Raw genomic sequence first — 113,252 nt, 5'->3', positions numbered from 1 at the left:
TCCAAAAATGTAGAACCAATTTTCAGCTAACATTTGTCATGAAGCATTCTCAACTTTATTTATGTTTTATTTTTTCCCTCATTCAGTTCTGTATTTCCTGTTTTATTTTGGTGTCTAACTCTCCTCTTGTTTCAGATCCACTTCCTGCCTTTTTGTTCCCCCCCTACCCTTTCCTCGTCATCCCCTGTGCCACCTCCACCTGTGCCTCATTATCCTCACTCCCCTTGTGTATTTAGTCTCTGTGATCCCTACTCCCTCTTCTAGATCGTCATAGCAGTTTCCTAGCAAGCGTTCCAGCATTTTTCTTTCCATTGTGATCTCTCTCGCTAGTGCAGAGGTGTCCAAATCCGGTCCTGGAGGGCCACTGCTCTGCCCCTGTTATACTTCAGCCCTAATGGACTGCTGTTTTGTGTACCAAACCTACATTACATCGTTGTTTTGGAAACCCTATTTTGGAGTTGTGCTTGGGGGTCCACTCTGTGTTCCTGTCTTCCTCGTCAACATCGTTGACAGAGAGATTGCCTGTGCTTCATAATTATCCTTCAATCTACCTGATATATCAACTCCAAATAGCACAGTTAAAGGTACAGGGGGAATCTTCCCATTAAAGGCTTTAGCAAAAAAAATCTAATAAATGCCCCCAAAAGGTATTCAACATGACACTGTAAAAAGTGGTGTGCTAAAGTTCCATGAGCCTTCAAAACACTTTACGCAAAGGGAAAAGGTGTCTTTATATATCTTTTGTAGCTTAGAGGGAGAAAAATGCGATCTATGCACCACCTTGAATGGAATCAGTGAGCCTGGCATTTGTTGAACTTCCACGAATATTTCTGATGAAAGTTTTTCATTCTTCGTGTGTATTTGAATACCCTGTTCTTTTTGCCAGTCTTCCTGTAAATTTGCCGAAAGAATATTTAGATTTAGTAAAATATTGTCGACGTGAGACACAGTGCCTTTAGTACATGGTTTGAGTCAAAACACTGTCCATCCATCCATCTTCATCCGCTTATTTGAGGTTGGATCGTGGGGGTAGCAGCTTCAACAGGGAGCCCCAGACTTCCCTTTCCCTAGCCACATCAACCAGCCCTGAATGGGGGACCCCGAGGTGTTCCCAGGCCAGAGTGGAGATATAATTTCTCCACCTGTTCATCGGTCTGCTCCGGGGCCTCCTCCCAGATGGACATGCCTGGAACACCTGCCAAGAGAGGCGCCCAGGAGGCATACTCACCAGATGCCCGAACCACCTCAACTGGCTACTCTCGATGCAAAGGAGCAGCGGCTCTACTCTGAGCTCCTCTAGGATGACCAAGCTCTTCACCCTATCCCTAAGGGAGAAACTAGCCACTCTTCTAAGGAAGCTCATTTGCCTGCTTTTTCTCACTATCTCGCTCTTTCAGTCTTGATCCAGTTCTCATGACCATAGATGAGGGTAGGTACGAAAATGAAGACTGAGATCAAGACCCCGAGGTACTTGAACTCCTTCATTTGGGGTAAGGACTCGTTCCCAACTCAGAATAGACAATTCACAGGTTTCCTGCTGAGAACCATGGCCTCCAATTTAGAGATTGTGATTCTCATCCCAGCCACTCAGATACAAACCTGTCCAGTAAGAGCTGAAGGTCACAGACTGATGGTGCCAACAGCACAATATCATCCACAAAAATCAGCGATGTGATCCCAAGCCCCCTGAACTGCAAATGAAGAAGTGACACCATCACCCATACTCGGACAGCATCCCTGACAAAACATCCTGGGGGACCCAGGGGAAGCATGCAGTTGTGGTTCCAGAGATTTTCTGCTGAATTCAGTATAAGATTATTGTCTAATGTAGGTAAGAACTGATGATTTTTTTTTCTCTGATTGTGAGAATTTTATCAGTAAAAAAGTCCATAAAATCATTGCCACTGAGAGTTAAGGGGATTACTGGTTCAATTGAGCTATGACTCTCTGTCAGCCTGGATACATTGCTGAAGAGAAACCTGGGGTTGTTCTTGTTTTCTTCTATTTGTGCTGAGTAATATGAACTTCTAGCACTGCAGATTTTTTTTTTCTTTCCAGGCTTGGTTGAGACTTTTCCGAGTTACTGGAAAGCCAACATCTTTCTAATTTCCTTGAAGTCTGCTTTAAGGCAGAAATTTGGGAATTATACCAAGGGCTGAGGCTGAGGCTATCCCCTTGAGAACCTGGTATACTGAGTAATTATTTAGAGCCTCTTACAAACCTAGGTGGCTTTGTTGGCCAACCAGCATATAGTGACTTAACCTACACAGTATTGTTTCTCTCTTGAGCTTTCATTCCAGACACTTGAAACACTTCTTTGATGTGTTACAGACATTGACTCTTAAGCTTGACTGTTGGTTTGTGTACTGGTGTTACCTGCCTTACTGTGATTCCCTTACACAAATTGCATCATCTTCATTCTCTTTTGGGTCGCCATAACGATGCTCCAATCTAGATAGTGCTCTGAGCAAAGGGTTCGTTCTCCTCCACAGTTACAACTTAGTATTAGAACTTGTGGGCAGTCTTAACCGATCAGTAGACCAATCTCGCATTCCATTTGTGGAACAATGTGCTCTGCTAGATGCACCAAATGAGTCCACCAAAATCACTTCTTCTTCCTCCTCCTCCTCTTTGAGTGTCACATCAAAAATGTCATTATTTCTTCTTGGCTGAGGTCTTAAATAAAGAAATTAAATATTCATAAAAAGAAACTGTTGAATAAAATATTATACAAAACATAAAATGCCAACATAAATAATATTTATGACAGTTGAACTCTTTGCAAATAAACATTTATCTGGCAGCTCTTTTCTCTTGTCATACTGCGGTGAGGTCAAGTTGGGTCTTTGTCCTGTCTCCATGTTTTGTCTCATCATTTCCTGTTTTATTTTGAAAAGTAACTCTCCTCTCATTTCAGGTCACTTGCTCTTGCTCATGTGTCTCAGTCTGATTGCTTTGTGAGTGTATCCACCTGTTCCCCATTACCCTGTGTTTAAATAGTCTGCGTCTCCCTTTGTCTTGTGCCAGTGTGTTTCGTCCCAGTGCGTGAACCCCAGCCCTTTGCCACAGCCTTGTCTAGAGTTTTGTGTTCTTCTTCTTACTCCAAGTGAGAGTTTTCTGATGCAAGTTTTCATACCTTAGTTTACTCCATAGTTCAAGTGTTCATAGCCTTTTGTTTCCTTACCTTGTCATAGATTAGTGCCTCCAGTTCTTCAGGGGTGTTTTTTGTTGTTTATGCTTTTTTATTTTGCGATTTTTATCTACAGATAAACCTTTTCATAGCCTCTTGTGTTTTTTTCACCTTTTAGTGGAGTGATTATTTTGAGATTTTTCATAGCCACGCCTCTTCCATTACGGAAGAAGCTTGATTGATTGACATTTTTTTTTCTCGATCTTGGACTCTTGTGGAAGTAAACAATAAAGACTTAATTGATACACCTGCACCTGTGTCCTGAGTCCTAGCCTGGTCGTGACATCTACACAGAAGAAATAAAGAAATATGATTTTGAAGTAAATTTATGATGAGTCCAGCTTCCGTTTTTTGATCAACTACTCTTTGGCTCTGTAATTCAAATAACAGAGAATAATCTTGCATTAAATAGTTTACTTTTACTTTTTACATTTTGCTGAAAGTTTCAGTGTAATTTTCAGGTTCTGTCTTAGAAATGCAATCCGTATTCACAGAAGACAATCCTGGCATTGTTCCAAATAGCTGTTTTTAACTCGGCAAGGCTTTCAGTTAGGACCCAATTCTGCCTTCCATTTATGGCGTGAAATATTGTGTGCTCACGTAATTGCAATATTTTCACAGGACTGAGAAATTAGTGCGAGTTCTTGTTTGTCTCTGTACGATGGACTGGCTGTCCGGGGTGAGCTGGGATTGGCTCCAGCTCCCCCCGCCACCAAACAGATAAGCGGTAGAAGATGAATGAATTAATGAATGACTAATAGTTTTTCTGGTCCATATTCCATACCAGTTGGTGGCGGTATGGCGACTGTAAACAACCCGAAGAAGAAGAAACTTTTTGGTGACCCAGCAATTGCGTCATTACGTCGCTGGGCCTCATGACATGTGTGTCTCTGATTGTAACTGGATAACACAAGAACCCAATTTATCATCGCTGTTGTCATAGATTCGCAATCAAAGTAAAACAAAAATGCCCAGGAAAGCGAAAGAAGACGTGGAATGGGTGGACGACGAAGTTCTCCCGGCAGCAAGTATGATATGACGAGTCTGTTGAAGCTAGCAACTGTTAGCTAAACTGCGGCACAGCTCACATTAATCTAGAAGTGGTCTGGTTGAAGTGTTAGTTTTGCCAAACTCCATTGATAGTCTTTCATTTTCACCAGAATTTTCTTATTTGGAATGACTATTACCAAGAGTCCAACTTTTTCTTTAATATTGAGAGTCTTCCGATTAATTCAGGTATAAGTAAAAACAACGACATAAATACATCCATCACGTTAGAACTGAAGTAGACACGCCAGTTGTATAAATGGGGCCCTTGATGTTTCGATCATATAACTAACATGCTGTTAGGGCGAGTTGAACCGACGCTTAATAGGTATCTAATCTAGTGTGTTAATTTTAGGTACGATCAAATATTTTGAATCCCAAGTGCATTGATACACGGGGTGATATTAGCTCACCTAATTCTAAGTGGTAAGATTCAACGGATAAATGAACGATGCGACGATATGGTGATGATGATGATGATAACAACAACAGCAATAGTAGGGTTAGGGTTAGCTAACAGCTAATCACTACTAGTCCATTAATGGAATTGATACACACACTGTATAAGCTGAGAGGATGAAAGTGCTGCCTCAGGTAACTGTACTGCAGTGCTGACAACTCCTATTGTGCTACATGGATACCTCTATGCATAGCGGGATGGGTGGACAGCAGAGGTGGTGTATCAATACAATGTAGCTCTGCCTCAGATCTGCCAGGTATGCTGAACTCTACAGGTATATGAATCTCATGTATCCCAGATGGTTCCTCACTTGGCTTATGGACAGTGGCCAAACATTAAAATGAAAACTTGGTTAGGAGGTAGCCTGTCCTATTAATCTCTCTTAGAGGATAAAAGTCCTCCACCATTTCTCTGTGCATGACTGATGAACAGTAGCACTTAATGTTGTTTTCCAACAGAAAAAACTGTTATGAAGGGGAAGAAAGATAAAAAGGGGAAAAAGAGCGTAAGTACTTAAAATTATTGAAGTCATGTCACGTGGAGGTTTAAATGGGTCAGTATGGCTCACTCAGTCTGTTGTCTGAATGCTTTTTTCCCCAGTTCTTTGAGGAACTTGCCACAAATAGCAAACCTGAAAAGGTACAGGAGGTGACAGTGAAAGAGACTCAAGGAAAACAGGTAACCCTCACTCTGGACTTTGAAAGTTTCAGGTCTTTGCACATATGTAACACAACTTGACTTCCTTGTAGATTTTCTTTCTCCAATGCTCTTGTTAGCACATTGCTTTGCGTCCTATGACTATTTGCCAAGGATTTATTTGTGTTCAAATGCATTAATCTCAGGGTTAAATGTCTGCTCTTCCACTTTTTGTGCATGAATGACAAGTGTTACTGATGCTGAAAACCAGGTTCATGCCCAGATAGGATCAGTTCACATTAAACATATTTTTTGTCAGTGTCACTATTGTGGCCATTTATTCAGTCCCTGCAGCTGTAGTCTGACCTTTTTCTTGACACCCAAAGTAGCCCATCACACCCGACCTCCCTGATATGTAAGCTATTCATTTTTTGCCTCAGAAAAAGAAGAAGGACAGACGGAAAGGGAGAGGTGCAGATGCAGAAGAGGAGGAGGGGGATGGTGATGATGATGATGATGATGATATGATGCTGATGCTGAAGAAGCTCTCAGTACATGCCAATAATGAAGAATATGAGCCAGGTACAAGGTCTAAGGCTGATCCTCACAACTAAATAATGTTCTTGTCTCATCTGTTTAATGTAATCTCATTCATATTTCCATGCCTACAGTCACACCCCCCAGTAGAGGAAACAAGAATAAGGTTTGTCTGCACTGGCACTGCTTCACCTTTCTTGACTCTTCAAATGCTGTGAATAGTGTCTAGAGCTCTACTCTCATTGACAAACTGAGTTTATCACATCTGAGCCTCAGACACTGGACTAGTCATTCTTAGTCAGAACTTATATTACATGTCAGTCAGGATCATGCACCTGACCGAGTAACTACATACCTTCAGTGAAATACTGCTGAGAGATACATATAAAAACTGGGGTATTTACATTTTCTTCTGGATTACTGAAACTTAGAGGAAAATATTTTACTTTCTGTTATTCATCTCCATAAGCTTTTCAAATACAGTGCAATGTCAAAGATCAGACCAATGGTTTCCAACCTGTGTTAGGCCACAGGTGAGATGTTAATGGCTTCTCCCCATTCTTAAATCTAATATCAATCAGACTAAACCAGCAATTAATATTTGAAAGAACGTTTGCTACTGATCTCAGGCTTAAGGTTTCATGAAGCACTTGTAATGGAGTATTTGCACATTGTTGTTTAGAAACTTCAGAAAGATGTGAGCTGTTTAATGCAAGTTAATATTGAAACTAAAGGTAACAGGTCCTGCAAGGTCCAAGAAGAAAAAGTAAACCTTTACTTGCTCCACGTGGGGCAAAAAGTAGGGTGGTTCCTAGTTACTCCAACAAGACAAGTTTGCATGGCAGCTTGTATGTTATGTTTCAGTTTTACCTAAATTTGGCCTATGTTAGGCCAACCTCACAAATAACTTACACCCCAGCTGATCACAATCTGAACAAAAGTCACAGAAAAATGGTACAACCCTGAGCTGTATATAGGACAGGCTGCCAAGGTATTTTTACGGAGACAGACCTGCTACATGTCAGTTTTATCAGTATGAATCTGGTGACTTTCAGGGTGGAAACATCTTTGCTGCTCTTAGCCAAGGCCAGAGTGATGAAGATGAGGATAATAATGTCGATGAAGAGAACAAACCACCAAAAAAGGTAGAGTAGTATATTTCACATTGCATTGGCAGACCTTGGGTGTTTACTTTGAAGTCAACTGCTTGTTGGAGCAGCTGAGGGGTTATTAAGGTTTTTATTGAAGACTTTGTCCTTTTATGTCACATATGTTTGGTTGAAGAAAAGTTAAAAAAAAAAAAAAAAGAATTTAAGTCAACACATATTCATCTATCCACTTCGTCTTCACTTCCTCTAGTCCAGATTGAAGTGTTGTCAAGATGTTTTCTTTGATGAGGTCACAACAGTCCTGAATATTTCAAAAGTTGTGGATCTTTGTGTGCATATGCATGCATTCCTGCTCCAGGAATGCCCATTGTGAGGGACAAGAGAAAGGAAAAATCTAAACATGTGATGGTAAATAGTGTCTGTCAGTGTGTTACAGTTACTGACAGTGATGTGTGTGTCTTTCAGGCTAAGGATGAGGAGAAAGAAGAAAAAACAATGAAAAAAGCTGAGTCCAAGGTCAGTTTTCATGGATCCATGAGTAAAATTCTGGATGTTTAGTAAAGGAAGTGGTCCTCAGAAGAGGTGATCCTTCAGTGTGGCCCGGTGATTTGTGTTCACACTGTGAAATGAACATGGCCCCGAGGTCTAGACGCCCTGAGTGGCCAGATCTAAAAAAATGTTCTAAATGAGTCTTGATTGTGTACACAGCTGAGCATTCCACTGATGACTGGATAAACTAATAATTAATTATATTAATTCATTCAGTGAATTTAATTAAATTAATAAAACTTAATGGAATGGACTTACTGAGCTTGGAAACTCCATTCCAGTAAGTTTGAACCTTCACTTTTCACTTTGAAAAGTGAAACTGGGAGAAAAGTTTGTTTGTTGCAGGATTTGTTTTTACTGCTCTTTACTTATCTTCAAAGAGATCAAATCATCTCTAGGGCCAAACAGCTGCAGACCAAATATTTCTTCATCCACATTCTTTCTTCATTAAATCAACCTGTGACCCATGACTGTTTGAGTGTGGGGTTAACTTTCACTGGGGGTCCTTGGTCGGTGAGACATCTGATGCCACCTTGGCAACAAAACTAATTAGATTGGCTTTGCTAGTTTGATATACACAATTGAATTTGTTTTACTTCCTCTAAACACTAGACATTGTGCCGTTAATAAAAAAAAAATCTACTAGTGACCAGAAAATGTGTGTGTCTGTGTAGAGAGGAAAGCCTGCTGAAGGACCACAGAGTGAGGATGAAGATGAGGGGGGCATGATGATGGTAAGTTTGTCGTCCACAAAGCTCTCTTTTTCTTCTGTTGATCCCATCAGTTGGTTAACCTAAACATCTGACTGTAATCATGAAGAGTGCGGAGGATGTCATCGCAGAGCAGGTCAAGCAACACGACGATGACCCATACACCAACCTCAGCAAAAAGGAGAAAAAGAAAAGGAAGAAGCAGGTAAATACTAAACTGTTTAAGTACATAGGTTATACGGCCCTATACCTGTTTGACAGGTTCTCAAGCTCCCAGGCAAAGAAGTTTGTATACATCTGAACATTCACAAATATTAAGCTACATGCTCATTTCCATCTGTAGGAAAAGAACAGAGTAACAAGTTGGAAGGGACTCTTGCACTTTACGTACACACATTTAAAATACAAGCAGAATGCAACCCTGCCCTATCATGTAAGGAGACTGGTTAGTGAAGGTGAACCCAAGTTCCTGTTTTTCAAGTGAAAACCAGACCATGAAACTGTTATGTAAATACAATGACATTCAAGCATTATTAATGTGATATCAGCAGGTGACATGTTAGCATGCAAATGTAATCCGTTTGGAATCATCATCAGATGTGGGCTTTGAGCAGATTGGACAATTACTGTATTTCTTCTAATAGCAGCTAGGGCTTTTATTTAGATGTAAGCAGGAAGAAAGAGAACACAATGGAATAAAACCAAAATGGCCAGATATAAAGAGTATGAATGCTGATTTTACAAAAAGCGCATGAGGAAATATCAAAGGAGAGTTCTTAGGATGCAAAGAAAGCCTCAGCCAAGAGAAGGACCCAGTGATGTTCAAAGGTTGATTTAGGGCCAATCCCAATGTTCACCCTCACTCACTACCCCTAGCCTTCACCCTCGAAAGCAAGTCACAAGGGGTTGGGCTTTGTACTCTTCCCTAGGAATTCAGACACCACTTGCTACGTCACTGTGTAGTTTACGTTCAGGCACGCAAGCGACTGTATAGTTATGTTGGCACATATCTTGCATAACAATTAAATTCAGTCTTTATTGACGGACTCTGGTCCATTAAAAACGTTACGTTAAACTGTTCTCTATATTTTCCACACGCAATTATATGTACATTTGTGGTTTTTCTTCTCCAACTTCTCCACATCCTCTCATTTTGCACTGCACTATGCAGCTCCTTCAGTCACAGGCTCCTTCACCCCAAGTGTGTGAAGGAGAGATATCGTAGGTCCTTCCTTCCTGCTGCTGTCAGACTGTTGAATGACCAGACTGACCCCCCCCAGTAGACCACACACGCACACTAAGAATAATGCTGTGCAATACATAATGTACAATAACAACTGTGCAATATTCTTCTAGCTTCCCAGGTGCAACTGCTGCTATGGGTAGCACTACTTGCTATTGTTTGCTTGTTTCTCGCTGCTGTAACAATGTGAATTTCTCCATTGTGGGACAATAAAGGAAAATCTAATCTAATCTAATCTAATCTAATCCTCGGGGGGTCGCTATGTAAAGCATTCTGGGAAAATTTCCCTGGCCCTCCTTTGGCAAGTCAGCATCTGAAATCCCTCACTCTGAAGAGCTAGATTCATAACCCCTACCCCTCGTTATGGCACTACCTCTATGTGAAAAAAGTAATTGGGACACCACTACCCTCACAGGAACGTGCAAAATTTAGGGCTAGGGCGAGGGGGTCTATTGGGACTGGCCCTTAATTTCTTTTGCATGTTTGTACATTAAAAGAAATTTGAGAGTCACGTTTGGTGCTCATTGGATTGACTATTGTGTCTTTGCAGATGGAGTATGAGCGTCAGGTGGCCAGTGTACGTGCTCAGAATGCCTTGGAGGGAGACTTTTCCATTTCCCAGGCAGAAATGTCTTCTAGACAGGCCATGCTAGAGAACGCCTCTGATATCAAGGTTCGTGGCTAATCAGTCTTTTACAAGGCTCCTGTGAGTGATCATTAACCACAAGTATTTGAAAGATTTTGCTCTCATTGTGCTCTATTTCTGTATTGCTGTAGCTGGAGAGGTTCAGCATCTCTGCTCATGGGAAGGAGCTCTTTGTCAACGCCGACCTTCTGATTGTGGCGGGCAGAAGATATGGGTTGGTCGGACCGAATGGGTAAAGAGAATCATCTTTAATGACCAAGTTTGTGCACACAAACAAGTCTGGCCCTGTCCTGAGCCAAACTTGACAGTGATGGATATGTGCAGGACAGACTGAATGATGGCAGTGTAGACAATGACTAGCAACTCCTGTGGGGGGTTGAACTTTCTGCCGCTGAAACCACAACTTCTGCTGGGCCTTCTTCTGCACAGTATCTACATATTGCACTGCACTGTGTTGTAGAGGATGGTGAGAGGAGGGAGTGTGGGGGAGTTTCTACAAAAGAGTCTCATAATCAGCTGTTGAACATTTGACTATCTGAGAGGGGTGTAATTAAGGGGTTCAGCCCATACCAAGAGTATGAACCTATTAGATTTACTTCTGTTGATAACGAAAAAAATAAGTCAATTCCCAAATGATGATAAACAATTAAGTGTTCTGGTCTTTCAGCAAAGGAAAGACCACATTACTGAAGCACATCGCAAACAGAGCTCTAAGTATACCCCCCAACATAGATGTGCTGCTGTGTGAACAGGGTAAGTGACCCACTTCTACACAATCCCCCACATTCCCCCACAATCTCTGTTGTTTCTGTTCATACTAACTCTGTCACGTATTTTTTCTTAGAGGTGGTTGCTGATGACACGCCAGCAGTGCAGGCAGTGCTTAAAGCAGACACACGCCGACTGAAGCTTCTGGAGGAGGAAAAGCAGCTTCAACATCGTCTGGAAAAAGGCGAGGACAGTGTATCTGAGAGGCTGGAGAAGGTGAGTGAGTGGCTCTTAACACATGAGATGATTGATATATGATCACGACAATGGTTTTTAGAAGAGGCAATGGTAATTAATGGAGGTGGATGAGAAGCAGAGTGACGTGATGTATTGCTGTGGTCTAATTGAGGACCAAATTGAACAGTCTGTAATGGTTCCCTAGTCATGTCACTAATCTTAATGAGGCCAAGGTGAAGACATCAGAGCTATAACTTTCTAGTGAAAATAATGTACGCCCTTTTTCATCCTCTCTTCCTCCTATCCGCTCATGCTTTTCTATTTTTTTCTTCTGCCGCTCCTACTCCTCAGGTCTACGAAGAGCTGAGGATCATTGGGGCTGCAGCAGCTGAGGCCAAAGCCAGAAGGATCTTGGCTGGTCTGTCCTTCACCCCTGAGATGCAGAACAGAGCTACCAAGAGGTTCTCTGGAGGCTGGAGGATGAGAGTCTCCCTGGCTAGGTAGATATAACAGACTTCATAAATCAAGTCCAACATGAACAAGATAGACTCTAACTCTCACTCACTCTCTGCACCCACAGAGCTCTGTTCATGGAGCCCACACTGCTGATGCTGGACGAACCCACAAACCACCTTGACTTAAACGCCGTCATCTGGCTCAACAAGTATGCAGCATTTTCATCAAATGCACATCCTGTTGAAGGATCTGGTTTTATCCATCCACTCTTTATCAATACAACTTATCTGTCCAGGTCGCTGATGGTGAGGGTGGGGTGCACTTGGTTAGTTCGCCAGTCTGTCGCAGGGCTAACACACAGAGACGACTTTTCATGTACACACTAGACCTACAGCAAAGTTAGGCACAAATGAAATTTAATGTGTATGTCTTTGGACTGTTGTTTTAATAATAAAACATATTACTGTTTTTTTTTTTTTTTTTTTTAAGTCAGTAATTGTCAGAAAGGAAACAGAGAGACAGAGGGGGATCACAAGCATAGGCCCAAGGACATAATCAGTGACAGAATGCTGCAATTACAGCAACTTAACCACCAGAGCTGCCCAGGATTTTGGCTTTAATGGGGATTAAATTGAAAAGGATGCATCAAATTTATCTTGATTCTCGAGGTGATGTTGTGATGAGATGCTGGATGTCCCCCCTGTCACAGTGGCATAAAGCACAGGATTTGAAGGCGACAAAGCTGTTACTGTTTTCTGTTTATTTGTATAACAACAACTTGACACTGCCACTGTGTCTGTCTATAATACCCTATAGTACAGCTGGACTGAGATAAACCTGTGACTTAGCACATCAGCGTTAGCTGAAGTTATTGTCTGAACAGAGGTTAGCACATCTGGATGACGTGCAGCCATTGTTAGAGCAGAGGTTAGTGGTCAGTTTCTCTTTCTCTCTCAGCTATCTACAGGGCTGGAAGAAGACTCTCCTCATAGTGTCACATGACCAGAGTTTCCTGGATGATGTGTGTACTGATATCATCCACCTAGACAACCAGAAGCTCTACTACTACAGAGGGAACTACTGTGAGTATCCATTCAAAGTAGGAGCTGCTGAAATCTGAATCAGGCAAGGATTCTGTGACATCTCCATTTTCCATTTGCATTTGCTTTCAGTTCCTCGGGTTGTTCTAGCCCCTGTGCTTTTCTTGATACAGGGTGAAGATGGACAAAGCAGAAGCCTTGAGATAAACTTTTTGCATAGCTGAAGTATTAATATTAGATATCTGGGGCGGAGCTCGAACGATCTACTATGCAACGGTCTGATTTAGTGAGTGAGTTAAGACTAACGCAGGAAACTGCTCTTTCTGTCTGTGTCTTCTGAAGTAACCTTCAAGAAGATGTATGTGCAGAAACAGAAGGAGCTGCAAAAGCAGTATGACAAACAGGAGAAGAAGCTCAAAGAGCTGAAGGCTGGTGGAAAATCCACCAAACAAGCTGTAAGTGTGACCCACACTCCTTCAATTCAGTCCTCATCCACCTGTCAGCTGCACCAGTACTTCATCTTCTCAGCCTCGCTGTCTTTCTAAATGTTTTCTCTCAGGAGAAACAGACCAAAGAGGCCCTGACCAGGAAGCAGCAGAAAGGCAAGAAGAAAGGAGGCCAGGAGGAAGAGAGCCAGGAGGCCACAGAGCTGTTGAAGAGGCCTAAGGAGTATACTGTCAAATTCACCTTCCCCAACCCACCACCACTCTCTCCACCCATCTTGGGGCTGCACAGTAAGAAGCTCTACAGCTGAGGGGTTTAATGTGTTTGAACACCAAAGCTAAATTTGAGACTGGCTGAACAAAGGTAAACAGAGGAGGCGAGGACTGACTATCATGGTCACCAAGTGGACAGCAGTATGCCTGATGGGTAAACATGAATGTGTCATAATGTGAAGCAGTGACCTGTAGTAGCTGAATTGTGAGTTGTTCCCCTGGATTATACGATGTAGGAGAGAGTATACAGAGTGGGAATGACAGAACAAAGTTTTAAAAATGGAGAGATGAGCTGGCATGTTAGTGTGATGATTGTTTCTCGCTTTTTTGAGTAGATTTCCCTGCATGTTCAAACCCTTATCACACCTGTTGAAATGAGCTTTATAAAGGTGTCTTAACTAGTGATAGACCAATATGGTTTTTTTCAGGACCCATACTAATTATTAGTAGTCAAGGAGGCTGATAAGCGATATTTGGAGGTGATATTCATTTTCAGTTAAAAGGAAAATATTGGCATCAAAATTTTGATAATAAAAACTCCAACACTTAAATGCCTTTAAGCATACGTTTATTAAACAGCTTATCAGATTTGCAACATGTTAAAGGTTTTTTTTTTATTTTTTTTTATGTATCTTAGACAGTAGACATCTTTGTTTTGAAATTCTAACAAAAAGTGCAGGGAGCTCCCAGGCTCAGCAGCATGTCTTATGAAATTAAATGAAAACCTAAAAAAATAAATGGCACCCTTAAGTTTTCTACAGTAAATAAAGTTTTCCAAAATTTCAAAAATACATGAAATGCCAATCTTTCACTGATCTTTCTTTTAAATAAAAAAAAGTGGGTGTTCTCAGGGCCAACAGCATCGCTTAACTGAAAATTTAAATAATTTTCCGTTTAAATTTTCAGTTAAGCGATGCTGTTGGCCCTGACATCTGGGAAACACATTTTTTGGCATCTTCGCACTGAGCAACATCCATAGGAATTAACAGGCTCCGCCTCCGACGCTGTCCAATTCTCTTTATACATCCATGTTTGAAACCTATCTTCTCTCCAGACCTTCTCCATTCAGCAAAACTTTTTCTCCTCTCAGCCGTGTGTGTGAGCACTGTGCATGCACAGCTTTCACTTCTGATTGGCTGTTACCCGTGCCATGGCTCTGCCTGTAACCAATCAGATGGTGTTGTGGATGGGACAATACTGGAGACATTGGCACCGATAATCGGTCAATCCCTAGTCATAATATCTTTCCTGGGACTTCTCTGACTTTGCGTTTTCTCTGTACAGGTGTCGACTTTGGTTACGAGGGTCAGAAACCTCTCTTCAAGAATGTGGACTTTGGCATTGACATGGGCTCCAGGAGTGAGTTAACTTGTTAATTCCAGGCTAAAACTGACAAGCAGGATCTGGTGTTCATTTGAGTGCTCAATTTATAGGTAGAGGGTAAGGCTGAACAGCCACACAACTAGACAGATGAATTGTCACCATTTCACTCATTGTTCACGGTCTCTCCTCTAGTCTGTATCGTTGGACCCAATGGTGTTGGGAAGAGCACCCTGCTGCTGCTGTTCACAGGAAAATTAAATCCTGTAAGTGCGTAGACATGAAAATGTCTGAAGGAAGAACCCAGATTATCATCTGGATGTCTTTAATAAGATCAGAACTTGACGTTACAGTGATTTATCAATACATTCTATTTAAATTAATCAAATGCAACCCCTTGTTCTTGTCTGTACTAAAAACATCAAACATTCAGCACATGTGGTCAATAGATTATGAAGCTGCTAGATTATGATTGATGACTTATGTTTTGTTTTTTTTTTTTTTTTAGACTAAAGGTGAGATGAGGAAGAACCATCGTCTGGTTAGTAAGATACAAACTTTTCAACACACCAACAGCAACAGTATATTGACACTTTAGCATCAACAACATGTTGGAAATTTGGCACTGTCATCTATATGTTGGTGCTGTAAAATTGCTATGTAAGCAACAAAGATGCTGAAACCACAGCATCAACACACTGACCCAAACTGAACAGCTTTTTTCAAGTCTGGCCAACAATTGAATCAAACACAACTGGACTAAAGATGTAGGTTTGTCAACAACGTTTTGCCTCCTTATCCCAGGGGCTTCATCAGTTTGGCACACATCAGTCTGACTTGTCCTCACTAGTCTGGCAAACAGTGCAGTTGGACTCAGGTGTTTAACCTCTGTGGGAGTGTTCACACAGCTCGTTAGTGGAGTTTCACTGACCATTGATAGTCACGTGAGGCCTCCAGTGAACGGCTGTCATTAGTCTTGTGAGTCCACTGGTGAACAACAGTCATCGTTGGAGTCACATGATGTCAGGTTTGGGCAGCCAATGTTGGGGGCTGAGCTATTAATTCTTCTGGGTAAGGTTGACAGGGCAGCACCATAGATGGGAGATAGGTGGTGGTGGTGATAGGTGCAGACCCCCTCCCCTGTTTAGAGAAGGTTTCTCCACTTTTACATAGATGGCTTCTTTTACTCATCTTTCAAACCAGCTGTCCTACCTGTCCAGGATTTTAACAATGCTGTCGTCAAAGCAGTGTGCCTTTTCCTTGTGGAGGATTATCAATGACAATGAGCTGTTTCCATGAGAATAAAAAACCTCCATAAAGGACAATGAGGACGAGTGGTGACCTGATATTTTGTCTGCCTGCAGAAAGTTGGATTCTTCAATCAGCAGTATGCAGATCAGCTGAAAATGGAGGAAACTGCCACAGAATACCTGATGAGGAACTTTAACCTGCCTTACCAGGATGGCAGGAAGTGTCTGGGTCGCTTTGGCCTGGAGAGCCATGCCCACACCATACAGATCTCTAAACTCTCCGGTAAGAACACAAACCATCGAATATTCACTCAAAATTGTCTCTAGTCAGAGATATTTCCTATAACTGCAACTGGATCTGGTCTCTGACAGGGGGCCAGAAGGCCAGAGTGGTTTTTGCTGAACTGGCGTGTCATCAACCTGATGTACTGATCTTGGTGAGGATCACTTTTTCTTACTGGTTCTTGAAGTGCACATTGGTTTCCTTTTCCCAGCCCTGACTCTTTTCACTGGCTGGGTTTGTCTCTTTATATTGGGATGACAAACTGAAACATTATTAAATTATGGTTAATCAAAACAGTTTTTTTTCGTGATGATAGAATGCACTGTTGTTACTTTCATGCACAAGATCATCTGCTGCACTAATCATATATTTTAAGTTACATCCACAATTCTGAAAAACTTGGGGGACACACAATGTAAATAGAAAGAGCATGCAATGATTTGCAAATGTCATTAACCTACATTTATTCATAATAGAACAGAAATAACATAATATATATGAACTTAGAAAACTGGCCATTTTAAGGGACAAAAGGTAATTTTAAATTTGGCAGTATCACATTTTAACAAAGTTGGGACAGGGCCACTATGTACCTCTTATTTTAACAGTCTGCAAATGTCCTGGGACTTAGGCGTCTGGGAGAGGAATGTTTACCCATTCTTGTCTGATGTAGGATTCTAGCTGCTCAGTAGTCTTGGATCATCTGTGTAATATTTTTCATTTTGTGATTTCCCAAATGTTTCCAATTGGGTAAAGTTCTGGACTGTAGGCAGGCTGGGCCCGTTTAGCACATATACTCTTAGCACAAAGCGATGCTGTTGTAATAGATGAAGTATTCAGTTTAGCATTGTCTTGCTGAAATATACTAAGGCTTTTAAGCTTTGTCCCTTTTGCACAGATTTCCCCAGACTCTCGAAATCTGTTGATAATATGGTATAATGGGATAATATAATATGGAAGATAGAGATAGAGCACAACTCTGTCGTCGGGATTCACGGGATGCGGAACGACTGGGTCCTCTACAGTCCGTCTACACCAACCGGCACTGGATCCGCCTGTGAGGTGCACTGTTGCGGCTCTACCGGACAGCGGGGATCGCGAAGACTCACGAGAGCTCGTGGATTCATGCATAATCGCGCGATATAGCCGGTTTTGGTTTCTATAAAGAGAACCACAAAACTATTTAAATAGTTTATTGTGTCCATCCAGAGGACATTTTTTGGCCCAAGTTAGTAATTTACCATCCACTCAAATTACTCCTGCAATGGTATTCCACGCCCCATCCTTTGTATGGGTGTTTTTAAAAAAATATGTGACGGGACATTGATTATTATTACTATGACTTTGGAACTACAGAATCGGCATCTCCTCGTGTATGGTATCAGATAGTGAAATGACACCTGTAAACCTCTAACCTGTTGACTTCAGGTCTGTCCCCGACCATTATGACGTATTCAAGATTTGAAATACGAACCGCTGTGAACACAGTATCTTATTCTCAAATTAATGCGTTGTGCTCCAGAATCCGGGCCTCCATGCGCTGTTTCTGTGGAGGAAAGACGTGACGACGGCGAAAGCAATGATGAAGATATATGTTGATTGCCTAATGTATATTTATAATTGCCGTTTAACTAAACATTTTTTTTTTGTTTTTTTTTTAACCGATTACTCGATTAATTGATGGAATATGTGCTAGAATACTCGATTACTAAAATATCCAATAGCAGTAAATAAACCTAATTAGTTGCAAAATGTTCCAGCTGTTTCTTTGTAGTACCAATTGCTGGTCCTGCATTTTACTGCCCTGTTTCTATATCTTTTGAGATATGTTTCTACCATCAAATTAAAAATTAAATCTCTGCAGAATTTCCCTCTGAGAATCAAAATATTTCTGATTCTGATTAAATTAAGTTGGAACTTAAAGTTGTCCTAGTTGAAACATTTTGTTGTCTGTGTTCATAGTGAAACAAAATGGAGGTTAATTAGATTTTCATATCATTGCTTTTTTCACATTTTACACAGCATCCCACTTTTCTCAGAATTGGAGTTGTAATACTTGGGGATAAATAGGATCTATAGTTGTGGATCTGCAAGTCCAAATAAAATAAGGATTGCTGTAAATCCTCTTGAGCTTTTCATCCACACACAAATTAGTCCACTGTCTTTGTCTCTTACAGGATGAACCCACCAACAATCTGGACATTGAGTCAATTGACGCTCTATCAGATGCCATCAATGAATACAAAGGAGGTAAAAGGGAGAATTAAGCTTCATTTATTCTGACATGTTTTACTCCTCTATCCATGTAGCTTTTAATACACTAAATAGGAAACTTTGAAACACCTTGGGATGCTTTAGCTTTACAACTGTTGTAGAGTATAGGACAGATGCTGAGACCTTTATAGATAATGACCCCTGGAGTTGCTCCCCATTTGGACTACAACTATCCTGGTATACCAAGACACTTCTGAAAGAGAACTTGTCACAAGAGCCTCACTCTGGCAAAGGAAAACAATTGACTTGCTCAGTGATTCAAAGTCCTTTTGAAGGTGGAGATGTAATTCACATGTGGAAATCTAGAGTCAAAAAGGAAGAGTGAAGAGGCCTAGAATCAGAGATGATGGAATTCCATGTAAACTTTCTTAAATTGGTAATGATTTTGGGCCATGTTATCTGCTGATGTTAGGCCTCTGTTTTATCATGTCCAAAGTTAACATGGCATCAAGCATGAGATTGTGGAAGACTTCATGCCTCTGTTTGCTGACAAATTTTATGGGGAATATATTAATCTTTCTCTTTTTCAATTGCAAACATTTTTGCTGTTCTACATAAATATGACATGCACTTATACATGACCAGTCCATCACTGACACTGTATCTTGCTTTCCAGCTGTGATCATTGTCAGTCATGACGCCCGGCTCATCACAGAGACTCGGTGCCAACTGTGGGTAGTGGAAGACTATACAGTAAACCAGATTGACGGAGATTTTGATGACTACAAGCGGGAAGTGCTGGAGGCCCTAGGAGAGACCATGGTCAACAAGGTCAATCCATAATCAGACATTCTGTGGTCATGATATCTGGAACGTCCATGTAATATTTAACGTGTCTTAGCTCAACAATAAAACATCAGTTTTTCACCATGCACTTTATTTTAGAATTTCTTTGGAATATTAGTAACAGAATGAAGGTGAAATCATGACTGGATCAACTCCAGGTCTCATCACTTTAAATATGCCTTGTAGCTCTTCCTAACTTTAGCCACTTCCTGCTCAGCAGGAAGACACATGGTATGACTGTACCAGTTATACCAGGTGTCACCGGAGGATAAATATGGAGGTGGGGGTGTGGACCCCACTGCACCACTGGAATTAGAGAAGTCTTCTCCTGAAAATTCCACATGGGGAATCTGAGAGAGAAGAAACCCTGAGAGAGGACACAATGTGTTACAAAACAAAATCACCCATTTCATTAATTGTACAGATTATTTAAGTGGTGAAGGCTGAACTAGGTGTCTTTACAGAATAAGACTAAATTGAAGGTAATGATCCTTAACTCAACAGTGACGTTTTATTGGTCTGTTATATGTCCAAGGCAATTTAGTTTTAGGGGAGGTATCAGTCACTGAGTCAGTATGCGTCAATATTTTAGTTCCCCCTTGTGATTTAGGCCATGGAGGGCAGTCTAAATATAATCAAGGGGACTAACTATGGTGGCCCTGAAAGCTCAACACACTCACTTTTACAACATGTGCTAATACAGCAGAGCAGAACTGTTTCCAGGTGACACAAAAGTGATGAGCCAGCCTGAGATGCATTTGTCAGTAAGAGGAAATTATTAGACGTGAACTGCCTCCTGATACAAGGAGCAAAATCAGGTGTAAATTCGTACTATATCGATTGTTGCCTTTGAATGTTTTTGGCATGACCAACCACCTCAGAGACAGGAAATGCTTAGCATTTCATACTTTTTGCACTCTTTGTAATACAATAACATCTTGTGAGCATGGGCCTGTTTTTATTGAATTTCCCAAAAGGTTTGTCACTTCTAAATGTTCTCTAGAAACACAATGTTGTCTTGGATATGCAATTGTCTTCTAAGCTGTACTGTGGGAATTGTTTGCTTGTGTTTGATGCCTACCATGATCTTGAGCTGTGCGGATGGCCTCCTTCAGCTTTTTCTGCTGTTTCATGCACACCCCTGGAGAGAAAATCAGCAGACCATTAGCGACCCAGCCATCAGCCTAGTACCTGGTAGCCATGGTGACCTGGTGACTCACCGGTCCGAGTGGAATCATACACTAGTCCAGTGTGGGGACTAATGAACTGCTGCAGTAACTTCACATTCTACGATAGAAGGTGTGTGTTAGCAATACTCTGATCAGTTCTGATGATTAATGATCATCAGCACAGTGTAATGCTCTGTCCTCAATGAGTTTTTAATCAATGACATATAACACAAACAAAGTTTGAGGATGTCTACATTTTCATCTAAATTAACCCACCTGATGGTGGATGATAATGTTGGGGTCTCTGCATATTGGACAGGGGTTTCCACATATTTTATCCCCTCTCTACAGGAACACAAACACTGTTAATGATACTTTACATCACATATTTGATAAATTGATGTGAGGTATCTGGTAGCTTAAAACAAACAAAAAAAATTACTGTGCAGGTTTTTCGTGTCCTCTGTGGGGGAATGCCTCCTTTGTGGTTCCTCCTGTAGCCTGCCCACACTGTACTGGCTCCATACTTGTTTATGTACTCTATCAGGATAAAACATACACTGTGAAACCACCATTGTGGGCTAAGGCTGAAAGCAGACCACCCTTTATGTACCTTCACTCTCCAGGTAATCCAAGGGTCTGTCCATGTAACGAGAGAGAGTGCCAGCAGCTTGGACAGTTTTGTCATCCTGCAGTGAAGTGTCTTTGCAGAACGGAGAAGCACATGTTCTGCCAAGTCGTCTCTGTAAACATGACTGAAAGTATTATTAAGTCAACATCATCACATCATTGCCCCCTGCTGCAACTGAATGTTTCTCTTGAAAGAAGACTCTTGAAATACTGTTATCTCATGCTTGCTCACATTTTAAGATAAGTCCTATATTTTAGTTACAGGGTTGTCACAGGATCGTCTCAGACTGTTTGCATGATGTTACAAAGTGAATCTCGCAGGGCCACTATTTTCAAGACCATAACTAGATGTTTCGTATCAATATTTTTTAAACGAATTTTCACACAATGATTTTGATGGCAACTTCCAAGATGAAAGAGAAATAAGAGATAGCGTTCGGGTAAAACTACGCTGACATGGTGCAGAACGTGGGTATGGGTCTGGTTGTATGGACGTGGTCTCCTGCTTGGGTTAGGTTATTAGTTGTTGGCCGTGTCACGTCAATGTCAAGATGGAGACACTTGAGAAAACAGCAAACATATTTAATATTGTTCTATGGCCAAGACTAGCAAAGAAAGACTGACAGCAAAACCATCGAGGTGACGGAAGCACGACACAATTCATGATTTCTTTTCTTCTTTGTAAATTTTGCCTGGGAACATCGCATTGTTTAATCGTTTGGTCATCAAATTGCTGACGTTAGTATTTTTTGCATGCAAGAACCACCGCACGTTTTGGGACAGCCATGGCAAAAACTGCTTCTGGTTTTCCTACGTTGTGTAATGTATATATATATATATAGCAATTGTAAACTCTAGGGTATTTAACTAACCATATCTCAATTTTAACTAACCTATAATTGGCATGGCATGACACTTAAATTGAATACCTGATACTGTCGTAATGGATGAATAAATGAAGGCGAGAAACCATACAAAATCTTAGCGAAGCGATGGATAGAAGCAGGCATTTCTCAATCTTCCTCTTACAGCGGCGCACAGCCGACGTCACAAGCAGTGGCCAAACTATTCCAGTGAGGTTGTAGTTCAAAGATGAAAGGTCAAGCAACATAAAAAAAACGTGAAATTTTCTTGCAAAGTTTAACTATCAACAAACTATTTACATTGTGTATAAAACCACGATCTGTTGTTTACTTTAGTTCGACCAGTGTAAACGATTGCTGTCCTTGTTGTTAGTCCATGTGTTAAGCCCAAACAGACACTCAGCCGCCATTTTGAGGAAATATTATAGACCAAATTTATATATTTAAAATGGCTGGAATTCGTTTATGTCATTAAAATTGGTTGTTGCTGTTTGCTTTCTGTCGACCATTCCGAAAATGAAACACTTTTAATGCGAATGTTAGGATTCAATCAGAATATTTTTTTTTCTGAAAGTGGGATGCGCCATTTTGCCCTTAGCTGAGCACTAAAGGTCGGTTGTCCACCATTTTGTTTCACTGATAAGGGAGACAAACGTTATCTGTGACGTAAAAATCGTCATGCACTACAAAAGCGAAGTCCCTCCTCTGGACCTCATTCCTGGATTTGGTCAGAGGTAAGTGAAGTCAGCAAGACAGTGTTTGTAATTTCAACATTGTTTTAACGCGCATACGAAGTTCTTGTCGAATCTGTTCAGATAACCAAAAAGAATTTGACATAGAAGGAAAAACGACTATGTAAGTTGACATTAAAAATGTGTACTTTGTGTGTTTTGCAGGTATGAATTTGCTTTGCTGAAGACTGAGCCGTCGAGGATTTGAACAACTCTACTCTAAATCATATTTTTTCTTCAAGTAATGGACATTTGATTTCTATTTTTGCCTCCAGCTTCTTCCTGAAGGAAAGGCTAGCCCTTAGCTACCACAGCCCCACCCATAAGAAGTCTTTCAGTTGATATTAAAACCATGAAGGTTGACGTCATAAAATTTATGAAATGAGAGATATAAGTGCATGAAAGGCACACAATAGTATACCAGAGACGCTGAGGATCTATAGTGTCAATAGTAAGTCGATTTTCAAGTTCAATTGTATCGAAATTCATCAAACCAAAATAGTCGTAGACAATAGGCTAGGTAGCGGTAGCTGGCTAGCAGGCACCGTGAATTAGCTAGGTTCTTGGCAGGCAATTTGAAAATAGACAATGTTAGAGTATGAGCTCACACAGGAAAGTGGACGGAGGCACAAATCTCCGTTTCTTTGTGTGTGAGACGGAATGAGCTAGGAGTATCAATAAAACTAAACATAGCCACAAATTCGCATAAAAATGACCATAAGCAATCTACTCATAAAGATTGCCGTGGGCAGACAGATCATGAAATCGGACTTTTTACCTGTCATCTGCTTTGTACGGGCTGCTCCACGGAACAAACACCCACCGCAATCTACACATAAAGATTGCATTAGTTTGAGGATTGTGGATATATTTTATCCAGCAATATATGTTGAAATGTTTGTGACTATAGCACAGGGACGTTCCGAAAGCCCGCACCATGTACTCGGCAATCTGTGGATAAAGATTGCAGGATGATTCGAGCGAAGTTGTCTTTCGAAGCACAATCAGTCGGGATTGTCATATATGGTGGACAAGTTGTGATGTGATTTTCGTCCTCTGAAAGCTCCAGGGGCTAACGATCTCCTCGAAGCAACAGTTGGGATTTTTTTTTTTTTTTTTTTTTTTACTTCGCTTAACGTAAATGCTGAGCGAGTACAGCCTTTGCATTGTGTGTGACCGCCATGCGCAACAACTAGCTACACATCCGGCTATGGCCTTGTTTTCTTATCCACCAGTAAGGTTCTTGCCATTGTTGTTCGTTTAGGATTTTGTTGCCGTTGTTGAAGTGGTTAACTGGGGGAGGGCGCACATTAGCCGTCAATTTCTAGCGCCCTCCCCTTTCTCGGGTAGCTCAATCGCAGGAGTACGCCTGTACTCAGTTATGACAAATGTCAGATTAAGCGCAAGGATACGTGCACAACTCTTATATAACTACGGGCATTTTTGCTTTTCATTTGAGTCTATCTCTCAACGTGGTGAACATGCCATGGTGGCTTATTTTGCGTGAAGTCTGTGTTTGCTTAGTCGTTACAAATTTTTTGAGTAATTGGTAGGCGGTTTGGTCATAGAGTGCAGTCGGGCTGTTTTTCCATGATCTACTTGTGGTGTGTAATAACACCACCCTGTGTGCATCAATAATCTTCTTTCCCCCACTTAACCAGGGCATGTATAACACTGATGTTGTGTATATGTATAACAATTGTAACATTTGCAGGGGTTGTGTTATTTGCAGTGTTGTGGATGTCTGAGACTATATAAAACTTCTGCTACAACAGTTACGCGGGTAAGACCTAACTGATTCCTCACATCATGACATTTCCAGTGGCTTGGTTTCCTCCAAAAACAACGGTTTTCTCCATGAATCAATAAATTCAGCTATATTCTCATATGATACATAAACATGGATATAGGATGCATGTGACAGGATTCAAACAAGGAGTTCAGTAATTAATATTTTGATAGCCAATCATAAAACTTAAGCCATGACAAATTACAAATCCATAAGTAAAAACATTCATGAAGATCAGGTGTCAGGTGTGTTTCTTTGGATCACACTGTATCAGACTATGGAAATCATTGAACCAAGTGAAATGATTGTGGGACAGTTCAGTCTATTATGATCATAATGCACCGACAATTGTATTAATTTGCAATCAATTTCTTTTTTGTTTGCCAGATCAACCTTGACTTGCCTATAGGTGGCAGTAAGTGGTCTGACCTGGACCCAGAGATAGTGATATAATTAAAGATCCCACACAGATCCTCAGTCTGAGAACCACATAGTTAAAGTTCAGAGGATAACAAATTAATTCTACAGTTTCAAGCATTTCATTCTTCAAACTCTTGCAACCAAAGTTAAATGTGAGTTATTACCATTCATTGATTCACCAGACACCATAACAGTGAAAAAAGATCTTTACAGGACACAAGTTTCTCCATCCATTGTTTGAGTAATTCTGAAAAATGGGAACAATTGTGTCTAATTAAAATTGAAAGTTTTTATGTTCTTCCTTTTGATATTGATTATTTGATACATATATTTGATTAATTTAAAAATAAAATAGCTATTGATATTGGTTACATATTAAATGCATAGGTTAATATCCAGCTGAAAAGCCTTTTCCCTTTTTGCTTTGATTACATAAATAGGCGAATAAAGTCCCAAAGCTGGGAAATAAAAAGTGGATACATGGTGAAATTGCAACTTTTAATACATAATTTATATTAGTTTTTAATTGTACCTCACACACAATGAGCATATCATTTGACTTAGTGTAAGAATCTCTGAGATCACTCAGTCTTAACTGTACTCATCCTTGTTGGCCTGTTGTCATTTCAGCCCCATCAAACATTACTTGAGTATTTCAACCGCAAGGCTGTATAGAAGCCATTTAGAGGCTGCCAATGGAACAGGGTGATTTGGGGCAGTAAGGAAACACTACTGAAGGCATAGTAGGGCCATCAGTTTAGAATGTCACTTGGTCAATCTGGTTCGTTGCTGTTACGTTGGAGGTCTGTCAGCTTTATGAATGTGCTGCTGCCCAGACCCTTCATGTATCTGATGAGCACGTCTTTACCAGTTCTTGAGTGCATTTCCCAATTCTTGTAATAATATATCTGTCCCAGTGTTGAAGTCTGGGTTGTGGTGTTGTGTCTGTTTTGTAGCACCTCATGTCAGTTGACCTTGTTGCTGATCACTGAAGTTGATTCAAAATACAGTCTGTATTGGTCTTGGTGCTGAGGTCAATCAGTCTATCTTAACTTAGAAACTCATTATTTAGGTTGATACTTGTAGCACAAGTCCTTTTTTCTACGTGGAAGTTAGATGGTCATTGTCAAACAGCACTGTGACATCTTGGAGCAAAGGCAGAACAATAACACCACGGAAAAACATGTAATGCCTGTGTGTGTGTTAATAAGAAGTATTTGTGTTTCAGATATGGCAGGTGGACCAGTGGATCCCAGAGAGATCCTCAAGGGTGTAGAGGCTCTGCTGGGGAAGGATGGAGAGCTGCGGAGCCTGGAGGGAGTTCCAAAAGTGTTTAGGTGAGGAACAAAATAAACCATTGACCATCACTCACTGCTCATGCACAAGGCGATCTAACACCTTGGCTTTTTGTCAATGCAGCCTGATGAAGGCTTCCACCAAGATGGTCAGTAGATGTATGTACTTGAACATCCTGTTGCAGACCAAATCCCATGATGTTCTCAACCGGTAAGTGTTGCTTCAGCTTTGTATACTGTCTTAGCTGGAATTGAGAGGGAAAGAACTGTAAAAAACTCACTTGACTGAATGTTCTTGGCCAGTCTTGTTGTATAGACACTAAGAAATGGTGATGGCCTTATATGTCATATATCAACTAAGACCATCCAACAATTAATATTTTTAAACACGAGTTTAAAAGAAATACATTTTCAATAATTAATCATGGTAAATCACGTTAAATTTAAATTATTTTATTTTACATTTTTTAAAATCTTTCTTACCAGTGTAAAGAAATTTTCACCATGCCACTTGATTGCCAATCAAATCAATGCGAATAAAATAACTCAATGAGCATGTCTTTTACATTTATTTTTCTCTGTTCTGAGTCGCCACAGCCAGTCAGTTTTTACATTGGACGCCCTTACTGTCACAACCTTTTAATCCAACACCAGCAAAGCACTGGTTGTGGCTTGGGTTTGAACCCAGGGCCTCTGCATGGAATACATGCACTCTAAAACTGGGCTACACTCCCAGGCTGCCTTTTAGATGATTTTTTTTAAATTGGTATTGGGCCTGAGTGTAACACAGTGTCTGTAAAAGGAAAAAAAAAAAAAATATATATATAGCCGTTCTATTCTTTTCAACTGAAAATAAATGCCTATTCTGTGAACTACATTTTTAGCTAAAGAATACATTGTTCCACATTGAGAACTATCCAGAAATGCATACACAAAACATATAGCACATTATAAAGTGCATACAAAAAGAAAACTCCATTGTTCCTGATTCCATCCAGGTTTATTAGAGTTGGTGGCTACAGACTGCTGAACTCCTGGCTCACCTATTCAAAGACAACCAACAACACCCCTCTCCTGCAGCTTATCCTACTCACCCTGCAGAAGCTACCTCTCAAGGTGGATCACCTCAAACAGGTACTATCACAGCTAAAATGTCATCAATTATATTAAGCAGACAGACAAGACATTATACCTGCTTTATCTTCTTTCAGAACAACACAGCAAAGCTGGTGAAGCAGCTCAGCAAAAGCGCAGAAACCGAAGGTCAGTGTACTTGAAATCAGAAATTAGAGGTCCTATACATAAACTTTACCTCACTGAGATCCCTGTCCTTTATTTCAGATCTGAGGAGATTGGCATCTGTGCTGGTTGATGGCTGGATGGCCACCATCCGCTCTCAAAGTGTCTCCAGCAGTGGAAATTCACCTGCTGGTACAGACCTGTTATTTCACTTCCTGTTTGATCTAAAATTTCTCATCTGCAACCCCAACCCCTTTACTCCTCCCTAACTCTTAGTAACAACTTCAATTCATTTCCCAGATAAGAAGAAAAAAAAAGAGGAGAGCAAGCTGCCGCTTCGGGATGTAAAGGAAAAGAGTGGAGATGAAGAGAAGAGAAAAGAGAAACCTAAAGCTCATGCTCCTAGTCACACAAAGATCCGCTCCATAGGTAAAAGTCATTTGACTTATTTCACTGTGAATTTTAACAGTCACAGTTTTCACATCTAGCATTTAACATTCACAGTTCACTAAAGCTATCAGTGAAATTAAACTATGCTGTTTAGGACTGGAGATGGACATGCCAAATCCAGCCCCTGTCAAGAAGGCCTCCACAGCCCCACAGTTGGGTGACAAGTACAACATCAAGCCTCCAGTACTCAAGAGGCCCAGGTACTGCATACTTATCCAGCTCCCCTCCTCGGCCCACCTCAGTTCTGACTCTAACAGCGCAGCACCCTCTAGTGTTTTTTTTCTTTTTTTTTTTTTTATGCTGCAATGCAACACTGCCATCAAATGGCTGATGATTAAACCTTTCCTCCTCTGCTCATTTTATCTTAGCAGCTTAGGTCCATCAGATGCCCCACCTCTGGAGAAAAAGTACAAACCTCTGAACACCCCTTCCAACTCAGCCAAAGAGATCAAAGTCAAAATCATTCCAGCCCAGCGTGAGTTTAGTCCCATGTCACACTGAACTGAGCCAGGCTAGGGTGGTTTATTTGCTGTGGTACTGACTGCTCTCTTAATATTCACTGTAGCAATGGAGTGCACTGGCTTCCTAGATGCCCTAAACTCCGCCCCAGTCCCTGGAATCAAGATCAAGAAGAAGAAGCCCAGTGCTGGCATTCCAGCAAATGCCAAAGCTGTCTCCCCAACATCCAACAAGGTCCTAATGATCTACATTTCGGTTGTACTGTGGCCTCAGTCCAAACATCCTTGGAATGAATTTGTTACATTTGCTGCATCTATGATGTGAATAAAGAAATAATGAACTGAATTTCACTCCTTATTCAGGGACTTCCTGTGACTGATAAATGTTATCCCTTAATGTCTTGAAATTAAACACAGTTTTAAATGTCTTCTCATTCTTTCTGCTCTCATTTACAGGCAAGTCCATTTGAAAACAAACCCTCTGCATACTCTTCATCTTCTGCTAAACCATCATCACCAGAAACTGCTGCTTCCAACACTCCCACTGATGAAAACCAAGAGCCAGAGCAGCCTGGGACCCCAGTTCCCTCTGAGGATCCTGAGGCCCTCGACAATGGTAAGATCTAATTCTTGATCACCCTGTGTTTGATCAGAAATGAGAGCATTGTCACTTTCCTAATGGGTACCTTTTGCTATGTCATTTTGTGCAGGTGAGAAACCCAATGCTCTGGCAGAGCCACGAGCAGAAGAAGAAAGCTTGACCAAGAAAGGCAAGAAGAAGAAGACAGTTCACTGGGCTGAGGAGGAGCAGCTCAAACACTACTTCTACTTTGACCTGGATGAGACAGAGAGAGGTAAGGATTATGGTTCTGAACAGTCTGTCAAAGCTTGGTCTGAGAATGTCTGAAACATTGTTCTAAACACTTCACCCACAGTCAATGTCAACAAGATCAAGGATTTTGGTGAGGCCGCTAAACGAGAACTGATGATGGACCGGCAGACCTTTGAGATGGCCCGTCGGCTCTCCCATGACACCATGGAGGAGAGGGTCCCCTGGACACTCCCGAGGCCCCTGACACTCTCTGGCAGCCTAGTCACCCCAGGGGCCAACAGCACAGAGAAGCTTACCCAGAGGGACCGTGAGATGGGAATTCTGCAGGAAATCTTCCTCAGCAAAGAGAGGTAGGACATTAGAAACCATTGACTCTGAAGTCACCATTTGGGGCTCAGGCAACCTGAGCAATGTGTTCATCATCTCCCTTTACTATCACTAGTGTGCCTGACAGTCCACATGAACCAGACACAGAGCCTTATGAACCCATGCCCCCTCGTCTCATCCCGCTAGACGAGGTTAGTACATATACATACATACATACATACACACACACACACGGTGTGCATACCTGCCTATTTAGCAGAGACCCTTTTTTCCCCATAGGACTCTTCCATGCTGGAGGATGGCTATGTAGAGCCAATGGACACCATATCACAGCACGGTGCCATAGCTCAGAACGAAAGCTCTAAGCTGCCGCCTGTCTTGGCCAACCTCATGGTCAACCTGAGCAACAGCTCCCGCAGCCCACAGGCTACCAACACTATCAACAACTCCACGACTCCCTCTGTTAATGTCCAGGAGCTGCTCTCATCCATCATGGTATAGTTAGATGGGTAGAGGGAGGTGCCCGTTTTATCACACATGCTGGGATCCTATTTTTGGTGGCACATCATTGTGTAAAATATATATTATAAACTCTCATCAGGGGGCTTCCGGGAACCAGTCTACCGAGGACTTGATCAAGCAGCCTGACTTCTCAGACAAGATTAAACAGCTACTGGGCTCCCTGCAGCAGACCCAGAACCAGAACCAGAGTGGCCCTCCACCAGGTAGCCTCTTCATCATGTCCACCTGGCAAGGTCTGTGTGTTCTTCATTGTTCTAAATGTTTTCTTCTCTGTGCCCAGTCAATCAAGGTTTACTGGGCCATGGTCCAGGTATGAACAACATGAACAACATGAACATGCATATGCAGATGCCCATGAATGGTGGCTACCCACCTAACAATCCGCCTGGAGGTCCTCGCTTCAACCACCCCCCACCCCCTCACAACCATGCACCACCTTTTAATACTGGAGGAGGCCCACGCATGATGGGGCCACCACCAGGTCAGGGCAGAGGAGACAATGGTAGCTACTGGGGCGATGATTCCATAAGAGGAGGGTCTCACAGAGGGGGTCATTTCCACAGAGGAGGCAGGGGCCGAGTTGGAGAGCCAGGCTTCAGGGGCCGTGGACGAGGAGGTCCCAGAGGAGGACACAACAACATGAATGGTATGTCTGTGCTTGGATATGCAGTGTCCTCAATAAAAAAGTGTGTTTATTTCTCTAACTCTGATGTATTTCTTCAGATATGTCTAAGAGGCCTGTGTGTCGACACTTCATGATGAAAGGAAGCTGCAGGTACGAGAGCAACTGTGCTTTCTACCATCCAGGTGTAAATGGACCCCCACTGCCGCCAAATCATCCTGCAAATAACCAGCACAACCAGCACCCACAGCATGGACACTAGATAACACTGCCAACATGGGAACAACTCTTGACTTTCTGACCACTAGAAGCGGAAAGTCACTGCAGGGTGTTAAGGGGGACATTCGCAGAGCAGAAAGTCATGTCTGACAGTATGGATGGTCATGTGACTGCCCTTGACCTGAGAGAAGAACATGTTGAAGAGAAGATGTGAGAGGAAGGCTGTGTGTTTTATTGTGATAATTTTTTAATCATGAGACACTGCATGTGACTGGGGAAAAGCTTCTTCTCCTTTTCAGCAGGTGATGATGTTCTGTGTTCCTACATGTGCTGTTGCCTTCATGCTCCCTTAGTTGAATGACTAATTGGTCAGTTGTCCAGAACATACTGGCCCTTTTCTGTTTTTACATGAATCTTAAATGTGACACAAAATGTAGGAAGCACTTTATGAAGAAAAATTAATGCACAGCTCTGATTTACTGACTCTGAAGAAACTCTAAAAAGAAGCATTTAGAGATGAACTCTGCTGAACTACTTTTTTTTTTTTTTTTAACAGCTGGTGTTGAATATGATGAAACTGTAGAACATTGCTGTGTGTCACTGTTTCACCATCCTGTATGTAGAGTGATACCATCAGCTTGTTGTGTGTGTGGCACAGCAATCATGAGAGTCAAACGTGCCGTGGTGCTGTCAGAGGAATTGCATCTCCCTGGTCTCAGAGATGCTGCTTATGTCAACCTGGTAGGGCCACGCCAAACTGTCAGTGTTAGTCAGGTAAATGATGAACTGCTCTGTGGTCACTTATACTGAATGTTTTCTGTGAAAACAAGGACCTGTCTGTCTCTTGTGGGACTGTAGGACTCACCACCCTCCCAAATTTTTTTTCAGTTGAAATCTTTTGTACACAGTGTGTTAAATAAATGTCCAAATATTAATCTGTGTGTTTGTGTGTGATTGTGTTTTATTGCCAAGCATCCTTAAATCCTCATACTACATGACACTGGGCATAGCTTTAATATGGAAATGAACTGCTGTCAAGTAATTCTTCACTGTTGCAACTTTCTGTCAGAAAGTAGGGCATAATATCCATAGATAATGTTTACAATCTATAATAGATTATATTTTATAACTGACCGATTTCAAACAAAAACATTTCTGTTTAAATTTTTTGTTCAAACAAAAAAGAAAAAAAAGTCTTAACACTAACCTTGCAACATGTTACAGTGGAGTTCACAACACGAATGTGTAGCAGGCAAAGCCTGTCAAGGATCAACAAAGCTGAGTAAATATCTACTTAGACATTGAACTGTAAAATCATCCATGTTATCTTCCTCCTTCAGTCTCTTGTTCACACTCAGTCTCTTTTTCATTCACAACAAGAAAACTTAAAAAGTATCTCTGCCCTCAAGCTGTCTTCTGAGCTCCTTTCCTTTTTCATTACTCATCCAATGTCAACACATTTTCATCTCTTTCTCTTTAAACCTACACCTACACCTGCTCAGTTTTTCAATTCCTTCCATTACTTTTATTTTTGACTACTAAAATCTAGATTTTTTTCCTCTGTCTTTACCAGCTCACCACTCTTTTCTGGTTCATCTCTATTGTATAACCCTTTTCTCAATTTCTGCCTTTCACTCCATTCTCAGCCTTTCATTCATCCAATCATTGTCTCTATTCCTCTTATCCTGCTTCCTCTCCTGGTTCACAAGTTGTCGCTTGTCCTTTCCCCCTTTCCCTATCATTTTCACACAACACTGAGTATGTTGCATTGCTTTCCAGAAAGGGGAACCATATCAAGCTATATATTAAACCATTAAATATCCCTGTTTCAAGTTAGGTTTAGTTTCTTTTGTGCTATAAGTGTATACACTTACAACACAATGTGAAAAACCTTGCAGTAATTGTTGAAGCAAACGGACACAACTTTAAACACAAAACTTAATAGCTCACAAAATACCAAATTACACATTTATCTAACTCGTGCAGAGAATATCAATGCCACCAGTGATATTCTTTTAAGCAGAAAGTTGTGTTGGAAAGTGTAAATGATGTCAGTTGAAAATGTGTGTGACTATGCTAATATTTCCACTGAACTGCTGCTCTGTGCTGTACTTCAAACTAAGAGGCTGCATCCTATTTGAACAGTGCGTGTTTGTGTGTCATATCCCTCTTATCAGGGCAGGGCTATCTGCAGCTGGTGAATGTGAAATGTTACCAGGAGTGGCATTTAGCCCTACCCTTCAGTTCAAATATTGACTGTTGTGCTGTGAAAACATTCAGTTACGGAAAGAGGGAGACATAGAGTGAAAGGACAAAGGGGGGCGTAAACCAAAGCACCAACCGCCTTGGATATCCTAGTCATAGCCAGTACCATAATTTTGTGTTGAATCAGAAACAATAAGAGATGCAAAAATGAATAAACCAGGAATCACATTACAAATAGACATAAACAGAAATAAACAGTGGCATTGTTTTGATTATACCCATAACTCAGTGTATTTAATAAAAATACTGTCCATAAATATAATGGGTTATGAGTTACATCCAGGGTTGGGAGGGTTACTTACTTGTTAAAAAATTTGATTAGTAACGTAAATCAAGTATGACAATATTAAAGTAATGCAACTTGATTACATTCCGTTACTTTTGGATTACCTCAATGACAAATATTCAAATAAAGACAAGAGAAAAGAAATATTAACAAGATCACCTTTATTTTAGTGCAAGAGAGGGTTAGGGTTAGGGTAACCCTAACCCTAAACCCTAACACAACCCTAACCCTAACCCTAACCTTAGAAAACTAATTAAAAAATTAAAATAAGGTAACATCTTGGCATACAAAATAATGTAGTATATAACATAGAAATAAAATATGCTCCTTTCATAAGTAACAGAATATGCTCATTTTTAGTTTACTACATGAACTGAGAGCACCCACAGTATTTTTGACAAATCTGGTTTCCATCTATTGATCGGTCAAAAAGAAGAACACCATAAAGCAAATACAGGCACTCGGCCTATGGATTCCAGATTAAAGTATAGACTAGGCCTACAGAAATGTACCATTTACAAATGCTGTTTTAGTTAATCCATGAGCTAAGAGCATACAGCATTTTCTTTAACAAAAAGGGTGCCCACCTACTGAGCGATAAAGAGCCATAAAGCAAAAATACTGACAGGTTGGCCAGCTAACGAACATTAACTTTAGCTAAGTGAGTTAGCAGTTGGTCTTATCTGTAGATGTTTCTTTAAATTATATCTCATGTCCTTGGATAATAACAGCATTTTCACAGCTGGAAGCCATAACATGCACTGTACTGTAATGTTCCCCTTTTCTGCTTTAAAGACAAAACAATGGTGAGATTTCAGTCCCTGTAAAGGCATTTTTTTCATTCACAGCCATGATAATAAATGAGCAGCTCTGCGGTTTCACTCGATACAAGGGTGATGTGAGATTCATAAAGTGTTGTGATGCGCCCGCATGTGCATGATAGTTTGTCGTTTTTTATTATAAAATGTATTTTTAAAATGTAATCTTGCCCGTAATCCCCATTTTAAATCAATGTATCTGTAACTGATTACATCCTTTTTCTTATAACTTTGCCCCACAATCCAAAAACATAAGTATTAGATTAATTGGTGACTCTTAACTGTGAAAATGGTTGGAAGTCTACATTTTCTGCCCAAAGATAAAATAGGGACCTCTCCAGGGTGTGCTGTATTGGCTTTGGCCGCCCTGTGACTCTGTTGAGGCAGTATCTGGGAAGTTACAAAGTGGGCAAAGATCAGTTGTGCAGGAAAAGTACAGAGGACCATGTCTTCATAAAACTGATCTTCCAGCTCAACGCACAGTTGCCAATCCTTAGAAGCTGGGGCCCAAGTTCAAAGGCAAGGGCATCTTGAATCCTCAAGGCTAGACATTTCAACTTCAACCTCTCTGATCTGGGGCTTTGTAAAAAAGCTGTATTCCCACATGACTCTCAGAACATCATTAAGTTGGCAGCATTAAAATGGTGGTCCAACACATTGTTCTTCAAGCCAAGAACATTGACGAGTTTGAAGTGTATTGGGCCCAGACTTTCTCAGTGTCCAGATTCTCCTTGAACCTGCACCTCCTTTCTGGGGAGGAGCTACTACAGTGAATAAGAGGACACTGACAGTCCACAAAGATTCACATTTGATATAGTTACTGAGTCATCATCCTGCCTGTACGCAAAACTGGTTTCCAGTTTGATGCTGACATATCTTTGGAGCACAGCCAATCATCCCATTGCACAGGGCTTTAATATATATTCATTTTCACTTGTCTTGTCAGTGTCTAACCTGCTGAAAGACACAGTGTGATGTGACAAGTTTACAGTTACAGGTTTTATTAAGGCTTTTTTCTATCAAGGCACTTATACCAATACAAAACACAGAGAAAAATGATTAAACATAATCAGTGTTCCCGGTTTCCAGCACTAAACAGTCTGAAAACATTTGAAAAAGCTGGACATTTTATCCAGTCATCTCTTTTACATTTAATTTTGGCTCTCATGATTTTACACCAGGACAGCTTTGGCAACATGTCCTGTCCCTCTAAGGAAGTTTGGTCCACAAACAAAAGCGTTGAGAAGATTGTACTGTAGGTATTCTGGTACAGGGGAGGTGCGTGAAAGGAAGGGAAGTGGGCGAGGCCATGATGGAACAGGTGCTTAAATACAGAAAAGGTAAGAGGTGAGGTACAGCAGATCCTGACTACGGTCTTCAGACATCCTGAACTGAGTATACCTGAACGGGTAAGGTATGTCTGTTTTACCTGAATGTGCACTGTTTATAGGCAGAGGGAAGGATTAACCTGATGATTAAGGAAGGATTAACCTCTGATGATGAAGAGTTTTATGAGTGGTAGGAACAACACAGGAGTTCACCCTTCCTCACACATGCAATTTTTTTTGCTCCTGGCCTTCATCCACTTTTTAGGAAGCCTGTGAAGATGATCAAAGCTTTGGTGTCTGTGCTCTTGGTCCTGGTGGCGGTGTCCTCCACTTTTGGGAAATACATCCCAAAAAGTGGCAAGAGGATCCCTCAGACTCTGTCTCGAGGTCAGTGAGAGTCACCTGACTAAGAGCATTAAGCATAAAGCATTAAGCTGTCGTTAATCTTTAATCGCGTTTATGTTCATTCAGGTTGGGGTGACCAGCTGATTTGGGCTCAGACCTATGAGGAGGGTCTCTATTGGTCCAGATCAAGGTAGGAAAAAGAGGTCCAACTCTGATTTTGTCTTTCAATTGAGCTGGCGATGGAATGTAAGTGAAGCCGGTCTGTATTTCAGGAACAAACCTCTAATGGTCCTCTTTCACTTAGAGGACTGCCCTCACAGTCAGGGTGAGTAAACACCCTGTTTGATGTGCAAACTCACTGATATAGAGATGTAGCAGCAAACATTTATCTGACATTTCCTCACAGATCTTGTCAGGGTACTGCACCAGGTGCTAGAGTTAGCTCTGGAACTAAAACCCTGTCTCTTCTATAGCACTCAGGAAGGTGTTCTCTGAAGACAATGACATCCAGAGAACACTTGACCTGGACTTTGTGATCCTCAATTTGGTGGTGAGTGTCAGGATGTCTCTGTTCAGACCACCTGTTCTAGATCATTTTGTAAAGGTGCATTTAAATACATTTACTGCTAACCAGTAGAGCTCCTGTTTCAAGTACAACCATTTCTGATTGTAGTTTCCATGAGTAAAAATTTAGGTTTTGTATGTTCCATGCCAATTTCAGGGCTTCAGGACATCATGCTTTAAATTTCTTTTTTCTCTCCTATAGTATGAAACCACAGACAAACACCTCTCTCCTGATGGCCAGTACGTCCCCAGAATCATCTTTGTCGGTAAGAGCTGAGTGCCCTGATGTGTAACCTAACCGGACAGTGCTGTATGTTTCACTGTGTAGCACGAAAGTTAACAAAAGTGTAGTCTGTGTGTTCTCTGGTCCTCCCATGGTTCAAAGACATACAGGCTGACAATAAGTTAAGTGTCAACCATAAGTAAGAATGTGAGTACAGATGATGGCTGACAATACCACCTCTAACCCAGTGTCTGTTGAGAGTGACTGGAGCCAACATGCACCCCTCCGTGTATAGCTAGCACTTTTATTGTCAGATATCTTTTATATTTACATTTTAGAAATTGCCTTTGCTAGTTTAAATGTTTGTCACTGGTTTCACACCAGCATTTACTTTGCCAATAACAAGAGCACCATTATTATTTAACGTTCCTCTTAGTGACCAGTGTCAAAATGTCAGCGTAATAAAACAGATGAAAGTGTATGGTCTTTATTCTTAACCGTATTCTATGTAGGCGGTATAGTGGTTACTGCTGTTGCCCCACAGTAAGAAGGTCGCAGGTTCGGTTCCCAGGCCTAGGGTCTTTCTGTGCAGAGTTTGCATGTTCTCCCCGTGCTTGCATTCTCAGGTACTCCAGGTGCTGTGGTTTCCTCCCAATGTCCAGACATGCATGTTAAGGTTAATTAGCAACTCTAAATTGCTTGTAGGTCTGAGTGTGAGTGTGAGTTGTTCATCTTTGTCTCTCTGTGTTGGCCCTGTGATGAATCGGTGACCTGTCCAAGGTGTCCCAATATGAGATGAATGAATGTATTCTGTGTATTAATGAGGCAGTTACATTATTAGTTCAAGTTGGTTTAAGGTGATTCATTTAAATACACAGTGGTTTCATCTATCAAATATCTTTGTTGGACACATTAGGATATTAGCAGCTATAGTATGTTAACAAACCAAAATGCTCAGAGACAGCTGAGGTGTGAGAGGTTCAGTGATGAGTACTCTGCCCCGCCCCCATTTACCTCTCTCTCTCTCTCAACCCAACTGGTCGAGGCAGATGGCCACCCCATGAGCGTATTTCTGCTTGAGGTTTCTGCCTCTTAAAGGAAGTTTTTCCTTGCCACTGTCACCAAGTGCTTGCTCATCGGTGGATCTGTTGGGTCTCTTTAAATAATTTTATAAGCAATATAAAAAAATCTGATTTGATTGGATTTATCATCACAGACCCCACAATGACAGTGAGAGCTGACATCACTGGTCGCTATGCAAACCGCATGTATGCTTACGAACCAAGTGACATCAAACTATGTAAGTACTGTAGCTAACACTCAGTAAAGTTACACCTGTGAAATGCAGGCTGACAGAATGTGAATGTTTTTCCTCTTCCGCAGTGCTCAGCAACATGCGGAAGGCAAAGAAGCTTCTGAAGTCTGAGCTTTGAGCATGAGGACCAGGGAAGTGACAAGCAGAGACCTGTTTTGGGCTCAGAGTCTCATAGACACCAAAAAAAACTTGGCCACCACAGTTTACAAAATGAAAATTAAGCACTGGAAAGATTCTTCTTTGTTTCTTCCTTCTTATTATTACATTTACTGTTATTGCCTTTAAATAAATATCAATCTGTTTAGTCACACCCTTTGCCTTTTTATTATCTACAGGAGAATATTGAACTGATACATAGAAACATGCGACTGTTGCCTGCACAGTTATTGCAAGGATAAGTATATAGAAGCCGACTGGAGCATTAAAGGGAAAGAGTTGAGGAAAATGTGAGCGCCAGCTTTCTTTAACGAAAGGTTTGTAATCCATCAGTCTACTGCTCTACAACGCCACTGCTTACTTAATTGGTTATCTTGGCTATCAGTGAGCTAAATGTTTGCCTATAATTAACATGTTGTAAAACATGTTGCGGTATCAATAACCTTATGTTGTTGCTAAACCAAATGTGCAAGGCTGTTACAAAAGCCAGATTCCAGGTGACTTATCCAAATATGGATAGAACTTTTGACAACCAGACTTATGGAATCTTCTGCATATTTTCTTAATTATCACACTCACACTCATCAGCCAAGTGACTGGTTGATCAGTTTAGTTTTGAACACATAGACACAAATTTCAAGAAATTTTGAACTCATACTGAACTTACGGATGTCACTGGGGGTACAAAATTTCCCTAATCAATTTGCCCAACTGTAGTACATTCTGGGAAGCATGCCAAGCAGCTCACAAGGGAGTTAGGGGAGCTCAGTGCGAGTGATTGGAAGTTCGGATCGTTTTTACTGACTCAGGTCTTTTAATCTCTTTTTATCTTTTATCAAGTCATTCATTCATTTTGTTCATTGGAACCAGTGTGGTGCTGTAGCTGAGTAATGACTGAAAAAGTACGGCTTTAAAACACTTCAGAGCAGCATGTTTCACTTCACTTGGCATATAATACACAAATTTGCTTTTGTTAAACTATTGAGCACCCCTGGACCAATACTGGAACTTGGTTCCAGATTTACTCTTGGAGACTCTACGAAACACAAGTAAACCTCCATCTAGAGAGCGGAGTGGCCTACTGGGACAGTAAGGAACTATGAGCTTTCTGGCTTGGTCATTCAGAGCTTTGTACAGTACAGGCCAAAAGTTTGGACACACTTTCCTATTAATTTGAATGAGAAGGTGTGTCCACACTTTTGGCCTGTACTGTATGTGGACAGAAGAATTTTAAATTCTGTTCTGAATTTTACCGGCAGCCAATGAAGCTAACACGGGACAGATTTGATCTCTTTTCCTAGTTCTTGTTAATATTCGTGCAGCAGCATTCTGAATCAACTGAAGGCCTTTCAGAGATTTATTTGGGCATCCAGATAATAATGAGTTACAGTAGACCAGCCTAGAAGTTATGAATGCATGGATTTCTACACTGCATGAGAAGGAGCTGTTGTTAACATGAACAAACTGATGTCTATCTAATAGCATTTGAACCATTTTAGTGCAGTTCCGTTAATCCCAATTTTATGTACCAGTCTCTGTAATAAAATATGATGGTTATTGGTGTCAAATGCAGCATTAAGATCATTAGAATATCATTGGAAACTTTAAACAGCACTGTTTCTGTGCTGTAATGAACTCTAAATCCTCTAATACTGGGTCGAATAAACAGATTGATGGTTTAGATGATGAAACTATAGAAGCTAGCTCTGAGAGATTCAGAGATGAGAATGATTCCAGATGTACAATTGGAGTTGCAGTTGATTTAGAAGTTGTTGAATTCAATAGAAGATTATTGTCTAATGTAGGTAAGAGCTGATGAATTATGATGATTTTATCTGCAAAAACGCCCACAAAATCATTGCTGCTGAGTGCTAAGGGTTAGTTAGAGGGGGTTAGATCACTGGTTCAATTGAGTTATGACTGTCTGTCAGCCTGGCTACAGTGCCCAGAGAAACCTGGGGTTGTTCTAGATTTTTTTCTATTCGTGCTGAGTGCAGCTTTTTTAAAAATACGTTTTTAAGCTTTCTTTTCAGGCTAAGTGAGTTTCTTTCTAAATTCTGTGATGTCTGCTTTAAGGCATGTATTTGAGAATTATACCATGGAGCCAGTCTCCTCTGTTTAATTACTTTCTTTTTTTAGAGGGCATCATCATCAACATAGTGTGGCTATAGTGCTAATCACAGGGTCATAAACCTGTGTACAGGAGAAATCATGGCATGGCATTGCTGGAAATGATTTCTGAATGTTCTCTTTAAATTTGGCCACAACATCTTCTACAGCTGAATTTTTTCTTTGATGCTGTGCAGTCAGTTAATGTAGTAATGGTCAGTCAGAAGAGAGTTTTGAGAAAAAAAATTAACTTGTCAATTGAAATGCCATATGTTAAAACAAGATCATATGATTGTAGCAGTGAGTGGGTTCTTTCACATGCTGGGAAAAGCCAATCGAGTCTAGTAGTGAAAGAAATGGAGAAGTAAGGCTGTCACTTTCCACATCTACATGAATATGATGGTGCTAACGTTAAATTTCATGCTTAAGTCAGATAGCTCTCCTCACCAGCAATAACAGCATTGATCATGTTACTGCTGTAATCACGTGAATAACAAACGAAAGACCTGAAGGCCCATTCAGAATAAACACAAGAAACTTGTGCTACAAAAGAATGGACCAGACTCAGTGACTAACACCTAACAACAAACCTTCGCCCTGCCCTATGTGCCCTAAAGATAATATTTAACTAGCCCAGTGAGCAGTGATAGCTAACATGTCTTTGGAGTCATCAGGTGGGAACCTCCTTTCACCGGTGTTTCGACTAGTGAATCCCACGACACCCCCAGGAGGCTAGACAGTGATCTTGGCTAGACTCTGAGCGTCTCAGAGTCACCCCCCTAATGCCAGCCATCACCGTTCCTCACGTCAAGACAACTATCTCAAACAGCACTACCGTCAACTACTCTGACCTCTCACCAACTGCACCAGTGAAAGCAGGGTGGAGATACAGACCCTGGTTCGGGTAGGTAGGAGAAATAGAAGAGGTGGAGATAAAAGTAGGGATGGGATACAGACACAGGACTTAAGCCTATGGTGGGATGAAGGACAGGATTAATGTTAACTTCTGTAGGAAGTAGGAACAACATGTTGAATAGTTGACACACATTAAGTCAGAAAGGTTGATACTATTCTGACTTTTCAATGTTCATTTCGCTGTTCACCTGCACACATTTGTACCAAAATGGCTTAAAAAAAAACACAGCACATAAAGACCCCATGATCAGTGTTAGAGCTTTTAATGAGGAGGAAACTTCCACCAGTATCAATATTTATATTGGTATTGATAGACTTGTAATTTATCAATATCTGTATCTCATCCAATGAGGCATACAGATCTTCCTGCTTTAGTCAATAGTGTCATTTGTCTTCACTGTTCTATGCTGCTCTTATAGGTTCATAATCTGAGCACTTCCCACATTTCTTAGATCCTGGTGCATTCTTCAGTACAGCAGACCATACCATGCAAATTCTTGTGGATCAGGATCAATCTTTAGCCTGTTTACTGGAAATGTCCTTTAAGAGCCAGTCACCAAGTCCATGGTTTCATTACCTGAACCAAAGTTCAGATCCTCTGATCAAATGTTACAATCAAATGCTGATTGACCGAGTATAAATACCTTGCAGAATATGAAGAAAAATTTTAGACATGAAAGTGGAAAGATACACTTTATTACAAAATTGCATTACAAAAATAACAAGAAAACACCAAGATCAGTGGCATGCACAGATAGACACTAGGTGGTGCTATAGCACTTGCCCTTTGCTCTCTGGACCAAGCAAGTGCCCAAGTTTTTTTTGTATCCAACAGTGTATCTGGCCAATGCAGACATAATCATCTATAAATGCTTGACGATTAAAAGCGTGTGATAATAACGCCCCAATTAATATACCCAGCCCTCCCCACCCCGCACACAGCTCTCTTCCTTCCACAGTGGCAGCAGCAGCATGCACAGCTGCAGCCCAAACACACCTCCTCCCTTCCAGCCAGGTAAGACATAAGTAAATCAAGTTGGCTGTATTGTTTGCTATAACTTGCCTTTATTTGTCTCTGTGGTGAAGTAGCCTGTCTCAAACAGTGCTACACAGCTGAGCATAAAATTAGCCGAAAACTCACCAGCTAGATGCTAGCCCAAAATCAATATGCAATCAATATACAGACACACCCCTAGGGGGAGCTGTCTGCTGCAATGTCACCTCATAAGCTACCTTTCTTTAGCAGGATACAACCCCAACAACAAACTGAGAATAATGCAGTGAAAACAGTGCATCACAAAGAGATCAACATTCAACATTAACCATAGCTTTCTCAGAACAATAAAAAAAAGAATAATAGCATCACAGAAACACAACCCACTGAATAAGAGCGTTTGAAGTGAACGTCACAGCTTCTGCATCATTTCTTTTTTTGTGTGTGTGTGTCTAATATCCAGTGTGTGAGTGTATGTGTCTCAGTCCCAGCTCAATATATGACCTTGAGGTCAAGTCTGTCTGGAGGCTTAATATGCCTCCCACTCCAGGAGAATGCCCAGCCCTGTAACTCACGGCATGGTGTGGTCACAGCCTGTGGGGAAGGTGGCGGCGACCTCGGGGCTGACAACCTCGAAGACGTTGCAGGGCTGCTAACAATTTCCTCTGCGCTGCCCCCACTAGCAAGGCCCCTTTCACCTGCATCTGCCTGGCTGCTCAGGTGATTGTGTGGACTGAGGGGTGTGGAGGTACAACCTCTGCAGGTCGGAGATCAACTCTGACAGTTGTTTCTGCTGCCAGGGCTGGGAGTAGGTCAATCTCCCAGAAGTCAGACTAGGGATCCACCATGAGCAGGAAGTCCTGCCTTGCGGAGCTGAACAAGTCAATGCTCACCAGCTGCCAGGGTTCCGTGGGGAGCAGATGTGACATCATAGTCTCCTTCTGTTGCTCATGTGCATACTGGTTACACACTGAGCACTGCTGCACATAGTCTTTAATCTCTCCTTGCATATTAGGCCAGTAGAGAGTATCATGAGCCTGTTGATAGCAAGCCTCACCCCCCACATGGTTATAGTGGACCCGTCTCAGCATCTCAGGACACATGGCTTTTGGAATTATGAGACGCTGGCTCCTAAGAAGCACACCGCCCTGTGAGCTTATTTCATCTCTGATGGCCCTGGGACATTCCTCTTTGCGTCCTGGCCATCCCACCAGTACGACTGACTTGAGTGTTTGAAGACACACATCCACACATCCTCTTTGTGTCTTCGGATCTGTGCGAGGCGTTGGCTGGTGACGTTTAGATAGTCTGCCTGCTGAATGGCTGCAGTGTCATACTGCTCCTGCTATATGCTGCAGACCATGTCTTGCTTGTACTGAGAGTCTGTTCTCTGTGGCAGGGTGGCAGCCCTGCTGAGCGTGTCAGTAATGTACATTTCAGGGCCTGGCTTGTACACCACGGTGAGGCAATAGTTCTAAGTGTAAGGAGCATGCTCTGAAAGCGATTTGGTTCACTGAGGAGGGGCTTAGTGAAGATTGACACAAGTGGGTGATGGTTGGTCTCTGCAGTCACATCACCCCTACCATATAAGTAGTAGTGGAAACGCTGACAAGCGAATACGATGCTGAGGCATTCCTTTTCAATCTGCACATAGTTTTGCTCCATCTGGTTCATCGCGCGGGAGGCAAACGCAACCGGCTGTCCCCCTATAAGTAAGCAGCAACCGACCCTGTCTGACTGGAGTCACTCTGTATGGTCACTGGCTTGCTGACATCATAGCAGTGTAGAATTGGCACTGCTGTGACCAGTGCCTTGATTTCCTCCATAGCAGGATTATGTTTGGGCAGCCAGTGTCACAGCACCTCTTTGTCCAGCAACCTCCTCGGTGTTACACACACTTCTGACAAGTGGGACATGAACCTTGACAAATAGTTAACAAAGCTGAACGCCTTTTGCATCTGTAGGGTTTGTCATGCCCAGGACCATCCTGACCTTCTTGGGTCAACCTTGAGGCCCTCTGCCCACAGTATGTGCTTGTGGAAGCAGACTTCCCTCACTCGAAACTGCAGCTTTTTATGCTCAGCTTCACTTCCCTGCATCTGTCCATCAGAGGTGTGTGTGGTGGTCACGAACAGCCTCCTCTTCCGTGTCCTCTGATACAGCGACTGACACACCAAAGGGGAGTTTCAGCCATCGCTTTCTACCCCATGGCGTCCAGAATGTTGTCATTAGGCTGCTACCCTCATCCAAGCGACACTGCAGGACTGTGTTGCGCGCATCCACCAGGGTGAAGATACGTGCTTTTGTGCAGCTTGTACACACGTCATCTAAGGTGTGCATGATGTAATGGGATCTCTTCAGGGCACTGTCTCGGCATCTCGGCTTCTCGGCGCAAAGCTAATGCTAGCAGGCTAACTTAGACGTCTAACTGGGCCTATCAAAACAAATAGACGCATGCTGTTTCAGTGACAGGCAACGTCAAACTCACTCTTGGTTCCAGTAAAGCTTCTGACACCATGTTACAAGTGTAGGTTCGTGAATAACGGACAGAGTCAAGCTGTGTCTATGAACAACGTGTATTCGCTGGCTGCGCACATAACAAGATGGCCGATTTCATATACATACAAGCCCCTAGGGGGAGCTGTCTGCTGCAACATCACCCCATAACACGTACTGCTTGTCAGTCCCTCCAATAACCACAGTTGCGGGGAGGTAATATACAAAATAAAATTTATTAATTCATCACAAAAGCTAAATACATTTCCGAAAAAGCGACGGGAGTTTAGGTAAATAGGGGGCAACCAGTCACCCCAGGACAACAACTGGTCCAATTAATTATGCTCTTGCACACAGAACATTAAGTCATGCTTTATACCATTTAAAAGGCATTGCAAACTCAACACATCAGATCAATTGAAAACCCACTAAACACTGGGATAATTAAACTTTAGCCTGCAAGCAGGTTGAGCTTTACACCCTCTAATGGGAGACATTAGGGAGTCCCGGCTGCTGACATCACCAGCCAGGGCTTTTGACCAGCTTATTCTCACCCCTATAGTCATGATGTGATGACCACCACTAATATCAGTAGATTTTTCATTAGTACAGCATGTGAATCTATCAATATACTTGAGTTGAATATTTAGTTTTGTGTAAATTTACATTAGGCTACATAATTAACACTTGACTTGCAGTAATTTTATTTAAATGACCACAGGCAATTCCCAATTAGAAAAAGTTGCCTTGTTCTTTGTTGTAATGTAACCAAGCAGTCTTATTCATACTGTTGGTCTCTTTTAATTTACCAATTACTGCATAATGCCTAGAAAGGAGAAAGAAAGGGAGCTAGAGCAAGTAGGCCAGGGGAGCAGCTTAATAAAAAACAAACTAAGAAGTCTGTGTGGAGAAGAATCCACTCCATTGAGAAAGACATCCAGAAAATCATAATGAGTTCATCAGAAACTTTAAAGACATGGCAGCATTGAAAATGCTACTTTAGAGAGTGGTAGTGCTGCACTCTTCACTCCTCACTTCAAAATGACACTTCTTTGGTTCTGACAGGAACAACCATATTTTTCTTATTTCGCAACCAGTACACTGATATTTTGTTGAAGCTGCCTAACTTGCTAAAAACTTCTCCATGTGTGTTCATTCCAGAGAAATAAAACAACAGTGATTGACTGATAAGTGCTATAGTCCAATTGAAAGGTCAAGAATTTTTATTGACATATTGTCATAAATAGATATGCAATTACATTCAACATGTGCTGCCTGTATTTTTTTTTTTTTCCTCTCATGCTGTGATAATAGGCAGCTGGCAGTTCCACACACCACAAAAAGTTGGAGGCCCAACCAAGGAAATAAATATTAATGCTGATTTTGGGATTTCTAGTTGGGCTTTGAGTGGTGTTATGGGTAGGTTCATTTTGTCCCATTCACAGTCAACACAACTGCCAGTGATCTCACTGTCTGCTGCAGTTTCAGCAGCCCACCAGTCAGGGGAGCTTCCGGATGCTCTTTCTCCGTAGCCCTGTCTGTCTGACTCCAGAAAAATTTTCATCAAAAAAGTGCCTGAGGTACATAACCCAAAGATAAAGTCTAATTAATCAGATCTAGAATGAACGGCTCAATTAAATAAAAAATCTCTTTAAAGATGCAAGTTGGTACTGGTCTAATAGACAGGTTATTGTCTAATGTCGGTAAGAGCTGATTAATTCTTTCTCTGAGTATAAGAATTTTATCGGTAATAAGGCCCATAAAATCATTGCTGCTTAGAGCTAAGGGGATCACTGGTTCAACTGAGCTATGGCCCTGTGTCAGCCTGGCTACAGTGCTGAAGAGAAACCTGGGGTTATTCTTATTTTCTTCTATTCGTGCTAAGTAATATGAACATCTAGCACTGCGGAGAGCTCTTTTATATGTTTTTCAGCTACCTTTCCAGGCTCTGTGAGACTTTTCCAAATTAATGGAACGCCAATTTCTTTCTAATTTCCTTGATGTCTGCTTTAAGGCACAGATTTGGAAGTTATACCAGGGAGCTAGCCTCCTTTGTTTGATTACTTTCTTTTTGATCAGCTCTGAGATCATTAACTAGTAGAGATTTTGATGACAGTGATCGAATATTCAACAGTCCCCATTTAATTGCAGTGTTATTTGAGACCAAATTTGTGGCTATTTTGATTTCACTTAGGTTTTTGGTTTTTATCTCCTCTTCTGTTTAATTTGGGTTTAGTAACTTTTCTAAATTTAGGTGGTCGGGGGACAGACACAGTTTCTATAGACCTAAACATAGACAGAGACTCTATTCTATTCTCGGCAGGTGACCTCTCTGACTGAGGCGCAGAGGAGCGTCTTAAACTGCAGCTCTGCCTCCTGATCTCAACTCGGGATTGTCAGGGTTTTGGATTTCTAATAAAAATATTCCTAGAAATGAGAGCGGCCCGCCCATGGTGGGATGGACATCATCTCTCCTAATCAGACCAGGTCAGACCAGAAAACCTTCCACAGTGATAACATGTGGCTGTACATGTCATCACTGGTCTGATTGGGGAGGAGGCCAGAGAAAAATAGTGTTCGACATTGTTTTAACAAAAGAGCACACCGATTCCACATTAATGTTTATGACTTCAGACTGGCAAAGTCGGGTGTCGTTACTGCCGACGTGAATAACAATATTAGCATATTTACCCTTAGCCAGCAGTTTCAGATAAGACTGGATGTCGCCTGCTCTGGTCCCCGGGATACACTGAACTGTGGCTAACTTCACGTTCCTCAGAATAGAATTGCCAATCACTAGAGTTGGCTTTTCAGCGGGTGTGCCGCTGAGTCGGGAGAACCTGTTGGAAACGTGAACTGGATCGGTGGTGAACCGGGGGCTGCTGCCTATGACTATGCCTCTTGTCTCTAACAGTCACCCAGCTGCCCTGACTGGATCTCGGCTGCTCGGGAGCCGCTGGTTGGCGGGGGGTGGAAACTCTCTCAGGTGCCGTAGGAGCTGGTCTAGGTCGGCCCTCACTGGCTGCAGGGGGGCGGCTAGCTACACTAACATAAGCTGGGCTAGCTAAGGTGCTGCATTGTCCCTAATTCCCTCTGCATTAGTAGATTCAAGTTTCACCAAGTCTAAGAAAAACATGTGTTTTATTCCAGCCTCCAGGGTGCTCTGGCACCCTGTCTAGGATTCCCCCATGGCTCTGGGGCCTCCTCGCTGTCCCGGGGTCTAGGGGTGGAGACTTCCAGCTCTTCCTAGGTCACACCGCAGGCCTCTGCAGTGTGGGCCAGCAGGCTCTCTGGTCTTTCCTTTCCTCTCCTTTCCTCTCTTCCTTTCTGCTGCCTCCTCCTTCAGGGGGCATCTGTTGGCTGCAGGACAGAGCTGTACTGCAGTCCTCTGACTTCACCCCACCCTTCTTTCCTTTCTTTTCCTTTCCCCCAATTTTAATACATCACACCACCCGTCACAGGATCACGGTGCAGGGCAATACTTCCTCATTGGAGAATGGCCGTTCAGCGGATGGTTCGAGTACCTGCGTGGTACCTGGGCTGTTCTGCAGAGAGCCACTGCAGTCCAGCGGTGCCTGCCCAGAACACTAGGGGCTGTGGCAGGCTGCATGGCTGCGGAGGCTCTCTGGGTTTGGTACCTCATGTGCTCCTGCGCACAGGATAGTGGCAATGGGGAGCCAGAGGCTCATCACATCACGAAGAATTGATGAATCCTGCCTAAAATGGACTAAGCTGTTCTTTCCTTCCATCACTATGTACCCCATATTTGACTCAGCTCATCTATTGGGTCACCTTCACCTATCTGGACTCCCATCCCAGGGATCTACACAGACACTCTCTGGATTCTCATAATCCCAAGTGAGGTGACAGGAAAAGCATAGTATCCTTCAATGTACCAGTTCGTACCAGCACCACTTGCTCCCCTTCCCTTGTCCATCCTTCCAGATCTTATCTGGATTTCATCCTTTACTCACCCTGAACTTCACCAAGGTTTAGCACTGCCCTCCCTGCCACAGAAATGTCACTCCACTCAATAAAAATCAACAAACTAGCTTCCAAGGAGGGCTGGTGATGGTCACACACATGCACTGAAAATAGATATTTAGCTACAAGACTAGAACTGCATCAATCTCATGTAAAGCTGACACGCCCTGTGGTGTTAAGCTATGAGAACAAATGTAGACACATGCACACACACACACAAAAATCAGCAATGTGGGTAGATTGACCAGCGGGTTCCTCCTTATTTAGTATTTTTAGTCGTCAACTCCAGATTGTTTGCATCACACCAGTTGTCTCTCTCTGTGATGAGGCCGATGACAGTTATGTCTTCCGCGAATTTGATGATGGCGTTCCTTGCGTAGACAGCAGTACAGTCGTCTGTGTAAAGGGAGTAAAACAGAGAACTGAAGACACACCCTTGGGGAGCACTGGTACTGATGGTGACAGAGGGGGTGGGGGGTAAGGGCGTAGTCTGATGACCTGTTGGTTGGTGAGAAAGTCTTCGGAGCAGATGGGGAGAGGGTGATGCTGGATTCACTGCAGGGAACTTTGAATTTAAACTTTTTATACATCAGATTTTGACATACTTATCATCATATTATATTTTAACTTGACAAAGACTGATTCAAATTACTTTGAGAGTAAATCAAAATCCTTTTCAACTTCTTTTCCTTCGCCCAAGAGGTGCCCCCATCAGTTTGGAGTAGTGGTATGTTCCAAGAATGGCTCATCTCAGACATGTCAGTTTAGTTGTTGATTTAGTTGGCTTAGTATTATTAGGTAGGTAGAAATCTGCCTGTTTTTTCATTGCCGCAAGAATCTGTAGAAAGATTGAAACAAAAATACAGGTTACAATTACGGATGTGGCCATTGTGGATTTTGATAGTGCTATAATAGCAAGAGAAATGATCACAGTTTTATTTAATACACTCCCACACACCCCAATTGTTAAGCAAATTGTTGTATAGTAGTTAAATTTTTGTGTATTCATTGTTAATGTTCTTCTGGATGGTGATCACGTAGAACAATCCCCTGGCTAATGTTTTTATAACTGAAAGAGTCCCAAATTAACAATTTCATTAATTTCTTAGGTTGATAGCGAGATTGTTCGCTCTGACTGCTGTTGCTCCTGCAGCAGTGTCAGCTTCTATGGCAAATTAGTCACCTTCGTAAAACAGGTTAATCGTACTGTCACTATTCCCAGTAGAATCCATTTGCCAATTAAGAGAGCTGAGAAACATGGCACACATTGACACTTCAGTGTGTATAATGGCTAGTATTTTCCACAGTTTTAATCATATAGCCATTATTCTTGCGTGTCTGCTGAGAGGCCACTGCAGCAGGTAAAACTGATGGCCATTGTATTTAATGAGATGTCCCTCACTGAACAAAAGGCCATTTCACTCAATAAAGATAGATAAACTAGCTTCAAGAGAACTAGCTTCTTAGTGTTGCAACATTTTTATTATTTCACTGAATATCTGTAACCATTAAGAGTGCAAGACACGCATTGTATCATTGTGAAAGTATGCTGACAAATGCATAAAACAAATATACAAACAACTAAACAAACAACAACGAAGAAAGCAGAGCAGGTCAACGCCAAGTTTAATATGTTTCCACGAAGAAACGGCTTCTTTAGTGAATGCTTATTTGGGTTCTTCACCAGAGAATATATGCAGACATGCAAACCAATATAATAAAATGCTTCACCTTTATAATTAAAATATTAATGATTGATTTAAATGGATTATGCATGAGTATTAGCATGTGCAGTATTTGCTCTCTTTTTACTCTGATGTCCCAAGTCATAGTTTCAGAGAGATGCATCTGTTTGCAGGTGACATTCATGAAGCTGCTCAACTGATTGCAAACAAAGATGTACGAGTCAACTGCCTGGATGAGGTACGTATTTGGAGGAACATTCATAACTACATATAAATTAGTTTTTCTTCAAATTAAAATGTCTGGCCTATGTATTTAACAAAAGAGGTACTTCTAACCCTAACAACCTCCATCCCACATCTTCACTTCCAGAAAATGTTGCAGTGTAATTATGTTTCAATTATTATCTTTATGCAATTTTCATATTTTCCCAATTATTATTATTTCCTATGTACCACAGAAAAACCTTTTGAACAAGCATCATTACTACTTTTCCAGCAGCTTTCTTGCTCATCTAATGGGACCTGAAACCTCATATTATCTGCCATAGCCCAAGGAAAAATAAATGCACAGGATTTGGAAAGTTGCAAATGTTAAATAGTAAAGAAGATGACCTCATCTCCCATCCACTTTACCTGCTGCATCCAAAATGTAGTTATGTCAGCTTTACATATGTTCTTCATAGTTAAGAGAGATCTGGAGATGACTGCTGAGAGGCAGGTGCAGCCCTCAACACTGTTTGATAACCACTACACAAAGCCCATAGACTCCTTCACAGTGACAGACTGTCAGAATCAGGTATGGTGACAAAGCCTCACACTTCTAACTAACCCTAACCCACTCACCACCACCCACAACAGACTTGGACCAGAGCTCATGCTGAAGTGTGCTGTCACGTAACAGACACGTAACTGTCTGGAACCAAGAGCAGACACCCAGACATGGGTAAACAAAACTTTATTGACAAAGTAGCAAATAAATAAACAATCAAAGTAATAAATAAACCGGAGGATTGGAATGTGTCGGTGGCTGAGCCTGCGGCGAGAAAAACAAAAGAAGCAAAAAGAGAAACAAAAGCCTCTGCAAACTCCAGCGGATGAATGCTGGAAAGTGTCAACAGAAAATCACTAGCAACGTTAGGAATGATACTTAACCCTCGTGTTGTCCTGCAGGTCAAAAATGACCAACCACCATGTTTAGCTGCAAAAATACAACATACATACAAAAACTCTCTCTAACACACACACACACACACTATGGTGTGGAAGAAGAGGTATCTGAAAAAGAAGATGAGGAGGAATACAACACAGAGCATGAAGCCTCTTCAGGTGAAGAAGAAATGACCCAAGCTGACAGAGAGACATTTTTATCCAAGAACAGTAAAATTTCATGGCCTTCTTCAAACACAGACAGCACCCCAGGAAGAGCTACAGCACAAAACATCATTAGGATGACCCCAGGACCAACAAGATATTCAGCTGCCCATGCAAAGGACATCTCCTCCACTTTCCTCCTGTTCATCCCACCAGCCATTGAAAAGATCATATTGGAAAAGACAAATTTGGAGGGTTGCTGTAAATATGGAGACAACTGGAAAAATATGAATCAGACTGACCTGCGTGGCTACATAGGGCTTTTGATCTTAGCAGGTGTCTATAGGTCTCATGGTAAGGCTACATCTAGTCTCTGGGATGCAGAGAGTGGAAGGGCAATTTTTCGCGCCACAATGCCGCTGAAACTCTTCCACACTTTTCAAGAATGTTAAGATTTGACAATCGTGAGTCAAGACCAGCAAGGCATGTGCAGGACAAACTGGCAGCCATCAGAGACGTCTGGGACAAGTGGGTTGAACGTCTGCCATACCTTTACAACCCTGGACCCAAAGTCACAGTAGATGACAGTTGGTTCCATTCAAAGGTACATTTTTGTTTTGGTAATGTTACTTACCTGAAATTTATGTTTTTACTATTTTGATTCATGAGCTTTTTTTCTGTGACACTCACACTCACTACTGACTAATCTTTGTCCTTTTTTTTTTTTTTTTTTTTTAAATCAGGTCGCTGTCCTTTCCAGCAGTATATGCCAAGCAAGCCAGCAAAATATGAATGGCCAGCTATGCTATGGATGGAATATGCAAGTCTGCACTGGGAAGCTGCCCAGTGGAGCACCAGAAAAGAACCAGGGGATGTGTGTTGTACTTGATTTGACTGAGGGGGCACAACGTCACATGTGACAACTTTTCCACCTCCTATGAACTCGGCCAGCAGCTCCTGAAAAGGAAAATTACCATGGTTGGCACTGTTTGGAAAAACAAGCCTGAACTCCCCCCTGCACTCCTCACAACAAGAGGGAGAGTGGTCTTCTCGACAAAGTTAGCCTTTACTCCCACCACCACTCTTGTTTATTACCTCCCAAAAAAGAACAAGAACGTGGTCCTGCTGAGTACACTGCACAAGGCAGCTGAAATCACTGATCGTGAATACAGGAAACCAGCCATCATCCTGGACTACAACCGCACTAAAGGAGGCATGGACAACCTTGACATGGTTGTTGGAACGTACAGCTGCAGAATGATTGCTGCATGCTGGCCCTTGGTCATCCTTCACCACATCCTTGATGTCTCATCATACAATGCCTTTGTGATATGGCAGATGATCCACCCAACCTGGATGGCTGAGAGGAAGAACAGGAGGAGGATCTTCCTGGAGCAGTTGGGAAAGGCTCTTGTCACCCCATGCATCGTAAGAAGGGAGCACCTCCCCCGCACAGAAGCCTCTGCAGCAATTGTGATAGCTGCTCAGGAAGCTGAATCTTGTCCTGAGCCACCTGAAGCTGCATCTGGGTCAGGCAAGAGAAAAAGATGGAAGAAGGACTGCATGACGAAAGTTGTGTGCTGCACATGTGAAAAATACGTCTACAAAGCCCATACTCACGTTTGTACATACTGTCCCACATGTGCTAATGTTCAATGTTGAGCAACCTTTTGCTGTTTTGTTATTAGACAAAAGAAGAGAAGAGCTGTATTTGATAATTCACTTCCTGAAGAATATTAACAAAGAATAAACTATTGGAAAGTTCCATACTGTTGACTGTTTTTCCTTTCAATAAAATTAATTCAAGAGTAATTTCTTCAAATTGATATAATAGCAATAATAAACCGTTACTGTATAAAAGAAAACTATTATAACAGTTGATTTGTGGTGAAAAAAAAAAAAAAAAAAGACAGAAAAAAAATAATCATATTCACGGGTGAATGTCTTTTTCCACTGTTAGAAAAAAAATATCCCTCTATGGCATGAATTTTTATTTTATGAGGAAAAAAATATTTCACCCTAGTTTTGGAACTTGGGGGGGTCCTTATAATATATCAATCAGAAAATGTGTCCCCCCTCCACCCCCCACCAGATTTTGGTTTGTTGCCTCAGGGCAACAAGATGCTATGAAGGTACTAAAACGCCAAGGTTTTCTATATTATTTAATAAGTGAAATGAGGAACAAACAAGCAATAAATACATTAGAAGAAGTTTTATTTCAACAAACAGCCACAAATGATTTATCAATTCTCTTTTTTACAAAGCACAGTCCGTATTATTCTGTATGGAACCTCATGAAGCAGTTGCTGGTGTCGTTGTCATCAGGCAGGTCATCTGTTTTCAAAAGAAACCAGTAAGCATAAAATTAGAATAGGTCATATATACCTCTTTTCATCCACTGATGCAAGCACGCACACGCACACGCACACGCGCACACACACACACACATACACAAACACGCACATATATGTTCATTCCATACAGTATGTTACTCCACTGACTGAACCCTGATCTCCTAGCTCTCCCTCAAACCTGATTCTGGAGTCCACTCTTCCTCACTGTCACTCTCCTCAAGCTCACTGTCCTCACTGTCGGAAGGAATGAGCCTAACCGCTTGATCATGTTCCTTACACCCATAAAATGTTTGTGCATCCATTTCCTGTTAGTAATAGTAGATAGTACAGCAAAAAAATTGATTATGTTGATAACTATACATCCCTACACATCTCCATCCATGAGCATGTTATAGTTCACACCAAAGTGGTGTAACTGCACAATGTTGCCCTGAGGCAACGAATGAAAAACTACCATTTTAGTATATAAATGAAGACAAAAAGTGTCTTTACTCAATCAAACATGCTTTTTTACTTATTCATGCACATCACAGATATGATTTATACTAAGTTATTTAAATTTAAACATGTTAAAAATTGAGTCAGCTGTGGTCCCAAAAAGGACTGTTTCACCCCAAGATGAAAGGTCAAAGCCACACCCAGCTCAAATTTCATTGGTCACAGACTTATTATCAGACTTTTAATGTGATGTTTTACTTAAAAAATTTAAAGGGGTGCTGTGTGGGCCAAAATACTGGTTTGTTGCCTGAGGGCAACACCATGCCATAGAGGGATATATGATAAAACTGAATAACATTGAGTTGATTTGATAAATAATAGGATGTTTCATCATAAAATTCAATTAAGCTGCTTTAAGCTGCTTCATTTTAGGGCTTTGGTGAAGGCAGGTAATTTTTAACCCATAGCACAAGGGGAGTATACAGAATGTATACACAAGGGTTAAAGTCACAAAAACAGAAAATCACTAGAGGATCTAGGATAAGCAGGAACAAAGTAGCAACAAAAAATCACCAGTACAATTCTAGGAGCGCAGATGGCGCAGATGATCGCACATGTTTCGGAAACTTTGGTGAAGAGAGGGGCTGAGCTGTCAACTGATCACCATCTAGTGGTGAGTTTGGTCAAGTGGCAGTGGAAGCCTCCGGACAGACCTGGTAAGCCCAAATGTGCAGTGCAGGTGAACCAGGAACGTTTGGAGGAGTGCCCCTATCCAAGAGGTCTTTAACTTACACCTCCGGCATCCCTGTGGAGGCTGAGCTTGAGTGGCTGATGTTCAAATCCTTCATTGCAGCAGACAGCTGTGGCCTCAAGGTCCTGGGTGCCTCAAGGGGCAGCAACCTTTGGACACCGTGTTGGACACTGGTGGTCAGGAAAGCCAAAGTCCAACCGGGGAAGGAGGCCTTCCAGGATATGTTATCTTGAGGGACTCCGGAGACAGTTGCAGGGTACCGGCAGGGCCGAAGGGCTGAAGCCTCGGCGGTCGCTGAGGCAAAGCAGCAGGTGTGGGAGAGGCTTGGAGAGGACATGGAGAAGGACTTTCAGTCAGCACCAAAGCTGTCCTAGAAGACTGTCCGCTACCTCAGATGGGGAAAGCAGGGAACCATCCAAGCCATGTACAGCAAGGATGGGGCATTGCTCCATCCTTGCTGTACCTTGCTGTACTGTACCTTGTTGGCCTCAAATGAGGAGATAGTTGGACGGTGGAAAGAAGGGGTGAAGGGGAATCATTTGCAATTTCCCTGAGGGTAGTCACTGAGGTAGTCAAACAACTCCACAATGGCGAAGCCCCAGTGATTGACAAGATCTGTCATGAAATGAAAGGCTCTGGGTGTTGAGGGGCTCTCATGGATTGCATGCCTCTTCAACATTATGTGGGGGTCGGGGGCAGTACCGAAGGAATGGCAGACCGGGCTGGTGGTCCCACTTTTAAAAAAAGTGGACCAGAAGGTGAATGCCAATTATCGAGGCATCACACTACTCACCCTCCCTGGGAAAGTTTACTCCAAGGTGCTGGAATGGAAGGACAGGCAGATCATCAAACCTCTGATTGAAGAGGAACAATGCAGGCTCTGTCCTGGTCGTGGAACAACGGACTAGCTCTTCACCCTTGCCTGGATCCTGGAGGGAGCCTGGGAGTATGCCCAGCTTGCTTTGTGGACCTGGAGAAGGCATACATCCGGGTCTTCTGGGAGTTGCTGTGGGGGGTGCTGTGAGAATATGGGGCCATCCAATCTCTGTACACCCAAAGCGAGAGCTGTGTGTAGGTATTCAGCAGTATGTCATACTTGTTCCAAGTGAGGGTTGGCCTCTGCCAGGGCTGCACCATGTCACCGATCCTGTTCGTGATTTTAATGGACAGGATTTCTAGGTGCAGTTGGTGAGGAGAGGGGTTGCAGGTCGGGGGGCTCAGGATTGCATTGCTGGTTTTTGCGGACAATGCGGTGCTGTTGGCAACCATCGGTCTGTGACCTTCAGCTCTCACTGGACAGGATGGCAGCTGCGTTTGAAGTGGCTGGGATGAAAAACAGCGCCTCTAAATCAGAGGCCATGGTTCTCAGCAGGAAACTGATGATCTACTCTGGGTTGGGAATGAGTTTTTGCCCCAAGTGAAGGAGTTCAAGTACCTCGGGGTCTTGTTCATGAGTGGGGGGACTTTGGAGCGTGAGATTGGCTGGAGATTGGCTGGAGAACCGGAGCAGTGGGAGTGATACTGCAGTTGCTGTATCGCACTGCTGTGATGAAAAGAGAGCTGAGCTGGAAAGTGAAGCTCTCGATCTTCAGGTCAATCTTCATTCTTACCCTCACCTATGGTCATAAGAACTGGATCATGACAGAAAGAACGAGATCGCGGGTACAAATAACCGAAATGAGCTTCCTCAGAAGGGTGGCTGGCTTCTCCCTTAGAGATAGGGTGAGGTGCTTGGTCATCTGAGATGAGCTCAGAGTAGAGCTTCTGCTCCTTTGCATTGAGAGAAGCCAATTGAGGTGGTTCGGGCATCTGGCAAGGATGCCTCCTGGGCGTCTCCCTTGGGAGGTGTTCAAGGTATGTCCAGCTGGGAGGAGGGCCCGGGGCAGACAGAGGACCAGGTGGAGAGATTGTATCTCCACTCTGGCCTGGGAATGCCTTGGGTTCCCCCAGTTGGAGCTGGTTGATGTGGCTAGGGAAAGGGAAGTCTGGGGCTCCCTGCTGAAGTTATTATCCCTGCAACCTGACCTCGGATAAGCAGATGAAGATGGATGGATGGATGAACTGGAACCATAACTGCAACTGTATCAACTGCAGTTAATACTGTATAAATAACATATAAAAATTTGTAATATTATAAAAAGCATAAAATAAAAATAGGTAAGCTGTTTGTGTTCTGTTGCTATTGAATATTTTAGTTAATGAGTATTCTACTGAAAATTCCATCGATTATTCAAGTAATCGGATAAAACAGACTTTTTTTAATTAAAGAGAAATGATGAATATACATGGGAAAATTATTTATTTTAATTAATAAATGACAATTTGTTTCCTTTTTTAGATAATCAACATTTATCTTTATCATCACTTTTGTCGTTGTCATGTCTTTCCTCCATTTAATCTCAACCCACACAAGAGGGGAAAACAATCAAGAGCTCCCCATTGCTGCTCAGATGGCAGCATTTGTAGGTAAGACAAGCAAATATTCTACTAGTTTTCTTATGAATAAATTCCCTCACATTTCAACCTCTACATTTTCCTTCCAGGACAGCATGACTGTGTAACTGTGATCAATAACTTCTTCTCACGTGCAAGCCTGGAGTACTTTACCAAACCACTGGCTGGAAAGAGAGCCCAAGCTGCCTGCAAGGCTAGCAGGGCCCCTGCACCGGATTATTATGACCACCAACCTTAACCCAGTCAAGGTGAGCCTCACTAATTAGTTGGAACATTAATTTAGTTGTCTAAATATTAGGATTGATACACTCACAAGTGAAATGAAAATATTTCCTTGCTCATCAACCAGTGATCTAGGTTTTCTGTCACAAGGCTGAAGGACTATTCGATGTCTACAGTTTTTCATCTTAACTCAATGACCACAATGACTTTATTTTTGTTCAAGGATCAATACTGTAAAATCTTATATGAGAAAAACAGTCCAGAAAGTGTTGGAATTTTCTGCCTAGCTGTGAAACAAAAATTTTGAAGCTGGTCCGGAAAGCTGTTCTGACAGGAATAATATGGGTCATCAGACATAAAATATATGACTAAGATGAAGGTGCTTACTAATAACTAACATTTCCTGTTAGTAATATCAACCCTTAGATGTTGATACTACAAGTGGTGTTGCAGTACAAACAAGAAGAAGAACTGAAAAAAGAAGCCACAAGCTAGACACAGAAACCAGCCTTCTGGCAACATCAATGTTAATTAGCTACTAGAGTGCCACGATAATCTGGAAGACTGTTTGATCAGGAGGACTGAGCACAAACTTATAAGTGAAGGCTTTAAAGAACACCAAAAATTAAAGGATGTACTAACATGATTTATTTTCTAGAGGACACTTTAAGAAAGATATATAGAATTAATGAGGGACATATATTGTGGTGAATCTTGAAGAGGAGATCTTGGCAGATGACAGGGAAATAGTGTGACTAGGATGGAGATCTGTAATAGGGGACTGTACGTCAGGAAGTGATGACTCTGGACATTTGACTGGGAGACGGCCAAGGATGTTTACATACTGGCATGGAGATATACTTCCTAGCTGGAAATACTTCCTAGCTGGAAATATTGCCAGAGGCCAGTGTTGACCTTTTCAGGACTCATCTTGATCTGCCCCAGTAAAATGAACCCCAGGCATGACACTGTGGACTGGTTAAATTTGCGCTTCATCAACAACTAGTGCTGGAGCAGTGCTACAGCACCTGGTGGCCATGACCTACATGTTCCTCTTCGGAGTGGGAAGAGATCAAAATGTCATCAAGGTAGACAAAAACAAAGACATTCAACTTGTCCATAGGGCATCATTTACCAGGGATTGGAAGACAGGGGTGTTGATGAGTCCAAATTGCATTACAAGACACTCATAGTGGCTGCTGGGGTTGTTGAATGCCGTTTTGCACTCATCGGCCTCCTGGATCCGAACAAGGTGGTAGCCGTTGCGAAGGTCGAGCTTGGTGAAAATGCAGGCCCCCTGCAGAAGTTCAAGGGCAGGCGAGAGGAGTGCTAGAGCGTAACGATTCTTCACTGTGATGTTTTTCAAGCTGCTGCAGTCAAAACAAGGCTGGAAGGTCCTGTTCTTTTCCACTGGCACCAAGGATGGATGATCCCTATAGACAGCGCCCTCTGGATGTATTCATCCACAACCTTCCTCCCAGGACTTGACAGAGTCATAACCAGCAGTCATAAGAGCGATGTGGGAGCAAGGACATGGCTAGGCTCTTGTTAAAAACCTCTTTCATGTCCAAGTAGACTTCAGGCACCATGGACAGATCTGGGAACTCAAAGGGGAAATCAGCAGGCTTGGAGGGACCGGACAGAGAGAGCAGACAGGATGACTTATAGACTTGGCTCAACCCCATAACGTTTCCCGTGACCCAGTCAATCGTTGTGTGGGCGGACAGGGCCAGGGAATTCTTGGGGGAGGTAAGGAGCTAAACAAGGTTCAAGGAGCGCACAGGTGTAGCTCACTTATAAGCCTCCATTTACAGGTGTGCCTGGCCTTTACTTACATTTAGCGCGAGGTGCTACTGCATGGAGATAAACACAGCGCTTCTAGTAACTGTAGAACTCTCTGTTTCTTAATGTTTGGGAATATAAATATATTTGCTGATATTCAACAGAAGATGCAATCTTTTATTTGACATGTAATGGCATCTATAGTCTACAGAGTGAAGAAGGACTGTTTTGTTTCCCTCACTGTGAGCCTTGGTAAATGAGTTCTGAATAACTGCAATAATTGTTTGGGTGGCAATAATTTAGAAAAACTGGATGTGCTCTATCCCAGCTGTCTCATTCACTGTTCTGGGAACAGAGAGGTTTTTCAATGCAGCTTTCAATTCTGTTAGATAGTCATGCTGGTAAAGGAAAACCCTGTGCTGGTGAATGTGGAGGCTCTGGAGAAGCGTTACCAGGTGATGGATCTGCTGTGCGAACAGTGTGTGAAGCAGCAAGACATGAATGAGGTCCTGGCCATGAAAATGCACTACATCAGCTGTGTGCTGCAGAAATGCCTGTACTTCCTCCAGAAACAAGATGAAACACTAGATGCTCTTGTAAAGAGGTGAGTCAGTGAGTTTTCAGTCAGCCAGTTATCGCTTGGTTATCAGTTCTGACATTAATTTCTTTCAGCTGTGTAATTTAGCTGTAATGTTGTATGGTCCCAGCCTGCTGACAGGGAGGGACAATGATGGTTTCCCACAATACCAGGAGAAATTAATCCGGAACTGTATCAGAAAATTTCCTTTCTGTGAGGCTACGCTGCTTCAGCAGCTGGAGAGGAGCATTGCACCAGTAGAGATTGTAAGTGAAGAAGAGAATTAAAGGGAATTGTATAAAATACAATGTTTATCTATGCAATCAATAGGGAAGCATTGTGATAGTAGTAGATGATATGTAATTTTCAACATTGTAGATATAACTGATTAATTTTGGCACCTTGTTTCCAGGGTAACGCATTGTCTGTGCTGACACAGGCATTGATGGGTCAATTGGCATTTGTTGATGCTGACTATTGCTCTACATGTGGTGAGAGGGGAGCAGATAAAAGGTGTTCCCTCTTTTTGCAAAGTCATTCATGGCAGATCAGGGCTCCATGTACTCCCTGAGAGTCGTATCCTTTGTCTTTAAGGTCATTTACGGCAACTTGACCTGTGAGAAGCTCCACTGGTTCACCCACAAAAAAATGTGCAGGCCTCTGCAGGAGCAGACATTTGAACTTGAGGAGAACACCCCAAGACTGAGAAAAACTGAAAGGTGATCAGTTTTATCCTGTGTTTAGCAGTTTCAAATTTTTCACCTTTTCACACTACACGTCTTTGGCATCATTGGCTCCTCAGCACAACGCAACATCACAGCAGTGGCTTTGATAGCCAGCACTTCCTTTTCATATCGCAGAACTTTAACCAGTTGTGCACATACTGTGCTGATCCAGGTGCCTCAGTGGTACCTGGCGTCCTGTGGCATACCACAGATCCCAGGTTCTCCTGCGATCATCTGATCCATCAACAGTCAAAGCTGGCCTATGCTCCAAAACCGGCATCTCTTCTGTCATTCTCAGCCTTGTCTCTCTACCATGTCCTGCACGCTACTGAACTTAAATAGAACAGGTGATCAGCTGCTGTCCCTCAGCTGTAGGAATCAGCTCACCAGCTACTGCTCTTGGGCATCATCTCCTCACCCCTTTCTCCTGCAGTTGTGCATCGACGAGGCCCATATCAACAATGCTGCTTAAAGATTTCTGCAGTGGTCCATCCTGTCTCTGTTCCCCACTGCCTTTATGTAGATGTTGTGTTTTGCTGCAGACTGCACCAGCCACTGTTGATATGTTGTGCTTTAAGAGTGGTTGTGCCAAACTCCAACTTCAGTTAAGCTTTTGTTCCTGGAACAGACTGCTTATTCATAGATTGTCTTCAAATGCCTCTGATACATGCAATATTTAGATGTTAGTCAGCACAACTCAGGGAGATTTGGGCAACAGCAGTGTCATTGAAGATATGTCCTGTTTTGTACAGGAGAAATACAGACAAGAGCCGTCAGTTGTGTTCATCTAGCAGTCTGTCGTTTGTCTTTAATAACAGGCTTTTGTATTTCTTTTCACAAAATTAAGCACAATATCCACCTATACACAACATCACAAATTAAGAAACAGTACTGATAACTTAAAATGCATCTGGTACTTCTACATCTTTCTATTTCATTACCAGTAAAGACTAAACTACAAATCACTTTAGGCAGTCAATGTCAACTCATTGATTTATAGATACAGAATCATATCATATAGAATCATTACATAAATCATAAAAAAAACATTGAGTTAAAAGCTAAAAAAACACAGATAAAATACTTTCAGTTGTCAGTTGCACACCTAAATAGAACTGTTTTAAGCATGGATTTTATATGTTGTCAGAGTTGAGGCCTGTCTCATATCTTCTGAAAGACTGTTCCAGACTTGAGCAACATAAAACTAGAATGCAGCCTCACCATGTTTAGTCCTGACTTTGAGTACCACCAGGAGACCACTCCCTGAGGTTCTCAGAGCCCAACATGGTTCATATGGCTCAAGCATGTCAGAGATGCACTTTGGTGCTAGACCATGAGGAGACTTGTACACAAGCAGAGATATTTTAAAGTCTATTCTCTGAGCGACATGAAGCCAGTGCAGAAACCTGAGCACTGGACTAATATAAACTCGAGTAGCAGCATTCTGGATGTACTGCAGCTGCCACAGACAATGACTTCAGTTTTATTTGAGTTTAACTGGGGAAATTTGATTTGCATCCATCTGATTGATGCAGTAACAGTGTATCTATAGGCCCATGTTCACCTGCCGTCAGTAATACGTAGATCTGAGTGTCATCTGCATAGTTGTGGTAGGACACGTTATAACTGCGTATTAGCTGGCCTAATGGAAGCATGTACAGATTAAACAAAAAGGGTCTCAGAATTGACCCCTGGGAAACCCCACAGGTCATAGCCATTTGGTCTGAGACACAGTTGCCAATTTCAACAAAGTACTTCCTGTCCTCGACATAGGACTTAAACTAGTTTAGAGCAGTACCAGAGATTCCCACCCAGTTTCCTAACCTCTGTAATAAGATCACATGGTCAACTGTGTCAAAGGCAGCACTCAGCTCCAGCAGAACTAAGACTGAGACTTTGCCTGCATCCGTGTTCAGGCGGATATCATTAGTCACATTGATCAGAGCTGTCTCAATGCTGTGGTGGGGCCTAAAGCCTGATTGGAAAGTAGCAAACACACTATTAGACAGGAGAATGTCAGTAAGTTGTTGGTGTACAACTTTTTCCAGGACTTTGCCTAGGAATGGTAGGTTTTGATATGGGCTGATATTTGTTCAGTACTGTGGCATCAAGACTGCTCTTCTTTAGAATAGGCTTGTGGACAGCAATTTTTAAGGCTTTCGGAAATGTTCTGGTCTTAAGTGAGATGTTGAGTAGTTGGACAAGTTGTGGTAACAAACAGCTCAGCACAGACTTTAGAAATCTGCATTAGCTGTGTTTTTGCTGTTGCTTCATGTCTCGGTTAAAAACATAAAATCAAGATTGTAAGAGGAAATAAAACTATCATTGAAACACGTGTCATTTAAAGAACTGACATTGATTATTGCGTGTTTGAGGGTTAGGGGTTAGGGTTAGTTGAACTGGATGGTGCGTTTTTACAGGGGATAGGGATTAGACTTCTCTGATTGGACAGTCTAACTGTTCCTCTCTTTTCTAATCTCTGTAGTTTGACAGTAGTTATTGTTTTAGAGGATAACTCTCCCTCCCCGGACCTCTGGTAGATAAGGGGATTAGCAATGCAGAGGCCCTTGGCATCCTAGACAACAGCATTGACACTGCTGCAGATAACAGCTGTGGGCACCAGGGGTGTGGGCCGAGCTGGCAGGGCCTTGGCTGATAAAGAAAGCTGAGGAGGAATTTGATTTGATTTAGAGGAAGTAGATTAATTTAAAAACTAGTAGATTAATTTAAAAGCGAATAAAGCAGCAAGGAGCATGCAGAAACATGTCCGCATCATGTCAAAAGCAGACACACATGTTTTCATGTTCTCAAAATATGAGCGGTGCTCATGATAGCCTACCTACTCGCTATTATCAAACAATATTTTGATGCCGCACATAAATATATGATAGTTGACATGCTGTTGCCTATTCACAACATTAAGATGAATATACGAACGCTGAGACCAGTTTTCAAGAAGTTGGGTAATTTAGATGGAATTTCCCATCATGTGAGGTGAGGTTTGCAATTTTTACCAAGCTGGAAGGACCACGGCAACTGTTCGGTAATCCGAAAAAATGGCAGGTTCTTCTTTGATATGAATATATGAATCCATAGGAATTTTTCTATCCTAAAATTGAAATATATCAGTGGTTGATTGCTTTTGGATAAATATAGTGATCTGTATGAAATAAGCCACTTTGCTTATTGGACTTGTTTGGAGACCTGAGAGACTCTGGACTGCCATGAACACCAGTGCTTACTGAGACTTAGCTACAGTAATGTTCTGCAGCATGACCTGGATGAATCTATGGATCCATCGAACATACACCAGATTCTTTATTAAAGTCCTTCAGATCTGGGGCAGTGATGTCAGAAAGGCAGACTTTTCCCACGCTGAGGCTTGACACCACTCCACTTCGTAATGGTCAAACCAGCATTAATCTGCAAGATAAAAAAGTGGACTGTTAGTGGGTAATGTTTAAAGATCAATGTACAGATGATTGTAAATATTTCTTAGTTCTTGATCACGATGAATGCCACTGTGACATGCAAATATTCCTTGTATTACCAAAGTGAATACAGGACAGTCAATGCAATTGGCAGAGTAAAATGGCTGTGGCAGACTGTTGAGGAAAAGATGTTACAGAGGAACTACTCAGGATATTTGACTTATGGTTCTTTTCTCCCTTCATTGAACAGCTGCCGACTAACTTTGATGTTAGATAATGACTCATAACTTGTTATTGTAACTGAAACCTGCAGAACAAGAGCCTGACCCATGTATCCAAGCTCTCGTGTCTGAGGCAGTGCAACCGCAACACAAACATGCCATGTAAACCGTAATCTCTCATTCATGACTTATAACACTACACAAATACACACAACATAACATGCATAATCAATTGATCCCTCTTTCTGAACAACATTGTGTCTCTAATTAATTTGAAAGCTGTGACACTTGTAAATGACACTTGTAAGCCCTTCAGGGTGAATGTCAGACAACAACCGCATTTTCCACAACAACCTTCTCTCTCTACATTATCCCTTACATAATAAGTTTTTGTGTATGTATACTGTAGCTTCTGCGGAGGAATTACTGAGCAAAGTCAGGAAACGGACACCAGTTAGCTAGCTTGCTCTGGTATGCACCTGTGTCCCTCCTGTATCCACAGGCCTTGCTGGTGTTAGATCAACTGTCTTCGTGTCCGTGGGTTGCCTGAGGTCACGGCGATTCCGTCTCAGGACACTGCCTGATCTATGTAGGATGTAGGATCTATGACCCACTGGGGTCATCGCCATTGCTTTCTTCCATGTTGTGTTTGGCTCAAGTGCCTGAACTCTCCCACACTCTCCAGCTCTCAGTGTGTCCATGTCCTTTGCTGTACGATTGTAGTACTTTGCTTGTCTTTGTTGGTTATGTATGAGTGCTGCTTCAATGTCCATCACCTTTGGCCTCAAAATACACTCTTTGATGGGCAGCAGAGTCCTTTTCCTTGTACTTAGGAGCCTCTGTGCTGGACTTGCATTCAGCCCTTGTGTTGGGGTGTTCCTATGATCCAGTGTGGACAGGTATGGATCCTGCCCAGACATTTTTGCCTTCTTCCTAAGCCATTTGGCTGTCTTCACAGCATTCACATTCCACCTTCCTGTTACTTTGTGGGTAGCTAGGTGAGGAATTTGTGTGAGTGAATTCCCAAATTTTGGCTGAATTTTTTTAACTCTCTGGACAAATACTGGGGCCCATTGTCAGAAATGACAACATCTGGGATCCCCTGTTTGGCAGTGCGCTTTTAACTTCCTGATAACTGTGCTGTACATTGTGTCTGGGAGGTAATCAATTTCCCAAAAGTTGGAAACATAGTCCACTGTTACCAAATAGTATCTGCGTTCAAAATTGAAGAGGTCAGTACCCACTTTAGCCCATGGTTTTTCTTTGGCCTCGTGCGGCTGAAGTGTCTCTTTCTGTTGCTTATGATCTATTGACCTACATATGTCACAGTTTGTAAACACAGTAAACACAGTGTCTTGCCCTCCTCAAGCAACCCTCAATCTCCAGATGTGATGAATGAATCCGTTGGATGTTGTCTCTCTGTAGTGATTCAGGGATGACAACTCTCTCTTTCCTGAAAACAAGTCCATCGTGGGTGCTCAGTTTATTCTGAAAGGAGAAGTAATGCTTTATGTCAACAGGTACATCTTGCTTGTTTAGTTCCTACCCTTTCTGTATGGCGTTGATCAGGGTCTGTAGCTTTTTGTCTGTTTGTGTTGCAGCACGTATTTCACTCAGTCTCTCCACTCAGATTGGAATGAAAGCTACCATGTTGTTAACCTCAATCTCCATGTCTCTCTGGCCCTTGTGACTGTCTTTCAGATACGCTCTGCTCAGTGTGTTGGCCAATAGCATGTCACGACCTGGAACATAGGTGACATTTAGGTCATATATTTGCAGTCTCAACAGCATTTTCTGAAGTCGTTGTGGAGCATTCCACAGTGGTTTTTTTGATATTATCAAGTGGTTTGTGGTCTGATTCGAAATTAATAGGTCGGCCATATGTATATTGATGGAACTTTTCAATTCCAAATACTATAGCGAGGCACTCTTTCTCAATTTGGGCGTAGCCCCTTTCTGTCTGTGTCAGTGCCCTGCTCCCATACACCACAGGCCTGCCATTTTGTGTCAAAGCTGCTCCCAGTCCGGTTTCACTGGCGTCACACTGCAGTGTCAGCTCCACCTCTGGCTCATATTATTTAAAAACCGGTACCTGTGTTATTTTGCCTGATAGTCTCTTGAACACACTCTCTTGCACATCAGACCACTCCCACAGACTCTCCCTGTGTGTGTGCTGCCTCAGTATCTCGCAGTCGTCTGAGAGGTGTTCATAGAACAGTGTTTCCTCTACATTCATTTAGCAATGGTGGCCCGCCACATCTCTCCACCTTCACAGCACAGCCTGTGAGATGATGAGCGTAACAGTGGGAAGAGGGGAGGGAGGAAGTGGGGTGGTTGGGGGATCCTATTGGAGTTAATTACTCGTGAGAGCGCAGCCTTGAAAGTGACATCAGATCAGGCACCAGGTCAGAGTCAGAAAAGTTTAGTCTTGAGGAATAAGGCAGCGAATTACCGGAGAAAAGGTAGACTTATTAGCCAACTCCAGTGACGCTAACTTGGGTAAACTAATTGATAGCATTGAGATAATATCTGCATGTCATTATATATTAACTGCTGACTGCATTTTCAGATGAACTTGTTCAAATATTTCTCTAAGAAGAGAGGGACTACTGTAAAAGGTGACAGTCGTCATATATCATTAGCCTTTTAGTGTTTTTTTTTTTTTTTTACACTTTTTATATTCAGCCTTTATCTGACATTGTATATGGCTGAGATGTATAGGTTGTAGTGGTTGTAAGGGAAAAAGCCATGTTCAACTGGCCAACGAATACATAGGTTGTGAAAGTTAAATCTGCGGTCAAGTGCTGTTTGTTTACTTCGCCACGCCCCCCCGGAGAGCCTGCCGCCACTGCTGAAAAAAAATCTCAGAGGAAACACTGCCATCCCTACAACTCTGCATTGTTTCACCTTCTCCTGTGATGAGAACATCATCTGCTATGATGTAGATGCCTGGCAAGCCTTCCAGTGCTTGCATCAGCTTGCATTGAAAAACCTGGGCTGATACCCATTGGCATCCTGAGCCATCTAAATCTGCCAAAAGGTGTGGCAAAAGTAGTGAGGTAGCTTGATTCTATTGCAAACTTCACATTCCAGAATCCATGTTCATGGATTCATGATCCATGGCAGTGGGATATTATTTCGTTTCAGAGCCCTGTTTAATGGTCTTGGGTCAATGCAGATTCTGGGCTTACCAGTCGGTTTCTGCACAGATACCATACCACTGATCCAATCTGTACTGCAGTCAATTGGTGCAATAATCTAAGGGGTTTCATCATTGCTACAGGGACTCTTCACTTTGGGAGTTTCACTGGTTCGACAGTGGAGTCAATTTCTATTTTGTATTCTCCTTCCAAGCATCCATCCCCTGTGACCACATCCTTGAACTCGGTCTTTATCTCATCGAATGTCCATGTAGACTCACTGGGGACAGTTGTGGACACAATACTGTCAGTGGCAATTATGTTCTCATATTGTACTTTGATGAATTTCATGGCCTCACTAGCCTTCATGCCAAGCAAGGGTGTTTTGCAGTCCTCTCCCACAACTTGAAACTCGAGCCTGTAGAATTTCTGGTTCCTGGGCCTCTCACGTTGACCCTGCATTTGCCAACTGGGCATATCTTCAACTTGTTGTACATCACAAGCAATTTATCGGGTTGTTCAATCTCTGTGTCTGGATTTAGCATGTGTACTGGTTTAACATTGTGTGTCGCTCCACAGTCAATTAGAAAGTTAACCAGGTTGTTGTTGATCATCATTCCAGTGAACAATTGCTGCATTTCTTTCTGTGTCATTCTTGTGTCCATTATGTGATTCACAGCCTCCATCTCCTGTGTAACTGCTGTGACTGTCATGATATCCTCACAGGAGTCTGAGTCCTGTTCTGCAACAGCATGTACTTTCTTCCTCTGTTCTCTGTGACTCACTTTGCTCCTGAAGGTCACTGCAAAGTGATTTTCTTTTCCATGTTTTGCATCTTTTCCCAAAAGCGTTTCGTGTATTCTGCCACAAAATTTGCACAATATTTCTGTGCTTTTATCTGTCTTTATTTTCCACTGGAAAGCATGTACTTCTTCCACCACTTGTCCCTCTATAGTCTTGCTGTGCTCACAGGTGATTTCCATAGCTCTACACACCTGCAGGCATTTATCCAGAGTCAGATCATCCTCTCTGAGCAGTCTTTCTCTCCAACTTGAACTGGTTGTGCCACAAACAAACAATCCTATCTCTAATAAGAGTCCTGCAGTCCACCAAAATTACATGTGCTGGCTAGCATCCTCAAATCTGTGACTTATTTTTCAATCGTTTCAATTGAGCCTTGATTTCTGGCAAAAAGCGATATCTTTCCACAGTCTCATTGACTTATACTCACATCTCTCATTAGCGTGTTTCAGAGCTCTCCACCACACTCTCCGATGAGGTAGTGACACAGCATCACTCTCGTGCGTGTCCAGCGTTGCTAGTCACAAATGAAGAGTAAACTTCTCTCTTCACATTTTCCAGGACTTCGCCAGGTTGTTTGCGTCTATATCCCACTGTGCAGGTGCTTTTAATCCTTCCATTTCTCACTCGTGAACACATGTCTATTCCCGTCCGGACTGCACGTCGGTAGTTACAGTGTTTCACTTTGTAAATCCGTTGTTCGTCAGTCAGACTGCTGCCACCTTGTTTCAGTTTGTCTTGCCTCCTATATTTAGAGTAAACACAAGAAACTTGTGCAACAAAAAAATTGAACAAATTCATTGACTGACTCCCTAACAACAGACTTTCACCCTGCCCTATGTGCCCTAAATATAATATCTTACTAAGAAGTAATAGCTAACATCAGGTGTGAACTTCCTTTCACCGGTGTTTCATCTAGTTAGGCCCACAATACCTCCAAGAGGCTAAACACTGATCACTCGCATTCCAGAGTCAACCCCCTAATGCCGGCCATCACCGCTCCTCACACAAAGACAACTATCTCAAGCAGCACTACTGTCAACAATACTGACCTCTCACCAAGTGCACCAGTGAAAGCGGGATGGGGATACAGACCCTGGTTCCGGTAGGGGGCATGAAAGTATAGAGGGTGCAGGAGGTGGAGGACAAGCTACACGAGCAGATTCAGCAAACAAACTCACCTGGACAGTCCTATAATCAAACCAAATCAAACCAATACAGGCCAACTCACCTGGACTAACCACCTGGTCTCAAAGAGGCTCAAACAGGCCACACCCTCCACTTAAATACGCTTCCTCTTCCTGGATTTCTTCCTCTGCTTCTCTATAGTCTGTCTAGCTTAAGAGCTCTCCCTGCTACTATTACTTCTTCGAATCCAAATCCACTGACTGGATCTTACTGCCTCATCCGACATTTCTTTGACTATTTTCCTCACACTCTGTCCCCTTCCTCCTAACTCCCTCAACAAAGCAACAACAGATCTGGCTACAAACCCTCTACATCCTACTTCCACTGGACAAATCCTTGTTGCTCAGCATCCTTAGATCTGTATACCTGAGCTTTTTCCTTTCATATGCTTCTTCAACTGAATCCACCCATGGCACAGTCAGCTCTATGAAATACACTCTCTTTCTACTCCTGGACCACAAAATTATATCAGGCCTTAGCTTTGTACAGGCTATTTCCTGGGGAACAACAAATTTTGCTCCTAAATCTACCTGCATCTCCCAGTCACTGGCATCCTCTAAGCTGCCTTGCCTCCTTGTTATCTTATTATTTTTCCCTCCTTCTTGAACAAACTGAATTACCACTCTTGTTGTCTTAGACCCTCCTAAATTTGCCTGCTTCCGTATATCTTCAATGCCTGCAGCTAAGCTTTTTAAAACTTTGTTATGTCGCCACTTTTACCGCCCTTGTGACAGACTAACCTTACAACCTGAGAAGATGTGCTTTAGAGTTGCAGTACCTGAACATAAGGAACATAGCAGCTCTCCATTTACCCAGAGTTTCAGGTTCTGGGGAGTTGGCAATACATCATATGTTGCCCCTATTAGAAATCTAATACAACTTTCCTCCATACTTCACAGCTCTTTCCAACTAAGCTTTACTGCTATACAACTAGCTTCCTCTTCTTTTTGGGATCTGGTCTACTCCACACCGGTTTGCCTGGGCAAAGCCATGAGTCTCCCCAACCTACTTGTACATTACCCACAATCTCTGTATGCCTAAGAGTTGCTTTCGCTTCCTGCAATGCCAATATAGACTACAAAAACTGGACGGTTGAGTATTTCCCTTACTCACAGGGAACTTTATTTACTTTCCGTAACTCTCTTACAATTCACTCTCTTTCTTTTCAGGTAAAACAACTACTGCGCACATGCAGTGTTTCAACTCATCCACTTTATTTTCAAACACGGAAGTAAATAGTGACTTCCACGTTTTTGTGCGGCACTTCCCGTCAGCCTCTTTCCCTTACTGGAGCTAACGGTGCAAACTAATGTTGAGCAACATTGTTGTGGGTACACTATAAAGAAACCTTAAAAAAACAAGATGGAAGGCTGGTACCACATTCTCAAACGCTTCCCGACTGACAGTACAACTTCCAGTACAAAGCTGATGTACTGCCCAGTCAAAGCAAAGCCGACCTCCACTCTGCCTGGGTCCTTACTACATCGGCTGGCACAATCAAAACAGCCAGTTGTTCCTGCAGTCACGCATGAGATAAAAATTCAATTGACACTTGATGAGACGACATCTTATTTAACATGAAGTTGTATGTGTAACTAGAAAATTCCAAGAAATTTTGAAGTGCCACGGGTCGGCGTCCCCTCGCCCGTCGTCCCCTCGCCCGTCGCCCCCCGCCTGGACGAGCAACCAACGTACCGTCATGCTGTTGAAAGCCTTCCTGCTGAAATTTCCGTTCGGAGAACCGATTGAGATTGATTCAATGAGTGTGTCTGTATATCTGTCTCTTTGTATGTTTGTGTATATGTGTGAGTGCATCTGTATATTTGTCCCTGAGTGTGTCTGTGTATATGTGTGAGTGCGTGTCTCTTTGTGTGTCTGTGTATATGTGTGACTGCGTCTGTACATCTGTCTCTGTGTGTATGTCTGTGTATATGTGTGAGCGTGTGTCTATATCTCTCTATTTCTGTCTGTGTATATCTGTGATTGTGTCTGTGTATATGTGTGAGTGCGTGTCTCTTTGTGTGTCTGTGTATATATGTGAGTGCGTCTGTATATCTGTCTCTGTGTATGTCTGTGTACATGTGTGAGCGTGTCTATATCTCTCTATTTCTGTCTGTGTATATGTGTGATTGTGTCTCTGTGTATGTGTGAATGTGTGTCTCTGTATGTGTCTGTGTATATGTGTGAGTGCTCAAGGTCAGAGGTCAAGGTCTTCTGAGCCGTTTAAACTTTGAACGGCGTTTCTGTGACAATGTATGACGAAGCAGTGAGGCTCCAAAGTGAGGTGGGTTTGATCCACAGACCTGAGCTGAGGGACCTGCGGTTGCCACGGTGATTTGAGAATTCAGTCTGGTCAGAGCTCAGACTCCCTCCAAAACTTTCCCCAAAATTGGCTTTTGACCACCTCCCGAACTACTTCGAATTGCGAGCAAAACGTAGCTCCGGTCCGAAAAGCGAAAACACCGTGAGAGACAGAAGAGTCTGGGGATTCCATCAGTCTTTGTTTGATTTGAAAAGTCCTTAAAATGAGCGTGTAGGGACAGTGCGAAGACAGAGTGAAAATGTTTTTAGTGAAACCTCGATTTGCATTGCAGTCAATTGGGGCAAAAGCAGGTGTTGATGGCGCTCTGAGCGCAACTGTTGAAATTTGGTGAGGAGTAGAGCTCTCAAACTTAGATTTTCTGAATCCCAAGACCTGTGTCTACGTTTTGCCAAAAAATCATTTGTCTCCCTTTCACGGTTTGGCCGTGAGCTCGAGTTAAACATGAAAATGTCGGTTACTTTTTCACAGTGCTCTCACTCCACTTAACGAGCGGCTCCACTCTAACTTTGAGGAAAAAGTGATTCGGACTGCTCCTTTGAGAGGTCGTAGTTCGAAAACCGTACCATTTAGGAGACAAAGGTTTGATATTCTGGAAAGAGCACAAGATTTCCTCCGTTTTAAAGTTTAAAGACATTTCTAGGTGCACGTATGACTGAGCTACGCGACTGAGAAAATAGGTGAAATTTTACTTATTAATAATAAGTATTAGTAATAGCACAGAGTAGTGGCCTCTGTGCTTATAGCCCGTGGCACTAATTAATGATAAGTATGGGCGAAGAATAAGTAGTGCCGAAGTAGTGCCTCTACTTCGTAGTGGCCTCTGTGCTTAAAGCCCGTGGCACTAAATAATAAGTATGGGCAAAGAATAAATAGTGCCTCGTGCTATGCACAGAGGCCACTACTTCTGTAGAAGTAGTGTCCTCTGTGCTTATAGCCCGTGGCACTAAATAATAATAAGTATGGGCGAAGAATAAGTAGTGCCTCGTGCTATGCACAGAGGCCACTACTTCTACTGTGTAGAAGTAGTGCCCTCTGTGCTTATAGCCCGTGGCACTAAATAATAAGTATGGAGAAGATTAAGTAGTGCGTCTGTGCTGAAGCCTGTGGCACTAAATAAAAGGTATGTGTGTTCAACCAGACCTTGCGTAGAACGAGGGAGAATTATTTTTCAAAAATCATCATACACTGCAGTAACAAACAGATTACCAAACCCTCCAGTTTCACAACCTTTAGACCTAATATCTACATCTACGTGTAATGAGTTTAATAATGAGTTTAGAAATTAGGCTGTTTTAAGGCAAGTTAAAGACACCCAAAAATTTAGTTTTTCAATTTATTAACATGTCTATGCAGTGTTTGGGTTCAGCTACAAGACATTTCAGCTACGAAGTCTCTAGTACGCGCCACAACTGAGCATTTTAGATTTGAAAATGCAGTTTCAAAACCAGATCTGAAAAAGTTGGATTCAGTTTTTCAGCTCCTCAGTTGGATTTCACACGTCACAAATCCTAGCAACAAATCCCGTGGATTTTCTTTCCCAGTATATATGCAATATACTATATAATATATAGTATATATATAATATACAATATATAGTATATATATTATATGCAAAGACTGGAATGCGGGAGCAATGTAAAACAGACAGCGATGGCCGGCGCTTGCTCTGTGTTTGGGTGTGGCGAGGCTAATCGTGATACCAGCCTTCATCTTTTACCAAAGGATCAAAATGGAGAAAAAAGGAGAAATGGTTGCAATTTATTTGGAATGATAATGTCACTGAAAACATTACAGCTAAAACGTGGGTCAGCAGCAAGCATTTTGAGGACAGCTACTTTTTGAACCTGGTGCAAAAACGGATGGGTTTCGCCACAAAGCTCATCTTGAAGCATGATGTTTTTCCGAGCGTTTTTCCTGGGGTTGCGACAGCGCTTGAGAGCTGATACAGTGCACCGCTGTTACCGAGCAACCCAGATCAGGCAGCGGCGGTGGGCAGGCGCAAGTCTGATGCATTTGCATACTCATGAATATTCATAAAACCTTTTTTATTTTTTCAATGAGGGAGAAATAGTGGACGTGTTTTTAGCCTCTTTGAGAGCTTTTTGAAACAGTTTTTTTTTGTGGGAAAGCAATTTGAATCAAAAAAATAGTCATAGCAAAGCATTTTTACACATTTAAAATTTTTGGGTTGGGGGGTCTTTCAGAATGAAATTAAGAAAGCAAAAATCAATTATAATTCTATAATTCTGCTTCCTGCACTGCCATTCTTGGATTCCATTTTCTCCCCTTGGTTGGGTTTGGAACCACCTTACTAACAACAACATCTTTACTCCCAGATAACAGGAGCTCTGTCCTAACCTTAGTACATTTAAACTCCTACACTAAACTAGATACTGGGAGCTGAAGTATGCCTTTCCCATACAGTGCCACAGTGCTTAAACATCTCGGAACCCCGAGCCACTTCCTAATGTAAAAGCTTACTAGTCTTTCCATTTTCTCTGCAGCCGATATTGGAATCTCATATACTGACAGTGGCCACATCAACCTAGGAAATAATCCAAACTGCAGACACCACAGCTTCAACTTTTCTGGAAGTCCTGATTTATCTATTCTATCCAGTCCCTCAGCAATATCCTTTCTGAACTGCACTACCTGTTCTCCGTCATGCAAATCTGCCTTGTACCACCTACCTAAGCGCTTTACTGATTTTTCCCTAATTATTGGACTTGCCTCTTCATCTATTACAAACTTTCGATCACTTAATCTTCCTCTACTTATTGAGATACTTCTAGACTTACTAGGCTTTATTCTCATACTAGCCCACTTTAAGTTTTTATTGAGTATTATTATTAAGTATTCTTTTCATACATGGCACCGTTGTAGTTATCAACGTCATGTCGTCCACGTACGCCCTAATTGGTGTAAGGCGCATCCCATCCTGCCGCCTCTCTCCACCTACAACCCACCTAGAAGCTCTAATAATTACCTCCATTGCCATTGTGAATGCTAATGGAGAAATCGTACATCCTGCCATAATACCTATTTCTAACCTCTGCCAACCTGTTGTGAAGCCTGCTGTACTTAAACATAGTCTGATATCTTGGAAATAGCTTCTTACTAAATTGACAACTACTCCAGGCACTCTAAAATAATCAAACGGCTCCCAAATAAGACTATGTGGCACTGACCCAAATGCATTTGCTAAGTCCAAGAATATCACATGCAAATCTCTTTTCTCACTCTTGGCTGCCTGAATTTGATGCCAAATCATGCTAGTGTGCTCTAAACACCCTGTGAAACCTGGTATTCCTGCCTTCTGTACTGAAGTGTCTATTAAGCTATTCCTTTCTAAATAACTAGCTATTGTCCGTGCACCTACACTAAAGAAAATCTTCCCCTCTACATTCAGGAGAGAGATCATACGGAACTGACTCAGCTCTGAAGACTCCTTCTCCTTAGGAATAAGAACACCTCCTGCCCTACGCCATGCTCTGGGAATAGACTATTTCTTCCAAACTATTCTTAATTGCCTCCACAAAAACTTTAGGATATCAGGTGCGCTTTTATAGACCCTGTAGGGGACTCCATTTGGCCCTGGGGCCGAAGAAGCCTTCTCACGCCAAACTACCTCCTCTACCTCCTTCCACCTAGGTGGTCTAACATCCATTTCTTGATCTATCTCCTCAGCAGACAATCGCAGAAAAGAGGAGATAGCAAGGCAAGGGCATCATGGGGCCAGGTTTAGATAAACGGCCCAACACAGGTACGGCATTACCCCAACAAAACAAATAAAAAAAACACCCAAATTACAAAAAGAATATTCAACATTGCATGAAGCAATGGCATGAAAGAACAGCAAGAGGCCAACAATGGCCCAAGGAGGACTCCTTCAACATGGCATGTTGCAATGAAGTGGAGGCTTGCATAAAGCTATGAGTCTAAAGACATCAATGTGAAAAGAGACCGAAAAAGAAGCATCGAGCGAATGGTGCTGAGGTAGGCAGGCAGAGGTAATGGTGATTTAACTGGTTTATTTCCAAGACAAATGTAACATGTTGGATCAAAAGGTACAGGGAGACTGAAGGAGGCTGAGCCAGCTCATTGGGGCTATCTGGATAGCTGGAACTGGTTTGCTGGTGAAGTGCAGAGAAGTTTCCAGGGGAGGCTTAAACAGCAGGCGAGTTGGTGGATCCAGGAGCTGAAGACGGAGACAAAGTTACTTGATGTACAGAATTATCAAGAAACAAAGACAAGAGACAAGGCACTATACCACTAAGGTAAGTAATGGTAAGGGTAAGGACTTGTTGCCAGATCATCTGGCGACAAGTGGCGGACTGAACCAGGGCTTTATGGACTAGGTGAGTGGATGGCTGATGAGGCTCCATTGATTGCAGGTGTGCAAGTAATCAGAGGTTCCAGCTCCGCCGAGCTCCAGACAGACAAGACAAACACAGAAAGGGGAGGGGAAAATATAGACACCCTAAGATTCTGACAGCCAGAGAGACACTATTGCCACTGCATTCCACTCTGATGTATGACAAGCATCAGAGGCACGATGATTATGACGAATGCAGGGAAGCAGCAACAACAGTTTCCCCTCATCAGCAACAATATCTATGTGGGACCACAGGGTGCAGGGGAGGTTGTGAAACTCCCAAAAGAACTGCAAGAATGGTTTAAAGTTAAAGGTTCAACGCCTCATGTCTCATTGATGATCTCGGATGGACATGAGACACATGAATTGGACCCAATGGTGAAGGAGGCCCTGGAGGCGTGAGAATGGAATCCAACTGACAACAGGGACATACACATCTCCCTGGACAAGAAATACATGAGAATATCAGCAAAAATGCAGAATGAGCGACTGGCAGAAAAGGTGATATTGAATACAAGACTGCCAACACAAATGCTGCTCACCCAGGAGCAAGAAAACCTGCTTGACTCAGTGCCAGCTGAATTATGGTCCAAACACAAGACAGACATTGGCTACGTCAAATCAGTCCAGCCAATAACCATAAAACTGAAGCCTGGAGCTCAATATCCCCACCAAAAGCAGTATCCACTCAAGCCACATACTGTGGAAGGCATCAGACCCACATTTGAAGGTCTCATAAAAGCTGGAGTTTTGTGAAAAAACACCCAGGGCCCTTGTAACACCCCAATCTGTCCAATAAAGAAACAACATTCAAATGATTATTGTCTGTTACATGACTTAAGAGCAATTAACACCGTGGTCGATGCTGACCCACACACTACTTTCCAACATTCCACCAGACACCCAGTGGTACACAGTGTCCATACACCCAGAAACACTGTTTCAAACAATACTTGTTTGCATTCACATATGAGGGACAACAATACACATCCACTAGGTTGCCCCAAGGATACATGGAAAGTCTGTCACTTTTTAACAGAGTGCTATCACAAAACTTGTAAAATTTACAAGTTTCTAGTGCAGTGCTCCAGTCAGTTACTGTATCGACAGCTTTATCACACAGGTGAAACAAGGTTAAGAAGAAAGTCAACTACCTTGGGAGAAATTGCATGGGGACAAACGGCTAAATACCCCATCCCAGAAGCAATGACAAAAATTCCAAAACCACATGTGGTTGATCAAATGCTCTTATTCCTGGGTATGGCTCGATACAGCCGGCTGTGGATTTGTGACTGTGCCCTAAACAGCACACCACTTCATGCACTAATAGAAGTCTTTGGGCCAACTCAAGACAGCAGCTATCCGCTTGAAAGCGCTGAAATATGAGTTCCACCTCACACTCACGAAATGGAGGAACTAATGCAATGTGCCTGCTAATGTCAAAAGCGGGAGCAGAAACAGAGCTGCGGCCAAAAAGATCCACCGGGATGGAGACTGCAGGGGCTCCTTTTTCAAGCTCAAGCGCTCTTATGGGCGGATGCATGGCTTGCACCTCCAATTATTTGATTCTGGTTTCTGCCTCCTTTATTTGAAGGGCTATTAGGAGATCCTCTGTGGTCATGTTACTCATGAGAGAATCCGTGATCAGCCTCAGCTCCACACCAGCAGCAAGCATGCTAACAGCCTCCGCTGTTTTCAGCTCTGCCCCTGGTGCGTCATCCTCTGTAACAGCCGCAGCGGCAGCGTCAACTGCACCAGCAACTGGGTTAGGCAGGATGTCCTGCTGCACCAACTGTTTCAGTTCTGCTTTTGTTGCACTATAGGACAACTGCACATAATAAAAATTGGCCAAAATCAGCAGGTCTGCTTTTTTGCATTTATCAATCCAGTGCAAACTCCATCATTTCCCCCCACACACAAAAAACCTGCCAACCAGAAGAAGAGAGAAAAACAAAGAGAAAAACAAATTTACCAAGAAAGAAAGCACAACAAGAAGACGGACGAGCCCCCAAATCATGTTATGCCCCAGTCTAGGGGTGCTTAGAGCACAACATGATAACGCCCCATCTTCCTCAAGTCCCAAGAAGCCACCGATGAAACAATTGTTGTAACAATAGATGTGATTTATTTACAAAAAAATGCACTATCCACAATATATTCACACAGATGAACTAAAGGTGAGCTTACAACCTGAATGATCTTGACGAGTATGCGTTATCTGTGCTGCCCTATGTTCACTTCTTCACTGATGCTGTCCTACCCACGAAGACAATCATGGTTTTTTCTTACCAGAAGCCTTGGGTGGACCGTGCTAAAAGCCCAAGAAGCAGCCTATAGATCTGGAGACAGGCTGGCTTATAGCAGGGCCTGGAAAGAATTAAAAAAGGAGATCCAGCTGGCAAAATACAGCTACAAGCAACCTATTGATAAGCACTTTAATGACAACATCCCGCGCAATATGTGGAAAGGCATCAGGACCATTACAGCCTAACACCTTAAACAGCTTCTTCGCACGTTTCAACTCTCCAAGCAGTGGAAAGGACTGTAAATCTTCCTCAGCTAGAGATGCAGCATCGGCCTCTTGTCCTGCAACTGCACCAAGTGACATCAGCTTTGAGGAGGATCAACACCAACAAGGCCGCAGGTCCAGATAAGGTGTCAGGCCAGACCCTGAAATCATGTGCTGACAAATTGGCAGAAGTCTTCCTGGACATCCTTAACCTGTTCTTGCAGCTGTCCATGGTCCCTGTATGCCTGAAGTCCTCCATAATTGTGCCTGTGCCCAAAAAAACAACCATCATCTGCCTCAATGACTACCGCCCTGTCGCTCTGACCCCAGTCATCATGAAGTGCTTCGAGAGGATCCTCCTACAATACATCAAAGACGCCATCCCTGCTGGCCTGGACAACCTGTTTCGACAATTGTCATCAAACAAATTAAAATATTAAACAATGATACCACAAGTAAACATTAAATGCAGTTTTCTGTGATGATTTTATTTGCTCAATGAAAAATACTATCCAAACCTACATGATCCTGTGTGAAAAAGTAATTGCCCTCCTTGTTAAATGATGAGGTAACTGTGATTAATCATATTATTGTGGAAAGCTGAGTTCAATTCAAAATCCAGACCTTTCAAACCAAGAGATCACTTAAATAGAACCTGTCTGACAAGGTGAAGTAGGCTATATCAGCTCCTGAATTTTGTTGGATCGCGGCATGATGTCTTGGAGTCAATAAGAAGAAAAGTAATTGTCTGTCTCAGTCTGGAAAAGGTTACAAAGCCATTTCTAAATGTTTGGGACTCCAGCGAACTACAGTGAGAGCCATTATCCACAAATGGAGAAAGCATGGTACAGTGGTGAACCTTCCCAGGAGTGGCCGGCCTACAAAAATTACCCCAAGAGCACAACAACGACTGATCCAAGAAGTCACAAAGGAACCTAGAACAACATCTAAACAACCGAAGGCCTCACTTGCCTCAGTAAAGGTCAATGTTCATGACTCAACCACAAGAAAGAGACTAAAAGTGGCATGCATGCCAGAGTTCCAAGGCGAAAGCCACTGCTGACAAAAAAGAACATCCTGCCCCTGGATGAGTGATTTCCTCACCAACAGGCCCCAGGTGGTAAAGATAGGGGAGTCCATATCTGCATCACTGATCCTCAACACTGGCACGCTGCAAGATTGTGTGCTCAGCCCTGCCCTCTTCACTCACGACTGCTTTGCCATCCACCCCACAAACATGGTTGTGAAGTTTGCGAACGACACCACCGTGGTGGGTCTAATTTCCAACAACGATGAGACCCACTACACAGAAGAGGTCCAGAACCTGACACAGTGGTGCTCCAGGAATAATAAAATCCTGAACACCAGCAAGACCAAGGAGTTCATAGTAGACTACAGGAGGTCCAGGAAGACTGAACACGCTTCTCTCAGCATACAGAGGCAGTGGACAGTATAAAGTTCCTGGGCATCCACATTTCCTCTGACCTCTCCTGGTCTGTGAACACTTCACACCTGGTGAAGAAAGCCCAACAATGCGCTTCTTTCTGAGGAAGCTGAAGCGGACTCGACTCTCGTCTCAGCTGCTCGTAAACTTCTACAGGGCCACCACTGAAAGTATCCTGTGTCTCAGTGTAACAGTGTGGTATGGCAGCTGCACAGCATAGGACGGGAAAGACTTGTGGGCTGCCATCAAGCAGATCTGGACTCAGTCCAGAAGAGGGCCAGACACATTGCCACAGACCCCACACACCCGGGCAATGCACTGTTTGTACCACTTCCATCAGGAAAGTGGTATAGGAACATTAAAATAAAAACAAAAAGACTCAGGGACAGCTTCTGCCCCAGAGCTGTGAAAGCAATCGCCTCCCACATCCCATCTCCCAACAGAAACATGCAGTCACAGACACCCCTGCTGACATCAACAGATCACCAGTCCTCAGCAGCAAAAATATCACACACACAGAACTTTCCATTGTCTGGACTTACACTAAGCTGCACTTTATTTCCACACTACCTCACATAAGTGTTCTATGTTATGTTATTTAAAAATTTTTGCGTGTGTTATTTATGTGTGGCTTCTTCATGCCTAGAATGTTCAAAATTCTGTTATTCTTGTTCATAATGACAATAAAAGACTCTTGAATCTTGAATGCGGATTTGTATAACCAACCAATGCCTGCAGATGTCACACTATTTGTTGAATCACAATAACAGGACAATCAATTAATCCGTCCATCCCTTTGCCACACCAGTCAAACAGCTCACAAGTGCCCCGCACCTGGATGCCTCCTTCCAGTTGGAGGAGGCATCCAGTTGTACTTCAGGAAATCCTCTGACAACTATATCTGAAAGCTCCAGCCTCTCAGTTCCAAGTGAATCTCTGTACCTGAGTTTTACATTAGTTTCCTCATTCCCACAGTGAGTGCCAGTGGTGAGTTTTGGAAAGCTGACAAGGCTGTGTGTATTCTGGATGTATCTGGAGGCCCAGTCAAGGTTCTAGATAGGTTTGACTTGACTGATAGACAACTCCATTATTTTTTTGACTTTTGCTTTGTGCCCCTCATACAGGCTACAGATTGAAAGGAACTACATCCAGCAGTGCTCTTCATGTGCAAAGTTCCATTGGCAAAATAAGTTCTACCTTTGTCCTCTGACTTCCTTCTCTGAGGGTTTAGACAGGATCTTACAGGATGCAGGTATGTGATCCATGTGTGGCTATAAAGCACAGTGTGGCTTTGTGTGGAATCGTGGCTGTGATGGTATCCTTCACCAACATCCTGCCTGAACGAGGAGCAGGTGTGCCTGAGATTTAACTCTCTTTGACTATTTAAGGCTATTGACTAAAAAACACACGTAGTTAGAGATCCAGCAGCACCACCTTTGACGGCTTCAGGCCTTAGGACACCCAACAAAATGGACTTTTGTATGATTCTATTTTCATCTTTTTCTTAGCATGTTTGCGGAAGATGAATTTCAGCAGCTTTTGATGTGGCTCTTGGCCTCTCTTTGATGTACCCATCACCAGAAATCTACTGACTGATTAGGGTCACAACAAAGGAAATAGGAAGATTAGCACTTAAAGAACAGCTGTCTTATGATGTGGTTGTGAATGTTGCAATGTGTTGCTTGCTCTGGTCTAGATAGTGATCGGATAGCTTGTTGACCCCCAACATTATCCCTATACATGATGTGAGTCTCAACAGTGTGTGAATTCTTAACGCAGGAATGTATGTGTTGTATTCACAGATAGACAACATTCAAGTGGAGGCTGCACAGAAAAAGGTAAGCTGGTAGTTAAGAGAGATGTATCAATTGACAGATATTGACTGCTTAAAGCATAATTGATTATATACATAAAAGCTACACAATTTTCACAAGCTGGAGGACTATCCCTAGTGTGCCAAACAGCGTCCCATTGCAAATATTTGATAATAACTCTGTTTGTTTTTCTTCGAATATGATTATTTAGAGGATATGACTACGACACTTGGCATTTGTTGGGGAAATAGTGGGATGACACTCACAATTTCATACTAGGGCTTGAAATATATACAAAATATAAAAATACTAATTTGGTATGCTAATTATTTGAAAGAAACAAATAAGTGGCCATTATATTGAAATTTGTCAAAGAAACAAGAAACACATAAGGTAAATAAATGCAGGGCACAGAAAGAGTTGAGGTTTGTATTGAATAGCAGAGGGCAAGTTTGTGTCCTGAAGTGAAAGGAAAGGAGGACAAATATGATTTTTCACACATTGAAATCTTTTCTAAATTGAAACCAGATTTTGAAGCAATTAATAATGAATAGTTCGCAGATCCTACCACAACGCCTATGACCCACACAAGGCTTCTGTGGCAAGATAATAATCTATCTAGTTACATTTGCAGCATTGCTCATAATGAAGCAGGCCATACAGATGGTCATCAGCATATAGAGTTTACAGACATGTTTTAAGCCATGAAAATCCTCTGCAATGATTCACATTTTCTTAAACTTGATTTCACAATAAAACTGTGCTGTATGTAACCATGCTGTAAAGCTGCAATCTTTCTAATGGTGACTCAGATTGAATTGAAGTCCAAAGTGTGACAATAGTGTTACTTCTCATTGGACCTATTACCCAGAAAACATTAAAAATATAATAATAAATTCCCTTGTCTTCTTCAATGGAATATGATCCTCATGGGTCAATAATATAAAACTATTATTTTATATTCTTTTAGATTCTATTGTTTTTATCCAGCTCATTACGTTTTTAAGTTTTATTTTTTTGTTGATTTCATTTATCTTTTTTGGGGCATTTTGTTTAGTGAATTAAAACCATCACATTGAAAGACAAAATAACTTGCTCACATATAAAATTCAGATTTCTTGCTGAATTAATCTGGTGACTTTTAAATTCAAAATGGAATGTTATTTTTATTCAAATCTCTTGCTTCTCTTTCTTCTCCTCCTCACGACCATTAGAGTCATTTCATAGTATAGATGAAATATGCCCTGTTTATGATGTATTTCCCCTATTAACAATCATGTTTCACATTCCACTTTGTTTTTTTTTTTTTGTTTTTTTCAGTATTGTCACTGTTAGGGGAAGTTTTTAAATTCAAAGCTATGTGCACTGAGCTGCATTGACACTGTTACTTTGAGAAGAGCAGCAGAATGGCATCAGACAAACCAAAAGCTTTCAGACCACAACATTGAAGTTGGAAGAAGAGACAGCACCGCTGTTTGGAGAGCTTTGGGCTGAGGAAAAACGTGAGAACAAACGTGAAGGACTCAGGTCTGACACTCAACCTGCAGGATTTTGTTTTTCTGAGTCTTTACCTGAAATGTGCTACATTTTTAATGGGATCAATTAACACACCTGTTGATATGAGACTCCAGAGAGACGCCTGGGGGGGCAGATGTAGAACTACACGGGGATGGTATTTGTCAATCGACACTGCACTGGACAAGAATGCATCTTTAAACAAAAAGGTGGAGTTACACTTTATCGCTTGGTCTGAGAGATAAGATCCTGTAAGCAGGAGGACAGGAGAATCAATAAGGAGCAACCCACAATTACGTTTTCAATTACATTGTTGAGAAATGTATCATTTCAGTGAACTGTCAGCTCACTTCATTGATGGTGAGTAGCAGAAAGTTACAGTCAGTGATGGAGTTGGACACCACTAATGAATCATGGAATTGTAATGTTTAGCTTATGTGTATTAGTGTGTAAGCTTTAGCTGATGTTTTTTGTTTTAACACACCCAGAAAGATATGTTTTCAAACCCCTGACCCCTCACTGCACTTACAGTATTTTTTAACAAAGGGACGCCAATCCTTTCTCCTCCAGGGAAACACAAGTCAAACATCCTGTTGTCATCTAGTGCAGGTGACTCTATTCATCGCTGCCTCAGCCCACCGCTTTCAGAGCAAAAACATGAAGGGACACACGAGACAATGAAATGTTTTAACATGTTGCCGCAGCTGGAGCAAGCTCCACTAGCCTGAAGGTAAAGGTATACCCTTAACAATAAAATAAAGAGAGTTTCATAACTGACTAATGCTTCTGTTGTTCAGGAGTTCCTGTTTTCAGAGAGCCTGCAATCTGTCTGATACACAGATTCAACTCATCAGCTATTTTTTTCAGACAGTGACAAAAATTATCTGCTTTGTAGATCAATTTAAAAACTACAAATATAAACTTTTAAACTTTTGATTGTTTCTGATTTGTACAACACATCTGCCTGCTCAGCAAGCAAATACTTAAACTTATCTCTTTTAAAATCTGCTGTCATTGACTCAGGTGACAGAATACCCCTCCCCCTGCTGCAGTGCGATAGAGACTTGACAGTGCTTTGAGAGCAAACGTGCAACAGTGAATAGCGAACACACACATTATCCAAACCTTTCTCATAAAGTTAAAACTCTGGATTATGTTTTCACACATAAAACACTGGATTATGTTTTTATTGATATGAGGACATTGTGTTAATTTACATGTCTACATTGTCTACACTACACTACACAGATAGATTATCATATTTAACTTCTGACTCTGACATAGTCTTCTTTAGACCTTTTAGCTAAATCCTGTTGGAAAAATAAAATCACGTTTGGCTGTAAAATTATGATTATAACAACTCGAGTTACAGCACATTGGGATGGGACTCATGCTGAGGGTTCAGGGCACTGTTTTCAAAATCAGTGTGGTGCGTGCCTTGAGAAAGTACATCCAGTATTCTTTAGAAATAACACTGGGGCTCTGCAATATAACAATGTTATATTGTTAGAAGTGACTGCTCCATGTTACAACAGCTGAAATACTTTTTGAGGCACTGTGTTGTAGTCAGCAGTTAGGTTCATGTCAAATGAACAGTTCAAAATTTTTAGTCAGAGGGTGGTTTGTCCTAACTAAGTAAAAGACCAGGAAGCAGAAATTATGTAAACCTCACCAATCACCAAATTTTTTGCTTCTTTGTACAAAATTGTTGTTTCCTAATGAACAGGAGTTTGGTGCAGCCTCTTGAGGTCATCATTATCACCTTGGAATTAGTTTGATACAGAAAAACAGAGCTCACTGACTGGATCTTGTTGGAGAGACATGTCTTTGAAACCTTTGATTGACGCTTTATATTTCATTTTATGAACAAACTGAGCAAACAAGGTACAATTTGTGTTGCTCAATCTAACTCTGGATGGAGATAGGCTGGCTGTCTCCCTGCTTACAGTCCTTACGCTAAATTAGGCTTAATCCTTTTTCAACTCAAGATCTGCAGTTATAATCTTCTAGTGGTGAAAGCTTTCTGCCTGAATTTTGCTTGTATTCTACTCACTGTTTCTTCTATCTGGCCTTTATATTTGCACACAATTAATTCATAAACATAATAACAGAGACAGGAGGAGCTGTTGGAGGGTTCCACTGAAGCTGCATGGTAGTTAATTGTCAGCCTGCCTCCCACCGCTCTCTTCAGGGGGTCCAGCCATCTCCATATTTTTCCTCTGTTTGCCACTGAGCAGACTTTGCCCAGATGTGTCCTTGTGTCCTGAGTCATTCTGCTCTCTGGAATAGCGCTTGCATTTGCAGGAGATTACCACAGTTATCTTGTAGGTTCGGGTACTCCCATCCTGACACTGCAGTCGGATACGCTGGGTCCTGGTCCGATCAATGACGCATCGCCACTCCTGAGCATCTTGGCGGCTCCAGTACCTTGCAGTGTGACCCCCACTTCCAATCCAGTTGGGCAACAGGTGGGTCGGCAGGCAGTCCCCAGCACAGACCAACTCTTTGATGGGGTTAACACTGGTGCACTGACCATCAGAGATGTACTTTGTGGAACGCAGTTCTCTGCAGCCCATCTGGCTCTGATCTGCGTCTGAGTTGGGACACAAAATTAGACATATGCTCCACTTCATCCTGACTTGGCTCTGTATGCTCAGAATACAGAAAAGTCAGAGACTCAGACTATGGACAGGGGGATGAGGGCCCCTTTTTCTTTGACTACTTTAACCTTCATCAGTTACATCAGTTTTGACTTATGAACAAACAGAATATGTGGGATGTACAATCAAGCCTGATTAGTCTTGTTGAAATATTTTTCAGTTCTAATAATTAATGACATTAGCTGAATCAGAATCACACTGAATTCGTGACGAACCTCATGAATTATATTTTCTGGTGATCTCATAATCAGCAGCAGAGCGACTCCTGCTTTTGTTGCTGCCTATCACCACAATCAACAACAGATCTTGTGTTCATTGAGTTACAGTTATTGCTTTCTTTTATGTTGCTTTGGTTACTTTCTGTAGTTTTGTCAGATCTGGACCAGGCTACAACTTTGTAGACAGAGGCAGCACCATCATCCACTGTCTGTAAATGTTTGCTAGGACAATGTCAATGTTACTGATCAGCTTTGCTCACTGATGACACGTTACTCAATTTTATTTTTGTTTAATAAAATTTTAAAACAAATATTCCTCTGATGCGTTTTGAAAATCAAGCTGGTGACGTCATCTCTGACACCACCGCGAAACAGTATGTCAGCATAATTTAGCAAGATTTAATTAAAAAAAACAAACAAACAAAAAAAAAAACTTCGTCCATCGTGCGTAACCTCTTACACTCACCGTTGCGCGTAGCGTCAGACTGCCACCTCCCGCCGTTTCTCGCCTGATTAGCGTCATCTTTGCCCTGCTTGTCCTCGGTGTCGGATACCGGATGAGTCCCGATGGACTCTGTGGCATCATTATGAAAAGCTGAGCTGTTCATGCTCAGCAGCAGCACGAACATGACGAGCTTGAGTCCGTGGGTGAGATGAAACATGGTGCATATGAGTTATCCAAGAATTGCTGCTTGGACCCTGTTGTACCTGGTGAACGACTTACCTGCTGAAGCTGGGTTTTATGCACCCTACCCCCGTGACACTATGAATGAACAGGACACGCCTAACCTTACCATTGACCACAGCAACAGACATGACTGCAGCCATTCATTGTGCAAACAATCAATCAAACAACTTCAGTGGCAGCATTTAGATGTAATTAACAATTAATTAGCACAGTAAGAAAAGAGTTTCAGACATCCAGGACTTCATCTTTTTTTTTATTGTGCAGCATTTCATGACTTCATCTCTTAGTCATGGCACAGGAAGTGTTCACTTTTCACAACAAGGAGAAGGACCGAGGACATTGCGGGAAATCAGGAGCTTCAGAGGCAACGTGAAGTGGCAAACAACATGAAAATTTCCAAACATGAGGAGACATGCTCAGAGGATGTCCGCTCTCTTTGGCTCTACCTACATATGTGAACAAACATTCTCAGCTATTAAATGTAACAAATCCCAGTATAGCTCTTCTCTCACTGATGATCATCTGTCAGTCGCCCCTAGCATCCTCACCTCAGACATTCAACCTGACTTTGATGTGCTTGTGAAAGGCCAACAGAGACTAGATTTCTCACTGAACAGGAAAAAAAAACAACTGAACAACTGAAAATAACACCAAATAAGGCAATTTAACTACAAATGTAGGCAATATTTTTATAGCTAGATAGATTTTTCAGTTTGATTTTAAGGAGAAACAATTACTCAGTCCAATGCAAAATAATGCCATTGAATTAAGTCATTCTGATGATATGGCTCTAACGCATGATATGGGTTGAAATTAAATGTGTGAAGGGCAGTAATAAAAACATAATTGTACTATCTAATCATCTCATCAGTTTGGACGGCATTACTTTGGCCTCCAGCTCCACTGTAAGAAACCTTGGAGTAATTTTTGACCAGGACATGTCCTTTGTCCCTCACATAAAACAAGTTAGTCGGGCAGCTTTCTTCCACCTGAGAAACATTAGGAAAATCAGAAACATCCTTTCTCAGGATGATGCAGAAAAACTAGTCCATGCATTTGTAACTTCTAGGCTGGACTACTGTAACTCATTACTATCTGGATGCCCAAACAAATCTCTAAAAGGCCTTCACTTAATTCAGAACGCTGCTGCACGAATATTAACAGGAACTAGGAAAAGAGATCACATCTCTCCCGTGTTAGCTGCTCTTCATTGGCTGCCAGTAAAATATAGAGTAGAATTCAAAATCCTTCTTTTAACGTATAAAGCTCTTAATGGCCAAGCTCCATCGTATCTCAGAGAGCTCATAGTTCCTTACTGTCCTAGCAGGCCACTCCGCTCTCTAGATGGAGGTTTACTTGTGGTTCCTAGAGTCTCCAAGAGTAAATCTGGAGGCAGATCGTTCAGTTATCAGGCTCCTCTTCTATGGAACCAACTCCCAGCATCGGTCCGGGGGGCGGACTCTTTAGTAACTTTCAAGACCAGGCTTAAAACTTTCCTGTATGACAGAGCGTACAGTTAAAAAGTCCTCTACTCTTTAGGTATGCTGCTATAGGCCTAGGCTGCTGGGGGAAGGACTGAGCTTCTCTCTCTCTCTCTCTCTCTCTCTCGCTCTCTGTCTCTCCCTGTCACCCTCTCTCCCTCTTTCTCTCTAACTCCCTCCTTGCACGCGCTGATAAAAACCATCTTTCTTAAAAAAAAAACAAAACAAAACAAAAAAAACCCAGTTTCACCCAGTTCTAAGCATTTATACTGCATTTACTAACCATGTTCTGCCAAAGTCTCTGTCTCTCCCAGTTCCTCTCCTCTCTCTCCCTGTCCTCATCCTGCAGGTGGTGACTCATCTCCATCCCATGTTCCTGCAACACCTGCTGGTCCCATATATCATGAATTCTGTATTACAGCTCAACTCCATGAACTTCATGCAACAACATGTTCCTGCCTACACCCCCACCCTCCAATGCCTGCCTGCCTGTCTCTCTCTCTCTCTCTCTCTCTCTCTCAACCCAACCGGTCGAGGCAGATGGCCGCCCCCCCTGAGCCTGGTTCTGCTCGAGGTTTCTGCCTCTTAAAGGAAGTTTTTCCTTGCCACTGTTGCCAAGTGCTTGCTCATCGGTGGATCTGTTGGGTCTCTTTAAATTTATAATTTATAAAGAGTTTGGTCTAGACCTTCTCTATATGTAAAGTGCCTTGATGTAACTTTGTTATGATTTGGCGCTATACAAATAAATCTGTTTGCAAAGAAATGTCTGCAACTGAGTTGCATTTTCTTGAAATGTGATAACCTCACTCTACATGCTGAATTATGTGTGGACGACTGTGAAAAACAGTAAATTAAGCAGTTTCCAGCAAGAAATCAACAGAAAAGCACATTTTTGGATATTGTGAAGTGATTTCAGCAACTGAGTTGTAATTTGCTGAAATGTAAAAAACTCACTCTACATGTTGAATTATGTGTGGACGACTGTGAAAAACAGTAAATTAAGCAGTTTCCAGCAAGAAATCAACAGAAAAGCACGTATTTAGTAGTTTGCAAAGGAAAGTGTGGACTACTGTGTTGTTTTACTATGTTGTTAGTAGTTTGTGAAGAGATTTCAGCAAGGGGATTGCATTTTTCTTGAAATGTGAAAAACTCACTCTACATGGTGAATTGCTTGTGGATTGCTGTGAAAACTAGTAAATTAAGCATTTTCCAGCAGTACATCGACTGAAAAGCATGTTTTTAGTAGTTTGTGAAGAGATTTCAGCAACTGAGTTTCTGTTTCTTGAAATGTGAAAACTTCACTCTACATGGGGAATTGCTTGTAGATTGCTGTGAAAACTAGTAAATTCAGCATTTTCCAGCAGTACATCGACTGAAAAGCATGTTTTTAGTAGTTTGTGAAGAGATTTCAGCAAGGGGATTGCATTTTTCTTGAAATGTGAAAAACTCACTCTACATGGTGAATTGCTTGTGGATTGCTGTGAAAACTAGTAAATTAAGCATTTTCCAGCAGTACATCGACTGAAAAGCATGTTTTTAGTAGTTTGTGAAGAGATTTCAGTAACTGAGTTTCTTTTTCTTGAAATGTGAAAACTTCACTCTACATGGGGAATTGCTTGTAGATTGCTGTGAAAACTAGTAAATTCAGCATTTTCCAGCAGTACATCGACTGAAAAGCATGTTTTTAGTAGTTTGTGAAGAGATTTCAGCAAGGGGATTGCATTTTTTTTTAAATGTGAAAAACTCACTCTACATGGTGAATTGCTTGTGGATTGCTGTGAAAACTAGTAAATTAAGCATTTTCAAGTAGTACATCGACTGAAAAGCATGTTTTTAGTAGTTTGTGAAGAGATTTCAGCAGCTGAGTTTCTGTTTCTTGAAATGTGAAAACTTCACTCTACATGGTGAATTGCTTGTGGACTGTTGTGAAAACTAGTAAATTAAGCATTTTCCAGCAGAACAACCACATAAATCATGTATTTACTAGATTGTGAAGAGATTTCAGCAAGGGGATGATATTTTTATGAGATGTGAAAAACTCACTCTACATGAAGAATTGCTTGTGGATTGCTGTGAAAACTAGTAAATTAAGCATTTTCCAGCAGAACAACCACAGAAATCATGTATTTAGTAGTTTGTGAAGAGATTTCAGCAACTGAGTTGCATTTTCTTGAAATGTGAAAACTTCACTCTACATGGTGAATTGCTTGTGGACTGCTGTGAAAACTAGTAAATTATGCATTTTCCAGCAGAACAACCACAGAAACATGTATTTTAGTAGATTGTTGAGGAGATTTCCAGCAACTGAGTTGCATTTTCTTGAAAATGTGAAAGACTCACTCTACATGGTGACATGCTGGGTGATTGCTTGTGGATTGCTGTGAAAACGAGTAATTAAGCATTTTCCAGCAGAAACTACCACAGAAATCATGTATTTACTAGATTGTGAAGAGATTTCAGCAAGGGGATGATATTTTTCTGAGATGTGAAAAACTAACTCTACATGGTGAATTGCTTGTGGACTGCTGTGAAAACTAGTAAATTAAGCATTTTCCAGCAGAACAACCACAGAAATCATGTATTTAGTAGATTGTGAAGAGATTTCAGCAAGGGATGATATTTTTCTGACACTGTGAAAAACTCACTCTACATGGTGAATTGCTTGTGGACTGCTGTGAAAACTAGTAAATTAAGCATTTTCCAGCAGAACAACCACAGAAATCATGTATTTAGTAGATTGTGAAGAGATTTCAGCAAGGGGATGATATTTTTCTGAGATGTGAAAAACTCACTCTACATGGTGAATTGCTTGTGGACTGCTGTGAAAACTAGTAAATTAAGCATTTTCCAGCAGAACAACCACAGAAATCATGTATTTAGTAGTTTGTGAAGAGATTTCAGCAACTGAGTTGCATTTTTCTTGAAATGTGAAAACTTCACTCTACATGGTGAATTGCTTGTGGACTGCTGTGAAAACTAGTAAATTAAGCATTTTCCAGCAGAACAACCACAGAAATCATGTATTTAGTAGTTTGTGAAGAGATTTCAGCAACTGAGTTGCATTTTTCTGAAATGTGAAAACTTCACTCTACATGGTGAATTGCTTGTGGACTGCTGTGAAAACTAGTAAATTAAGCATTTTCCAGCAGAACAACCACAGAAATCATGTATTTAGTAGTTTGTGAAGAGATTTCAGCAACTGAGTTGCATTTTTCTTGAAATGTGAAAACTTCACTCTACATGGTGAATTGCTTGTGGACTGCTGTGAAAACTAGTAAATTAAGCATTTTCCAGCAGAACAACCACAGAAATCATGTATTTAGTAGTTGTGAAGAGATTTCAGCAAGGGGATGATATTTTTCTGAAATGTGAAAAACTCACTCTACATGGTGAATTGCTTGTGGACTGCTGTGAAAACTAGTAAATTAAGCATTTTCCAGCAGAACTACCACAGAAATCATGTATTTACTAGATTGTTAAGAGATTTCAGCAAGGGGATGATATTTTTCTGACACTTGTAAAACTCACTCTACATGGTGGATTTCTTGTGGACTGCTGTGAAAACAAGTAAATTAAACATTTTCCAGCAGAACAACCACATAAATCATGGATTTAATAGTTTGTGAAGAGATTTCAGCAACTGAGTTGCATTTTTCTTGAAATGTGAAAACTTCACTCTACATGGTGAATTGCTTGTGGACTGCTGTGAAAACTAGTAAATTAAGCATTTTCCAGCAGAACAACCACAGAAATCATGTATTTAGTAGTTTGTGAACAGATTTCAGCAACTGAGTTGTATTTTTCTTGAAATGTGAAAACTTCACTCTACATGGTGAATAGCTTGTGGACTGCTGTGAAAACTAGTAAATTAAGCATTTTCCAGCAGAACAACCACATAAATCATGTATTTAGTACTTTGTGAAGAGATTTCAGCAACTGAGTTGCATTTTTCTTGAAATGTGAAAACTTCACTCTACATGGTGAATTGCTTGTGGACTGCTGTGAAAACTAGTAAATTAAGCATTTGCCAGCAGAACTACCACAGAAATCATGGATTTAATAGTTTGTGAAGAGATTTCAGCAAGGGGATGATATTTTTCTGAGATGTGAAAAACTAACTCTACATGGTGAATTGCTTGTGGACTGCTGTGAAAACTAGTAAATTAAGCATTTTCCAGCAGAACAACCACAGAAATCATGTATTTACTAGATTGTGAAGAGATTTCAGCAAGGGGATGATATTTTTCTGACACTTGAAAAACTCACTCTACATGGTGAATTGCTTGTGGACTGCTGTGAAAACTAGTAAATTAAGCATTTTCCAGCAGAACAACCACAGAAATCATGTATTTAGTAGTTTGTGAAGAGATTTCAGCAACTGAGTTGCATTTTTCTTGAAATGTGAAAACTTCACTCTACATGGTGAATTGCTTGTGGACTGCTGTGAAAACTAGTAAATTAAGCATTTTCCAGCAGAACAACCACATAAATCATGTATTTAGTAGTTTGTGAAGAGATTTCAGCAACTGAGTTGCATTTTTCTTGAAATGTGAAAACTTCACTCTACATGGTGAATTGCTTGTGGACTGCTGTGAAAACTAGTAAATTAAGCATTTTCCAGCAGAACTACCACAGAAATCATGGATTTAGTAGTTTGTGAAGAGATTTCAGCAAGGGGATGATATTTTTCTGAGATGTGAAAAACTAACTCTACATGGTGAATTGCTTGTGGACTGCTGTGAAAACTAGTAAATTAAGCATTTTCCAGCAGAACTACCACAGAAATCATGTATTTACTAGATTGTGAAGAGATTTCAGCAAGGGGATGATATTTTTCTTGAAATGTGAAAAACTAACTCTACATGGTGAATTGCTTGTGGACTGCTGTGAAAACTAGTAAATTAAGCATTTTCCAGCAGAACAACCACAGAAATCATGTATTTAGTAGTTTGTGAAGAGATTTCAGCAACTGAGTTGCATTTTTCTTGAAATGTGAAAACTTCACTCTACATGGTGAATTGCTTGTGGACTGCTGTGAAAACTAGTAAATTAAGCATTTTCCAGCAGAACAACCACAGAAATCATGTATTTAGTAGTTTGTGAAGAGATTTCAGCAACTGAGTTGCATTTTTCTTGAAATGTGAAAACTTCACTCTACATGGTGAATTGCTTGTGGACTGCTGTGAAAACTAGTAAATTAAGCATTTTCCAGCAGAACAACCACAGAAATCATGTATTTAGTAGTTTGTGAAGAGATTTCAGCAACTGAGTTGTATTTTTCTTGAAATGTGAAAACTTCACTCTACATGGTGAATTGCTTGTGGACTGCTGTGAAAACTAGTAAATTAAGCATTTTCCAGCAGAACAACCACATAAATCATGTATTTAGTACTTTGTGAAGAGATTTCAGCAACTGAGTTGCATTTTTCTTGAAATGTGAAAACTTCACTCTACATGGTGAATTGCTTGTGGACTGCTGTGAAAACTAGTAAATTAAGCATTTTCCAGCAGAACAACCACAGAAATCATGTATTTAGTAGTTTGTGAAGAGATTTCAGCAAGGGATGATATTTTTCTGAAATGTGAAAACTTCACTCTACATGGTGAATTGCTTGTGGACTGCTGTGAAAACTAGTAAATTAAGCATTTTCCAGCAGAACAACCACAGAAATCATGTATTTAGTAGATTGTGAAGAGATTTCAGCAAGGGATGATATTTTTCTGACACTTGAAAAACTCACTCTACATGGTGAATTGCTTGTGGACTGCTGTGAAAACTAGTAAATTAAGCATTTTCCAGCAGAACAACCACAGAAATCATGTATTTAGTAGTTTGTGAAGAGATTTCAGCAACTGAGTTGCATTTTTCTTGAAATGTGAAAACTTCACTCTACATGGTGAATTGCTTGTGGACTGCTGTGAAAACTAGTAAATTAAGCATTTTCCAGCAGAACTACCACAGAAATCATGTATTTACTAGATTGTGAAGAGATTTCAGCAAGGGGATGATATTTTTCTGACACTTGAAAAACTCACTCTACATGGTGAATTGCTTGTGGACTGCTGTGAAAACTAGTAAATTAAGCATTTTCCAGCAGAACAACCACAGAAATCATGTATTTAGTAGTTTGTGAAGAGATTTCAGCAACTGAGTTGCATTTTTCTTGAAATGTGAAAACTTCACTCTACATGGTGAATTGCTTGTGGACTGCTGTGAAAACTAGTAAATTAAGCATTTTCCAGCAGAACAACCACATAAATCATGTATTTAGTAGTTTGTGAAGAGATTTCAGCAACTGAGTTGCATTTTTCTTGAAATGTGAAAACTTCACTCTACATGGTGAATTGCTTGTGGACTGCTGTGAAAACTAGTAAATTAAGCATTTTCCAGCAGAACAACCACAGAAATCATGTATTTAGTACTTTGTGAAGAGATTTCAGCAACTGAGTTGCATTTTTCTTGAAATGTGAAAACTTCACTCTACATGGTGAATTGCTTGTGGACTGCTGTGAAAACTATTGAATTAAGCATTTGCCAGCAGAACTACCACAGAAATCATGGATTTAGTAGTTTGTGAAGAGATTTCAGCAAGGGGATGATATTTTTCTGAGATGTGAAAAACTAACTCTACATGGTGAATTGCTTGTGGACTGCTGTGAAAACTAGTAAATTAAGCATTTTCCAGCAGAACAACCACAGAAATCATGTATTTAGTAGTTTGTGAAGAGATTTCAGCAACTGAGTTGCATTTTTCTTGAAATGTGAAAACTTCACTCTACATGGTGAATTGCTTGTGGACTGCTGTGAAAACTAGTACATTAAGCATTTTCCAGCAGAACAACCACAGAAATCATGTATTTATTAGTTTGTGAAGAGATTTCAGCAACTGAGTTGCATTTTTCTTGAAATGTGAAAACTTCACTCTACATGGTGAATTGCTTGTGGACTGCTGTGAAAACTAGTAAATTAAGCATTTTCCAGCAGAACAACCACAGAAATCATGTATTTAGTAGTTTGTGAAGAGATTTCAGCAACTGAATTGCATTTTTCTTGAAATGTGAAAACTTCACTCTACATGGTGAATTGCTTGTGGACTGCTGTGAAAACTAGTAAATTAAGCATTTTCCAGCAGAACAACCACATAAATCATGTATTTAGTAGATTGTGAAGAGATTTCAGCAACTGAGTTGCATTTTTCTTGAAATGTGAAAACTTCACTCTACATGGTGAATTGCTTGTGGACTGCTGTGAAAACTAGTAAATTAAGCATTTTCCAGCAGAACAACCACAGAAATCATGTATTTAGTAGTTTGTGAAGAGATTTCAGCAAGGGGATGATATTTTTCTGAGATGTGAAAAACTAACTCTACATGGTGAATTGCTTGTGGACTGCTGTGAAAACTAGTAAATTAAGCATTTTCCAACAGAACAACCACAGAAATCATGTATTTAGTAGTTTGTGAAGAGATTTCAGCAAGGGGATGATATTTTTCTGAGATGTGAAAAACTAACTCTACATGGTGAATTGCTTGTGGACTGTTGTGAAAACTAGTAAATTAAGCATTTTCCAGCAGAACAACCACATAAATCATGTATTTAGTAGTTTGTGAAGAGATTTCAGCAAGGGGATGATATTTTTCTGACACTTGAAAAACTCACTCTACATGGTGAATTGCTTGTGGACTGCTGTGAAAACAAGTAAATTAAACATTTACCAGCAGAAAAACCACAGAAATCATGTATTTATTAGTTTGTGAAGAGATTTCAGCAACTGAGTTGCATTTTTCTTGAAATGTGAAAACTTCACTCTACATGGTGAATTGCTTGTGGACTGCTGTGAAAACTAGTAAATTAAGCATTTCCAGCAGAACAACCACATAAATCATGTATTTAGTAGTTTGTGAAGAGATTTCAGCAAGGGGATGATATTTTTCTGAAATGTGAAAAACTCACTCTACATGGTGAATTGCTTGTGGACTGCTGTGAAAACTAGTAAATTAAGCATTTTCCAGCAGAACAACCACAGAAATCATGTATTTAGTAGCTTTGTGAAGAGATTTCAGCAACTGAGTTGCATTTTTCTTGAAATGTGAAAACTTCACTCTACATGGTGAATTGCTTGTGGACTGCTGTGAAAACTAGTAAATTAAGCATTTTCCAGCAGAACAACCACAGAAATCATGTATTTACTAGATTGTGAAGAGATTTCAGCAAGGGGATGATATTTTTCTGAGATGTGAAAAACTAACTCTACATGGTGAATTGCTTGTGGACTGCTGTGAAAACTAGTAAATTAAGCATTTTCCAGCAGAACAACCACAGAAATCATGTATTTACTAGATTGTGAAGAGATTTCAGCAAGGGGATGATATTTTTCTGACACTTGAAAAACTCACTCTACATGGTGAATTGCTTGTGGACTGCTGTGAAAACTAGTAAATTAAGCATTTTCCAGCAGAACAACCACAGAAATCATGTATTTAGTACTTTGTGAAGAGATTTCAGCAACTGAATTGCATTTTTCTTGAAATGTGAAAACTTCACTCTACATGGTGAAATGCTTGTGGACTGCTGTGAAAATTAGTAAATTAAGCATTTTCCAGCAGAACAACCACATAAATCATGTATTTAGTACTTTGTGAAGAGATTTCAGCAACTGAGTTGCATTTTTCTTGAAATGTGAAAACTTCACTCTACATGGTGAAATGCTTGTGGACTGCTGTGAAAATTAGTAAATTAAGCATTTTCCAGCAGAACAACCACATAAATCATGTATTTAGTACTTTGTGAAGAGATTTCAGCAACTGAGTTGCATTTTTCTTGAAATGTGAAAACTTCACTCTACATTGTGAATTGCTTGTGGACTGCTTTGAAAACTAGCAAATTAAGCATTTTCCAGCAGAACAACCACAGAAATCATGTATTTAGTAGTTTGTGAAGAGATTTCAGCAAGGGGATGATATTTTTCTGAGATGTGAAAAACTAACTCTACATGGTGAATAACTTGTGGACTGCTGTGAAAACTAGTAAATTAAGCATTTTCCAACAGAACAACCACAGAAATCATGTATTTAGTACTTTGTGAAGAGATTTCAGCAAGGGGATGATATTTTTCTGAGATGTGAAAAACTAACTCTACATGGTGAATTGCTTGTGGACTGTTGTGAAAACTAGTAAATTAAGCATTTTCCAGCAGACCAACCACATAAATCATGTATTTAGTAGTTTGTGAAGAGATTTCAGCAAGGGGATGATATTTTTCTGACACTTGAAAAACTCACTCTACATGGTGAATTGCTTGTGGACTGCTGTGAAAACAAGTAAATTAAACATTTTCCAGCAGAAAAACCACAGAAATCATGTATTTATTAGTTTGTGAAGAGATTTCAGCAACTGAGTTGCATTTTTCTTGAAATGTGAAAACTTCACTCTACATGGTGAATTGCTTGTGGACTGCTGTGAAAACTAGTAAATTAAGCATTTCCCAGCAGAACAACCACATAAATCATGTATTTAGTAGTTTGTGAAGAGATTTCAGCAACTGAGTTGCATTTTTCTTGAAATGTGAAAACTTCACTCTACATGGTGAATTGCTTGTGGACTGCTGTGAAAACTAGTAAATTAAGCATTTTCCAGCAGAACAACCACAGAAATCATGTATTTAGTACTTTGTGAAGAGATTTCAGCAACTGAGTTGCATTTTTCTTGAAATGTGAAAACTTCACTCTACATGGTGAATTGCTTGTGGACTGCTGTGAAAAGTATTGAATTAAGCATTTGCCAGCAGAACTACCACAGAAATCATGGATTCAATAGTTTGTGAAGAGATTTCAGCAAGGTGATGATATTTTTCTGAGATGTGAAAAACTAACTCTACATGGTGAATTGCTTGTGGACTGCTGTGAAAACTAGTAAATTAAGCATTTTCCAGCAGAACTACCACAGAAATCATGTATTTACTAGATTGTGAAGAGATTTCAGCAAGGGGATGATATTTTTCTTGAAATGTGAAAACTAACTCTACATGGTGAATTGCTTGTGGACTGCTGTGAAAACTAGTAAATTAAGCATTTTCCAGCAGAACAACCACAGAAATCATGTATTTAGTAGTTTGTGAAGAGATTTCAGCAACTGAGTTGCATTTTTCTTGAAATGTGAAAACTTCACTCTACATGGTGAATTGCTTGTGGACTGCTGTGAAAACTAGTAAATTAAGCATTTTCCAGCAGAACAACCACAGAAATCATGTATTTATTAGTTTGTGAAGAGATTTCAGCAACTGAGTTGCATTTTTCTTGAAATGTGAAAACTTCACTCTACATGGTGAATTGCTTGTGGACTGATGTGAAAACTAGTAAATTAAGCATTTTCCAGCAGAACAACCACATAAATCATGTATTTAGTACTTTGTGAAGAGATTTCAGCAACTGAATTGCATTTTTCTTGAAATGTGAAAACTTCACTCTACATGGTGAAATGCTTGTGGACTGCTGTGAAAATTAGTAAATTAAGCATTTTCCAGCAGAACAACAACATAAATCATGTATTTAGTACTTTGTGAAGAGATTTCAGCAACTGAGTTGCATTTTTCTTGAAATGTGAAAACTTCACTCTACATTGTGAATTGCTTGTGGACTGCTTTGAAAACTAGCAAATTAAGCATTTTCCAGCAGAACAACCACAGAAATCATGTATTTAGTAGTTTGTGAAGAGATTTCAGCAAGGGGATGATATTTTTCTGAGATGTGAAAAACTAACTCTACATGGTGAATTGCTTGTGGACTGTTGTGAAAACTAGTAAATTAAGCATTTTCCAGCAGACCAACCACAAAAATCATGTATTTAGTAGTTTGTGAAGAGATTTCAGCAAGGGGATGATATTTTTCTGACACTTGAAAAACTCACTCTACATGGTGAATTGCTTGTGGACTGCTGTGAAAACTAGAAAATTAAGCATTTTCCAGCAGAACAACCACAGAAATCATGTATTTAGTAGATTGTGAAGAGATTTCAGCAAGAGGATGATATTTTTCTGAGATGTGAAAAACTCACTCTACATGGTGAATTGCTTGTAGATTGTTGTGAAAACTAGTAAATTAAGCATTTTCCAGCAGTACATCGACTGAAAAGCATGTTTTTAGTAGTTTGTGAAGAGATTTCAGCAAGGGGATTGCATTTTTCTTGAAATGTGAAAAACTCACTCTACATGGTGAATTGCATGTGGATTGCTGTGAAAACTAGTAAATTGAGCATTTTAAAGGAGTACCTCGACTGAAAAGCATGTTTTTAGTACTGTGTTAAGAGATTACAGCAACTGAGTTTCTATTTCTTGAAATGTGAAAAACTCACTCTATATGCTGAATTGCATGTGGATTGTTTTGAAAACTAGTAAATTAAGCATTTTAGAGCAGTACCTCGACTGAAAAGCATGTTTTTCGTACTCTGTTTAGAGATTTCAGCAAAGGGATTGCATTTTTCTTGAAATGTAAAAAATTCACTATACATGCTGAATTGCATGTGGATTTCTGTGATAACTAGTGAATTCAGAATTTTCCAGCAGAACAGCCACAGAAATCATGTATTTAGTAGTTTGTGAAGAGATTTCAGCAACTGAATTGCATTTCTCTTTGAAATGTGAAAACTTCACTCTACATGGTGAAATGCTTGTGGACTGCTGTGAAAACTAGTAAATTAAGCATTTTCCAGCAGAACAACCACAGAAATCATGTATTTAGTAGATTGTGAAGAGATTTCAGCAAGGGGATGATATTTTTCTGAGATGTGAAAAAGTAACTCTACATGGTGAATTGATTGTGGATTGCTGTGAAAACTAGTAAATTCAGCATTTTCCAGCAGAACAACCACAGAAATCATGTATTTAGTAATTTGTGAAGAGATTTCAGCAACTGACTTTCTGTTTCTTGAAATGTGAAAAACTCACTGTACATGGTGAATTGCTTGTAGATTGTTGTGAAAACTAGTAAATTCAGAATTTTCCAGCAGTACACCGACTGAAAAGCATGTTTTTAGTAATTTGTGAAGAGATTTCAGCAAGGGGATTGCATTTTTCTGACACTTGAAAAACTCTACATGGTGAATTTCTTGTGGACTGCTGCGAAAACTAGTAAATTAAACATTTTCCAGCAGAACAACCACAGAAATCATGTATTTAGTAGTTTGTGAAGAGATTTCAGCAACTGAGTTGCATTTTTCTTGAAATGTGAAAACTTCACTCTACATGGTGAATTTCTTGTGGACTGCTGTGAAAACTAGTAAATTAAGTATTTTCCAGCAGAACAACCACAGAAATTATGTATTTAGTAGTTTGTGAAGAGATTTCAGCAACTGAGTTGCATTTTTCTTGAAATGTGAAAACTTCACTCTACATGGTGAATTGCTTGTGGATTGCTGTGAAAACTAGTAAATTATGCATTTTCCAGCAGAACAACCACATAAATCATGTATTTAGTAGCTTGTGAGGAGATTTCAGCAACTGAGTTGCTTTTTTCTTCAAATGTGAAAACTTCACTCTACATGGTGAATTGCTTGTGGACTGTTGTGAAAACTCATCAATTAGGCATTTTCCAGCAGAACTTCCACAGAAATCATGTATTTAGTAGTTTATGAAGAGATTTCAGCAACTGAGTTGCATTTTTCTTGAAATGTGAAAACTTCACTTTACATGGTGAATTGCTTGTTGACTGTTGTGAAAACTAATAATTTAGGCATTTTCCAGCAGAACAACCACAGAAATCATGTATTTAGTAGCTTGTGAGGAGATTTCAGCAAGGGGATGATATTTTTCTGAGATGTGAAAAATTAACTCTACATGGTGAATTGCTTGTGGACTGCTGTGAAAACTAGTAAATTAAGCATTTTCCAGCAGAACAACCACAGAAATCATGTATTTAGTAGTTTGTGAAGAGATTTCAGCAACTGAGTTGCATTTTTCTTGAAATGTGAAAAACTAACTCTACATGGTGGTTGTTCTGCTGGAAAATGCTTGTGGACTGTTGTGAAAACTAATAAATTAGGCATTTTCCAGCAGTTTGTGAAGAGATTTCAACCACAGAAATCATGTATTTAGTAGCTTGTGAGGAGATTTCAGCAAGGGGATGATATTTTTCTGAGATGTGAAAAATTAACTCTACATGGTGAATTGCTTGTGGACTGCTGTGAAAACTAGTAAATTAAGCATTTTCCAGCAGAACAACCACAGAAATCATGTATTTAGTAGTTTGTGAAGAGATTTCAGCAAGGGGATGATATTTTTCTGACACTTGAAAAACTCACTCTACATGGTGAATTTCTTGTGGACTGCTGTGAAAACTAGTAAATTAAGCATTTTCCAGCAGAACAACCACAGAAATCATGTATTTAGTAGATTGTGAAGAGATTTCAGCAAGGGGATGATATTTTTCTGAGATGTGAAAAACTAACTCTACATGGTGAATTGCTTGTGGACTGTTGTGAAAACTAGTAAATTAAGCATTTTCCAGCAGAACAACCACATAAATCATGTATTTAGTAGTTTGTGAAGAGATTTCAGCAAGGGGATGATATTTTTCTGACACTTGAAAAACTCACTCTACATGGTGAATTTCTTGTGGACTGCTGTGAAAACTAGAAAATTAAGCATGTTCCAACAGGACATCAACAGAAAAGCATGTTTTTCGTAACTTGTGAAGAGATTTCAGCAACGGGATTGCATTTTTCTTCAAATGTGAAAAATTCACTCTATATGGTGAATTGCTTGTGGACTGCTGTGAATAATAGTAAATTAAACATTTTCCAGTAGAACATCAACAGAAAATTAGTTATTTAGTAGTTTGTGAAGAGATTTTAGCAAGTGAGTTGCAATTATTTTGAAAAAAGTTAAAAACTCACTCTACATGGTAAATTTCTTGTGCACTGCTGTGAAAAATAGTGAAATAAGCAATTTGAAGCATAAACACAACACTAAATACAGAATAGGAATTCTGTAATTAGTCGTGAAGAGATTTTTGAACTTTGGTTGAATTTCTTTCTTAATTAAAAACCTGTACAATAACAATTTGGCCTATAAGTTCTGGCAATGGTTGGTACCGTAGACATCAGGACCATCCTGACTACCAACTCAGTCATTATCAAGCATATTTACTATATCATTTTGGAGAAATTAGACCCCAATTTGTCTTTTTTTTTTCGTTTTTTTTTTTTTTTTAGTTAGCACTGAAACAGCCCAATATTCCATCTTTTCTGTACAATAACAATACTTTGGCCCGTATCTTCTTTCTATGGTTGGTACAGTTGACATCAGGACCATCCTCACTAGTACCCTCCTGTAAAACCTGCACCTGTTGCAAGTTTTACAAGCAAGCAAACAAGATAGCTGTTTTGGGCACAGTCAGACCATATAAAAATATTGGATATATATATTTGAGCTTTGTCCTCTGGTAGTAATATGGTGGGTTGACACTATTATTGTAAGGCCAAAATGTATTTTTGCTCAGTGTAACTATTGTTGTTATCAAATGTGGTGGAAGAGCCCAAATATTCAACAGAGGCTCTCAATCATTATGCCATGTAATTATTACACAGGATAAATTTTAAATGAGGCCTTCTTATTTGATGCAGTTACTCTAAACACCTCAACCCACAAAAGTGTATTTACTGTGTGATGACCCTCTCTGCCCTGCCTTCCTTGTTGTCTTCATTCTTGCAGGTGGTAGTGGGCGTGACTGAGGGTCATCAGGGAAGTGGCAGCACCTGAACTGAGCCTTCAAATGCTCTGGCAGCCCACTGCTCTTTCTCTTCTACTCGCTGAAGGCAGCATTTGGTGTTGGGTTTGGTTTGGTCTTAGTTTCTAGTTTTTCATACCTTTCAACATTACACACCCACACCCACATCACTACACCACTGACTCTCTGACTACACACGCTATGCTTAGTTAGGTCATTTTATTTACGATTATGATTTAGTAAAATAAAACCCTTTAATTGACTTTCCTTGTCGGTGTATCTTCCTCTTTGTCATGGCCTTGCAGCGCTGTTCATGAAAAATAAATGGGTAATCCTTTATTTCATAATGTGTAAATTACCTGTATTGTTTGAATCAATGCATGAATACATCCACTAATTGCAAATCCAAATGTCTGTTTCTTGACCTCATGTAAATACCTTCACCATCAAATAATTTAAATAATATTTGAACTCTTTCTTTGTCAGTCACTATTCTGTTTAACCATTTTAGATGCAGCCATCTGGAACCATGACACTGGCTGTTACGGTTACGGTTGTAGGATATGGGTACAGCGGTCCGTGCTGTATGTATGTGTGTGTGTCTTTCTCTCTCTCTCTCCCTCCCACGCACTTAGCCACGACGCCGTCCCTCCGATTATGCTGCTGTAGGCCTAGGCTACCGGGGGAAGGACTGAGCTTCTCTCTCCCCCTCTCCCTCTTTCTCTCTCCCTCCGTCTCACTCACTCTCCTTTCCTCCCCCCTTGCATGCGTTGATAAGAACCATCCTTCTTAAAAAACAGTTTTATCCAGTTCTAAGCATTTATACTGCATTTACTAACCATGTTCTGCCAAAGTCTCTGTCTCTCCCAGTTCCTCTCCTCTCTCTCCCTGTCCTCATCCTGCAGGTGGTGACTCATGGCCATCCCATGTTCCTGCTACACCTGCTGGTCCCATATTTCATGAATTCTGTATTACAGCTCAACTCCATGAACTTCATGCAGCAACATGTTCCTGCCTACACCCACCCCCCCCCAACCCCCCCCCCCCCCCCCCTCCAATGCCTATCTCACTCTCTCTCGCTCTCTCTCAACCCAACCGGTCGAGGCAGATGGCCGCCCCCCCTGAGCCTGGTTCTGCCTCTTAAAGGAAGTTTTTCCTTGCCACTTTTGCCAAGTGTTTGCTCATCGGGGGATCTGTTGGGTCTCTTTAAATAAATTTATAAAGAGTTTCATCTAGATCTGCTCTATATGTAAAATGCCTTGATGTAACTTTGTTATGATTTGGCGCTATACAAATAAATCTGATTTGATTGGAACTGCATCTTTCCTCCGGTTGCACCGGGACGTTCCACCTATTCGGATTGGTGCGGCACCTGACCGACTGGCTGTGCCGCCTGTCAATTGCCTGACTACCTACTACAAGAGAGGCAACTCGTCAGTTAGTCCGGCCGGCTGTCTGAAACGGACGGTTCGCCTCGACTGTGCCTTAAACTTAGAAGTCAGAAACTCCTGAGACTAGACTCGCTAGAGAGTTTTCTTGTTTGTTAGTTCCAACCTTATAGATTCAACCTCACCTTCTGAAAAAGAGTGGCCAGGTTTACCTCCTTTCTATTTTTCATATCTGGAGACTGACATAATTTCGTTCTTGATTTGCCAAACAACATCTGGCGTTTTGTGTTGCGTCCTCCTTTCCCCGAGACCATGGTCGTAACACTGTTCAATAAAGGTTGCCACCTCAGTTTTGTTCTTCCTATGCCAAAGCTGCTTCTTGCTTAAGAATCTTTCAAGGGTGCATTTACTTATTATAATCCCATGGGAATCCACAAGCAAATATTTAGTTTTTCATTTGTTGTAAATCCACGGTTAAAGTAGTCCATGATGTGTTCACAATCCATTTCACAAGAAGAGAATTCACAAAGAGCTACTACTCTGTTGTGTTAAGGTATCTCCTAATTATTACTTAGAATGCTATTATTATTTTTAGATCAAGGCTAAGTTTTCATCTTTTTTACTGGCTGAAATGGGCTTCCATATTAAGGAGATGTTTCTGAAACAACTCAGTCCAATGCAAAATAACAGTTGTATTAAATCATTCTGACAACATGGCTCGAAGGCATATACGGGCATATAGGCAGATACGGGTTGAAATTAAGTGTGAAGGACAATAATAAACACTTAATCGTTCTTCCTACTATTCACTCTGACTTCAGTTCATCACTGCACCATGTCGCCAATTCCGCCTTTTCCTCCAAAGTGTGCGTACACATGGGTCAGAGTTACTAACATTTTAAGTCGAGTCTGTTTTTATAGATAACAATCTTTGCGTAGAAATTATGAATGTAAGTTTTAGGCCCCGTTTTGTGGGTACACAAGCTTTATAAATGAAGCACCAAGAGAGGATCCTTGTATCAGGAAAGAAGAGCCTAAGAAGAAAAAGGGCTTGAGGGAAGAGATAGAGGAACAAACCTGTAGACCACAGTCACATGTGGTCTGTGGACAGGGTTCCTATAGCCTCAAGTTAGTTTTAAGACTAAGACTGAAATTTAAGACCAACTTTACATTAACCAAAACTGAAGAAAAGTGACATCAATTCAATTCTCAATTCCTTAGGTTTGGGACAATTTTGCCCAAATGTTTATTATTACATAATAAATTACTTTTGATCCAGTGAAAGCTATCGACCAACTTCAAACGCTTAAAAAAAAAAAAAAAACATTGAGTGGAAGACATGGAAATTAGACAATTTTGCAATGCACTTTAAAGGACAACATCCTCAAAAAAAGTAACTGAGTAATATAGGGTGGATCTGCAGGCTTTTGTCAATTCTGCTTCCACCTGTTGTAATTCCACCATTTCTCTTTATATTGCTTCCTTAGCACATTTGATCTGGTGATAAACTGTGCCATCAGGGTGTCAGAATTTTCCTCAACTTGTGCAGCTGATCAGCATCATCCGGCAGAATGTTTGCCTCCTCAAGAAAAATTTTATGTCCTCGGCCTCCCTTATATTGTCTTGGTGCAGCTCATTAGTCCAGTTTCACTCACCTGTTGAGGCTCACCGTGGAGCAGTACACAACAGCCACATCTCCTGGCAGATCACTGAAATAAGGATAGACCCAGTTCTTTTTGTCACCAAAATCCAGTCTGACCAGCTGGAGTGGGCTGATGTCCTGGAGGACTTCCCTCCCGATGAAACGCCTCAGAATACACTGTGAACAGGGAAAGTAAAGATGCAACCCAAGTACATTGGGTATACATTGGACAAAATAAAAGGAGCAATGCTCTTTGTCAGCTATTTCGCATATGATTTTATTTCATTGCCATATCATAATATATGCATAATCAGAAGTACAATCAAGGAACATAAGATGACCATGGCCAACTTTACAATTATTACCTTCATCAGCTCTGCCAAATCATTAGCAAAGAATGGCATTGTGAAATCATCACAATAAAATGTTCCATTGCAGCCGATAACAATAATCATTGATTAGTTTTAATTACCTATTGTTAATACCAGGAGAAAAAAAAAATCATGTGGTCTAAATTCATAGTTGAAAAACAATTAATTCACAATGGCTACTTACTTTGAAATGGCGCAGGATATCCTGGGCTGTTCCAAGTCCCATGTTGCGGACAGTTGCGGATGTGCAGATCTAGTTGTTTGTTTTTCATAGTTGGGTTAAGGCTCATGTCAGTGTGCAAATTATACAAAGATTGGTGGGTTTTAAACTTGGGTTCCCTTTACACCCTGGAGAAAATGTTGACCCCTTTTTAAGGAGGATGAAGTCATAAATGGAGGGGTCAAACCACCCCAAACCCTCAAACCCCATAATTCGCACAATGTCTTTCGTCGAACATTAAAACAAACGAATCTTTGTTAACATCTGCAATAAGCTGGTCTTAGATGTACAGGTTTCATCCAAATTTACTAATGTAGGCTGTTTTGTCGTAACTACACATACACGTACCGTGATTTCACACAGAAATCTAGACCTCCTCAAAGTTTCTGTGCTGACAGCAGTTTACGGTTGTTATGGTTTTTCACACACGTGACATGTCAGAACGGGAGCGTTGTATCGGCCAATCAGGTAGGGCTTCTTTAATGAACGTTAATGAGTCCTGTCAGACTATTTCTAAAATTAGTTTTGTTTTTTCCACTATCCTGATCTGCATGGCGTTAATAAGAGAGGTATTTGGTAAATTATTTTAAAAATAAATCTAAATTAGAGATTTTAAATGGTAGCACTAGAAAAAATGCCATAAAACCTCTTTCCCGTGTCAGCATTTTTAAGACCTTTGAAACACGGATTTAAGACATTTTAATGCCAATCTGAAGGGCCTTATTATTATTATATTAATGAATTCAATGGTTTCTAAGACTAAGAATTTCATCTTGACCTACCTAGGTCAAGATGAAATTAGTTTACAGCAACTGACTCTCTGTTGGAGCCAGGCTCTAGTGGTCTGAGGGGAACTGCTGGTTTTGTGAAGACATACTTAAACACGTGTCAATTTTTCAGTCTGAGATCTTAGTGTTTTTGTACCATTTGAGCCAGCTCACAATATGATATACACGTCACTATTTTGAACACCATGAGATTAAAATATCTCAGAGCCAAATCAATAATGAAAGTTTCAATTTAATACTGCCCATATATACATTTAAATAAGAAACATAAGTAACACGATCCATTTTGGTTGGAGCAGGAATTTATTGATGTCTCATTGATCCACATGTACCTGGTCAATCAAAGACTTGAGTTTAGGAAGCAACTCAAAGTAAATAATTAAACACTTTTTTTGATCACTCCATAATGAAAATGTATGTAAGAACAAAGCAGTGTATTTATGCCCATCAATATTCATTATTAATAGGCTGATGAAGCGTTACCTTTTATCTAACATGCACATGCAGGCTTAAAGTGTGTTGAGTACGCTGCACAACACAAGTAAATCCTATGTTCTAGACTTTGACAGTATCATTTGCTGTAGCATTTACATTCTTTACCTTAGATATGAAATGATGACAGCTAAAATTAATATCATATGCCTGCATCATTGTGACAACAGTAAACCTTTGAGGGCACAGCTCTGTAATAAAAATGTGCCTTTACACACCTATCAAAAAAAAAAAAAAATCTATAAAGCTTACTTTAATCTGTCAAATACCAGTACTGGTTTGAACATTAAAGTAGTATTAGTCTGGCTGTAGAATATGTAACAAACCTTATCCCCATCCTAACCACAATTTCAACTTCCACACTGAAACCACATTAACATTGATGAAACAGTGCAAATAGAATAAAAGCTGGTGTATAAAAGAACTGTGCGTGGGATTGAAGAAAAAGCATCTATTAGTCCTGCCACAAATTATAAAAGCAGATATATTAGGTGAATCTTTATCAAAAGCATCACCAAGTTCTCTGCTGTCATGCAAGGTAAAATACAATATTCATTCAGCGATAAAACAATGGTGCTTTGATTATTATTCAGCACCATTTATTCATTGATTTCAGCAATGAAACCAAATAAGTTAAAGTGATACACCAAGCGCTGCTATTAACATAGAACAGTTGGCAACCCAACAATACTCTTGAGCAATGTATCAAATCAGCCTGGGTATGAATAAAATATAGCAATAGTAATAACTCCTGCACAAAACACTGGACTGAAAAGTCTCATATCTATGGCTTTGTTTATTTTCCTCTGAGTAACAACATAAGTGTCTATTTACTTCTCGCTTGTAAAATATCCACAAGTAACAATTTTAACAACTTTTATATTGTATTGCACTTAGTAATTGCATGTGATGGATATTAACAGGCCAAAGAAAAAGGGTGTTGGCAATACAGAAACTACAGTGGCCTATAACAAGCTTCAGGTTTCCACATCCGCATATCAACCACAATCTGGTTCAGTTTCTTCATCCACAGATTCCTCTCGTCCTTGGTGTCAGCACTGAGCCAATTTCTGCACAGGAAAATAACCAGCGCTTACAAAAAGGAAAAGTTGCTGACATCTACACACATAGACTATGAAAGTGGCATGTGTGTAGTTATTGTCACAAGACACTTACTTGGTAACACACATAGTGTTTTGGCACTGACTGACGAGTGTCTCTCTGTCATCTTCTCTTTGTGGTCTGACTGTAATGAGTTCAAATGTGTTTGGTCTGGCACAAAATTCTCTGTTAGCTGGTTCCACTCTCTGACTGGTGCAGTTGGCCAGATTAATGCGACCTATGGGGTTCTACAAGAAGGATCAGAAAAAACAAGGTTAGAAACCCTGGTATCTGCCATCACATCAAGCAAGGGTTTGACCAGAGGTCTGTCAGAGGATACAGCATATCTTTCTATAATCTGGCTTCACTCAACAGAACATTGCCCTCTATGGATAATCTCTACCATGATGCTGGTTTATAATGTAACAAGAGTAGGAACTGACAACTGAATGTCAATTCAACAAGCTTGAACAGAACAGAAACAGTATGGGAAATTTCCAGTGATTTAAGTCAGATTCTGCAATAGAATAGAGGAAGTGGAGAGGTTGCTTGTAGCCCATTTCCATTGGTTGTTTGCTGGCATTGGAAGAGGCTATAATAGCACAGCAACAATTTAATCATAAAACTACTACCCATACAAGGAGCAAACAACTGATCCATGATTAATTAAAGAAGCTTGTTCAAGAAAATTACCTTGCGCTTTTCATCATCTGGGTAGGTCCAGTAGGATATGTAGTACCCTGATAGAACACACCACCTCCTGTGCCAGGCCCCAAATCCACTAACATCTTCAAACATTGTCTGGGATATAAAGCAAAATAAAAATTGTGAATTAGGAAGCAAATGTTTCCTAAATAGGATTAATCCACGTTTGGTGACGTGATTTATTTTAAAATTTTCTCACCAGGAAGCCCCTCTCCTCCACCTTGGAGCCAACTTCACACTGCAGCTTGAGGTAGATGTTCCCCTCCAGGGGGCACAAGAATGGTACCTTAAATTTATACAGGAGACACTTGTATAAAAGGTGAAGGTTTTGCACCTCATGGCCTCAATGCAGAAATTGTTAATGTTTATTATAAAGTTCAATATTGAAATACAAGATGAATAAACAATGGTTGTGTAAAAGCCTAGAGAGACAGAGGTGAAAAGAAAGTTCAATTTCCCAATCAAAGCTCATTAAGCTGTTACTGTTAGGATAAGGAAATGCAGCACAGTGTTCCTTGCTAGTGTATGCTCACTATTTCCCACACATACACAACAGAAGAAATGGACAATAGGCAAGTGGTAACCTTGGAATGAAACATGCCACTGAGTAGTTCTCTTTCACATCCTTCATATTTGATCTAAAAAAAAAAGATCAAGGCAGATGAATGAGTGTGCAGACAGGGCACACTGTTCTATGTCAGTCCCTAAAGCCTGCACACAGATGTACACTATAATCCCAGTGGTGGATTGATACATTGAGTATAAATTTTAGGTCAGCCACATAAGCAATGAAGGATCAAGAGAAAAGCTATGATGTTTTCAAAGTGTGAAGACAAAGTATCTAAAAATCATATTAATTGATTCTGTACCTTCTCCAAAGGGAATTTGTTTTTCCCAATAGATGAGAGTGTTAGCTTGTGTGATCCAACCAGGACAAAGTTACTGGTGCGAACAGCGTTTGGGCCTCCGGGGCTAGCCACGACTACAGAAAAGAAATGTATGAAGCTCAGACCATCCACTTCAACAAATTAAGATTAGTTTACTTGTTGTCAACAGTGAAATGGATTATAGCTGTGGAACATATTGCAATATCTGCTACAGTATTGATAATATTTATATTGTGTAGCCCTTTTTGAGAACAGAACTACAAATTCCAGAGAAAATACCCACATGTTTAGTAATAAAAAAAAAAAAAATCACTAAAGTAAAGAACACTTCAAGGCTTAAATCCACCTTGAGCTGATTCATTACATTTAATTAATTGTTTAGATAGATTTTACACATATGGATGCACCTGGTGTTTGTCCACTTTTCTGCAAAATGGGGGGAGAAAAAAAAAAATGAATACACATTTTCATTCTTGAAAGAATACTGCATATGAAAATGAACATTTCCCAAAATAATTTTAAATTCTCACAGTGATGCCGAGGAATCTTTTTGGAGTGATAGCCTGAAAGATAAAAGTAAAGCAAACATTTTACACTGTTATCCTGACTTTCACGTTTGAAGTTTGGGTGATAAGATGTGCATCTTGCTAGTTAAAACCACTACCTCAAAAGGTCCAGAGAAAGACATTTTATTCCAGAGTGCCCACCCACCAACAAGTGATGGATTTGATACAGAAACTATTCATACCAATCACAAATCATGCGCTTCAATAACTTGTCTTCAGATTATTTGGACAGGTAAACACAGCATTTATGCATGTTCCATCAGACTGACAATGATCTTCATTATAAAAAAAGTATTACCTTTGATTTGCTTGGTTTCTTTTTCTTGTCACCGTAGACCTCGTGTTTCTGCACCTTAAGGGAGGTGCCATCAGTCAAAGCAGAAACACGTGTAAGAAATCAGGTAAATTCTAGTACATTACAACTAAAAACCCTTGAATGAAACACGTGGATATGTACCAACAGTGTCAGCCTTGCCTGTCCTTTTAACACAAGTGTAAATTGTCTTTGCAGCCACATTCACTGTCAGCTTTAATATTGTATATATCTAGATTTAATACAGAATATGCGATCAGAGCATTATGATTTTGGGTCACTCACCAGGCCATACACCTCAATATCAATAACAAAGTCACTGGAGACATCAGATCTGAAAGGGAAGAGAGAGGGGCTGTGTAAATGTTCATTAAATTAGAATTGATTATAGTATTTTGCGGACCATAAAGCGCATGATAAAACATACATAAAGCGAAACAAAACAGTCGCATAAGTCGAACTTTATTCAACTCATTCACAATAACTCAGAATATTGTTCAGTTGTGACAAATACAGAAAAATACACTCACATTTTAAATTGTTGGCTTGATGTCTAATTATAGTAAGATACACACATTGACTAAAGACATTGACTAAATGTTGGATGATGGTTGGTTGCCAGCACTACATAATTAGTTATCTAACGTCTGACGTTGCAACCCATATCCAACCAAAGACCAACATTAATACAACGTCCCTGTGTTAGCTGGGAATGTGCCGACAATCCATTAAGCAGAGCGGCTTTGTCACTTACCAAAGTTGCACTAAAACATTTTGACAGATTTTTGAGCGTAGTGTACCACATAAAATTGGTTTGAGGTCAGTAAGCACAAGCATTTATACATAAGGTGCACTGCCAATTTTTGAGAAAATTTAAGGATTTAAAGTGAACCTTATAGTGCGAAAAATATAGTAATAATGATAGACCTATTTAATACAACTTAACAACACCAAAAAACAGGAACATGGCTCATATAAGTAGAAGTGTTTGACTTACCTTGTGAACTTAGTAGGGAAGGTGAGAGTGTCACCACTGAGGCCACGGTGCGTACTAGCCAGTGGGGTTGCCACAGTGTTCTCTGCACCGGCCCGTATCATTATGAAGAAGGAATGTTTGGTTGAGTCTGAAATCATGAAGAGAAGGAATACTGATGAAAAGGAATTAACTCTGGAAAACATCAACCAGAGGGCCAAAACATCTAGCTGTCTTCCTAAGCTAATGGTAGGGGATCAAGGTGTAACCACAAATGAACATAAATTGGTTCAAACAGTTAAGATGCAGCAGGAAAGAGATTGCATCAATGAGAATTTAGATCACAGAACTAAGCTAATATTCATTAATATACCTGGCTTGTTGGCAGTTGAGCAAACAAAGTCTGCTTTCAGAGGC

At 40.9% G+C, this 113,252-nt stretch overlaps 6 protein-coding genes and 1 pseudogene across 15 annotated transcripts in view; 4 read left to right on the top strand and 3 right to left on the bottom strand.

The window, feature by feature from the left end:
- Nucleotides 1–4,063: 4,063 nt before the first annotated feature.
- On the top strand, nucleotides 4,064–19,281 carry abcf1 (ATP-binding cassette, sub-family F (GCN20), member 1). Of its 2 annotated transcripts, XM_029513564.1 has the most exons (25): nucleotides 4,064–4,218; nucleotides 5,156–5,202; nucleotides 5,298–5,375; nucleotides 5,774–5,915; nucleotides 6,005–6,036; nucleotides 6,926–7,015; nucleotides 7,445–7,495; nucleotides 8,203–8,262; nucleotides 8,348–8,443; nucleotides 10,032–10,154; nucleotides 10,259–10,359; nucleotides 10,795–10,880; nucleotides 10,972–11,111; nucleotides 11,424–11,572; nucleotides 11,653–11,736; nucleotides 12,486–12,610; nucleotides 12,911–13,023; nucleotides 13,128–13,302; nucleotides 14,569–14,643; nucleotides 14,800–14,870; nucleotides 15,113–15,145; nucleotides 15,969–16,137; nucleotides 16,227–16,291; nucleotides 18,315–18,387; nucleotides 19,028–19,281. In XM_029513564.1, exons 1-25 carry the CDS (start codon nucleotides 4,158–4,160, stop codon nucleotides 19,192–19,194), a joined length of 2,406 nt encoding a protein of 801 aa, XP_029369424.1. In that variant the 5' UTR covers nucleotides 4,064–4,157; the 3' UTR covers nucleotides 19,195–19,281. The 2 variants fall into 2 exon arrangements, 1 of the variants encoding a protein (XP_029369424.1); XR_003841222.1 differs by lacking the exons at nucleotides 18,315–18,387; nucleotides 19,028–19,281 and having other exon boundaries at nucleotides 15,113–15,119.
- mrps18b (mitochondrial ribosomal protein S18B) lies at nucleotides 15,058–22,099 on the bottom strand. Of its 2 annotated transcripts, none has more exons than XM_029513566.1 (7): nucleotides 21,926–22,099; nucleotides 20,980–21,121; nucleotides 20,809–20,906; nucleotides 20,643–20,711; nucleotides 20,418–20,484; nucleotides 20,279–20,338; nucleotides 15,058–19,564 (listed from the first exon to the last, which is right to left on the bottom strand). In XM_029513566.1, the coding sequence occupies exons 1-7, from the start codon at nucleotides 22,004–22,006 to the stop codon at nucleotides 19,362–19,364; spliced, it is 720 nt and encodes a 239-aa protein (XP_029369426.1). In that variant the 5' UTR covers nucleotides 22,007–22,099; the 3' UTR covers nucleotides 15,058–19,361. The 2 variants fall into 2 exon arrangements, with proteins under 2 accessions (XP_029369426.1, XP_029369427.1); XM_029513567.1 differs by having other exon boundaries at nucleotides 20,980–21,109; nucleotides 21,926–22,082.
- A 470-nt stretch (nucleotides 22,100–22,569) lies between these two features.
- ppp1r10 (protein phosphatase 1, regulatory subunit 10) lies at nucleotides 22,570–31,698 on the top strand. 4 transcript variants are annotated; one of them, XM_029513778.1, is made up of 19 exons: nucleotides 22,570–22,593; nucleotides 22,756–23,041; nucleotides 26,028–26,136; nucleotides 26,219–26,305; nucleotides 27,093–27,228; nucleotides 27,306–27,357; nucleotides 27,436–27,525; nucleotides 27,634–27,762; nucleotides 27,878–27,983; nucleotides 28,152–28,258; nucleotides 28,349–28,476; nucleotides 28,698–28,857; nucleotides 28,952–29,095; nucleotides 29,177–29,423; nucleotides 29,516–29,591; nucleotides 29,680–29,895; nucleotides 30,002–30,125; nucleotides 30,203–30,568; nucleotides 30,646–31,698. In XM_029513778.1, the coding sequence occupies exons 3-19, from the start codon at nucleotides 26,030–26,032 to the stop codon at nucleotides 30,804–30,806; spliced, it is 2,436 nt and encodes an 811-aa protein (XP_029369638.1). In that variant the 5' UTR covers nucleotides 22,570–22,593; nucleotides 22,756–23,041; nucleotides 26,028–26,029; the 3' UTR covers nucleotides 30,807–31,698. The 4 variants fall into 4 exon arrangements, with proteins under 4 accessions (XP_029369638.1, XP_029369637.1, XP_029369636.1 ...); XM_029513777.1 differs by having other exon boundaries at nucleotides 22,756–26,136; nucleotides 28,155–28,258; XM_029513776.1 differs by having other exon boundaries at nucleotides 22,756–26,136.
- Nucleotides 31,699–35,414: 3,716 nt separating this feature from the next.
- Nucleotides 35,415–38,217, top strand: agr2 (anterior gradient 2). Of its 2 annotated transcripts, none has more exons than XM_029513782.1 (8): nucleotides 35,415–35,541; nucleotides 35,726–35,847; nucleotides 35,932–35,995; nucleotides 36,078–36,130; nucleotides 36,279–36,355; nucleotides 36,572–36,635; nucleotides 37,809–37,892; nucleotides 37,976–38,217. In XM_029513782.1, exons 2-8 carry the CDS (start codon nucleotides 35,739–35,741, stop codon nucleotides 38,023–38,025), a joined length of 501 nt encoding a protein of 166 aa, XP_029369642.1. In that variant the 5' UTR covers nucleotides 35,415–35,541; nucleotides 35,726–35,738; the 3' UTR covers nucleotides 38,026–38,217. The 2 variants fall into 2 exon arrangements, with proteins under 2 accessions (XP_029369642.1, XP_029369641.1); XM_029513781.1 differs by having other exon boundaries at nucleotides 35,490–35,546.
- A 17,754-nt stretch (nucleotides 38,218–55,971) lies between these two features.
- Nucleotides 55,972–60,706, top strand: LOC115051472 (ankyrin repeat and MYND domain-containing protein 2-like; annotated as a pseudogene).
- A 23,153-nt stretch (nucleotides 60,707–83,859) lies between these two features.
- Nucleotides 83,860–87,213, bottom strand: LOC115051144 (sclerostin domain-containing protein 1-like). Its single transcript, XM_029514459.1, has 2 exons — nucleotides 86,966–87,213; nucleotides 83,860–86,214 (listed from the first exon to the last, which is right to left on the bottom strand). The coding sequence occupies exons 1-2, from the start codon at nucleotides 87,159–87,161 to the stop codon at nucleotides 85,778–85,780; spliced, it is 633 nt and encodes a 210-aa protein (XP_029370319.1). The 5' UTR covers nucleotides 87,162–87,213; the 3' UTR covers nucleotides 83,860–85,777.
- Nucleotides 87,214–108,092: 20,879 nt separating this feature from the next.
- anln (anillin, actin binding protein) overlaps nucleotides 108,093–113,252 on the bottom strand; it is a 13,320-nt gene continuing 8,160 nt past the window's right edge. Inside the window, exons 13-24 of one of the 4 annotated variants that reach the window (XM_029513856.1) lie at nucleotides 113,209–113,252; nucleotides 112,860–112,986; nucleotides 112,148–112,196; nucleotides 111,848–111,901; nucleotides 111,514–111,546; nucleotides 111,391–111,409; nucleotides 110,966–111,078; nucleotides 110,681–110,734; nucleotides 110,296–110,382; nucleotides 110,085–110,192; nucleotides 109,467–109,639; nucleotides 108,093–109,360 (exon numbers count right to left, since the gene is read on the bottom strand). The exon at nucleotides 113,209–113,252 is cut by the window's right edge and continues 139 nt beyond it. In XM_029513856.1, coding sequence (XP_029369716.1) covers nucleotides 109,246–109,360; nucleotides 109,467–109,639; nucleotides 110,085–110,192; nucleotides 110,296–110,382; nucleotides 110,681–110,734; nucleotides 110,966–111,078; nucleotides 111,391–111,409; nucleotides 111,514–111,546; nucleotides 111,848–111,901; nucleotides 112,148–112,196; nucleotides 112,860–112,986; nucleotides 113,209–113,252 — 976 coding nt within the window. In that variant the 3' untranslated portion in view covers nucleotides 108,093–109,245. Of the gene's footprint in view, nucleotides 109,361–109,466; nucleotides 109,640–110,084; nucleotides 110,193–110,295; nucleotides 110,383–110,680; nucleotides 110,735–110,965; nucleotides 111,079–111,376; nucleotides 111,410–111,513; nucleotides 111,547–111,847; nucleotides 111,902–112,147; nucleotides 112,197–112,859; nucleotides 112,987–113,208 lie in introns of those variants that run through there. The other 3 variants (XM_029513857.1, XR_003841231.1, XR_003841232.1) reach the window with 3 other exon arrangements.

The sequence above is a fragment of the Echeneis naucrates genome, chromosome 11 (genome assembly GCF_900963305.1).
Source record: "Echeneis naucrates chromosome 11, fEcheNa1.1, whole genome shotgun sequence".
In the NCBI taxonomy this organism is placed as follows: Eukaryota; Metazoa; Chordata; class Actinopteri; order Carangiformes; family Echeneidae; genus Echeneis; species Echeneis naucrates.
This window is presented reverse-complemented; position numbering and strand designations above follow the sequence as displayed.

What these genes read in the sequence shown, in the direction of transcription:
- mrps18b (XM_029513566.1), bottom strand. Translation starts at nt 22,006, where the DNA reads ATGCCTGCTTCTATCCATCGCTTCGCTAAGATTTTGTATGGTTTCTCG. An exon ending in ATCCATTACGACAGTATCAG is followed by an intron (nt 21,122 to 21,925) that starts GTATTCAATTTA and finishes TAATACTTTCAG; the next exon opens with TCATGTTTACAGAGACGACT. An exon ending in GTATGATTCCACTCGGACCG is followed by an intron (nt 20,339 to 20,417) that starts GTGAGTCACCAG and finishes TTTTCTCTCCAG; the next exon opens with GGGTGTGCATGAAACAGCAG.
- ppp1r10 (XM_029513776.1), top strand. Translation starts at nt 25,916, where the DNA reads ATGGTCATTGTCAAACAGCACTGTGACATCTTGGAGCAAAGGCAGAAC. An exon ending in CAAAAGCGCAGAAACCGAAG is followed by an intron (nt 27,358 to 27,435) that starts GTCAGTGTACTT and finishes CCTTTATTTCAG; the next exon opens with ATCTGAGGAGATTGGCATCT. An exon ending in GTCTCATCCCGCTAGACGAG is followed by an intron (nt 29,592 to 29,679) that starts GTTAGTACATAT and finishes TTTTCCCCATAG; the next exon opens with GACTCTTCCATGCTGGAGGA.
- abcf1 (XM_029513564.1), top strand. Translation starts at nt 4,158, where the DNA reads ATGCCCAGGAAAGCGAAAGAAGACGTGGAATGGGTGGACGACGAAGTT. An exon ending in TATCTGAGAGGCTGGAGAAG is followed by an intron (nt 11,112 to 11,423) that starts GTGAGTGAGTGG and finishes CCTACTCCTCAG; the next exon opens with GTCTACGAAGAGCTGAGGAT. An exon ending in CATTGACATGGGCTCCAGGA is followed by an intron (nt 14,644 to 14,799) that starts GTGAGTTAACTT and finishes TCTCTCCTCTAG; the next exon opens with TCTGTATCGTTGGACCCAAT.
- agr2 (XM_029513782.1), top strand. Translation starts at nt 35,739, where the DNA reads ATGATCAAAGCTTTGGTGTCTGTGCTCTTGGTCCTGGTGGCGGTGTCC. An exon ending in CCCTCAGACTCTGTCTCGAG is followed by an intron (nt 35,848 to 35,931) that starts GTCAGTGAGAGT and finishes ATGTTCATTCAG; the next exon opens with GTTGGGGTGACCAGCTGATT. An exon ending in TTGTGATCCTCAATTTGGTG is followed by an intron (nt 36,356 to 36,571) that starts GTGAGTGTCAGG and finishes TCTCTCCTATAG; the next exon opens with TATGAAACCACAGACAAACA.
- LOC115051144 (XM_029514459.1), bottom strand. Translation starts at nt 87,161, where the DNA reads ATGTTTCATCTCACCCACGGACTCAAGCTCGTCATGTTCGTGCTGCTG. An exon ending in GTCTGACGCTACGCGCAACG is followed by an intron (nt 86,215 to 86,965) that starts GTGAGTGTAAGA and finishes GTCCCAACTCAG; the next exon opens with ACGCAGATCAGAGCCAGATG.